This window comes from Rhamphochromis sp. 'chilingali', assembly GCF_963969265.1.
Source record: "Rhamphochromis sp. 'chilingali' genome assembly, chromosome: 10".
Lineage (NCBI taxonomy): Eukaryota > Metazoa > Chordata > Actinopteri > Cichliformes > Cichlidae > Rhamphochromis > Rhamphochromis sp. 'chilingali'.
The window spans coordinates 32773800-32917978 of record NC_137937.1 but is presented as its reverse complement, the minus strand read 5'-3'; the positions used below and the strand labels follow the sequence as shown (position 1 = coordinate 32917978).

Here is a 144179-nt window from a genome sequence, read left to right as displayed (position 1 = left end):
TAGGTACGTCAGCAAAAATACTGGGATTAGATGATTACCAAAAACGGCTTTAAGCTTTAGAAAGTCTCCATAGTTCGGAGTAATCTTCTGAGCTCACACAGATAGGTAGACTTTTATCTTATGCAGCATGGAGGCCTCTGTGTTGATTACAGGGCAATGATAATGGCGACTTTTTGTTTGCTATTTCACTACACAATGTGGTTTTAACTTCCAAACACATAATAAGTCACTCCCACAAAAAGGCAAATTATATATATAAATATATATACATAGATTGTGTTTTGTTCTGCAGTGACAATAACATTAAGGCATTGACATCCACACCAAACAGTGAACTATATTTAGTTTAAACCCCTCTGCAGTCAACTGCAGTCTGCAGTATATAAGCACTTATTTTCTACAATCCCTGCAAGAATGGACCTGCACCATGACCATCTTTACGTTTTTGTAATTTTGTGGAATTGTACTTTTAGCCTGATCTTAAGCAAACATACTGTATGATTTTTTGAATAGAGGTAACGTTACACACTTGGTCACTTGTTTATTGCTTTATCTGTATGTTCAGAGTATTTAATGTAAATAATATTTAAAACTTAATAGTTATTACTATTAACGCATTACTTGCTCCTTAAATCCTGACCTTATATCTGACATTTCTTTAATTTCTATCCTCAACAAAGAAAAGAACGGATACTAAAGTAGTTCAGTTTAATATTAATGCCATAGTCTGCTCATCAGACCAGCTATTATCTCTGCATATTTGATGGCATATGTATAAACTGCATGCATATATGCTATTTATTTGCCTTGTTTACTGTACACGTTCCATCACCGATAAACACGGTTTAATACATGCATGTTACATTAACAGAAACATAAAAAAAACAACAGCAACAATATCTCCACTATGGCTGATACATATCCAATATCTCTCAGCGGTAAAGAATGATTCCAAATATTGCCTGATCCAGATTGATTTCTGAATTTAATGACATATATATTTGTAACATGGGATTACATTTTGATGCAAATCCATGTAAGCATTCTGACTAATCCTGCTAACATGCAGACAAACCTAATCAGATAATTTCCTTGACAAAGGTAATAATAGATTGCATAATTTTTGCTACTGGTAATTATTCTTGCTATTGTTTTCACAAAAGCAGTTATTATGGGCGAGCCGGTTTGACCTCCCACATCTAAAGTGAAGAATGACGTTTGGACTAAGGTGTTGAAAAACTGGAAAAAGTGACGGTTACAACAAGTAAGACCTGCTAAAATAGGGATTGGTCAAATGGGGTAAAGGTTTAATGGTGTGTAAAACTGAAACTAATAACTACATGATATCACATTCATTTCTTAGAAAATACTAAAATTCGGTAAGTTGGCTAAGTAGGGCTTAGTTCCATTGAAAGATTGGTCCTAATAGCATTTTTTTTTATAGCATTTGTATTTTTAAATATAAATATGAACAAACAAACCATCAGATAAGTACGTGTTCTGATTATTATGTTTTCTTAATTTATTTTTTATGTGAATTTGAAGCTATATTTGCTGTGTAATTCCGTGTCCATTTATGCGCATGTTTTCTATGCTTTTTAATTTATATAGACTTAAAATCACATGTCGGGGAGGCAGGTGAGAACACAGCTGGTGGTTTGGACTGATGATGGTCTTTTTCCCCTTTTAGTGAGGCGAGAGAGGAGAGAGGAGGAAAAGCAGAGACCAGCGCTGACCAGACTGTGGGTCGTTGTATAAACACCAAAATAAACCTGACATTGTGTGTGGAGTGCATTCTACAAATACGTAATTTCCCCCCTTTTCCCAGCCTCGTCTTTAGGATTTCATTTACTCTTCAGCTGTTAATCAATGAGTCATAAAGATTAATGCATCATCTGCAAATAATGATAATTTATGCTACCCTGTCAATAATCTTATACCCTTAATCTCACCATTCTCTATTATGAATTGGCGAAAGAGACCTGTAAACAGAATAAACAGATATGGGAGACAAGGGAAGCCTTGCTTGCACTAAACAAGATTTTGAGAGGCTACCATCAATTTTAATTCTTGCTGCTGGTTTTTAATGAACATCTTATGAAATCCATTTTAAGTGGTACTCTGTAACAGAAGGATCACTTAACTGAGTCAAAGACCCTCTCTTCTGTCCCATTAGTATAGGTTTTGTCTTATTTTGCTGTATGTGCCAGATAATGTGCAGTGCTCTTCCTGTGCATACTTAGGTCTGTCCTTGGTAAATCCTGTAGGTTACTGATTGATGTTGTTTACACTTCAGTTTATCTTTATGTTCTTTTGGTGTAATAGAGATTACGGCCTCTCTCTATGGGGGGAAGAGGGTTATGCAATCGGGCACTCAAAGGACACTCAAAGTTTTATTTTGGGCTTATTGATACTAGGTAGGTTCAGATAGCTTAGGTACCACTCAATTTGGCTTTATCTAATCGCAGCTGTGAGTAAAGATCTTTGTAGTGCATGTCAGAACTTTATTGGATCTCGTCTACTTTAAATATTGGCGTATTCTGGTTCAAGACAATCACATTGTAACATTGTATGCTTGTTGTCGACTCAATTTATATGCTAGTAATTCCACAGCTTTATTTATCACTTTGCATTTTTCCTGTTTCAGAAATTATTTCTTCTGTGTATATCTTGTTGATCTTATTTTATAGTTTTTTAACTGCTGTTGTTTTGTGTTAATCAGTCCTTTTTTGTTTTTTTCTTCTTCTTTTTTTCTTTTTTTTCTTCCCTATCATTAATTCAGCTGATTGGACAATAATTTTACACCATGGGAGGTGGTACTTCTCCAATTTTGTTCTTTGAAATAGGTTCCTATTTCAGTTGCCATTCACCTTTTCACCAGGGGTTATTCAGGATATTCAAGTTCAGTTTCCATGAAGTAACATCTGGAATTCTGGTAATGCAAATTGTCAACTATATCCCACATAGCAAAATTGGTATGGCCCAGATCTGGCCCACACAATGTGCTTATGTGTGGGCCAACGGTGGCCCACACATGGGCCAGCACAAGGCCAGTTGCAGAGACACTGGTGGTCATTTCTGGCCCAGAACAGTTTCAGCTCTGGCCCCAGATGACAGCCTAATGTGTACCTTAATTAAGCCATGTAATAACAACATGTGCATAATAGTGCAAAAGTAACATGACAAAACTCTGTTGAGGCAGTGAATGGACTTCTTATATAGCGTTTTTCTTTTTTTTCTTTTTTGCTCTACTGCCTGAGCTACAGCCACCCACTGGCAAAGATGAGTAGATCCTCACTAAGTTTTGGATAAAGTGTACACTCACAAACCTGTCAAACCTGCATTTGAAAAGTTTACTATACTGCTAAAAAGTTTTAGCAGTATAGTATTGCAACATGGCATTTGGGTCTTCATTGCCAGACCTGGCCCACATCTGGTTGACATATACTCTACCATGACACCAGTCAGTCAGAAGTGCCAGCTTGATGCCAGATCTGGGCCAGACCTGTTTTCTATAAGCCTGGGCCACATGAACCAAACCACAATCGAGCCAGATGTGGCATGCCATCACATAGACAGTGCCATCTATGCCAGGCCTGGCCCATATCTGGATGACATACATCTTATCATGCCAGAAGTCAGCCAGCAGTGCCGGCTTGATACCAGATCTGGGCTAGACCTGCTTGCTATGTGGGATAGATAACGGATCTGAATGATCAACTGATCCCATATCACATATCTGGATTTTAAGCCTCTCTCTCTTAAAGGCAAGAAAGTAATCAGCTCTAGAGTAGATGGACGGTGGTGCAGGGAACACAATCTCAACCCAACACTGCCATGATATTCAACATTATGGTGGGTTTTTTTTTTTCTTTTTGAAATTATAGGCTTATTATAGGCAGTGCTTTGTGTCTATATTGGAGTCCATCTTTGATAGCCTTATTTTCAGGTCCCCTCCACATCTCTGGGAACCATTTATCATCATATCAAACAGTCTTTTATAAAAGAGCATTCACTCCTCTGAGGAGTCAGAGCATAGCCTTTAAAGGGAATTACAAAGAAAATCACAAGCTGAAGGGATATCTCCTAGGACATAGGTGTCAAACTCTGGCCCGCGGGCCAAATTTGGCCCGCAGCCTAATTACATTTGGCCCGCGAAGCCATACCAAATTACTATTAGAGCTGGCCTACTGGTATTATACAGCTAATATATATATTGTTTAGTATTAAGCTTTGCTTGTTCCATATTCAGTTTTTCAGCAAAACTTGTTTGAGTCCATAAGAAAAGATTCACTCTTATATCTAGAGGAAGATTTTTTTTCAATAAATATTAACGTTAGCCTGCGACTTTGTTCCAGTTTTGAATTTTGGCCCACTGTGTATTTGAGTTTGACACCCCTGTCCTAGGAGCACATGAGAAGAGTACATACTGAGCTGCCACTGTAGCTTTGTTTTCTCAGCACTTCTTTACTTCACACATTCATTACAAAGTCATGGGTGTCTTGCCCAGGCCACTGTGCCTTGGACTTTTGTCCTCTTTACAACTCGCTGGTGTTGATGTACAAAATAAAGCCTTTGCTACTGTTAGTAACAGAGCAGTCAAGGGCGTAATTTAAGGATTTATGGCAATAGGCTGATAATAGAGGGTCATTATTTTTATGCCACGTTTATCAGTTTTGACAGTGTTGCTACTCAAGCTACTAAAACACAGTGGAATAGATAGACAGAGACAGAGGGCTCTGTGCAAGGGAAATGTTTCTGTTTTTATTTCTCATTTTCATGGGACACTGTACAAAGATATAAATAAAAGTTATTTCACCAGGTGCCTATTTGTGTCAATCTCTTGTCAGCTATTACATCAGTGTGTTTTGTTTTAGATCTGTAACTCTCCCTGGCTCTAACGTTGTACTTGTTTGTGTTTACAAGGGTTTGCACAAAAACAAGTAGGGTTGCATCAAGTCATTTCAGACCTGATTTATACGCCTATTCTGAAAAACAAGATCTGAAATATAATTGTTTGCAGACATTTAAGTAACATAAATGTACTTATGTCTGATTATGCTAAATCAGACTGTGCAATTCATGTCATCGCAATGGCGTTACTGTGGCTGTAGGTGGCTTTCATTCACAAGCGCATAGCGCCCCCTGGTGTTCATATTTGGTTACTACACCGTCAAAATAAAACTTTTTCTCTAATATGTAATCCCTTTGAATCAGCATCCAGCACTAGTTTATTCATAGATGCCATATGCAGTGATGCTACAATAAATCTCCCAGAGTATAAAGCGCTCATTAAAATGTTAAATACCGGCCTGGATGATTCAACTTCTGTATGAGCTGTGACAAAATTAATCACAGCGTGGAAAATGTGGGATATTTGGCTCTTATTAAAATGTACAGCACAATTCCTCATGAGGAATAGCTATAAAAACCTGCAGCTAAAATTGTAATAGCCAGTAATTTTTGCAAACTGGTTGGCTTTAGATTGAACAAATAGTTCTTATTTTAATTACCCCACATGAATGTGATGGATTAAGTCTGCACAGCTAAAAAAATTAAACAAATAAATGAAAAAAAGTTACTGGGGGAGGCATTGAAATGCAAAGATAAACCTCCTAATTATTCCAAGTTTTACAAATCCTCCTTTTTCATCAAAGAGCTTGAAAAACTACTTATTTTGTCACAAAGTATATGTAAAAAAAAAGAAAAGAAAAAGGAAACAACTTGTCTTTCAACTTCATTCACCAGGCAAAACAATGTAGTGTGGGCAGAGCTGCACATCTCCAGTGGCCAATTTCTGGATTTGAGACATAACTCTGGGGATTAGCTGGAACAGCAGTTAATTGCTTTAAACCAATGACGCTGAATTAATCCTTTTGATTTTTGGACTCCTTTTATGATTAGAGTGAGAGCAGAGAGAGAGGGAAAGGGAGGAAAGAGGAAAAATGTGTGAGAGTAATGGAGAGGAAAACAGAAGAAACAACAACCTGAGGATGACTCAGGGAGCGAAGGCTAGCTGAACAGTCTTTCATCAGGGGGTAATGATATGAAACCTGTAATCTGCAGTGGGTGGGGATGGTGGTGATGAGGAGATCAGATGACTAATTATATTCTTCTCTGGAGCCTGAAAAGTGCACTTTGGAAAGCAGTGCAGGGCAAAGCAGAGCTGAATCCTGACAGAAAGCCTGTGATCACCCAGCTAAAGAGTTTAGCAAACAGACCCAACTCTTATTTAAACTTCCATTTCTGACTCAGCAGTGCACAAGTGTGCGTGTACATGTGTTGGATGGGGAGTATAAATGTGATTTTTTTTTTACTTTTTATTTAATTTACTGTCTTTATCCTTCTTTGAATTTTGTTCCTTTTATCCGGTTGAGCAAAGGATTAAGGGTTGGATCCTATCCCAGCTGACATAGGGCAAGAGGCAGGATACACCCAGGGCAGGTCTTTATTTTCCGATTTTGCTCATGTGAGTTATCGTGACTGTTGCATAATTGCGACATTTTTAAAAATTAATTGGTTAAACATTGGTTACAAAAATTAATGATGCATTTTTGCATTCATCGCCTTACAGTGATAGCACACCTCTGGTCCTAGTTATAGTGAACTAAAACGAAATTAAACCATAAAATTAAGCAAAAAACACTAATGATGAGGGATTTGGTGTATTTCCCTATCTAGAGTTTTTGGTGTGAGGTGTCCAAATTCAGGAGATATTAACTATAACAAACACTTTTCTTGTATGGAACCAGATTTCCATGCTTTGTATTTCCCAAGGCACCAAAAAGAAATTGCGACCTGGTTGCTGACAAAAGCCACAAACCTTGCTTCATGTAGGAAATGCTATGACCTCATCAAAGGTAGATTCATGAAACTGTGTTGGTGCAGTTCAACAGAAAGAAATTACATAAAGGTTAGGTTCCAAATTAAGGCTAGTGTACCCTGAGGAAAGTTACAGATGGCCTGTAGAGGTGGGGTTTACAAGTCTGTGTCTACTTTTAGTTGCTTACTTGTCACAAGGGTTGCCACGGTATCTCTGAATGTTTGATTTGGCAGTTTTACTCCTGATGTCCTTCCTGACACAATCGCAAAGGCAAATTTCTGTCTCCAGTTGGAAACAAACCAGTGACTTTTTACTTGTCAAGCAAGTGTATAACCTGCCACACTCTGGGGTTAATAGTGAAAGTTGGGAGAAAGACCAGGGGGAAGACACGGATTTGAACCACAACCGCTGCCTTAGCGTTTCAGCATTTGAGCAAGGTCCCCTTCTCACATGTAGCACATGTAGTTTAATGTACAAAACTCTTGATTTAGTGAAACAAGCAAACATGATGACAATAAAGGACTATTTTATTCAATTCTATTCTAATTTATTCTTCTCCATTCTAGTCTATGTTGATGTCTTGAGCTCTGGAGGCCAATCCATGACTGGTGGTGTTGTGTTGTGTGTTTTGGGCGATCGTGGCTCAAGAGTTGGGAGTTCCCCTTGTAATCGGAAGGTTGCCGGTTTGAGCCCCGGCTTGGACAGTCTTGGTCATTGTGTCCTTGGGCAAGACACTTCACCCGGTTCCTACTGGTGGTGGTCAGAGGGCCCGGTGGCGCCAGTGTCCGGCAGCCTCGCCTCTGTCAGTGCGCCCCAGGGTGGCTGTGGCTACAATGTAGCTTGCCATCACCAGTGTGTGAATGGGTGGATGACTGGATGTGTAAAGCGCTTTGGGGTCCTTAGGGACTAGTAAAGCGCTATATAAAATACAGGCCATTTACCATTTTTCATTCCATTACTGCATTGGAAGTATATTTTGGTCATGCAAATAAAGCTGGTGCAAACCAGCTGCATCCCAGATGGTGGATCACACAGTAATTTTCTGCATTCCTAATTCCATCAGTTTTGACAAGATGCCAAACACCACTAGCTAAAATTTCAAATGTGACTTTAACTGCATAAGACCTGTTGCTAATGAGTTTCAGTCCAGTTCTTCTATAAATTGACACACCTCAGCATTTGCTCCGTGTTTCCCTTCCTTAATTAAGAATAGCTTTTTGAAAGCCACCCTTCCACTGAGACCATTTCTGGTGAGGCTTTGGTAAACAGTAGAAGCTAAAGAAATTGTGACAAATTGTGACAGGCTTCTAGCAACTAAATGCCCAAAGATAAAATTTCAAATGGGTTCTTTATGAATTTGTCTATTATGTGCAGACAATGCTGGTTCAACACTTGAGTTAGGTGCCTTCTTTTCTACTTGAATGATTAAAAATTCAGTGCTAAGCAGCTTAATAAACACATAAAAACAACAAATTCCTCTTAAAAGGGTCAGACTCAAAGGATGGTATATAAAAGAGGGAAAAGCAGCCAATGTTCAAAGAAGAACTTCAAACCTTCAAAAAGCCTCAAGCACTAGTGTGCAATACCACTTTGAAAAATTACAAAACAGTCTGACTCCTTGTAAGCACAATATAAAGAAATGAGGGGTGGCTCAAGATTTTTGCACAGTGCTGTATACTCATTATATTTATTTAAGTGAGGCTATAGAGGCCCACATAAACACATACACTCAGAAATGTAATGCACACACAGTCTAGCCTTTAAATGCCACCTTCCCGAGCACACAGGGCAGACCCTACAATGTGATCATGTAATCTAGTCTATATCTTCTCATGTCTTATCATTCATAATCCAACCTTACTCAGAAATTCACACACACAAACGTGCAGCAACCAACAGAAGACAAAGCTTCTCCTCAATGAAAGATTTAACACTTCATTTATGTTACTTAATCCTAACCTGAACATGATTTCAATATCAAAGTGGGGTTAAAACCTTTTTATTCAACACCTTTACATTCAAATGTATTATTCACATTATTCGTCTGTTTTATGATCAATTTGTGATGTGAAATTGTGAAGTGCCTGACTATGCCTCAAAATTCAGAATCCTTTTTTTAAATTTTAGATTAGTCTTTTATCCCATTTTTCCATATGAGAGTGGTCATGAAAAAGGTTTCAATCAATGGCAGTTAACTGTGTCAAAAAAGTGTAGCTAGACTCAATGGCAACTACAGCCATTACTCAAAACAACCCATCTCAGTGCCTGCATTAAATTTCTATAAATTGAAGCAACTCTCAGAATAGAAATTAGGCCATTACTGTCTGTTTTCTTCCCTTGTTATTGTTGAATGTCAGCACACAATGGAGGCTCTTGGTTTTCGTTCTGAGGGACTGACCAAAACCTGGCATTAAGCAGCGATGACTAACTGCTTCAGAGTTCTGTTTTTGAATCAGACTTCACTATTGTCATGCTAGAAAGATCCCAGTGTGATATCCAGCCATCTGTGTTTGGACAGTTATAAGAAAAAGTAAAGCAGACAAAACAAACAAAAAAAGTCTAGAGATGGTGAGACATAAAATAAAAGCTGTCTCTTCAAACAATAATCTGTTTACCTTAAAGTCTGAAGCTTAAATCTTAAATGTGTAGCTCCTGGAGAGACCTAATTTTCATGTGTGTAGAAATATGCAGACACACAATATGAATACAAAGAAAAGCTTCAGCTCAACCAATCTCACAATTAAAGATGACATATGAGCAACAGAAAGGAGCCAGACATATTTCTCCCTCCCCTCCAACACCATGCCCTCCCTCCCTCCTGCCTGCCTGTCAAAGAAGACCCGGGCCTTAAGTGTGTGTGACACTCCCATCAGCCTAATTATCAGAGTGGAAGGAGGAACAACACTTCAGCAACAGCAGCAACAGCTCTTCAAATGTCCTTTACTGCCATACACTGCCATCCCCTAAGGAGTAAATGGGAATATGTGTGTGTGTGTGTGTGAGAGAGAGAGATAGAGAGGTGTTGTTTTGCTTTTATTCAGTAAATGGAAGAATTAATTTTAGTTTTATAAGTACACCATGATTCAGTGTTTATGTATTTACTATTTACTGTGGGTTAAAGTGAATGCACGAGTTAATGCATGAAAGTTTTCTTTTTCTGTGTGTGTGTGCATGCACATGCATGTGTGTGCATGTGCTCGTGTGTGTTTGTGTGCGCACACTTATCACAGCAGAGGATTTCGCTCTCTTTGCAGAGCTTGGCAGGTAGAGGACTTTCACAGATAAGTTGTGGGCCAACTCTGACCTCCTGCTGAGATCCGAGTTTCTCCAGATCTCAGAAGACTTTGGGGTGGCAGACAGAGGAAATTAAAACCTCTGTGGACGAGAGTATGTGGACACCTGAAGATTACACCCATATGGGATTGCAGGATGTCTTAGGTCAGTATGAATATGTACCTGTGACAGCTTACACTTTAAAGAAAAAGGTTTAGGGTAGCAGGGATTTGTTTTATTCAGCATTAGTATCCATCCATGGATCAGCAAACAATCACATTATCAGACAATCACACTTTAAAAGGTCAGCCTGAAAGTTTCTCACAGTTTTTTCTGTTTAATTATGCATAATGTCAATCACAACAGTTATCCCTATATGGTCATCCCAGGCACCCGGGTCTGGCTGAGCTAACAAAAGCTCCGCCCACCTGTCTCTCCAGCCTTCGGTTTATGCTTGACAACCAATTAGAAAAAAGCTGGCTTAAAGGAAGGAGGAAGAGAGCTAAAATGGGTTATTTTAGAGAAAGAACTGAGAGGGAGAGAGGGAGAATAACAATGAAATAGGATTCCTTTTAAACATTGAGGACTTGTTTGGTTTTGTCTGACAATGACAATAAAATGCTATTTAAACAAGAGTCAAAGTGTATTTGTTCTGGAATATTTTTAGTTGTGGGTTAATGCTCATGTGGTAAGTAAGTATTTAGAGCCAAAGGATGGTCTGACTAAAAATAGACTGCAGCACCTGTGTTTGTGGTAACATAGAAACATGTTACCAAGTTCAACAGACTGCAGTTAAATAAGGTACATCAGACTTTTCATTGTGTGTTTGGTATTGACATAGAAGTTGCTAAAAAATTGAGTTTTGCTATAATTCTGTAATCACCAAACACGAAGTATAGAAAAATACATAGAAAAAGGATGTATTGATGAAATAAATGCAGTGCTAAGAGTTAGGGATACCTTCATTGAAAAACTTGTCTTGTTTGTCTTCAGTGTCGCTGCTTTTTTTTCTGCATCTTTATCGTAGTCTTGCCTCGGCCAGGGTCTCTGTGAATAGAAAATAATAGCGCTGCTGTGATACATTCATAACTCTGCCAACCTTCTGTGGTTCAACACTAGTCGAAACCGGCCTTCGAGGCAAAGACAGCTCGAGAGTCGCTCCGGCCATTATCAAAATCATAATTCACTTTATCGTAAAAACTGCACAGTATTTTAGATTGATGCCCAACATCACGGCTGCTCGCCTGTTAGAGGGCCCAGCAGTGTTGTAACCTTGTGATAATGTTTCATTTCATCCTCTCCTTGTCTTGCTGTACAGTAATACCTCAGCTGGATCATTTGCCCCATAAAGCTTAAGACTTTCTGGGAAATTGGATTTGAAGCTGAATGAAGGCCCTCAGGGATGTAACATGATGATGTTTGGGTGCCAAAAAATCCTTTTGTAGCATTTTTGCTCCCCTTTGATGCATTTCCCCCCTCTATTTTTCCCCCCACGTTACTATCAATTATTCAAGGCTCACCGTGATGTGCAATATTATTCCTATACTATGTTCTACAGGGAGCCATTGTCGCAGAGTGAGGTGCAGTCGCCTTTAAACTTTATGAATTCATCTATTCTCCCCGTTCAGGTCTCCTCTGGCATTTACAGAATCTGCAGCATTAAAGTCATTAGATTGCCTGTCTCTCCTATTGCTATCAGAGGCAATAGAAAAAGGAACAGCGGAATATGTGTAACACTGAGATCATAAAGCTCATCATAGATCAACATCAAAGCAGAGAAAAACATGATGGAGATTTAAAGAGGAGTCCTTGAATGGAAGTGCCTTTGAGGAATTACACTGGAATACAGATGCAAACCAATAGCAATCGTGAATCTTCGCTTTAAGAAGAACAAAGCCGCTGCTTTTGTGCTTCCCCTCCATTTCCTTACTTCCACTGCCTGTGGCGGGTCAATATCACAGATGCTGGAACCTGAGGGGAAGACAAAGATGGAAGAATGCAATCTCCTCACTAAGCCTCGACCCCCTCTGGAGCTTTGGACTTTATATTTCATCCAGTACTGTCAGCTTGCGCCTGTAGCTCCTGATCACCACCACCCTTCATTGCAGGCTCACTGTAGTACAGAAGCAATGTCTCTTCAGGTGGGTCGCTTAAGACCAGCATTGATTTGACAGGTGTTACTCATTGGTCAGCAAGTGGAGGTCAGCACTGTAACAAGCCAGGAGCTGATGGCCATGTCACTGAGTTCTATGATTTAGGCTTTGGACTGAAGCTCACTCTTCAGTAACAAAATGAGAGTTCATGTTTAATCCACATTTTTTTTAAGAGTGAAGACAGCGGCTGTCATAATTCTAATGTTCTCTGTGCTTTTGTTGCCCATTGCTCACTGTGAATGAGCCATTATGCTGTCAAATGTAAACACCATCTAAAATAAATTATGAATGATTAATTCATGAATATGGTAGTTCCATAACTTGTGATATAAATATCCAATGCATATGAAACATATTAAGGAAACAAGATTTTTTGGTGTGCTGTTTTGGCTTTTTAGCTTCAGCATGAAAACACTTGACAACTAATAACTGTTATACATAGCAAACGAGAACATGTATGGAAAAACTAAGTCAGGTAAGAAATAATTCATTCGGCAATAAAAAGAAAGAAATAAACCAAAGGGAAATATATCAAAATGTAAAAGTAAATCATAACCAGAGCAGCAGATGATGATGCAAGGTGCTGGGGAGGAGATGATGCAACTGACATGGATGATGTGACGAAGAAAGAATTTACACACAGCAGGGGGAGCAGGGTAATGAGGACCAGGTGAACATCATCAGGGCAGAGCATATGAGAACAAAGACACAAAGTTAAAGGATTGGAAATGCACAGGCAAAAGCAATTACTAACATAAAACAGGAGGTAGTTATAATGAAGACAAAGACAAGAAAACACACTGGTGAAAGTTTCATTTTATTTGGGCAATTTGTGGTTTTCAGACAGGGGAGTGAGAGAGTCAGTGTGTTTTTAGATAGACATCTTGTTTCAGGGAAACTTTCAAATCCGGCTTTCTTTCCATGTATTCTCAAAGTTTATCTGTGGGTGGTAATAACCTTTGACCCCTGCATAACTTACTTATGCTAGGGAACCGAATCTGCCACAGTGATTCAGAGTCAGTGCTCCCAGTAGCCAATTCAGAAAGCACAGCTGGGGGCAGCGCACACAGACATAATCAGTATATCTGAGGTGTGTTTGTTCAGCCGAGAACACCAGTATCATATTTCTGATAAGAATGAGGTTTAGTGTGGAAGTCCCAGTTTAATTTTGAAATGCTCATATTTGCAAAAACAAAAATGTCCTATGATAAAGTACATTCTTAACATAATATAGATATTATTACATATTGTATATAATAACTACAGTAATTAAAATTCAACCTTATTTTTTCAGAATCGGTACAAAGCAGGAAATAAAGACAAACACTGTGATGCATTAAGTCAAGCAGGAAAACAAGCAGAATTTCAGATTAGCTGAAATGGAATATAAATTATTTACATGAACAACATGACTAATATTACAGGAGAACTATTATACTTTTCCTTTTTTATGACATAAAAAGTTATGCCCGAAATAATCCCTCTCAGCCAAAAGCTCAGGCTTCAGACTGCAGTAAAGGCTCAGTTTCAGGCAATCTTTTCTTAAAGGCAGAGGAACCACTGTTGGTTCAGACTGTGGATACACTGTGTTGATGTACCACGGTTTACTAATCTGGATTATTTTGTGCTTTGAGTCATGCAATGCAGCTCTAGTAGAGTCCAAGAATAAAAATGTAGAGTTGGAAAATGAGGTCCTCTTTAAAATAAGAATTTTTTTTTTTATTTAAATTTTCCCTTAATTCCCCATTTAAAGGGACTAAAGTTCATAAAAGCACAGCCTACGTCATGCTACAGAAATGATTTGTAAATGTAAAAGTTATCAGAATGAATGACTCAGATTGACTCAGACTGACAAATTACATTTTTTCAACTCAATTTTATCTATACAGCACCAAAACAAAACAGCAGTTACCTCAAAGTGCTTTATATTGTAAGGTAGACCCTACAATAATACATACAGAGAAAATATTCCATGTGAAAGACCAAGACAAAGTGGTGTACACGTGAGAAGTGGAACGAAAATCATACATGATTCCAGACATTTTTTACAAATAAATAACTGAATAGTGGGGCATGTGTAATTATTCAGCCCCCTTAGTCAATACTTTGTAGAACCACCTTTTGCTGCAATTACAGCTGCCAGTCTTTTAGGGTATGTCTCTACCAGCTTTGCACATCTAGAGACTGAAATCTTTGCCCATTCTTCTTTCAGTCAGATTAGATGGACAGCGTTTGTGAACAGCAGTTTTCAGATCTTGCCACAGATTCTCGATTGGATTTAGATCTGGACGTTGACTGGGCCATTCTAACACATGGATATGTTTTGTTTCAAACCATTCCATTGTTGCCCTGGCTTTATGTTTAGGGTCGTTGTCCTGCTGGAAGATGAACCTCCGCCCCAGTCTCAAGTCTTTTGCAGGCTCCAAGAGGTTTTCTTCCAAGATTGCCCTGTATTTGGCTCCATCCATCTTCCCATCAACTCTGACCAGCTTCCCTGTCCCTGCTGAAGAGAAGCACCCCCGGAGCATGATGCTGCCACCACCATATTTGACAGTGGGAATGGTGTGTTCAGAGTGATGTGCAGTGTTAGTTTTCCGCCACACGTAGCGTTTTGCATTTTGGCCAAAAAGTTCCATTTTGGTCTCATCTGACCAGAGCACCTTCTTCCACATGTTTGCTGTGTCCCCACATGGCTTGTGGCAAACTGCAAACGGGACTTCTTATGGTTTTCTGTTAACAATGGCTTTCTTCTTGCCACTCTTCCATAAAGGCCAACTTTGTGCAGTGCACGACTAATAGTTGTCCTATGGACAGATTCCCCCACCTGAGCTGTAGATCTCTGCAGCTCGTCCAGAGTCACCATGGGCCTCTTGGCTGCATTTCTGATCAGCGCTCTCCTTGTTCGGCCTGTGAGTTTAGGTGGACGGCCTTGTCTTGGTAGGTTTACAGTTGTGCCATACTCCTTCCATTTCTGAATGATGGCTTGAACAGTCTGTGGGATGTTCAAGGCTTGGGAAATCTTTTTGTAGCCTAAGCCTGCTTTAAATTTCTCAATAACTTTATCCCTGACCTGTCTGGTGTGTTCTTTGGACTTCATGGTGTTGTTGCTCCCAGTATTCTCTTAGACAACCTCTGAGGCCGTCACAGAGCAGCTGTATTTGTACTGACATTAGATTACACACAGGTGCACTCTATTTAGTCATTAGCACTCATCAGGCAATGTCTATGGCCAACTGACTGCACTCAGACCAAAGGGGGCTGAATAATTACGCACACCCCACTTTGCAGTTATTTATTTGTAAAAAATGTTTGGAATCATGTATGATTTTCGTTCCACTTCTCACGTGTGCACCACTTTGTATTGGTCTTTCACGTGGAATTCCAATACAATTGATTCATGTTTGTGGCTGTAATGTGACAACATGTGGAAAAGTTCAAGGGGGCGAATACTTTTGCAAGCCACTGTAAATACCTCGTCGATCAATCATGTATAGTGCCTCCTCCAATGGTCAAAAATAGCCAGTGCAAAACCAATTGCACCCTTGCAGCATGCTCCAGTCAAGTCTTCTACTGAGGGCAAAATAAGTGTCTGAAAACATCAGCACAAGAGGCACAGCTCTTTAGCACAAGAGCAGCTGTAGTGGGAACAAATTCAAAACATGCCATTTCTCAAACGCTTACATTGTCGTCTGCATTCAAGTGGCGCCGTCCGTCACCCTGGCATTTTCACGCTCCGAGCCTTTATGACCACATCCATTCCCATGATCTCTCCTAACACATCAAACACAATATGAATTCTGTCTCTTTTTCTGCCTCTTTCCCTCCATGCGCCAAATGTTGCTGCCCCCGGTCACTCCAAGCTCATTTCATTATCGACAAGGCCATTTGTCTGCCAGGCAGATAGTCTGCTAGATTTGGATCTGTCAGATGTCAGGTAACAGCCTTCGAACAGGATTGCTGTTTTTTTTTTTCACAGGTCTCTCACCAGAAAGCAAAGCTGTGTTTTGGCAGTAGCAATAAGGCAGTGTCAGAAGAAATGCTTGTTGAAGCTGTAGAGTAAGGCTCTTTCTCGGTGGGTGAGTGAACACACACAAACACAAAAAACAGAGCTAGAAAAGAAATGATTTAAAATTTATAATCAGGAAATAAATTATGAATATTGGCTTATTTACTGCAGTTTCTGAAAAGGAATTCAGCAGATTCATTAAGTGCAGTCCTTGTTTACATGTCTTTATAAGCAGATGTGTGGACTTGAATTTTGACTCACCTAAGGCTACGTCCAAACTACAGTACGTCTGAAAACGATCCGTGTCCACACAATCGTTTTCAGTCGTTTTCACAGAGTTGTGCATCCACATTGAAACGACCGAAAACACTTACGTTTCAGTACTGCGCATGCGTTAAACGCAAGAAGATTCGACCTGCCTCATTTCTGTCTGCCGCTTATTTACTTTCCGGCTCTTTGAAACGTTGCGTCAGAATGTCGAGGAAAAGCACAGAGTTTTTTAAATGGACTAACATTGAGGTGGAGTTATTGCTGCGAGTAACACAAAAGTACAAAGTTGCAAAATTCAATTCAATTTTATTTATATAGCGCCAAATCACAACAGCAGTCGCCTCAAGGCGCTTTATATTGTACAGTAGATCGTACAATAATCGATACAGAGAAAAACCCAACAATCATATGAGCAAGCACTTTGGTGACAGTGGGAAGGAAAAACTCCCTTTTAACAGGAGCTACAGTGTGCTCTAATCCCGCTAATAGAATACTATGGTCAACAGTATCGAGCGCTGCACTGAGGTCTAGCAGGACAAGCACAGAGATGAGTCCACTGTCAGAGGCCATAAGAAGATCATTTGTAACCTTCACTAAAGCTGTTTCTGTGCTGTGATGAGCTCTGAAGCCTGACTGAAACTCTTCAAATAAGCCATTCCTCTGCAGATGATCTGTTAGCTGTTTGACAACTACTCTTTCAAGGATTTTTGATATGAAAGGAAGGTTGGAGATTGGCCTATAATTAGCTAAGACTGCTGGGTCTAGAGATGGCTTTTTGAGTAAAGGTTTAACTACAGTCAGCTTGAAGGCCTGTGGTACATAGCCAATCATTAGAGATAGGTTGATCATACACTGAACAAAAATATAAACGCAACACTTTTGTTTTTGCTCCCATTCCCCATGGGATGGACGTAGAGACCTAAAATTCATTCCAGATACACAATATAACCATCCCTCCCAAACAGTGGTCACAAATCAGTCCAAATGTGTGGTAGTGGGCACATCTGCTATATTGAGATAATCCATCCCACCTCACAGGTGTGCCACATCAGGATGCTGAATGTTTCTTTTCCAAATATTTATTTATAAGTGACTTATGTATGTATGTATGTATATATATGTATATATTGTACTATTCTTAGTTAGCGTATTGTCTGTCTTGTCTTAATGTTGGTTTAAAATGGAGCACTGTAACAAAAAATAATTTCCCCCAGGGATCAATAAAGTATTCTGATTCTGATTCTGATCTGACATCATGAGTAGTGCACAGGTGTACCTCAGACTGCCCACAACAAAAGGCCACCCTGGAATGTGCAGTTTTTTGCGCTATTGGGGGTCTGGGGACCCAGAACCGGTCAGTATCTGGTGTGACCACCATTTGCCTCATGCAGTGCAACACATCGTCGCATGGAGTCTATCAGATTGTCAATTGTGGCCTGTGGAATGTTGGTCCACTCCACTTCAATGGCTGTGCGAGGTTGTTGGATAGTTGTGGGAACTGGTACATGCTGTCGTATACGCCGGTCAAGCACATCCCGAACATGCTCAATGGGTGACATGTCCGGTGAGTATGCTGGCCATGCAAGAACTGGGACATTCTCAGCTGCCATCTGCCCTGAACAATGTGAACAATGATTCATCCGTGAAGCGCACACCTCTCCAACGTGCCAGATGCCATCGAATGTGAGCATTTGCCCACACAAGTCTGTTACGGCGACGAGCTGGAGTCAGGTCAAGACCCCGATGAGGACGACGGGCATGCAGTTGAGCGTCCCTGAGACGGTTTCTGACAGTTTGTGCAGAAATTGTTTGGTTGTGCAAACCAATTGTTCCAGCAGCTGTCTGGGTGGCTGGTCTCAGACGATCTTGGAGGTGAACCTGCTGGATGTGGAGGTCCTGGGCTGGTGTGGTTACACGAGGTCTGCGGTTGTGAGGCCGGTTGGATGTGCTGCCATATTCTCTGAAACGCCTGTGGAGACGGCTTATGGTTGAGAAATGAACATTCAATGCACGGGCGACAGATCTGGTTGACATTCCTGCTGTCAGCATGCCAATTGCACGCTCCCTCATTGCTTGTGGCATCTGTGGCATTTTGCTGTGAGACAAAACTGCACATTCCAGGGTGGCCTTTTGTTGTGGGCAGTCTGAGGTACACCTGTGCACTACTCATGATGTCAGATCAGCATCCTGATGTGGCACACCTGTGAGGTGGGATGGATTATCTCAATATAGCAGATGTGCCCACTACCACACATTTGGACTGATTTGTGACCACTGTTTGGGAGGGATGGTTATATTGTGTATCTGGAATGAATTTTAGGTCTCTACGTCCATCCCATGGGGAATGGGAGCAAAAACAAAAGTGTTGCGTTTATATTTTTGTTCAGTGTATTTAAGATTGAAGCATTAATTAATGGCAGGACTTCTTTGAGCAGTTTTGTAGGAATGGGGTCTAAAAGACACATTGATGGTTTGGAGGAAGTAATTATTCAAGTTAACTCAGAAAGATCAATTGGAGAAAAAGAGTCTAACTTAACATCAATGGTACTAAAAGTAGCTGTAGATAATATTACATCTGTGGGATGATTATTGGTAATTTTTTCTTTAATGATTAAAATTTTATTTGTGAAGAAGTTCATGAAGTCATTACTAGTTAACGTTAAAGGGATGGTTGGCTCAAAAGAGCTCTGACTTTTTGTCAGCCTGGCTACAGTGCTGAAGAGAAACCTGGGGTTGTTCTTATTTTCTTCAATCAGTGATGAGTATTAAGATGTTCTGGCTTTGCGGAGGGCTTTCTTATAAAGCAACAAACTATTTCTCCAGACTAAATGATGATCTAAATTTGTGACATGCCAAAAGCGAGTGAGAATTAAAGAATTTGAAGAAAATTCTTTCAAACGAAAACGCATTAGTGTGGATATTAGCCTTAATGTGAAGTGGGATTGATTACTGGTGTAAATACTTGTGACTTAGAGTTTGTGTCAAACAGAGAACTACATGAAATTTTAAAATAATAAATATAAAAAGAAATGCCTTTGAAAGAGATTGTTTATATGGCTTTCCAACCTCTTTGTGAACAGTCAGTTGTCTATTAATTATTCTTCTTATATGTAGACTTCTGACTTTGATATGCCACAAACAGCTCTGCTGTATTGTGCTTTGGAAATTATCTTAAGTGTTATTCTTTTTCCATACTGTCCTCCTGCAAGAATTACAAGAATACGTTCTTCTAATTCACTTGTAAACCACACTCAGTCCTCCAAGGTCTGTAGTTCTATAGGTCTGTAGGTCTCCACTACTGTTTCCACATTGTGAGTGAACCACCAACACATGTACAAGTCATTAACAGGGAGGTATAATGTGAGTTCTGCAAGACCATCCACTCAATTCATCCTAATTCCAACCTCACCTTCAGTGTCTTTGCCCTCAGAAATATCTGAGTGCTACTCAGCAGCTCTTGAAAAGTTGCCAGGGCACTGGCTGGACAAAATGTCCTCAGTAAGCAGAAATTTGGACTCATTTCCATGAACCTAGTAATGTTTTTATACATGGATTTGCTGGTGGGGTTAAGTAGAAACAGGAAGCTTACATTTATGCGAGAAGCCCGATCAGTCATTATAAATATCTTTAAAAAGCTTTTAAAGAAATATCTCTCAATTTGTGTAATTTAAACAGACGTCTGTGGAGCTTTATGCCAGAGGATGCTTCATGAGGCTGGTGATCTAAAAAACACATTTTCTAAGTGGATTATATTTAAAGGGGACCTCTGCTTTTTCTTATAGTACATATTCCAGCAGTGGATGCTCACTATAAACGCGGCCAATATTTATAGTTTTACTCTTGCATCTTTATTATGTCAATGAGAAGCGGTATCCTTAATGATGTCATCTTAGGCACACAGCTCAGGTTGAGAACACAAGAGTCCAGCCAACTGCTGATCCGATCTTTGAAATGCAAGCAGCTACCAGTAAAGGAAGGGAGAAGGAAGCTTGAAAGGGCTCATTTCAAACAGAAAATGAACTCACCAGCTGCAAGAAGGCCGAGTACAAGTTCAAAAGCATTATTTTGAACTGTAAATTATGGCACAAAAGGTGACCTTTAAAACTGTCTATAAAACTCTTTGAAACTATTTTATATTAATATTTCCAATATTCTGTGCCGTGACTGCCGTCCAACATTCATGAACTGTTTATATGTCAGTATGATGGTATATTAAAAGTGCACATCCCATAATTCTTTCAGTGATTCTATACAGTATGATGAAAATTGATCCACAAGTATGAAAACTTCCAGCCTGTTATCCCATTATTGGGCCCAAAACTTGAGTGCACTTTTTTGTGTTTTGCCATTTAGTGATTGTCGGCCGCATTGCATTTGTCTTGACATAAATGCGATGCATACTGTACTTTTTTGTTCAAAATTTAGAACTTGTGAATTGCAGGTGGCACTGCCATGAAATCCTCTCTAAGAACAAAAGCAGTGCAGAACGCTCACAGAGCAGAAGCCGCTAAGTGTTACTTTTGTGCACCCAACTTTTGTATGTGTCTCCTGTCAACCGGCACCAGAATTTTTAACAAGGCACATTTGTCAGAGAAAACTTTTTCTGACACGTTTTTCACAAAGGTTAGCTTTGGTTCATGCGGCATCAAAAGAGTCCGCCTTATGAAAGAAATACAAAATGAAAGCATCAGGACTACCTGTCATTGTCAGATGTTTTGCATTAAATATTCAACAATCTGCCTGTTTGTTTTTCTCCGTTTGATGTTTGCTGAAGTGTAGTAACACATCTGTTCTAGTGATGGGTCGTTCGCGAACGAAATGGCTCTTAGAGCCGGCTCTTTGACGTGAACGACGCGAGCCGGCTCCTTATCGCGAGCCGTCACGTGGTTTTTTTTTTTTTTTTTTTCTCTCAGCCTCTCTCTCGCACTTTTTTTCCGCTTCACTCTGCACGCGAGCCTTGTGCTTTACGCTGGGCAGAGGGGGGAGGGGCGGTAGTTACACTCAGTAGCACAGGAACAGAGCCAGAGAGAGAGAAAGAGAGGCAGGGACAACAACATTAGAAAGGTATAGTAATCATCCACAACTATTTTCGGTTGCAGATGATAAAGGATTGAGAAAGTTTATTCATGCAGGTCCATATGACAGAGAATATGCATGTTCTTTTAGTTTTCATATTATAATTTATATTTAATTGTGTTGTGGTTTGCAGTGTTTTGTGTTCTTTTCACTTTAAATTTGTGAAAGGAAAAAGCTGAAAATTTAAATAGTTAAAACTTGAAATGTGAATAGTTGATTTTTATATTATATGATTTATTTATTACATTTTATGTGGAGTGAATAAATAAAAGTATATTTACGGTGGCCCCTAGAGACAAAGCACATACAAACTTCAAATCACGTACGAACTCTGAAGCATGTACAAACTCCAAAACATGTAAAAACACGTACAAACTCCAAAACACGTAAAAACACGTACAAACTCCGAAGCACGTAAAAACTCAGAAGCATATAAAAACTCAGAAGCACATAAAAACTCAAAACACGTACAAAAGACAACAGAAGTGCTCCAGGATGCTGGGCGCAGTGTTGAGCCTTTGTTATCTTGTGGCTACACAAGCCAGCAAGTACCAACGACCGGATTTGGTGTGTCGTAGTAACAGGTAAATGAACTTTTTTTTTAAATTATTTGAATATATATATGAGTGCCTGTGTATAAATACACAAACAATACACACATGCTTTCAATTGTGTAATTTAAGTGATCTAGTAGCTCTGCTTTGGAAGTTCAGTTCATGCTAGAAATGTGTTTTGGAGTTTGTACGTGTTTTGTCTCTAGGGGCCACCGCATATATTTATATATAAACATATATAAATAAAACCACTTGTTTTTATGTTAGTAATTCCTTTTGTGCATAATTTTATATTATTGTTAATAATAAATTAATTAAAGCAACAAAACAACCTGAAGAGCCGGTTCGGAGCCGAAAGAGCCGGCTCTTTTTAGTGAGCCGAACCGAAAGAGCCGGATCTCTAAAAAGAGCCGGAAATCCCATCACTAATCTGTTCAACAGGAATTCAATGAATGAACACTGACTGACAGAGGGTAGAATAAATGCAGTGATTCCTTAAAGCCCAATGCTTTTCAAACAGCCTCAACCTTTCCTTTACTGACAGACAGTATGTGGTGATTCTTATAAAAGAAACAGACAGCAGACAATATTGAAGTTACACCTAAGTACAGAAAGCCATTAAGAGTCTTAAACTGATCTTCTTAGCTCCAGCGAAATATGTATTTTTAGATAATTGTAACAAATTATTCATTTGTAAAAGTCAGAATTTAGTAAAAAGTTCCCATTGCTGTTTTCTTCACAACATTTTTTTTTTAAATTTCAACCTCCATTCAGTGGGGTTAAAGAGGGATGATCTGATATCCTCGTGTTGGTGTTGTTCCCAGACCATCATGAAAATGTTGTTCCAGGTTCAACATTGCAAGTGACCAATCACATTGTTGTGACGTTATTCTTTTGCGCACCAAGCCAATTCGTGCATTTATGAAATTCCAATGTTGCAAGGACAATATCAATTCTGCTTACTGTTTATTAAAGGGTTACGGTTAGGGTTAGGGTCAGGGTCCGTTGATCGGCGGACAGAAGCGGTTTCACGCAGCTTTAGTACAGTTTTTTGTTTTACGCCGGTTTTTCCCGAAGTGGCAAAAGTATGACGTCACAACATTCTGATTGGTCACTTGCAATGTTGATCCTGGAACAACATTTAGTATGATGATCTGGGAACAACACCAACATGAGGATATCAGATCAACCGTTAAAGAGACAGCCTTTGTTGTTTGCCTTCATTCTTACTACATGCTCAGGTAAGAAACACAGTGGCACAAACTGTAAACAAACAACAGCAGGTAGTAGCATACTAAATCTTAAATACTGACATATTTAGCTTTTATAGTTCACCCTAGACACTGCATGTCGGTGACAGAGAACCCTTCCCATATGGTTTCAACTATCACGCCTGTATTTTAAACCTTCACAAAGAACATAATCATGTGACCCTGTCTTCAGTATCTTTGATAAGCGGCTAATTTCCTGGCAGCTCAGGTATGAGCAGAAAGGAACAACATGCAAAATAACCACCAAAATATTAAACCCTAAAAACTGGACAACTGCAAAATATGACAAAGTTTTAATTATTCAAACACGTCACTGACAATCAGAGATGCGCAGTAACGTGTTCAGAGAAATCCCCGGATCCTCCCACTGACATGACTGCTGCAGCACCGGGCAAACCTCCGCTGGCCCCACTCCTGCTAAACAGGTGAAAACAGACTTAAGAGCAATGGGACTTATAGGATAAAATGTTAAACAAATTTTTTCAAGTCAAAGACTGTTACATATAATTGATTGTTTTTCTTGATGCATAAAGTTAAAAGTTTAAAACTAATAAAACAAGTTTTAAAAAGAGACTTTTTCATTAGATTTAATTTTATATGATGGATTATGCAGCAAAAATAGAATTTGGCTGAAAGGTCTATTGCTGTATTACATATTCAGGGTGTGTATCATGTTTTTAAAAAGTAACTAAGTAATAGATTAACTAATTACTTTCACAATGGCTATTTAATAACTGGGCTGGCCTTATGAAAGTCCCATTATTTAATAGCCACACCTCATATACTGAAAGTGACAAGCTGAAGGGCAAAGCAATCTGAGCTGCTGCTTTCCAGCTGCTAGTGCTGAGACTATAGAGTGGATTTTTTATTGCTTCAGTCCAAAGCCAAAGATCATTCAGCTTGGAGATAACTATGTTATGTTGTGGTATGTAAATGTACCATACACTGTTGAATAGCAACCCTGAGTACCTTGACCACACAGGCTTCTTCAAAGGTAACAAGTTTAATAATCTTAAATGAAATGCATAGACTATATGCTGAACTGTAACCACCTCGGTGCTTGGCTGTCATTCCTGAACAACTGCCGGCAGAGATAAACTCCATCTTAGCTTTTAATAACATTTAAGGATGATGGCACTGGAATTTTTATTGCTATTTTTTTTATATTATTGTTATTAATCATGTTATAACACATTATTTCTGTTTTCCAAAAACAAACCAATAAACAGACATATTTTTGAATGTACCAGTCTTCACTGAAATGTATATTTGTACTAAAATATACATCAATTAGACTCGGAATATGAGTGCATCATTAGGTATCCAATTATTCCAGAGGGACAACCTGCTAAATGCTATTTGGTAGCTAACAAGTCACTAACATTTTCTGTCTTATAGTTGATGCTGAGCAGATAGTGTAATCTCTCTAAGTTTAGCTTTTCACTGAAAACGATACTCAGTGATGCTGGAAAGATGGAAAATGTCCTCTCTCTCACTTTGCTATCAAAACCGGTTAATGTTGGCCAGAAACTTAGCACCACCTCTTTGGCCAAATGTGGTCACTGCTGCAAAAAACAAGGTGATGATGTAGTAAATATGTGAAGTCACAATGGCTATGTGCATCTTTTATACACAGTCTATAAATGAGACCTGCAAGAGTGTGCTAAAATCAGTTAAACTGTGGGCTTATAAAATATGGAAGATCTGGTGGTTGTAACTTAATGTGGGTGGTCTATATCATTACACAGAGGCACACAGGCATTTGCATCAGTGTTAATGGACAACATGAATTAGAGCAGCTTTACACCGGTGTAGGTGTGGGAAGGTGTAAAAGCTAGTTTTCCTTTAGAGTAAAATAACAATTTACAGTTTTATGCTTAACCAAGAAAAGACACTACAAGACAAAACAAAGGTTGTTACCTCACCTTCCTGAATTATTGTCTCTCTACTAAGAAGCATAGAGGTCACATCTCTGTGTTCTTTTTGTCGGCTGCTTCAGCTCTTCTTGATGTCTCTACCTTTTCTCTTTCTGCAGGATGTGGAATCTCTGGTCCTACTTAATTACAGATGCCAGTGCCTGCAAAGTAGAGGAACTCAGCCAAGAGTCATAAATACAGCGGGGCTCAGTCAGGGTGCTTTAATAATGATATATGTGGACAAACCACAAACATCAAGAATACACATTAATCTCCCGTCTTTTTCAGAGACGTAAAAATACCATCAAACCAAATGAGTTATGGTCAAAAGTCCTTGTATGCCATTAGAATAATTCTTCACAACATGCACACCTACACAAACACACTCAAAATCACACTGTAAATCATCCAAATCAGAGCGCTCCAAAACAGCAGGCAGGCACAAATGACAGCTAACTAGAGCATTATGAGGGAAACGTGTTATGTCTGGCCAGATTAATGACTTAATTATGGTTGTTTAGCTTCCAACCATAACCTTTCCTCAAATATTGTTTGCTTGTTTTTCCTCATACTGCACGCCTAATTACCTTTGTATTAATTCTACGGTGGAAAATTAAAAGACGTAGCATTGAAGCAACTGTTGAGGTGACTTTGCCAGAAGACCAACCGAGGTAGCATAGCGCCATGTTTCTTAATAATTTCACAAGAGTAGCTGGCTGTCTTGTGAGTGAAAGAGCCTTAGAAAAACAGGTCAGAGTGCAGGATGTGATGAAGCTTGTTATACTGAGCAAGAGTGGAGTCAAAGTAATATGTACTGTGTTGGCTGTGTTCGCCTTTGTTGCTGGAATCAACTGGATTTCAAAAGGACTATTACAGGGCTGCATGTGCTTTAAAATGAAATGAAAGCTCTGGTTTACTTCATATGGATGTTGTTGAACCACAGCAGTCAACAGAAGTTGAAATAAGACTGACTCTCAGATAGGCAGACATCAAAACAAAATGATAATATCCAGGAACATATAAGCAAGTCTAAAAAATACAATACCATTGATGCTTTCAGTGCAGCTGTGTCACGATATATTGCATTTTGCACTAATTAGCAAACTGTATTACATTTAGCAAAGCAAATGAATAAATAAATTAAAACTATCTAACATTAGAAAAACTTCTGAATGTTATTCTCTCATTGCATCATATAAAGTGAGGCTCTTCAACATATGAAGATTCACTTCAACTTAGTTCAGTTCAGTTTGATTCATATGGCACTAAATCACAGCAACAGTTGCCTCATGGCACTTGTTGTTAGGTAAAGATCCCACAATAATACAGAGAGAAGGCCAACAGTCAGATTACCCTCTATCGACAAGCACTTGGCAACAGCGAGAAGAAAAACCCCCTCTTAACAGGAAGAATACTTGTGCAGAACCAGCCTCAAGCAATCTGCCGGGACCAGTTGGACGTAGTGTTGTTGGGGAATTTGGCTAATAAGCAAAATTGCTCAATTAAAGCATTGGGTCTCAAACTTTTTGAAGCATAACTTCACAAGCTGCAAAACATTCATGTGTTAACCCAGCACTATTTGTATTGTTCATTAATATGCATACATATATAATAACTAGACTTTGGACCACGAAGGCACCAAACTAGGGAATATCTTTATATAGAATGCCGTTCCATCCCTTCGGCAGAGTTCCAGACACTTGGAGAAACAATTTCCCATGTGCACTTAAGCTGTTTATAAATAAAGTGATGCATTACAAAGACACTTTATGTTAGTTTTTCCATTCATTTTTCTGTTGTCTGTTGCTATCGAGTCTATGAGTCTACTGCTCACACTGGTCTAAAAAATGCCAGAGCACGGTCAGTATATGCCCAGTGAACGGGAAAAAAATCTTATGTTGTTTATAAAAGCAAAGCATAACAATCTTTATAACATTCAAAGTAGTCCCCATCCTACTTCTGCAAAATGTTCAGGAATATAGATTTTTTTTTAATATTTAGAAACCAAACTTGTCCATAGAACCAGTTGCCAATAACTCAAATTAACAAGGCGTGAAAACCAGAGCTTCAGAGCTATGACCTTTTGACTTTTCATTATTCTGGTGAACTTTTCTTTCCAGGTGAACTATCGTTTTTTTCTTGTGAAACAGGTGAGAAGTGGCATAAACACCTACATACAGTGGGGCAAAAAAGTATTTAGTCAGCCACCGATTGTGCAAGTTCCCCCACCTAAAATGATGACAGAGGTCAGTAATTTGCACCAGAGGTACACTTCAACTGTGAGAGACAGAATGTGAAAAAAAAAAATCCATGAATCCACATGGTAGGATTTGTAAAGAATTTATTCGTAAATCAGGGTGGAAAATAAGTATTTGGTCAATAACAAAAATACAACTCAATACTTTGTAACATAACCTTTGTTGGCAATAACAGAGGTCAAACGTTTACTATAGGTCTTTACCAGGTTTGCACACACAGTAGCTGGTATTTTGGCCCATTCCTCCATGCAGATCTTCTCGAGAGCAGTGATGTTTTGGGGCTGTCGCCGAGCAACACGGACTTTCAACTCCCGCCACAGATTTTCTATGGGGTTGAGGTCTGGAGACTGGCTAGGCCACTCCAGGACTTTCAAATGCTTCTTACGGAGCCACTCCTTTGTTGCCCGGGCGGTGTGTTGTGGATCATTGTCATGTTGGAAGACCCAGCCTCGTTTCATCTTCAAAGTTCTCACTGATGGAAGGAGGTTTTGGCTCAAAATCTCACGATACATGGCCCCATTCATTCTGTCCTTAACACGGATCAGTCGTCCTGTCCCCTTGGCAGAAAAACAGCCCCATAGCATGATGTTTCCACCCCCATGCTTCACAGTAGATATGGTGTTCTTGGGATGCAACTCAGTATTCTTCTTCCTCCAAACATGACGAGTTGAGTTTATACCAAAAAGTTCTACTTTGGTTTCATCTGACCACATGACATTCTCCCAATCCTCTGCTGTATCATCCATGTGCTCTCTGGCAAACTTCAGACGGGCCTGGACATGCACTGGCTTCAGCAGCGGAACACGTCTGGCACTGCGGGATTTGATTCCCTGCCGTTGTAGTGTGTTACTGATGGTGACCTTTGTTACTTTGGTCCCAGCTCTCTGCAGGTCATTCACCAGGTCCCCCCGTGTGGTTCTGGGATCTTTGCTCACCGTTCTCATGATCATTTTGACCCCACAGGATGAGATCTTGCGTGGAGCCCCAGATCGTGGGAGATTATCAGTGGTCTTGTATGTCTTCCATTTTCTGATGATTGCTCCCACAGTTGATTTTTTCACACCAAGCTGCTTGCCTATTGTAGATTCACTCTTCCCAGTCTGGTGCAGGTCTACAATACTTTTCCTGGTGTCCTTCGAAAGCTCTTTGGTCTTGGCCATGGCGGAGTTTGGAGTCTGACTGTTTGAGGCTGTGGACAGGTGTCTTTTATACAGATGATGAGTTCAAACAGGTGCCATTCATACAGGTAACGAGTGGGGGACAGAAAAGCTTCTTACAGAAGACGTTACAGGTCTGTGAGAGCCAGAGATTTTCCTTGTTTGAGGTGACCAAATACTTATTTTCCACCCTAATTTACGAATAAATTCTTTACAAATCCTACCATGTGAATTCATGGATTTTTTTTTCACATTCTGTCTCTCACAGTTGAAGTGTACCTCTGGTGCAAATTACTGACCTCTGTCATCATTTTAAGTGGGGGAACTTGCACAATCGGTGGCTGACTAAATACTTTTTTGCCCCACTGTATGTTCCAGCCCTCTGCTGTTCCACTTCTTATTTGTTATCTACTGAGCAGCTGGCTGGTAATATTTCACCCACAAGTGGAGCCAAGCACTTCAGCCTGGGAGGGGGCCACGGAGCACTTATGTTCCAGCATGCTAATTTGGCTCCGTTTGGTACACCAAGTGCACCAGTTTAGCTTCGAGGCATGTCTGCTCTATTTGCATACCACCACACCCCTGATATTACTTATTAATCTTCAGATGTGACATCTAAGTCCAAAATGCACCAGTCTTAATTAAAGTGTGTTTCTATCAGCATCGCTAATGACTCGTATCTTCAAATGTGCAAAAAGTTTTTCCCTAGAGTAGCTGCAGGCTGCTAAGAGTGTGGGAGGCGACTCAATGACCTTGCCTCAGACATGACTAATTTTGTTAGCTCTTTGTGCTTAAGTGACTCTTACTTTTGTTGACCTAATGTTTATTATTATTTATATTACTATTGGTTAATACTTTATAACTTTGAGGCAATTGGATGCCTTTATGCCTCTGTTTGATGCAAAACATACACAAATGCAACGATGCTGGATGTGCTTGAATCTACCACAAAAGCTGAACAACAATGTGCTGAAAGGAATGGGTGGTTAGCGAGGGGGGTGGCTGTGGGACAGAATAAAGCTGCAGAGTCAATGATGGCCTGCAGCATTTGGAGTGACAAGAAAATAAAAGGCATTGAAGCCAAGCAATGTATCATCAATACGCAAACACACAATGGAACTTGCGTTTGAAAGCTAAGAGGCTCTGAAGTGAAACCCCATTATGCCTTTTCTCATCAGCACCGTCTGTCTATCCTACCAGTCAATAACAAGCCAGTCTTCTTTGTGAAAGTGAATCATGACCACTAATCGGAAGCTGGCTTGAAAAGCTTACTAAAGATGAGAATTTTTGCAAGAAGTACTTGATAGGTGGATAAAAACTGACTGCAATGTAAAAACATAGACATTTGTGTTTAATGGTAGGGTAGTGGTGGTGGTAGTGGTTTTGGTAATGGTGGAGGGCGACAGTTTTTAGCCAATCAGATCATGAGTTGCATGGGTTGCAGCTTGTTGCCAGGCAACAAAAAAGAGATTTTCCAGTAGGTGAGGAATCTTTACAGTGATTAAACCAACTAAGATGTTATGGCTGTATTTTGAATTTACACATCACTTCTACTCTCAAACCACAAAGAATTCCCTAAGTGAATCCTTAATAAAATTAAAGGCGTCAACATGGTTAATTTTTGCAGGGTGTGATAGTAATTCCACTTTAACTGTATGACATAAACAAGCGCAAACACATTTCCTAAATCTTAAATCCCAATAATAAATGCAGCAGAAGAGTGCAACTTTGGCAGTGTTCTCCATCAACGACAGCGTGATGAGAAACAGAACTCGCAGTTGTGTTGACAAGACAGCGTGGGATGTTTCGCGTCAACATCACCAGAGAAAAATGGCAGACCGCGACAACACAAGCTGGTGCAGTCATAAATGACAGAGTAGCACTGCCAAGGGTAAGAGCCAAAACAATCTCATTAGGCTTTGTAGTGACTATTGAGAGAAAACAGGAGGGAAAGATGAAACAAAACTGGACATTCACTGAGGCTTCGCAACAGATAATTTCATGGCACATTACTGTGAATCTGACAGAAGTGAGTAACTGCACATTCAGGGCATGGATGGGTTTGTGAAATGTCAGTAAATCGGTCTTAACATGCAACAAAAGTTAAAGGAAAACCATTTTAAGTGCACACAAAGTAAATCTGTGGTCAAGGAGCCAATCAATTGTCACATTTATGTCATAATTTCCACCTTGTCTTTTGAAATACGAACAAGCGATATTATTACAGCTGTGCCTGTTCTTTTGAGATTATATAAATAATGTGACAAATTCACGTCCTACAAATGAGGATTACTGCTACTTAAAATACACTGACATTATGTAATATTATTATTGCCTTTTCCTCACATTTGCTTCCTTTTTTCTGTCTTGTGCATTTTTTTTTATGTCTGACTGACAAAGCAAGCACACTGCATGCTTATAAAGTAGTGACTTGTCAATCCCGACGAAGGCCTGCCCTAAGGCGTGAAATGCTTTATCATCCTTTTTGACACTAATGGATTCCGTGGATTTAAAACTAGCAAGCGGTGCCATAAACTCATAAGAAAAATGTTTATTGAGTTTATATCTCAAGTGAATGGTAGAGTAATTTTTTCAATAGATTTCAATACAGTTTCACTTATTTAATGCAACCAGAGAAACGGCACCCCTCTGGCCTTTAGAAAGAATGAAGGTTTAAGGCACTTCAGTATAGGTTTCATTGTTCATCTTCCAGCCAAATCCATCTTTTATGTGGTTAAATGTAGAGCTGGACCCATAAGGTGGTTAGTATAGCTTTAGCATGAAGGAAACCTACAATAACTAAATTTTAGCTATATATTCTTTTAGTACTGTCAGCGTTAATCTTGTTAAAATGACGTTAACGCCATGACCGCTTTAACGCGGCAAATCTTCGTTAGCGAGTTAGCGCGGATCGCTCCGTGTATGGGACTGGACAGCGCTAACGCGTTAACGAGCTAAATGCGCTAACGCGTTGACGCCTTGCAGCCCCACGCACAGGGCGATCTGCGCTAACTTGCTAACGGAGATTTGCAGTGTTAATGCAGTTATGGCATTAACGTCATTTTAATGAGATTAAGGCTGACAGCACTAATATTTTTACATTTTATAGTTGCACAACTCACAGTATACAGCTTGAATAGCTTGGTCACTAGATCAAAAATAGGATGGCAACCTCCTTATGATTATGAAAAATTGGTGGTTCATGATTGCACTGACTTTTTCGCAGGGGTTGAGCATGCGACACCCTCAATGCGATGCATCTTATTGTAATAAGGGGAACAACATCTGGGATCTCTGTCCAGAAGAGTGCAGTCCTAGGAACAGCTAGGATACTGCACAGCTCCTTTAAGCTCCCAGGCCTCTGATAGAGGATACAACCTTAAAGGATATATAATCCATTCTTTTGCATTGGACTGCGAGCAGAAATGTTATTGTCAGAAACATCAGCATGGTTAGACACCACTGGATGCAAGTAAGAAAATGTTTTGTGAGATGAGTGAACTAAATCTTTTAGTGTGTGTGCGATCTAGTGAAAGGTGATGATGTATATAGATGGTTATATTTTCCCATTATGATATGCAAAATACTTGAAAGACAGGCAGCAAGGTGTCGAAGGTTTCCATGCAGCTGTCCGAGCAGAAAATCAAATCCAGGCTGATTGAGTTTAGGAACTTCATGCAGGCTTGAAAAGCAGTGAGATGTATGAGTTTTCAGCCTGTGAACTGACAGAGAATGAGCTGCCATTTGGCCTAAAAGCCATCACAGTCCCAAATCATTACTACTGTATTCACTTACAGGGATAAACAGCCACAATTCATCAGGGGGGTTAGTTTCTCCTGTGAAAATGGCAACCTTTCCCCATAACACCTGTATGAATAATTCAGCACTCTGAGCTCTATCAGAGGCTGTCAGAAATGTCAGCCGGTTGGAAGTACCCTTAGCTGCCCCGAGAGGATGTTGTCTCTACACCCTGTGGTGGGGTTAGGGGGTTGCACACTCACTAACCACACATACAGATGACCAAATGCCATAGCTTTTTCAGTGCCAGGATTCCACTGCCTGCAGGACACAGAAGTGCTGAAAGCTCAAGATACCTGCAGTGAGCAAACTGTTGTAGTTTTAAGGTTTTTTTGAGATATGATGCTGGTAGATGTGACCGTTTTTCCATAGGTGATACTGCATTCCTCAATTCCTTTGCTGAAAATAGGAGCTAGCAATTGTTATCTGCACTGCTGTCTTTGAGAAATAAACAAACTGGATTTTTTTCTGTCTTTGCTAAATACTTAAAGATGCTAATCTCACCTGACTTGGCCCAGATGCCTCCTCAGGGTAGCGATATCGACTTTGTTCCAGGCTGAGTACAACCAAATGACAAACTCTGAAAAAGAGGCTGTATAAAAAAGACACAAAAACAAAAGAAGTAACTATTATCAGTTTGCCTTCTGAGTCGAGAGCACTTCCTCAGTCATGAAAAACTCTGCAGCATCCTCATGTGACCTCTGTGGAGGCAAACTGGGCAGCAAGCTAGGAGCAAAAATTGAGATGACATTGCCTATTAAAATGACAATGGCAATTTGTCTTTACATAATTAACTTCAGTGAATAAAACTATAATGATTCTGCAAGATAAACCAATGTTTTCTACAGTATAAATTAAATAACAGGCTGTGAGAGGAGTATAAATGTGGCATATTCATTCAGCAGTCATACCTTACTTCCTCTTGTGGAATCTGGAGGGTTTCTGTTAATGGAATGACCGCCGGTCCTTGGTGGGTCATCTGTAGTCTCTTGTGAATACATCATACGTCATGGGCATATATGTACATGCCCCTATTAATATGTGGTTAAAGATCCTTTGGCAAGTTACACCTTGACCCTGATATTTGACCACTCTTCTCAGCAGAATTGGTAAAGTGAATTTAAATTACTTGGTTTCCTGGCACGGACCCAATATTTAGCTCCTGAACACAATAACCAGTTTCCCTTCATCTGAGGGTGACGGATTCAGTCAACGTCCAGACAAAGAGGTGATACATCCAAATAACATACATGTATGTATAATTCTTTGAACTGATGATCCTGGAGTCACAAGCACTTGGAAATCAAATCTATAATTCTCATCCTTAGATCTTTCTCATCGTTCTGAGTATTAGTCAGTCCACTGAGTGCTGTCAAAAATCCTTTTTTAAAATCCAAAAGTAGTCAGTCATGATCACAAATAAGAAGTTAATGGTTCTTGGCATTATTGAATTGGCATTATTACTCAAATATTTAAACGAGTGTATATATGTATACTTTTGACCCATTACAGATCACATAAAATCTAAAATAAATTCAAAATTTGTTGTTAAAGATGTATGTTGATTAATCATACCACCCTGGAAAAAGAACAGCTCAAAGAAATTAATAATCACCCAAAACTACCATGACATGCATTCCCATGAGTGTATGTAAATTTCTGACCACTACTGTATCTTGGAATATGCTTGTAATATGTCTATATTTAACTTATAACTTGTATGTAATAAAATTTGGTTCAGATCATGTGACTGTGGAGCAATGCTGGTTCAGTATGTTTTGAGTTTTTAAATAAATCCACAACAGTGTCACCAGCAAAGGACCCCCACCATCACATCACCTCCTCCATGCTTCATTGATGATAACCATACATGTAGAGATCATCCATTCACCTTTTCTGCATCATACAAAGACACAGTGAGTGGAACCAAAGACATCAAATAGACCAAAGTACAGATTTCCACTGGTCTAATGCCCATTCCTTGTGTTGCTTACCCAAACAGATCTCTTCTGCTTGTTGCTTTTCCTTAGTAGTGGTTTCTTAGCAGCTATCCATCCATCCTCTTCCACTGTCTTAGAGTGAGAGGCATGGTACACTCTAGACAGGTCACCAGTCTGTCACAGAGCTAACACATAGACACAGACAACCATTCACACTCACATTCACACCTATGGGCAATTTATTGTTACCAATTCACCTATCCCCACAAACTGCATGTCCGTGCCACCGTGGTGCCGTTCTTAGCAGCTATTTGACTGTAAAGGCCTGATTCGCGCAGTCTCCTCTGACCAGTTGATGTAAAGATGTGTCTGCTACTAGAAGTCTGTGTGGCTCTAATCTGAGGTGATGTTAACTTGTGATTTTTGCACCTAGTGACTGGGATGAATTTATCTTCAGCAGCAGAGGTGACTCTTGGTCTTCCTTTCCTGGGGCGGTCCGCATGTGAGGCAGTTTTGTCGTACCACTTGATGGTTTTTGGGACTGCACTTGGGGACATGTTTAAAGTTTTAGCAATTTTCCGGACTGACTGACCTTCAGTTCTTAAAATAATGATAAACTGTCATTTCTCTTTACTTACCTGATTAGTTCTTGCCATATTATGAATTTTAACAGTTGTCAAATAGGACTGTCACTTGTGTACCAACCTGACTTCTGCACAACACAACTGATGGTCCCAACCCCATTAAGAAGGCAAGAAATTCCACAAATGAACCCTGACAAGACACACCTGTGAAAACCATTTCAGGTGACTATGACGGAAGGGCAAGGGTTTGCAGCTCTGTCAATAAAGCAAAGGGTGGCTAAAAACCCCTAAAATCTAAGCCATATTTATTTATTTATTTATTTATTTTTTTTTTTTAAATGACATCAGAAACAGCATATTTAGCCATATTTAGAGTTATTTATCATTTTTTTCTTTGCTACATAATTCCATATATCTTGGTTCATATAACTGATGTCTTCAATATGTATCTACATTGTAGAAAACAAAGAAAAAAAATTATATGGTAACCACACACACACACACACACACACACACACACACACACACACACACACACACAAATATATAAATAATAGCTGGGCCGCACTGCAGTGCATGGACAATGCTGGACATTGGACATTTAGCCTCACTTGTGTGGCAGTCTTTTAGTGCAGTATCATTATATGGGCATCAAGGTTATGTTCAGCACCCTTTTAGCAGAATTCTTCCTGGAAACATTAATGTCAGCTGGAGTCCACTTTTTTCCAACAACTCAATGAGCTAATGTTTGCTTAATTATAGGGTTAGCTATCAAGAGCTGGGCACCAATTGTTAATTGTGAACCCTTCTATTGTCGGGGACACGTTGTTTCAAAAATAACCAAGAATTTGAAGAGTTAAATCTGATTTTCGAAGCTCTTTTGTGGCAAGAATGACACACAATAGAAATAATTACTAGGGAACTGGGGATAGATGTCTAGAAATTAACTTTAAATAACCACAAACACAAAGCGCCCCTTAATTTCAATAAAAAGTTCTGCATGTCTGTGAGAGTTTCTAAAATATTGTTAGGTTAAATGGAAGCCTTCAGTCAGTTTAATGTATAACACAATGCTAATTCAACTTTAAAATTGCATTATTTACCCATGGGATGGTTTTCCTCCCCTCACAATGAGAGATGGCACAATGTTTTAATGGACGCATGATTCAAGCTTTCACCAAAAAGCAAGCCAAAGAACAAATCAGTCATCAGTCTACTTCATTTGCTCCTTCAAGGAGTCACTTTTACAGCTAAGATTGCTGCTTCAAATTATTTGTTGCTATATGGAGTGCATCCCTTGCACAAACCTTCTGTTTAACCACTTATGTTGCAGAGCAAAGCAAACCGACATCTTTTAAAAATGTTTTTAAAATGTTTCAGAAGTAAAGAATGAAAGAAACTTTTAAAACAACCTCTCAGATATTTTAGGTTTGAGTATTTAAGTCAGTGCAAATAAACATGAAATGCTGATTAAAGAAGACTATAGTACCCAGAGAGTGAATATTGATTTTTTTGTGATTAATAAAGAAAGAAATGCCAGTCCTTTACAATGCATTCCTGCTTAAATGTATGTGAAATATTGAGATGAACTGGACAAGAACCATGCTGAGCTCAAGACTTCAAACAGGACAAGAGAAGGTGCTAGAGGGTGTGGAAATGGCAAGTCCATCATATTTCACTTTGAGCCTTCACTACGAGCGGTCCTGTCTCTGTTCGGCCCCTGCCCAGCACCACCGTCTCTCTTCATCTTCCTCCTCACCCTCCTTCTCCTCATCATCCCCCTGTCCCCACGCGCTTCTGCTGATGGATGAGCTCATTTGCTGCAAATCTCTATCGAGTCAAACCGGGACACTGTTGTTGCCTCTCTGCTACATCAGTGGGCACCGAGGATTGAGATCTCAGCATATAAATACTGTATGTGCGCATAGGAACGCACACAGAAAACGCATGTTCCAGACAGTAAATATGTGTCTGAAGGTCTGTGAAGCGGTTCTTAGTCTGTGTATTTCTGGCAAGAGCCAAGACACACACACACACACACACACACACACACACACACACACACACACACACACACACACACACACACACACACACACACACACACCAATGCTGTTAGTATTGCATTTGTCTTAACAGCACCACTGAGAGCTGAATCAAAAGCATTGTAAATGCAATACTTTTGAGCCGGAAAGTGCAGAAGATGAGATTGCCTGTTTTTCTTCCTTGGTGATTTACACTGTATATGGCCGCCTTCTTGTTTGCTGTAGTAATAGAGACAATGGATTGGCAGCAGGCATGGTTGAACCAATTCAAAGAACAAATTTCTTTGAGCAGTAACATTTTTTCCATGTTCAAGCATTGCTCGATATTATTTCTGACTCCCTACTAGCTGCAATAACTTGTAAAACAGCTTTCCCAAAATATATTTCGATAGATAAGTTACCCCATTGTAATGTGTCAGTTCTGATACAGACACGTCTCTCTATTTGCCGGCCAGACAGCCGACTGAGCCAACCTCGCAATAACTATGATGAATGCAGTGTCCACAGGAACAAACCAGCCATTTGACACTTCATCCCCCTTGATGCATTATCTCCTAATATCCTGCGGATCCATGGCAGGCTGTTTGAAGCCTTTTGATTTGGTGTGACTGGCCTCTGCTGAGCCCTCTCCTGTGCATAGGTGGCTCTAATCATCTTAAAATGGGCAATGTCTTACTTCAAATGTGTTTTGTTAGTGGGGGCAGTCTTTGGGGGATAAGACAGCATCTGTGTTCCTGATTAGGAAAACTGCCTTCAAAACTCTCTCTCACAGATCCTCTCTCACTGGAGTCACACGGAGGTCGCCTTAAAGTAAACTGGGTCACGGATGCGTTCCCCATTGTTTGACTGCAAGTCCAAGATGTGTTGTCGTCTGGGTCTAGAATTGTTTATTTTGCGACACAGTTGCGTAAAGAGAAAACTCAGCGTCCATTAAAAGACGAAGTGACAGGTCTGGATGAGTCTACTCTGCGTGGCCTGTGGGGAGGGGGAGGGGCTGATGAATGAGTGATAGAAGCCCTGCCGTGAAATGAAAGGGATCACATACACAGAGAGATATAAAGATACCACTTGTGAAGGGTATTAGCAGTTCAAGGCAGGAAAACAGGAGGGACCATGAAGATGTTCTGATTTTTAGCAGCTGCCAGATGGGATGGCATGAATCAGAAATCAGGAAAAAAAAAAGAGAAAAGATGGAGAAAGGGAGTCTAGTTCCTTCAAAAGACATTTATTATTTTGGGCGAGATGAATAAAGTTCCAGTGATCTTTGAAGTTAATCCTGATTCAAAGCATCAAAACGATTTGGCAATGATGTGTTTACAGTGGGGTGGGGAAACTCATCATCTGAGAGAATATATTCTGAAGTCTCTCATTCCCCCTTATTCTCACATTAGCACACACACAAACAAAACTGTACTGAACTGGGCTGGAGTCATGCTGTCTATGGAGGCTAACAACAACACATCTTTCCATGTGTTGCTCCTATATTCATGTTCACTCGATTTCCCGGATGTGACGGCCATTTAGGATTTTCACTTCATACCCGGGGAGCTTCTTTATCAGCGCTGCTATCTCAGCAGCAGTTCTCAGCAGTGTGATTTTATTTTTTGAAAATTAGTTTTTTTACTCTGTTTCTCACATCAAATGTAGAATTTCTGTTTACATGCATAAGTATCTAACTCCATCCACCAATCTTCTTATGAAGAGTAATGTGAAAAAGAAAGATTTCAGGGACTCCAAGCAGTGCGATGAATAACCCGCCCCACGATTTAGTTGCTTGTTAGAACCACTTTTAGCAGCAGTAACTTGAAGCAATCATTTTCTACATCGCTTTATCAGATCATTGTGGAACAATTGTGGTTTACTATTCTTTACACTGTTGCTTCATTTCATTGAGGTTTACAGGCATTTATTCGTGCACAGATCCTGGGACAGCAGTTTATTGGGTTGAGGTTTGGACTTTGACTGCTCCACTGAAGCACCTTTGGTCTCCACTTTGCTCTTGTCTGGACATTGTTCCACAAGTCCTGTGATTTGTTCCAATGCAACTTTGCAAACCTAAGCTATCCCCACTATGTTCTTGTTGGAGAGAAGAGACTTACTCCTACTAAGACTCATCCAAGATCCTGTCACAGTTTCACTTGTCACTTGTGTCACAGAGGAAGGAAGAGGAACCAAATGCAGACACTTGGAACTAAACTATAATTTAACAAAAAGCAAGCCGTTTATTTGTGGCTGGGAAAAGGTACAAAACAAAAGGCAGATGCACACTGAGGCGAAACTGACTAGAACTAAACTGAAAAAACTAAATGCTAAACACAACAGACAAAGAACGAAACCTTGACGATGATTAAAAACCTGGAAACATGACGAGAACTCGACAGGCAGCCTGAGAAGCAATGAATGAAAACACGCAGACTAAATGCACACAGAAGGTGATCAGAGGGAGTGGAAACACACGAGGAAACAGCTGATTAGAATGAACATAATGATGCCACAGGGGAAGTGAAACCAAACACAATGAACATGGGACACCAGACCTCTGCAAAATAAAACAGGAAACATTAGGAGACCTGGACATGACAACACGAGCTTGACAAGATAAGACATGCAGACATGAAACACATGAAGGGCGAGGGAGACTTAAACACAGAATAGAATAGAATAGAATAGAATAGAATAGAATAGAATAGAATAGAATAGAATAGCCTTTATTGTCATTGTACAGAGTACAACGAAATTGGAGTGCCACTCCCTTGGTGCAAGTTTCAATAATAAATATAAATGTAAAATATAAAAAGTACAAAAAAAACAATTGTAAGTACTCAAACAATAGTATGTACAATATATACAGGATAGCAGCATTAATATGATGACAGTATGAATAGCAGCATAATATAATGACAGTGACGGTATGGAATAGGTTCAATTGTTTTTGTGCTTATTTACTACGGTGATAGCTCTGGGAAAGAAGCTATCCCTGAATCTGTTTGTCCTGGTTTTATGTGACCTGTACCGTCGGCCTGACGGTAATAGTTCAAACAGTTGGTTGCTGGGGTGAGAGTGGTCCTTGATGATATTGCCAGCTCTGCTGAGGTACCGAGAGTTTGCAGTGACCTCCAGGCTGGGCAGAGAGCAGCCAGTGATCTTCTGGGCTGTGTTGATGACCCTCTGCAGTACTTTCCTGTCTGCAGCTGAGCACCCTGCATACCATGTTGTTATGCCGTACGTTAGGATGCTCTCTATGGTGGCTCTGTAAAATGTCACCAGCAGCCTCTCCTCCAGGTTGTTCCTCCTGAGCACTCTCAGAAAGTGGAGACGCTGCTGGGCCTTTTTAACCACCGCTGTAGTATTTGCAGTCCAGGAGAGGTCATCAGATATCTGCACGCCCAGAAACCTCATGGAGTGTACCCTCTCCACACAGCTCCCGTGAATGTAAAGTGGGGCCGGGTCTGCTCTGCCCTTCCTGAAGTCCAAGATAAGTTCTTTAGTTTTCGTGGTGTTCAGTTGGAGGTTGTTAACTGAACACCACTCAGTCAGTCTGTTGACCTCATCTCTGTAGTCCGACTCATCCCCCCTTGAGATGAGTCCAACCACTGTGGTGTCATCCACGAACTTTATGATGGTGTTTGAGAGATGGGTAGGGGAGCAGTCGGATGTGTAGAGCGTAAACAGGAGGGGACTCAAAACACATCCTTGTGGAGACCCGGTGCTGAGTGTGATGGTGCTGGACCGGTGGGGGCCGAGTCTGACAGACTGTGGTCTATTTGTCAGGAAGTCCTTGATCCAGAGGCAGATGGGGGTGGAGAGTCCCAGGTGAGACAGTTTCTGGACCAGGATCTCCGGGATGATATGATTGAATGCTGAGCTGAAGTCCAGAAAGAGCATTCTCACATAGCTTCCTCGGTGCTCCAGGTGACTCAGCGCAGTGTGGAGCGCTATGGTGATAGCGTCCTCGGTGGAACGATTTGTCCTGTAGGCAAATTGGTGGGGGTCCAGAGTGGGAGGCAGACCGGCCCTGATGTGCTGACAGACCAGTCTCTCAAAGCACTTCATCACTACAGGCGTAAGTGCAACAGGCCTGTAGTCATTTGGGCTGGCCACAGCTGTCTTCTTGGCGATGGGGATGATGGTGGAGGTTTTGAGGCAGGGCGGGACGGTGTTTGATGACAAGGAAAGGTTGAAGGTTTTAGTGAAGACTCCGGTCAGTTCGTCAGCACATGCTCTGAGAACCTTTCCATGTATTCCATCAGGACCTGCCGCCTTCCTGGGATTCACTGACCTTAGAACACACCTCACTTGGTGCTCCCTAAGTGTTAGTGTGCCAGTGCTGGGGGCGGGTGGAAGTGGTGTGGCAGCTGAGGGCTTGGTCGTCTCAAAGCGGGCGAAGAAACGGTTTAGATCCTCAGCCAGTGAGGCATCAGTCCTAGATGTTGCCTGGTTATTGCTTCTGTAGTTGGTAATGTGATTGATCCCCTGCCACATTTTTCTGGGGTCGTTGTCAGCAAAGTGATCTGAACACAGGGATGAAGACACAAGGGGAATCTAAGAAACAATGAACTATAACAGGGCAACACAGGCAAAATAGAAATGAACTTAGATAAGCTAATGCCATGGACATTTTTGTGCCATGGACTAGTTTAATGTCAGACAATATTTTTACGGACCAGCCTTTAAGGTGTCGGGGACAAAAACAACAAAATCAAATGATACGACCAAGACAAAAACGGTGGTATTTTGTAAATATAATAATTAACTCAAATTCAGTGTGTTGTTGTGTAACTTTATTAGCAGCGTCCTCCTGAAATGCAGCAACAACATTGAGCGTAACATCCTCCTCTCTGCCCCTTAATGTTCTCTGGTCGCTATGGTGAAGCATAAATATTTCTTTCAAAATAAGACACACAACTACAACACGGGAAAAGACCCAGGGAAACCGAGTTCACGATAAAAACCCTGAAAACCATAAATTTCACTCCTTAGCCTCCACTCTCACGGCCTGGTACCAAACGACTCATGGACTAGTACCAGTCCGTAGCCCGGAGGTTGGGAACCGCTGAGCTAATGAACTTAAACATAAACCATAAACATCAAAATGTATTAAACTCAAAACGCTGGGTCAAATGACCCATGATTGTGACAAATCTTTCTTCCGTTCCTCTGATTTTTGCTTCTTACCTTTTTTATTTTGTGGAAAAGTGTAAACTAATATAATTTTTACCTTTTAAAATAAATTACCTTCCAGTTTCTGAATGTGCCTTTTCACCACCAGTATACAGTACCTGCCATGAAAAAGACATATTATTCACAGATTGCTGTTCACAGATTACTTCAGCTTTCTTTGTTTTTATCAGAGTTCATTATTTGGTTAAAGACCGCTTTAGGGAATCGCCACTCAGTTTTGTGATTATACTGGCTGTTTTGATCAAGACGTTTGAGAATATTTTATTAAATCAGCCCTCTGAATGAAATCACTCAACATTAATTAACCAGAATGTGGTTGGGAAATCAAAAGTAATTTTTCATCTAAGAACAATCAGGTGACTAACCTACCTTTTTATACCTTATAGCTTCCATATTGACAGTTCTTGAGTTTAACCTTGAATCTTAACATGCTGAATATAAAAGATTACGCTCTTCCCCTGAGTCCAATTATTTATTTCAGACATATACAAACAAAAAAAAAGGTTGGAAAACAGAGAAGACATGAACAGGAGCCACTTGAACCTCTGCCACTAATTAACAACCAGAGGAAGTGCAGAGGAGGAAGTAATCAGGAAAATTAGCTGCTGGTGTTTTGCTGAAACCTGCTTGGCTAGCAAGTGTTTCTGTACAGCTGCAAGCCCACATATTGGCTGATAATATATTTGTCCAAGAAAGAAAAAAAAAACCCTACACATGCACAAAAAAGGCAGATATACTATCACAAACAAAAAACCTCACAACTGAGAATATAATTTGATATTTTGCTGTTAAATGTTTTCTTTAAACTAACACAACGGAACCTCCATTAAATAACACCTACAAAATATATATATATATATATATATATATATATATATATATATATATATATATATAAAAATAATTCTAACAAGTCTTAAAAATTGTAGTCACCCTGCTTTGTTCTTTCCACATAACTGTTAAATTTCTTATCACTCCCACCCCAGCTAGTTTAACGAAGAGTACGAACACCCTATTGCACCATCAGTCTGTGTGTCCTTCTTTCAGCAGAGATGGAAATCTTTAATGATGTTTGAAACAAAGGAACCAATTTTTCAGGCAACTCCAGCAGCAGCAGGCAAGAATCCCAATTTAACCGCTCACAGCGTATCCTGCAGACAGAATCTGTGGGTGAGGCATCACACGAAGTGTCAGAAACATCTGTTCAATTTGCTTTGTGGTCCAGTGGACATTATGCCAAGATCTCAGGGCACACAGCTCTAAAAATGAAGCAGTGATGTGTCTGTCACACTTGATAAAAGCGGGAACAATGATAATCATTCTGAAAGTGGTGGGGAAAAGAAAAATGGAATGAAAAGGAGCTTTGTAAACTGGATACACACACATATGCCACTGAAACATTTAAAATAACAGCAAAAAGGAGCAATTTTGTCTTCTTCTGTCTTCTCACCGAGACAAACTGTTACCACTGCATGTCCTTCGAGGGTAAAAATTCAGGGGAGTTATGACTGGCTCATGACAAGACTGAGGAGTCCAGTCACTGCTGACAAAATAGAGTTCACAGGGATGTGAGAGGAACAGTCTTCAGGCGACACATGTAACATTTCAAACACAAGCCAGCCATAGCCTGCTTCTGCCTATTTGCCATCCTGCCTATAAAAGTTATAAATATAACTAATTAGTCTGCAGCCTTGTTCAGGCCAGCAAAAGGTAGCAGCCTCGTCTTCACACGCATCACCCCATGCCGATGCAGCCTTCTCATGGGATCACATGAGTGCTTAATAAGTGCTAAAATGGACAGGAGCACTATATAAACCCCCTCTGAGTTTTCTGTCTCATCACACTTTGCTTTTATCCTTCCCTTGTCCTTTAAGTAGATTTTAATTGCTGGAATTTCACTGATTTAGCCTCAGGAGTTCATAATTTACTGGCTAACTATCATCAGAAGAAATCTGCTGTGTCCTTTTTAAAATCTTCTTTCATTTCTCAAAATATGAGCGAACAGGTCAAAGCAGACACATCGTGTGGGGAGTACAGCAGGGGTGCCCCTTGGTACCCCTTGAGAAAGTGGTGGCATTTGAGCCAGCTTTTCAGTCAGGATGCTGGCCTGCCATCTTTCCTGGAGTCAGGGGATGCTCGCTGGATGGATGTGGACTGGTTGCAGAGGAGTTTGGCAGCCTGCTCCTGGCCAGGGTACATACCCGCTCCGCTGTTTGCGCCTTACATCTCTGGGTCGATGCATCATCCAAGCCAGACGATTAGTAAGTGGAGGGTCATCATGGATGTGGCTCACTTCACCCCCTCAGAGATTTCTCTCAGCATCAGAGATGGATTCCTGGAAGTCAGAGGTATAGAACATTGGCTTACATCTCTGTTAATTAAACAGCTTGAAGAGTTCACTTTATTAACATTGCTAATTACTTTTACACACAGGATAGTCTCGGGTCTTAATGAAGTATTAAAGATCTTATCTAGCTATCAAATATTATCTCAAAGAGTTATTTAAAAATACTTTTCTTATAGTTCACAGGGAAAAAAATCCTTAAAATGAAACACTGATGGAAAAAAGCTGAATGTAACAAAATTAGAAAGCTGCTTAAATAATGTGCTTGGGGAAATTAAAATCACTGCTCTGTGGCAGAAATTAATTTCCGTGTTGAGTGGTTTCTCTATGTTGCTTGATTCCTCTGTGTGTCCTCGCATTCTTCCCCATAAATGGTAATCCGTCCCCAGGGAAGCACGAGGAGAGGCCAGACGAGCATGGATTCATTGCCAGATGTTTTACAAGGAAGTACAGGTATGCAAAGTAAACACTGACAATAACCTGCAGATGATGAAATATGCAGTTTAAGCCATTTAAAACATTAGTCAGCAGCCAAGCATGCACCACTGATGGTATTTTTTCAACAGTACTCAATCTCTCAAATGTTTGCTGAACTGAACATTTAGATATTAGGTACATCTGTTTCAGTATTTACGCTTTGTATGTCATGCCACTGTAAACCTGTTTGTGTCATTATCAGGCTCCCAGTGGAGATGGATGCTACCAAAATCTCATCCACATTTTCTGTGGATGGTTTTCTGAACGTGGAAGCTCCAGTTCCCGAAACTTCTGTCCCTGCTACAATCCCCATTCCCATAAAGGTGCTGATAACTTTAAAGTTGGTTAAAGAAATACTCTATATTTTGATAACTTGCCAAGGGGTGGAAGAAAAGATCAGTACCACTGACATATTTGTCTGGCACATGTAATTCACAATGCTAGAGCGAGTGGGTGGCTTACTCAGATTAGGATGCAGACAGATGTGGAGAAATTCAACATTTCAGGAATTATCTGATGTACTATTTTTTTGTAGATGAGCCACAAAACATGACAACAGTACAATATTTACCACGCAGACATCAGAGAGGTATTGATCTTTTTGATTTGCTCCTAAGAAACGGTTCCTTTAAAATACAGATTTTTATAGACAGTTTCCTAACAATCTTTTCATATTATGTCCAGTTTAATAACTGTCTTGATTTTGCTGGTATTTAGTTTTAGTTTTAGTTTGTTTTTTTTAACATATTTATGCATAAATGCAGGTGATAGTAGAGGATAATGGAGAACCGGAGGTAAAAGATGAGAAAGAAGAAGAGAGCGGGAGAGCACCAGACCACCCAGAGTTTGCTTCCTCAGAGGATCACGGGGAAGGCTGTTCATTAGAAGTCCATAGAGATCAGGCCCAACCTGAAGGTGCCACAGTCGGGCTTCAGCAGCATGATGAGAGGATGAAAACAGAAGAGGAGACCCATGAAAAGCCAGCTGGAGATTCCCCCTCCTCAGTGCCTGAAGGTGACGAAAGCACAGACGGCCTTCAAGATTCTTCTACAAAGCCAGAAACAGTGGAAAGCCAAGAAGGCCCAGACACAGACACATCTAGCATAACTCAGCCTGGGGAACAGGTCCAGAGCCAGCAATTGGAAGCAGCAAATATACAGCAAGAGATCACTGAATAAAAACAATATAATGGTGATAAAGTAATGAAACAGCCAGCACTGCTTGCCTTGCTTAGTCTCACAGATGCATTGTAGTCATTAGATATAACAGCCTCGCTATGGGTGGAGCTCCAATAAAGCACTAGCATGTGAAAACAATAAATAATATGCTGTGTGTCATGTTATTAATGTCTTAATGGTTTTATGTTCTCACAATTATAAAATGCGTCGTTATGTGTGATTTTGAAACTGTTTATCAGCAACAAGGAATCACATTTGTAAGAATCATATTCACAATTGCCTCTGAAAATGTGTTATCAAGCTGTTTCAGCAAAGTGGTTTTGACACTAATCAGGTGCTATATGTTTGCACAGCTGTGCATTAGTCAATTCAACGTGAATTACTTGCTTAAGGGAAAAAAAAAGAAAAACTGGTGTGACTCCAGTATTGCTGCTGCCATGGCAACAGCATAATTGAAGTCCATGATTATAATACCAATAAATGCAACACTTCATGTGAGCTTACACATCGCACACAGCGGTGACTTTGGAAAGCCGAAACAGTCCAAGCCTTTTGTTGTTTCCACCGCGTGACTCCAGATTGGAAACTTTTTCAATTCAAACCGATCATCCCTCTTGATTCCAATGCACAGGGAAGATTACATTATTTTGCATCACACAACGGGCAATGGAACGGCCCCAGTCTTTTTTTTTTTTTTACACTCGCATTCAAAGGCTCTGGCAGGGCTGCCTCAATGAGTTCAGCCCATTCTGCAGCACACAGCGATGCCAGTCTCACCCAGCACTAAGCCCTCCGCTAATCTGCTGCCCAATTCCTTCTTTTATCCAACAATAACACCACAGGCTCTCTGGAGCCCTGGAACGGGTCCCTCGAGTGGCACAGTTCTCAATGTAAGACACAGATGTTAAGACACACTGGGCGATTGGCTGGACATGTTTATTGCATCAGTCAATACAAAGACATCAACAGAAAAGAAGGCAGTCTGTCCTCTCCAACAATCATGCAGCCATCATCCTTAATGCTCAAATAGAAAAGAAAATTTCAAACCATATTGCAAAATGCAGAACATTTCAGATTAAGATTTATAATGAATTGGCACTATTATATTTACAATACACTGTGAAATAATATTATATATTGTGTGCATTAATGCAGAAAATTAACCTTCTGGATACACAGAAATATAATATTACCTTTATTTCTTGTCAATTTCAATGACATCATGTTAAATAAAAAAACCTATAGAAACTGAAGGAAGGAAAGGTGAACGAAAGAACAAAAATATATGCTGGAAAGGTTGCTACACTTAAAACTTCACTTTTATATGATTTTCTTTGATTCTAAAGTTTTAAAAATTGAATTGAGCCCGACTGAAAGGAAATCAAAAAGCAGTCACATTTGGCCTTCTACAATTTTTATTAAAAACTCTGCCATGGGCAAATTGTTTACCTGAAAAGAAACAGCCAAATTATTTCATAATTACACCTGTTAATTACTTAAAAAAAGGGACTATTGGACTATTCTGGAAAATTCATAAGCATCTATTTGTTAATGGGAAAATGACACTTTTCATCATTGTCTGAGCTTGTAAAAATAGATTTTCCAACAGAAAAAACAAATGCCTGGTTTAACTTTAATCTGGACATCAAATACCTCCAGGTGTCAAACAACATGAGGCTAGAGGCAACACATTTCACATCAAACTGGTAACTGATTGTCCAGAATGATGTGTTTAGACCATAGGAGCCATCTGGGGCTTGGAGGCTTCCACCTCCTGCTTTTCACCACCTTGGGATCCCTCGTCGCTGAAAAGGTAATATGGAGGTGTCTGCCGAGCTTCGATGATGAGGACGCCCTCAGGAGACAAAGAGGCGAAGACTGTCAGGGGGTCCACGTCTGTGGGGATCCTGATGAGACAGAAGAGAAGAAAAAGTATAGTTTGATTGTTTTAATGTAATTGATTAGAAGAAGTTTACTTGGTCAGGATCATTTTTACGCTGTTGTGTGTTCAGTGTGTTTTTAAGTGTGCGTTGGAGAAAACTGAGAAGAGCAATGATGAGAAACAGCCTAGAGAAAGAGTTCACTTCCTACCTGGAGGTCATGCAAAACTCTAATGTGAGATTTCCTTGTGTAAGAACGAGTAGTGTTGAATGCTGGAGGTTTTTATTGATAACTAATCAAAACTCCTAAACAACCCTCAGTCGAATTATTTTGGCACTTTATATCTAGGTGAGACAAAAAAGGACTTGAAATGAGTCACCCTGTGCACCTTGGATAGCTTTTATTCTAACTCACAAAAAGAAACAGGAGAAATCTCCCTTCAAAAATAAGATATTCTTCAAAAATCCCCCATCTCTGTCACAGAGAGGAAAACAAACACACACACACTCGATCCAGGTGTAGCGTTCCCAGGAAACGAAGCTTCGATATCAGTTAATGAGACTGCCTTACTCGAGTCTGTCTGCAGAATTTTAACACCTGTAAATTTCTGACTGTGTATACTTTCCTAATCTGCAGCTCACATCCAGGTAACAGCTGATTTTGTGTCAAGCATTTTTTTTCTCCTGGCTGTTTGCTTTATTTTTTGACACCTCTCATACAGAAAATGTTAGATTTTCCAAAGTATAGTGGGATAATTGGTTTCCAAAACCTGCAGGAGGATAGAAAGTGTTGAGGGGAAAATAAGCCCGAGTTACTATGTGCAAGGATGTCATTGTTTAAAACTTCATATTCATATAGAATGATAGTATTCTCATCAGCTTAAAACAACATTCACACTTGGTAAGTAAGTTATTTAAATCCTATTGTAAAGAAAAAAGAAAATAGGCAGCTCATTTTTGACTGAAGGTACTCTGAAAACTGGGGGTTGGGGGAGATCTCTGTTCTTTGTCAGTGTGGCCAAATATGGTTATTGGAGGGTTTCTGTGCGGGCAGCCAAGTGTTTCAGGGAGTTAATATAAACACAAGACTGGTATGTTCAGAGGATGAGACTTGTGGCCTTCCCCTCCATTTAATTAGAGAGGACCCTCTACTGACTTACCACTCCACTGTGAAATACAAGTCAGAATACACTCAGGAACCTCACAGACGCACACAGGCTGAGAGGTCAAGTCACATCTATTAATATACGCAGCTCAGTGTGTCACTGAGCTTTAAAGTTACCTTTTAATAACAACTCTGAAGCTTGAGCTCACTAACCCATAAGTAGCAACACCAGAAAACCAAAAATGAGACCAGGCACAAAAACACAAAAATCCAGGGTTGCCAATAGAAAAACGGAACAGATGAATATAAGCAGACAATAACATGAATATCATAATACAGTATCCTGTGGTGGAATTATACTAAATTCAATTTAGATTTAGAAGACAAACAATTGGTATAAAGAGATAAAAGTGCAAGGGGAAAGGGAACGTGGAGTCAGCTGGGACAGCAAACAGAGACTCAGAGTTTTAAAGACAAACAGAACTTATGTTGCATGCTGTGTGTGTACTGGATGATATCAACACTCATGTCAAACATTTTCATTCAGCATATTCTTAAAAAAAGTGGATCTTGGGCCTGTCAACTCCCTCTAATTCAGGTAATAATTCAAAAAGGATTTCAGAAAGGTTTGTGTAAGCCAGTATTAAGTGTGCAACCTTGAATAATTTTAATAATTTTAAATGTATCTTTGCCCCTTCTGACAAAGTCAAATAACTCAGTTGGTCCATTACGTGGGACTCCAGCAGAAACCTTATCTTTCCAGCTCGGGGAGTTTATTTAACTTTGGCAAGAGTACAGTTTATCTCAAGCATTGATTCTGTAAAGCTGCCAAAAAAACTAGGCAATATGCTTCCCCCCTGCAGAGATTCGGAGACACAGAGAGACGAGTGAGACCTGGCACAGTGAGCGTGGGTGTTCATGAGGTGTGTGTGTGTAGCACATATAACCCTTTCCTCCATCCCACACACTACACATTTCAGCTAAGTCAGCCTAGCAGTATTACCGGTATTTGTCTTTTGAGAATAGAAGCAAACAGAAAAAAAGAGATTACTGAATAACAAAACATTCACACTTTCACAGACAAACAGAGCAAGGTTGTTGTTTTGCAGCTGAGCTACATGACCTCAAAGTTATCTTTGTCCCCAGGGCTGATTTAACAACATTTTTAGTTAATAACTTACAAATTTCTCAGTTTGGAGAGCAGAAGAAGTCACCCTTGAGTTCTCAGTAAGCTTAAGCTAAGCTGTCTAGTCACTTATTTATCGAGAACATGTGCTATGCCCTATACTGTATTAACTTCTTGCATTTATTCACCGCAGTTGTCTCATGTAACATTTACTAGTTTTTTGTTTTGTTTCCAGTGTTTTGTGTCACAATTGAGGACCAAGAAGCAAAACTCCTGTAATCTTTGTATCTTTTCTTACTGTTACATCTGAATGCCGTTCTGTGCTCCTTCCTTCTTGTTTTTGTTTCACAAGCCCAAGCAACAAGCAACTGTTCCTCAGTGTCACCTGATAAGCATTAAAAAAAGCAAACCCTCCGACTATCTCAATTTCCCTCAGCCAGCAGACTCTGTGGGGGTTTTGTCTCCCCACACTGAAGTATCTGTTCCTACTAAATCCTTGTCTTAATAATTGTAAAACCTGGCTTAATTCATTTGTGTACATGTCGCTACATTCTGAGGGTTGAAACAATACGCATACCCTTCTTTTTCTCTTGCCCCTTGAATCAAAACTTGTGTAATGTGATTGAGACCAATCCTCTGTTTTTTGTCTGCATCTCAAACACTCCAACGCCATCAAAGTTAAAAGTGCATTTTTACAATTTCAAAAGATGATGGAATTTTTTTTAAGCAAAAGAGTTCAAAGCACACTATGATGTAAATTTCTACCATACTTGACTTTCTGCCATTTTAATTTAATGGAAAATTCTTTTTTACAGGTCAAATTCTTTTCTCAAGCTTTGTCAAAACGGGCACATGTGGTCTTCAGAATAAGTCTCAGATGGAGTTAGATTTTTGGGGGGTATAGAAATTTGGGACAATAGAAATCAATGCCAAGTTTCTGCCAAACAGAAAGTGAGCCCATTGACATCTGGAATGTCTAGCCTTCCATGTATCCCGTCCATGTAGTCCAAACTGCATAAATTCATGGCAAAGTTTTAAGGTAGCCCCAAAATCTTTCTGTCAGCTGTATTATTATTATTTTGGGAGGAGCTAAACTGCTTCTTGGTGCAACTTCTTTGAAGTTATTATTATTATTATTATTATTACAAAAGACTTTAGGTATGAGATACCTTTTTCTCGTAACAAAGCAAGATTTAAAAAAAACAAACAAACGTTTTTTGCTGTGAATTTTTCATATTGGAGTGCAAACAGAAGCAGCAGGCAGATAAATATCTGCATTTTGTACCTTTATCTTACATTATACAGAAAGAAAGGTTTAGTTACTACCTACTTTGCAGACAAGGATGTTAAATATAAAGAATAGTTACAATTGGCTTACCCGCTGTAAAATGCAGCATACAGGCTGCTGCAAATCATAATAATCCACACAAAACTTTAGTGCCACTAAACACAGCATATGTACGAGAAGAGCCAAAATAAGAAGGTTGTAGCACTTCAAGTGACATCAACAACCAATCAAATCTCGAGACAGAAGAATGTGTCTACCATGCTAACTCTCTCTCTTCCTCCTTTTCATTCTCATATAGCCCGTGTATTTGTGTATCGAGGACAGTTATTTATATTTGACCCATTGACACCACCAGTCACTCCTGTTCTCTGTATAGTCAGCCTGTCCCGTATATTCAGCTGAGGAGCCCAGGTGTGATCTGAAGGCATTCCAATTAAAAATATTGTGATATGAACAGTGAGGGGCTTGAGCACCTGCTTATTAATTAGCCAGTATGAAATTAGTAGAACTGGACTGACGTGCCAGTGAGATGGTGATTCGCACTGACGATTATCGCTTCCGTTTGAAGTCTTTCCACTGCCCAATTAAATGGGCAAAGGCTTAGAGGCAGGCAGCATGTGGAAACTATTGTGTTGGTCATTTGGGTTGGATTAGTTACCATATGAATAGTCTCTGTAAGAGACTCCTGCTTTGCACTGATGCTGCTTTGTCTATGTAAAACCTACTTTAGGATTCTAGTCATGTTTGGTGTTTTGACTGGAGAGTTCAACATAACATTTAAAACGAGGAATGCAGAATTCACCTTGACAGGTAAAACATTCAATTATACATGCAGGACGTTTTCATGTTGTTCAACAAGCGAATACTTCTGCATGTATCTACATACTCCTCCACTTATGAACTTCGTATAACATTGGTCGAGCATTTCTTCGGCTTATCTCCCTCCAATTAGTTCTCATTGATTAAAGGCATTTTTCTCCATGATTCTCAAACTACATGAAGATCTGTGCTGTAATGGACTATTTAATATGAAAACCATGCAAGCAAGCAAGCTAACTGTCATGTTCTCAACCATTTGTCCAATTTAGCTGTTATAGGCAGAGGCGGGGTACACTTAAGACATGTCGCCCATAACTTTACATACATACAGTGGTTCATTTTCAAATCTGTAATTAGAGAAAAGGTAGAAATAAAAGTGCAGAAGAGGGACAAAAGTACCAAAGAAGACAGAAAGTCGGGATAAAACTTTAGTACAAGCTAATATTTAATACTAAATTACCTTCTATCTTTTTTTTTCTCTATGAGCCAACTATGCGTTATCTTTCTGGCTGTAGTTTTGTGGTGTTTATAGAACAATGTTTCAATCCCAGTTAAACCTGGCACAGTCAAGTAATACTGAGGCGCTTTCCACAGATTTCTGAAGGAAAGGAGGCTTTATCTTTTTTCAGAAATCAGCATTAGGGAGCTTCAGGGTCAGAAATCTGATGGATAAGTAGCTTGTGGCTTTAAAGAGCACCAGTTCTGCTTTTCTTTATTTTTATGTTCTTCACACTGTTACAATCTGTTCTTATTAAATATATCCAAAGATGAAATCACAGGTAATCCCTAAGAAGAAAAAGCTCCAGCTCCTGCTGTAAAGTCCTGGCTCTATTTTATGCAACACAAAAGATATCTGTAATAAATATTTATCTGAGGAATGCAGCTCTGACTGTGAGCACAGAAGCCCCACTCACCTCCTGTTCAATCCTGCGGTAAATGAGGCGCAGCCAATCAGAAGAAAAATGGCTTAAAGGCAGGTTACTTTAAAGGGAAATGAACTTGTTTTAAACAGTAAACTGGGGGAGCGACACTTACACCCACTAAATGGTAAATATAAAATGTGGAGTTTCTGTTTAATTATTTCCTGTTTTATTTTGGAATCATTGATACTTGTCTCTTGCTGTCACTTTTGTTTTCTCTATGTAGTATCCCTCCTTGTGTTAGTGTCACCTGTGCTGTATTTGTTATTTCCTTTATATTTTGAAATTTCTGGTTGCCAGGTAGTTCCACTCCCATGCTTTCTTCTGTTTCACACCCTTTTTGTGCCACGCATGTGTTCAGCCAGTAAATAGTCTCATCAGTGTGCATAAATGCAGATGAAGTTGTCACATTGTTCCAGACAATAGGTCTTAATTTTTAGTGTCTTAGTCTTCCTGAGATTTTTCTTGTTTCTTTGTGCCCAGCCTTCTGTTTTTGGACTTTGACTTTTGACTGATCTACAATACTGTTTGTCTTGCTGCCTGCTCCATTTTGCATGATGCCTGTTTTTGGATTGAAGATTTGATTTTGACTTTGCATTATATCCTGGGCTTGGTTCTCCCTCGTGTGGAATTGGAAGTGAGCGTAACATTTCGTTTAAAACTATAAGATTTTTGTGCTTCCTTCTTGTGTTTGAGCTGTCAGTGGTTCATTCAAGGAGTGACTGTAATATGTAAATAAGTAAAAGCCAGAAAAAAATATTTTGTGTACGAGAGTTTTGTTCTATTATTTTGTCCACTGGTTACTGACCACCCTATCTTTGCAATTGATTTGTTGTGTAAGTTTCATTTCAAGCTTATTTACACAATGCCAATCCACAACAACAGCTATTTCTTACATTATAAAACAGAGAGCTTAATTTACACAGTAAATTGCAGAAAGGTACGAGTAAGTTTTTGCCAGTGCAAAAACATCACTATGCTAATAATTCTATTTGTCCAAAGTCATTAAAGAAAATTGTCCCATAATCATAACAGCTAACAACAAACAGCTTTGCTGTAAACATTGCACTGGGCTGTATTAGTAAGTATAATGTCTAAAATGCAATGCATTTCACTTTCACATATTCTATAGTCATTATTTGTTGTGAAATATTTCAAAATGCTTTTTATTTTCATTTAGATGATTCCAGTTTATAGCTCCTGAAAAGCAGAAATCCATATCTCAAATTATTAGAATTATTTCTAAGATAAAAATCTGGGGTTCAGGTCAGGAGAGTTCTCTGTATCATAACAATATTTACATTTTATGACATGCACTAGTATGTGGCCATATATAATGAAAACTGGAGCCTTTTTCCATCCATTATGAGCACCAGCACAGGAAAACAAAATGATAATGGTGCAGCTCAAGAATTATACTTACTGTATCTTCTTTGTGAAATTCTTTGTCACTATTCCACCTTCTTCCTGTTTCTCTTCGTGCTTTCCTGTTTGGGAAAAGGAGTGAACACAACTTCAGAAATGATGTAGTCTGACGTTGCGCAATGATTAGGCAAGGTCATGCATTATAAATGTCTCTGTCACCAGTTCAAATGGACACAGCTCATAAAGAGTCCACCCATCACCTTTGACTTCTTAGATCTTTAGTATGGTGTAAATAAAAAAAGGTGTTGATATAACTGAGCTCAAAGCTTGGCACACATCGTGCAGTTTTCCATTGCTCATTCCTTCCAGAATGTTTGCTTTGTGATTGCAATGAACTTGTTGACATGATTTCTCTTTCTTCCTCTTTAGCTGTTTCCTAAAATGATTCCCCAGCAGAGAGACTAATGTTAGAGAGAACATATAACCCTAAAAAGCACCTCTTCCATCTTCTCCTTCACTGTTTATGGCCAGTCTGTTTGTCAGCCTTAGCAAGCAGCTGCTCCTGGACTGCTAAATGTCAATGCCGCTGCCAGCAGCATGGCCTGCCCCACCCCTCGACCCCTTTGTATACCCGACAGGCTCGACTATGTCCTATCCTATACCCCCGCAGTGACGTTTCTAGCTGCTCAAAGTGCTGGACTCCAGAGATCGAGGCTAGAACATGTGATGCTCTGGAGAGAAGTGAGCTACGATCAGCAGTGATGTCATGGGATAATTATGAAAACTTCATCCTGACTTAAGAAGTACAATCGGTCCCCTGATTAAAGATTTAGTCAGGGGAGTAGTCCAACAAGGCCCTCATTTATGTGTTTCTTACGACAGAGATTATAGATTCCAGATGTGTAATACATCATGTTCTTGGAGGAGAGTGGTGTTTTTATGTAACAGATACAATTTTCTGTCAATACAAATATCAAGAGCTTGGGTGTAGTTTTCTTATTTGCAGATAGAGGATACAGCTTTTTGTGCTACTTATGAAGAAATTTTATGAAACATCTGATAGGATAAGATAATGACGTTATACTTTTCGAGCCATTACTCAGTGCCATAATTTAGTAACACTAGGAGAAATTAGGTAAACTTGACAGACACACAAAACGCAGTAATTTAGACTTTTCTATGAGCTGGTTGCAGGAATCGACTGTGCTGAGGTAATTTTATTGTGTCAAGGTCAATGCATATTGTATGTAGTTTAAGGTTGGCCAATCTAATCAAATGCAGATCAGACCACAGGTCACAGTACTAATTTAGAGCTCTATTTAACAATGTTTCTCACATTATTCATTTTAGTCTCGGTTCTTCAGTATGTTTAGTGTATTTCTTGTTTACTTACTATTAAGTATTATTGAGTATATACTCATATATTAATATTCCATTAGAGCAGATTTGATCAAAAAGACTTTTTCCGTGCCTTCCAAATCATGAAATATAAGCAAATGTCCTTTGCATGGGTGATTTAATTTACTGCTGTATAATCTGTAAAAGTTAGAGCTATGATTTCATAGCTCTTTGCAACATTAATGTTATTATACAGTAACTCACTCATTTAAATTGTAATGAGTCTTTTAGTTTGCAATATAAGAAGCACGGCCACTTTGACTGATAGGTGGAGCCTAACAAAGGGAACTGTAGTTAGACGCTGCCTACAAGGCTCCAGCCAAGCCAATTCAAGCCTTTTGTAGCATTTTTTACATAAGTATCTGAAAAATGACAAGCCTTACTATGTGGCTACAGATGCTCTAAAAAGTCTGTTTTCCCATTTTAGTGTGTGACATTTTTTGTGTGTCACTACTTGCACTAATACAGCAAAGCATCCTGCTAACAAAAACAGGCAAATTAGCAGATAAAATAAAAAAAATTCTTATCTCAAATTGGGCAAAGCCTTTTAATAAGTTCTACATATTATGGATTAATTAATAATTATTAATATTAAGAATCTATTACCAACTTAGTCGTCCAATCTATCATATAAGTACGGTCACTTACTTATACGGCCACCAATAATAATCGTAAAATGCTAAAAATCTGGATTAAATTATGGGACTTCACAAGCCAATGTTCATCTCTTTTCTCTTGAACTTCTCTTGAGCAACCAACAACAAGGAGATATAAATAGAAACTAATTTTAGGCATTTGAACAAAACACATGTGCTGACATTTTCTTGCTGGGGACACGCGATCTCTCCCTTATGCGTTGCATTTCAGGTTTCAGTGAATCTGATGGACTGCAAAGTTGCTTGGAGTTACTTTACAGACCACCAGTGTGGGTCTCTAAGACCAGATATTCTAATTTAACTCAAATATAAAAAACCCCCCAAAGATCTGCGTTAAAATGCAGCTACACTGTACTTTTCCAGACAATATTTGTGTTCAGCTTGGCTTTCTTTTAATCTTTGCCTCCTCTTTCAGTAAACTTTGAACATGCTTACATGTTAAAAAGACTAGTTCATTCATGTACTGAACACCTCTAACTTGCTTGTATTACATTCACAGTCACACTTCTTGATCACGATGAGTCACCATGACAGACAGCCCCAACATGGCGCTGAGTGAATGACCCAACTGGCATACCAACAATGTGTTTAAAAAAAAGCCTCGGAGCTGTGGGGCCGCTGTCCTCTGTGGCCTCCTCAGTCCTGGGTATCCCTGGAATTCAGCTGTCTCTTGAAACACTGAGTTAAGAAAGCAATTTGTAGAACTCACTCCAGTAATCAGTGACTGAGGAGGAACGTGACAACATCAGAGACACAACCTACCCGAGAACTGTGGGTAAAAGTGAGGCCCTATTTCCAGAACATTCTCTCTCTGGTGTTTAGTGACAGTGAGCAACTCTTCTTATTGTAAACAGAGACTGTTGTCATGGCCTTGCCTTAAATCTAAATTGAGCTCATGGGTGGCTGTGGGAGTGATTCTCCAAGAATCCAAAACAGGTGCCTGAGCTTGAGGATCTGCCTGCCTTGAAGTCCCAGTCACCCAAATCTGTCCCACTCTTCCATATCGAGACTCATTAATTCTGAGGCCATATCATACCACTGAGGCTTTTTCACTGTACTGTGTCAGTCATGGTGCTGAAGGGAAAGATCAGATATTTCATGACCAGATTACAAAAAGGAATTTCAGATATACTGTCTTTAAGTTTTCTTTAAACTGAATACTGATTTTCTCTTTGATTTGGTTGCATTGCTATGACTTTACATGATGCTTGGTCTTTACAAATAAAAACACTTTGCATAGTCTCATGAAACCCTGGAATGTTAAATTAGTAGATGAACAGGCATGCTTTTACTTCATTTTAAACATGCAAGAATGATTTGCTGTACTTCAACTGTAAGCATCTATACAACACAAGAAATGAAAGTTATAATGGAAAAAAAATAAAATAATTTCTCTTAAAGAAGACAGTATTACTTCAGGCTGCTAGTGGCAGGTGTACTTATGAAGATATGTGCTTTCACAAGTACATGGCACTCTATTTGTGATATTTATATTTAATAATAGGCTTTAAACATAACGTTTTGACCTGCTAATTCAGGTCTAAAGGAATTTAGAAGCATGTTATTAAATGTGTCATATAAATAGAACTGACTACCACAGTGATATACTGCATTTTGATATCAGCGTGTCATTGATGAGACATCAAATTTCCCCAGAAGGTTTTTTTTTTTTTTTTTAAATGATTCATTTAAAGCTGTTATCCTCATTGAACTTCTTCTTCCAGGAAAAGCGTCTAATTTTCATTTCTCCAATCATACTCCAACTCACCTGACACTTCTACAAATCCGTCTCTCGTTTTTACGTGCAACTCTTCTGGTTTGAAGCTGTGGACGTTCACGCAGACTTTCCAGGGTTCCCCACAAGTAGTGGTGGGTGAACTCCGGGAGGAGGGCTCGCCGTATCTGCTGGTATACAGCTGGGGGCCTCCCGTGGTCTGACGCGGGGGAAAACCTGTGCGTAAACTGCTGCTAAAGGGCGAGGAGCTGAGACGCGTGCTTAGCCGGCCCGGACGAGCCCACCCCGGCCAGTCCATCGACAGATCATCGGGGAAAGGTGGCATCCCAAATTCATCTTCCATAAACCGAGACGCTAACTGATCCCTGAAAGGAGACTGGTCTCTGAATGGAGACTGATCAATGAATGGCGATTCTCCAAATGGATCTCTGGGAAACCTCTGTCGGTTTCCCGTCGTGTAAAAGTCTCCCTCTGCCATATCCACTTGAGTTCAAATCCAGTAATGAAGTTCTGGTATTGGTGCAAAATGAAAAAAATAAAAATAAAAAGTGACTCTCTCTCTATGAGGAAAACTTTATATTGTTTGGGTTAGGCACATCACCATTACTCAATAAGACATTTGTTGATCCAAAAACAAACTTCGAAGTGGTCTCCGAGTTTCTTGAACTGATCTCATTTCTTCTGGCGCTTGATTTTATACCTCGTAGCAGATGAGTCTGCACTGAACAAGTGTCCGGAAAGTGCTGGGAGGATCTGGAGAAAGCGCGCTGTAAAAAATATCCATTAAAGTAGTAATACCAAATCTTAAAATCACAAGACAAAAACACTGTAACAAAACACAATGATTTTCTATTCGCAATATTTATGCTTTTTAGAATTTGTTTTAGCATTCACATACGCGTTCAGGCGTAAGTTAAGAAAAAATATGGCTTGTTGATGTGACGATTTTCTTTTACAGTGGGCGCGCAACAGCTGATCAAGGCCAAGCCTACTCTTTACCAAACTAAGTTGCAGAGGCCACATGTCACTCATGCAGTTTGAGCTCCCTGGTGACTCACAGACTTTTTAATAGAAAGTAACGCAGAGCTTCGCGTCAAACGCACTGATGTCACGGTACAGATAAAACAAAACAGCTAAGAGCTCGACTTGTGATTATGAAATCTGTTTACTGATCCGAGCGTATTGATTTTTTTTTCTTTTTGAACGTAAAACAAGACTGCAATCATCATCATTCAGAACACGATTTTATATAGCTTTTTCTGAACACAGTCAAAAGGAAATTTCATGGGGTCATAGAGGGGGCGATTCAATTTCAAGGTGACATTACAATGTAGAGTTCACACTGACGCAAGATAAAACGTGACAGTATGAAAAATATGCTTTTTCGGTATGCTCGTTCATGTGAAAAACGGGGAGAATATGCATAATTTTACAATAACATAGAATCACTATCGCTATATGAGCTTGTTATTGAAATTCTTAAAATAGCAAAATACATGATCAAAGGGACCTTAAGCACAAAGACAGCTAGAGTCTGTTGACTGATGCATATCGTCTTCTTTTTCCTCTTAAACTGGTTGATACATTTTATCTATAACATCCAAGGAGGCTCCAATCACATTCTCTAAACAAAATAGTCACACCCTTCGTATAATTTATACAATGCAGATGCATATTTACACCACATATACAAAATAATTTTGCACAAGAACTGATGTAAACTTTACATTGAGAAATGGGGGGGGGGGGGGGGGGGGGGGCATTGCCCTGGGTGCCCATCTAGAAAAATCTGTCAACTTGACTGCACAAATCTTCCCATGGCTCCTAGTCAACACTGCTTGTCACGAGTCATCATCAGTTTATAGTTTATGAATGAGTTCTGTGCCAAGTTCCTTCCTCTTCCTGCCTCATATTTCCCTCATTCCTCCAATTTAGATGACATTCAGGGAAATAAGCTGAGAGTATTGAGTGCATAGAGAGCAGTCTGTCAGGCCTGGAGCAGTTACGCAGACAGGATGATGGATTTGAAATGATTGAGAAATATAACTCTTAATCATAAGCCAAGGCAGCTTCAAACTTTTTTTTTGCAGATTGAAACTATGGAGTTGGATCACCCTCAAAATTAACTTTGAAGAAATCTTTTGATACCTTAGGAGATGCAAACGCGAAATGAGAACATTGCCACGCTCATGTCTGTGACATAGTGATCAGCTGCTGGTTAGCAGGAAATAGGTATGTGATTCTATCCAAAGGCAACACATTCAACCTACTACAAGCTTTAATACCCACTAATTAACAGTTTTCTTTGTTTTGCAGTAACCTTGGAGTGCATAGCTTTACTTCAGTCAGGCCACAGACTCAAGCTCAGACACAATCCCAGCAAATGCACTGATCTCTTTGCCAGCCCACATCAGCCTTATCTGACACCTTTCAACACATCCAATTAGCTTACAGAATGTTTAACTTGTTTTAGTCTGTGCACATTTGCTGCATACCTGCAAGCTACTTTGCAACCCACCCTAGCTCCTCCTCTCATGCTGTTTCTGACTAATCAGTGTCACCCCTAATGTGAACCCTGTTGTGTGCTTCTGGTCTCATCTTTTTCTGTTTTGACACAAAAAGACAGCGAGTTCCCAGAACAGAGTCGTGCCTAGAAATATAAATTACTGCAGATGGAAAGTTTTCTTTTGATCATTTGCTAGTTTTTAAAAATGTGAATTACTGTATAAAATGTAAGTTGGTAATTAGCAGGCTTCAACTATGGTGAAAAATTTGTTACCTTTGGTTAGTTTGGCTTTCCAGTGTTTTTAATAAGTTAGGCTCTATCTTCTAGCTGTGGTGTTATATTTAGGAAACAGACTTGAGCGTGGTATTGATCTTTAAACTCTTGACAAGAAAGCAGATGAGCATATTTTACAAGAATGTCATATTTGTGCTTTAAAAATACACAAAAGATAAAAAGCTTAGACAGTGAGGATAATATTCCACCATTTCATCCAGTCTGTGTTGAACAATATGTATGAGCCGGATTATAATTTACAACAAAATCAGTTACAGCAGTGTCATAAAAACTACAAAGTGACAGTGTTGCATAGAAAGACTGACTACTACTGGGAGTTACAATGAAACAATAAATATTAGACAAGTAATAAATATGTATAGTGCTGTACAACTCAAAACTAGACCTTCTGTTGAGTAACAACTCAAAAATATAATGGTTTATGGGTTTATTCCAGTGGTGCAGCAAGAACACAATTTTCCAAATAAACTGGGAATGTGTGCTGTTTGCAAATTTAGACTAATTTTCAGCAAAGTACAGCTTTTCTCTGTGCCTAATTAAAAAAAACGACCTAGCAAATAAAGTCAGAGACTATTCCCTACATGAACATAGCTACAAATGTGATCTGCTTTGGAGCACAAAAAAAGTTCATCATCTTATATTTAAAACATCCTTTTCTCAAAACAAATTCATCAGATGTTTTGTCAAAAGAATCTCCCCTTGTTTCGATCGCTCTCTGTTATACTACATGGACTGACATTTCAATTGTTTTCCACTTGATCAGAGGATGAATTAATTTGACATTTGAGCTGACAGCCAGTTTGCTTGCTGTCAGGAGGCGGAAACATGTTTGTCCTCCACCTTGTGAAGTGTTGAGATCAGAGCGACAAACCCTCTCTTTATTCCTGATAACAATCCCTGTGAAATCATTTGTAAGTGGATCAAACGGCTCAAATGTTACCTCTATGCTTCATCTATTAGTGCAAAAACTAGGACACAGGTATGCTAAATGCTTGATGTCATGTTAAACATTAGTTACATGTTAACCATATGCACTGTGCACTTGCATATGGCTAAAACATATATTGCAATTCAAAATCAAAATGGGAATGAGGTAATTTCAGTGCTTGTTGAACCCATTACTAAGCTGCATTATGTGCCATAAATTATGAAATAAATAACAGCCTGTTAAAGCATTTGCAAAAATAAATTAAAGTGAAATGTACAGACATCTGGAAAGAAATATATAGAACAGGGATGTTAGGTGACTAAATTCATTAATAATGTTTCTTATATGCAGCTTGCATTGTAAATATCTAGGAGATGAACAGTCTCAGGCCATTGTGAGTGCAGATGCAAAGGATGCAATACAAAAACAAAAGAGACAAAAAGACATTCGGTCTCCTAGCTGTCTGTGGGCAGAGTGAACAAGACTGCTTCAATGGTGGTTGGCCCACTGCTAGGACATTTCCACTCAAGCATCAAAGCTGAGCACTGAGACACACACAGTTGATTGCACTGACAGCCTCTGTCCTCGTTCTCAACGGGAACCACAACTGCAGATTTGGTCTCCTAATGTTGAGAAACCTAGTGCCTGGTTTTGTTCCGTTTGTTCAACGAACCACGGCTCCGGCTGCGACTGCGGCTCCCAAAGACTGAGTTCCACGATGAACTGCGGCTGTAGCTCCGGTAGGAGGAGTAGCTGTGGCTCTGGCTCCTGCTCCTGCTGCGGCTGATGCTGTACAGAGGGCTGCGGCTGCGGCTGCGAGTGAAGAGGCTGCTCCAGGATGACACGCTGGTGCACCGACTGCTAGAGGATGGGCTTGGTCGGAAGTAAGGAATGGGTCGCTTCCTGGCACTAATGAGAGCAAAAAATATAAGTGATGTAACAAGGTAAACAAAACATTGTGTCTCTTTAATCTCCCAACTTCACTAACCCCCATCTGAGACATTCAGACTTCAGCGGAAAGCCAGTATCATCATCAAGGACCCATTGCACCCTGGACACTCGCTTCCCCCCCATTCCCTTTGGTAAATGCTACAGCTCCATCAGGTCAAAGACAAACAGACTCAATAGGAGCGTCTACCCATGCTTCTACCCAACATGCCCTACCTCCACCCTAATTGAAAGTTAACTGTGCTGTCAACACTCATGGACACTTGCACTCTACTTATCTATATACAGTATTCATTACAGCATTTATTTATTAACAGTACTCATTACAGTATAATACAATCAACATTCCTACCTCTATTTATATAACTGTACAGTAGCAGCCAGCATTCCTACCCCTGTGCAATACCACCAATCACATCGCACCTTATACTGCACTGATCCTACTCCTTACACTGTAGATATATTCATATGTTTTGTTTCTGTATATAATGTGTGCATTACCTCTTAAGCTTATTTTTATCTTTATTTATCTCATTCTCCTATCCAAATAATGTGGAATGTAAAAACCTACAGCTGCAAATGAAGAGATGCCAAACTGTGTTTCATTGTTCTGGTAACAGTGACAATGAAGATCTAAATGATCTTATGTCATCTTAATAACCCAGAAGATAATTTGTAATTGTTGTGTATACAGTTTGATGTGTTGCCCCTAGTGGCCAAAAGCTAACATGCTTAAGGTCAGCAGAATGACTGAAACCCAAGATAACTGGGTCTTCATTATTTATTGTCCCACTATGTTCACATGGTACTCAAGCATGGACTAACCTAGACTTGATAAAGTGATGTAGAGACAAGACATAACCGAACCATAACTTTATTCATAATTTAAAAAACAAACAAACATTTATTTGTATTGGCAGCCCACCATGTGCCTCCACCTAGACTCAGTCACCCTGTAGGCACTGTATCCACATCATTTTCCAGTGCTGACCAAACCCTTATAATCCTTTGGTTATAGCATTTGTTATGTGTTCAGACCATAATAACAGTCTCTCATTGATTTCTACATGGGCACACTTTTAAAAATTTTAATTAAAATCTTCAAAAATATGGAAATCTTATATGATCGTCACCAACTCATTCACTGCAGGGATAGGAGTGTCCAAAACATTCATAGCCTTTAAAACAATGAAACGATAACTAAACACTATTAACATTTAGTTATAATAATTACATTGTGCTATTTCTGTGGCTGTTTCTGAGTGTCTTTTTTCTCCAAGTAAAAGAAGTGTCATGTTAAAGTCATGGTCAACTTTCTCCTTTCTTTTAAATTTCAGATTTCCTTCTGTCACCATCTGTTTCTTTAGCCCCTGTGGTGGCTTCTGAGCCAACACTTGTCTCATCCTCAGGCTAAATGCCATTTCAAGGTACATAGCTCATCAACACGGGTGAAAGATTTCAGGTTGGGAACTTGTCCAACCGAGGGGGTGGAGGGTGGGACCAGCAGTACATTTTTGCTGCCTTTAGGCATAAAACTGTACATTGTACTATAAATAACCAGGCCAGTAGAGCTGTACCTTGTGATTCGCCGTGCTTCCAGATGGCTTGGTGAGTCTCTCCTCCTTTTCTTCATAGGAGAGTAGGATTTGCGTCTTCGCCTTTTCCCACTAACTTTATGTGTATGCTTCGCATCTGTCTCTCTGGAGCTAGCTGTTCTTTTTCTGTCTCGCAGAAAAACAACAATGTCAATATATGTTTATTCCCATGCATTGCAAATGAGGACTCATTAGTATTTGAAACATGTAGTGAAGTTCACCTGTCGGGACTGTATCTCGAGTAGCTTCCTCTTCGCCTCAGATCAGCTGAATTACTCATTGAGCGTGAATATGAGCTACAGTGACAAAATGAGGAAACATTCTATTGAAGATTACTGACATTTCTGCAAAATAAAATAACAAGTGACGTACTATGGAAACATAAAACCTGCAAGATGAAAGCGAGGGGCTTCGAGAGTAGCGTCCAGAGTATCTGGAACTCCCTGAGGATCTGCTCCTGCTCCTGCTGCTAGATGACCGGGTTTTTGGTCGCCCTTGAGACAAGTCGCTCCTCCTCTCTGAGCAGCTTGATGTCTTTGGGGATCTCACAACCTCTAGCCGACACCCCAAGGTTATCTGCTCTCTTTAAAAGAAATACATTAAGATGTTTCACAACTTTGAGTGAAGAAACCAACTGTGTATCCAAGGTTGGGTTTAAATAAATGCTTCCCTTTATTCTCCACTCATCAGATTAAAGATTCAAAGGAGGAAACAGAGCATATAAACAGCAGCTAAACAAGCTTGAATTCATTCAGATGGATGATTTATTGAGAACAAAAAAAATTACCTCTTGCCATTTCCACTGAAAAGGGTTGCAGACAAACCGTCTTCCCCGTAAGGTTTGCACAAGGAAGCATAGCTGGTCACAGAGTTTCCTGAATCAGAGACATTGTCTCTCTCAGTGAACTTTAGCTTCCCTGGCGAGGCCACACGTTGACAGCTGTTGCTCTTGTTGTCAAGAGTGACACTCCCCTGAGAAACACCAGTTTTGCTCGATGGCGGCGAAGATGTGTCATTCCCAGAATCGTAATCATGTGGACCTACAGTCTGGCTCGTTAAATGCTGAGACCCATTTCCATGTAAAATCTCACTTGCAGGTTTTGACGACAAAGTCTGCAAAGAGACAAACAGGCTGCAGCTTAAAGCCAGGTGTGAACTGATACATGAAACCTGCTACCTGCTTTGATGCACTGTGAATACTCTAGTACAAAGGCACATATTCCCTTGAAAATACAGTGAAGAGATTTCTTTCTTTTTTCTTGGGACAGAAAGCTTTGAAAGATAAAGACATGCAAATTTGAAGCATGCGATTAACCTCGAAAGAAAGTCTGAACTCAACTAAAGTCAAAGAAATCAACAAGAAAACAGTTTTTAAGGAAAGTCTAAACTAAAACAATTATATGAAAGGAACAACAAAAAGCAGAAAAGAAAGAGAAAAACTATGTGTGAAAAGATCTACTGGCTCTACCTCGAGTAAAGAGAAGAAGAGTAAATAATAGACCCCATTGAAAAGCCTCATTTAAAGAACACTGAACAAACATCACAAAAATGGGTATTATGTAGAAATGAAAAGGATTGCAGACAAAGAGGGATCCCATCAGTCTAACTAAGAAAGCCCTCAGAAAAGGACAGATGACTGTGCTCTTTCTCCTGTAAGAAGTAAATAATTAGCCTGCACCGACCTACAAGTAAATCCCTAAATCTGCTGATAACATCCACTTACCAATCAAGATTTCCTCCTTAAGTAGGTAAGGTGTAAAAAAAAAGGGAAGAGCGGGCAACATAAGTGCATCATTAGAGTCGTAAATTGCAAGAAAAAGACAATAACCCTCTCTTCAAAACCCAGAGCTAGTTAGCCTTATATCGGCACTTTTTTTTGTTTCTTCAGTGTTGTTTTAAAGTTTTGGAGAGCGAAACTAGTTACCTTTTTGATTAACTGACCTCTCAATTTCAAATTTTAGTTTTTCCTTAATTGCAAAAAGTCCACAGATGGATAAAAGTAGTGACCTCTTAACAGTGACAGTTAACTAAGCTTTGATTCTGACTCCAAAACACGTGTAAGAGGTTAAGCCAGCCTCTTCTCCCAAAGGTTTCCCATTATCAAGTCTACAGTCAACACAGCAGACCGACCCTGAGGGAAATTTAAGCAAATCTTTGTCCATCTACAATCCTCTTTAACATTTGCAGTGGCACATAATCTGTGTATACTCAGGGGTAAAAGATTTCACTTACAGAAGTACATATTTAAACAAACACATTCTTCATGGCACCTCAAGATATTCTGACAAGGCTGACGTCAAGTAAACATTTAATCTCACATTCTGGCATAAAGTTCTTTTGTGCTTTTCTTTCAGGTTGGTGCCTCAAACACACTACACACTTTCAAAATATAAAACCAATTCACCACATGAACATATGGTGACATATTTTAAAATCAACCACACTCTTTTTTTTTATCCACTCATACCTACCTGTCCCTTTATGGATTGCTTTTTTGGGGGGGAAGAAATAATAAGCAAAGATCATTCTGCATTACCTTTTGGATTATGTGCCTTTATTCACAAGATCAAACTCCATAAATAAACCTTATGCAAACACTTTAAAGCAAGGCTACCCCCTCAGCGACCAACTGCAAAGTCCTTCTGAGAGACTGTGGGAAATTGAATGCCAGGCATAATTCGATATATGGATTAATTTATTGAATTTCAATTAAAACCCTGTGGTGTTTAATTAAAAACATCCGTCTGTGCAATTAGCATAATTTAAGGATTGCTGGAGAGAAATTAAATATATTTTATGCTCCAATAAACCAGAGACAATGGGGTTTTAGGACATAGCTGCATGTATGAGGCTGCTGGAAGAAACAAAAGAACAACAAAAAAACAAAAGAGGAAACTCAAATTTTAAAATTGAAAATCTGCCTTCTAAAAAATGCTTTAAGGATGTGTTTTTTGTTGGTTTGACACTAGAACCACTGAAATGATTTGCTCGAAATAAAAAAAATGTAGTTTTCTGCAGAGGGTTGATGGGAACAAAAGCTGTCATCTTAATTTAAACTCCCGAATAAATGTAACTAGTGAGAGGTCATAGACCAAATTGTAAACACACACCTGCAACTGAATCTTATTCAACCCTTAAAACATTTATGGTTTGCACACAATCCTTTTGTTGGATGTCAATGCAGGAAGCAGGTTGCCCCTAGCTAATGAGTAATATCCCCTCTTACACTGTCCCTAACCCTTAAGTGCTATGTGCTAACTCGAAAAAGCTGCACTCTCATGCATTTTTGATGCCATTAGACCAGAAACAATTGCACGCTGCTTTCAGATAATGGTTTAAGGCAATGTCAGTAACTTCTGTTCATTTGGAACAAAAAACACATCATTATTATCCTGTGCAGCACGTCAGTGTTACTCCTCTTGTTTGTCAGCGAAAAAGTAAAAACACACAGCTTTAAGGTAGGAGACTGGTTATTATTTTTTTACATCACTGAATTTAGCCTGTTATCAAAGTTCAGCCCATTCTCAATCCCAAAAAAACAACACTTTTATCAAAGCCCCTCAGAGATACACAAAAGGTGTCCTCTGGCACTATGCTAATAGTGAGAGATCTCTCACTCCCACCTTATATATGAATGCTTACAGACCTCTTAACAATACATTTAAATGCAGTAATTGGTATTTTTAAATGTGCCAGTAAGATTTAAAGCCAAACCATAGTGTTTTTCCCAGTCAGCTTCAAATCAGTGTTTACAACTAACCAGTGAGAGAAATAAACCTAATGAGCAAGTGAAAACGAGGAAAACAGACTCTATACCTAAACTTCCTGAACAGGACACAAACTGCAGTCCCCTGGCTAACCATCCTGTGACTTACTACTCGACTTTACTTTTAAAGAAGACTCATCTCTGGGCATCTAATTACCACAATTCACGCATCGAAAGACACCAATAGCATTTAACACAACGGCAGTATTTGACACACCGGGATGAGAAAGCTTTTCAAGTGTCTGCTTACTGATGCTGCAGGCCAGAGGGGAATAAGAATTTGCAGTTACAGTGTCAGTTTATTCCGATATTTACGGTAGTATATTGACTGTAGCATGATTTCTCAACAGAAGGAGAAATAAGCCTTAAAATACCCAAATCACACTGTTTATCCAACGTGTTTTGCCAACTGTAATGTAGCGGGGACTCTACCGCCCAGTAATCATATCAGTTTTTAAAGCAGAGAAACAAGAGCTGACAAAATCGCTGAAAAAGAAGAAACCACTAACCACTAACTAAGATTTAGGCCATGTAATGTTTTGTTCAATTTGGTAAATGTTGACGCCTTTGAGGATTGTGAAGAGGGTTTAGCTGAATAAAATATGCTGTGTTTCAACTGGATATAGATGTAAGATTTTGTTCTAAAAATACAGACGTGCTGTTTTTTAATGGCCTATGTAAAAATACTTTCAGAATTGAAAGTAAATTGCCAAACGCAGCCGTCTCACTGTAGGCATTTCAGGTTGCCTGAAAATAAGCCATTTGACATGGCAATAACTGAGAAATGAAACTGAACCAGTGGCAGCACTATGAGAGTCCTAAAGAGTACTTACGGTGCCAGCAGAGAGGATGGAGCGATATTTTGGAGCCATTTTACACACTGATTTGGTTGTAGGTCTCCACTTCATGTCTGTGTAGTTGAGCACTGCATTGGTTTCCTGTCCTACAGCTGCCAGGTCTCCAAATCCTTGATGAACCACAGATTTTTGCAGATGGTGTCTGTGAGAAAATGCTGCATTTAGTTTTCATCATGACAGAGATGATTGTGTTATATTAGAGCCAATTTTGCACTTCAGAGAATGGGATAAAAGGTAACGTCGGAAAAATATCAGACTTTATTTCAGCTACGTTTTGTGCCATTTAGTAATCATAGAGCATCTGTTACAAAATGAATTCTTGAATGTTTTTCCACGTGAAAGATTAAATGATTCATTGGATGAAAATGTTGGAAGAATGTATAATAAAGCCACATAATTCTCATTGTTTGAGTAACCTAAACGGTTTGGACAGATCAGTCAGTTTGAATTCTGGACTTTGATTGGAGTTAAAACTTCTCAGGGATAAAGGTTCAGTCATCGAACTGTACATATATATATATATATATATATATATATATATATATATATATATATATATATATATATATATATATATATATTTATATATATATATATGTATATATATATATATATATATATATATATATATTTATATATGTATATATTTATATATGTATATTCTCAGTGATAAATGACTGAAATGATTAATTTATATCAGAAAGTATCCAGATATGCTTCTAGCTTTTAGAAATCTTTATGCAGTCAGCCCAGTATGACCCATAAAAGACATCTTTCATAGTATCACACAACCAGAAATTTGCTATATGTCATTATAATTGAGTGTATTGATCTCTAGAGTGCATTTGCAGCCATTTTCTGTGCAGCTGTGATAAGGCCCGGTTGTGCCTGAGTCTGAGGAAGTCACCTCCACCTTATCAGTCATCTCTGCGATGTGACCAAGAATTCGGCAGACACCTCAGACTGATAAGATTAACCAAGGGAGCGGGCTGGGGGTGGGGTGGAAGTGGGGGCGCTGGGCCTACCTGTCCTCTGTTGAAGATTGGCAGGAAGAAGTCTCTGACTCTGACCTCCGATACCGCCGTCTCCGACGTGAGTGAGTCCGAGAACTGAAACAAAACAAAGAAAAAAAAAAAAAACACGTAGAGAGGAAGCTAAGATTATGATTAGTTTTTTTCACAAAAAACTCCACTAAAGTAGCTTTACATAATCCCTGTCTTCTTGGGCTTGACTTTGGTTTAGCTGTTCAAAACATATCTTTTTGCGCTCTCTTCCCCCTCCCTTTAAGACAACCATTTTATCTGATCGGTGGGCCATTGCAAACACAAGGTCTCTACAGCCTGGTGTTAGGACTTCTGTGTTGATTGGCAGGAAGAACAGTCAGAGCTGTGTGATATATTAAGAATATTTTCTTTTTGTAACACCATTCAAAGAGCAGGAAAAGAGGAGTAAAGCGTTTTAATCATAGCGATTACCAAGACTGACTTAATTATTTGAAACTTTGGCAGTTTTTGCAATTGTATTATTATTAGTATTGTAACTAAATAAATAAATGCATTATTTATTCCATCAATTAAACATACATTGTACAGGATTTACAACAAATTTTACTAATGTCCCAGCTACACATGAGACCTATCAAGCCAAACATGCAAGCAAATAGCATAGCTGCACTTCTCCAAAGATCAGCAGTACAAGAAAACCATTATGCAAACCATTTAGTTTTGAGAGAAACTTGAATTTCTGTTATATGTGTGCCTCTACAGTAAGACCAAAAAAAAGGATTACGAATTTATTAAAACTTTTTTGGGCACCTTTCTTTTGTCTTCCAAAGTCTGGCTAACCTGGAGGGCCAGAGAGTTATCCAGAAATCACACTTTCCAAAGTTTATGTTCATAGTACAGGACAGTTTGCCATGACCTGCGTATGTCATTCTCAAACAGAAGCCTCCTCTGCTATTACATGAAGCAACGCAGAATTGCTAACTGGCAAACAAATCCACACTGACTCCCAACAACTTTACAAATTTACAGCCAAAATAAATATATTTAGAACCTGGTCTACCCCCTCTTTATGATAAATATGAACGAATACATGTGATGAAGAATAAAAATCAAACTTTTAAATTGTTGTTCTTTGTTCTTTTGCCTTCCTTCAGCTGCTCCCATAAGGGTCGCTACAGTGGATCACCTACCTCACCCTGGCACCTTCCTCTGTCACACCAACCCTCTGCATGTCCTCCTTTACTACACCAATGAATGTTCTCTGTGTTCTTCCTCTTTTTCTCCTGCCTGGAAACTCCATCTTTAATGTCCTCTGTCCAATATATCCATGATCCCTTTGTGCAGTTCCAAACCATCTCAGCCCTTCTTATCTAACTTTGTCTGCAGTCCGCTCAACCCGAGCTGTCCATCTGATATACTGATTTCTACTTCTGGTCATCCTGGTCACTCAAGAAAATATGAACATCTTCAGTTCTGCCACCTCCAACTACACATCCTGTCTTTTTGTAAGTGGCACTCAGTAGTAATGATCTCACTACCATCCTGTAAACCTTCCCTTTCATCCTTTTGTGCCTTCTTTCACGAATCACTCCTGACTCTTGTCTCTGCTTTAAATGTGCATATAATGTACATCGCCACTTGGAGTGACAGGTTGATGTTATGTTCTGTTCTCTATTCATTTGCACTAAAATACATTAAAACATTATCTCTTTAGTTTTTCTAGTAAGTTCATTGTGGTGGCTATTTAGCTTCTTTTACAAAGCAGAGGACTGCCATATACACATTTAATTGACATGTGCTATTTGTCCAATTATCTGCAATTCAGCAGAGGCAAAAATGGCCTCACTAGTAGTCCTTTAGTTTGGATAAATGCAAGAAAACAAACTCAAACCACAATACTCCACATCTGCATGCTTTCACATTGTTTATGTTGGACAGCCAAACATTTCTAATTGGTAGCAGCTATAGTTTTTCTCCTTTCCCCACATTTTTAAACAACAGTAGTGCTAATGCAAAAAAGTGTCTTGTAGCCTACTGGTGGCCAGAAGTTTAAAGATGAACAGACCAAAAATGGCCCCTGCATAAGTTTTGTCTTGAGAAAGATGTTCACAAAACAGAATTAGATTCTCATTTAATATCACACTGAATTATGGATGCTCCTCTTTAATTGAAAGCTGGTGACTAGACAGTTCTGATTTTGCCATCCAAAAAAAACTGTCTTGGAAAAAGGTGAGGCTTTAAAATGGTAGTCAAGCCAGTCTGTTATGGTGCCTACATCTATATTTTATGTGCAGTCTGTGGCCTTTCTCCACCTTGAATTTTCAGCTATCAATGTAAGTGTTTACAGTGGAGTGACTACTTTTCAATTTAATATTCTGTTTACTGTTAAAACAACACTGAAGACATTAAGGCTGTCAAATTTTAGTCATATACTGTATCGCCAAATCACAACAACAGTTGCCTCAAGGTAGTTCATATTGTAAGCTAAAGACTGTACAATAATACAGAGAACACCTCAACAATCAGATGATACCAGCAACCTCTGTGTGACAGTGGGAAGTTAAAACTCTGTTTTAACAGGAAGAAACCAAGAACCAAGGCTAGATGGATCCATGCTTTCATGTGGTTTATGCCAAATCCTGTCCCTATCATCTGAACATCAGCGCAGAAATCAAGACTCATCAGACCAGGCAACATATTTTCAGTCTTCTGTGTTCCACTTTTGGTGGGCTTATTCAAAATGTAGCCTCAGCTTTGTGTTATTAGCAGACAGGAGTCATTTGACACCAAGTGTGGTATCCTGTTGCTGCAGCTCGTCTGCTTGGAGGTTCGATGTCTTGTGTGTTCAGAGATGCTCTTCTGCATTCCTTGGTTGTAATACGTGGTTATTTGAGTTACTGTAGTGCTCATATCAGCTCATAGCAGTCTGGCCCTACTCCTGTGAACCCTGACAACAACAACAAGGTCGACAAGCTGGATCTGTAAACCCTAGAGATTGTGGTGTTGAAAATTTCAGCAGCCTGACCGGCACCAACTACCAAAGTCTAGGGATGGGTACCGGTATCTGGTGCCATGATGACATAACGGTAGTAACCAGACCGAAAAACAGCGCACATTTCGGTGTTTTATTTCGGTGCTTTTTTTTCCTGAGCTGTGATACACTTTGATTTCTAGCCAATCATTTTACGTTTCCGAGGATAGTAGGCGGGTCCAGGTACGTACGTTCTTTTAGAGCAGAGCTACAGATTAAAAATGCCCAAGGCGAAGCGGTCAAAAGTCTGGCTGTACTTCACAGCAAAATATGTAAACTCAGCAGCCTGCAACAAGTGCTTTAAGGTGATACTGTGATACTGCGCAAAGGAGGTAACACCTCGAATCCAATGAAACACCTGGCGACGCATAGCGTTTTTTTTTTTAAAGCCGAAAAATGCGCCGTATTTGATAGTTTGCTGCCAGACCTCACACCGAGCACATCTACTGCGGGTGGGTTGCCTGTTATCGGACCCGGAGTTAGCAACATCCCCCAAAAACACGAAGAGGAGAGTCCTGGCCCCTAGCCCTGCCAGTGTAGCAGAAATGATGAGGATGATGATGCAGCAGCAGCCGTTCTTCTCTGTGTGAGTAGCTTAATGTTGTTCGTGTGTAATTTACGTTTAGTAGGCTAACCACGTTATTACATTAATGTATGTAAGGTGAACTAGCAAACATCATCATAGCTACATGCGGCTGTCTTCTTGTTTGATGGCAGATACTCCCTTCACCCTGGCCAAAAAGGCTAAAATGACCAAAGAAAAAGTGGAGAACAGCTAAACATGAGAAGTTTTTGGACAAAGTTTGTATTTATTCCATTGTTTAAGCATTGCTTCCAGCCAAGAGTGATACCATATATGCCACATAGCTGCAGAAAAAGCTAACATTGTTATCTTTTTACAAAAAAAAAAAACAGCTGAACATGAGAGGTTTAAGGATCAATTTTGTGTTCTCCATTCTTTAGGCACTGATTTGAGCACCGTTTAAGCACCGGCACCGTTTCAAAAGTACCGGTTTGGCACCGGTATCGGCTAAAACCTAAACGATACCCATCCCTACCAAAGTCTCTTAAGTCAGTGGCCCCCAACCCCCGGGCCGTTTATAGCTCCATGAGCCATTTGGTACCGGACTGTGAGAGTTGAGGCTCGAGTGTGAAATTTATGGTTTTCAGAGTTTTTATCAGTTTTTATCGTTACTTTCTTTAATCGTTTTTATCGTTAACTTGTTTTCTCTGGGTCTTTTCCTGTGTGTTATGAATAAATCTTCTTTTTTTTGGTACTGGTACTGGTTTTATTTTGTAGTATTTATCCACGGCAACTTTTTTTTTTTTTTTTTCACAGCATATGTGATTTATTCTTAATAAATTACATTTTCCATTGAACCACATCATATAACAGTTTACATCCTGAGCTGATATCAACATATCAGTTAGAACGAAATTTGATGATTGAACATCAACTTTAAAAAAGCACCAGTCAGGAAGGGCACAGTGTGAGAATAACACAAGCATTATTGAATTTCATCCTTACTTTGATTTATTCTTTTTTTGTGCTTATTGCTCCAGCTGCACATGGAGTCCACACCTTTCTCACTGACGTGAGTGGTTTCGATAAAGGTACAGGGACACTTGCCTCTCTCAGTAAAACCTCAGAATTTTCACTCAAATTAAGGATTTGTTTTTCAAGTCACATTAAGAAAAGCATCCTTAAAGATTGTAACTACTTTTTCCAAGTGCTCTCAACAAGTAAAGGCTCAGTAGTAAGACAGCGTGCAGTAATAAGTAATATCTAAAGTTAAAACAGTTATATCTTTTGTTGACTTTGTTGATATATCCACGGCAACTTAAAGGCTGGTCCGTGAAAATATTGTCAGACATAAACCGGTCCGTGGCGCAAAAAAAGGTTGGGGACCGCTGCCTTAAGTCACCTTTCTCCCAAATTCTGAGGTCAGGATCAGAATCAGGAAGAAAGGTCAAATACAGGCATTAGTGAGGTGCTGCCATGTGATTGGCTTATTAAATATTTGTGTTAACGAGCAGTTGAATGGGAGTGCCTGATAAACAGGCCAGCTTTTATTTATTTAACGTCAAAATTGCATATGTCACATCATCACCTTATGTTTCTTTATTGGCTACTCTGAGTGACAGGTCACATTAGCGAAGGGAAGAGTATAACAGAATGACAAAGTCATGAACGAGTGAAGTGATCTGAATAAAAGAAAAGAGAATAAAGAGTTGTAGTCAGCTGGAAAGCAATGGTTTCCGTTCAAGTCAGCAGCTACCGAACATGGCTCTGTGCTTACAAACAACAATGCGCTCATCCAAAGTCAAATTATAAAATGTTGCAAGATCACAGCATGAAATTGGTTTCTCTTACCCTCTTTCACCCATTTTTCTCTCTTTGTGGCTCAAGTGTTCAATCAGTTTTTCTGTTTGCAAAGGTTCTTTCACGCTTAGCTCAAGAAATATAAAAGCGGTACGTTTCTGTATTCACCTATCTTGCCCTTACAGGATAGTATTTTGCAGTATCCTCTCTTTTTCCTCCTCGACAGTGGGTATTCTGAAAATACTGGATGGACTACCATTGCTGGAAGAAGAGGAGGTTGTGAGGGGGAAAAAATAGTGTAGGACCTGGAGAGTACATTCTGATGCAACAGTCACACACTGACCTTTTCTTGTGCTTGCGTTCATCCTTCCTCTTATGTTTTAAACTTGAAGAGCTGTTAGGATGAAAGAGAATAATATCATGAGAGAGCGGTATTGATACTGACGAAGCCTGCACAGACAGCTTGCATACTTGCTGATACTAAAAGAGAATTGCGTTTCAGGTGGAAATCCAGTAATCTTGCTGAAAGCAGGCACCAACTGTTACACAGGAACTCATCCTGTTATGAACCGTCTTTCTTTTAGAAATGAGATGTGCACAGTGCAAGCAGACATGCAGAGGTTATAGAAGAAAAAAATCATATATGTACCTGTGTTTTGACTTCTTGGAGGTATACCTGAAAAGGGAAACAAGATGATTTAAGTCATAAATATAAAACTCGTGCAACTGTTTTTGTATATTGTTTTAACATTTACTGTACTTACCTGTGCCGCTTGCTTTTCTTGGAGCTCTTCTTCTTCTTCTTTTTCTTCTTCCTCGGTGGTGACAGGCTGTAAGAAGGAGACCTAAATAAGGAAAAATTTAAAAATAAATATGAATTTAAAGCATTCCTCTGCACAAACCTTGGTTTATTTATTTCCACACCAACACACATCACACTGCAGTGTCATCTAATTTTGGAAACTGACCTTTTCCTCTTCCTCTTCCGCTCAGACTTCCTCTTCTTCTTCTTCCTCTTTGGCCGAGGGGAAGGTTCCTCATCAAAGGACGGACTGTGAGCAAATTCAGAGCAGAGGGGACACGTTTGTTATCTTTTTGGGATCCAATGAATGATACACAGTCTTACATTCAAGAATTTCACAGCGATTTTTGATCTACTGAATCGAAAATATTCTGACTTATATTCTTTCAAGATTACTCAATGCAGAAGCCTTTGCACCTATAAAGAAATGTAAATGAATTTCTAATAGCTCAATATCCCTAAGAATTATGCTGTACAGTTTTAAAGCTTGGACCAGCTGTTTGTTTAACCCTCCGGGGTCCAGAGTATAATTGGCTGTTGTTGACTACTTTTGATTATACCTCTATATTTTACCTTGCCTTGTTTGGTATCATTCTTTTCAGCAATGGTACCACATGTCTGAATTTAAAGGTTTTTTTCTTCTCATTTTCACATACTCTATTAACACATTAAATCTAAAATCAGATGCGAATGCATATATATATATATATATATATATATATATATATATATATATATATATATATATATATATATATATATATATATATATATATATATATATATATTTTTTGTTTTTGTTTTTTAAATAAACATTTAAAACTATTTACATAATAATCAGGTGTCCATCAAATAGGATGCCACACAAATTATTTTTGCCACTCCAAAAAATAGTTTCTGTCCACTATAAGACAGAGGAGCACATCACAAGCCTGGTACCTCCAGGCCTGACAGCAGGAGGTGTATCACTCCTCCTGTTTGCCACCTGGAGTCAAACTCTACATTGCAATCTGCCTTTGGTGGCTTTTTAGCAACTGTGACATTCAGCCATTGCCCCGTTGTTTTGACAAACAAAACAAAACAGACGACTTAACTACACACTAAATAAACAAGACAAAACACTAAACGTCACAAATCTCTCAAAACTCACTTTCTTTTTCTCTCACTCTCACTGCTATCACTCCTAAAACTTCCCCCTCTTCCTAAATAACCAAATGTCACATGTTGCCATCTAATATTTGGATTGCTCAACATGGTACATTTGTCCACCAATAGGAAAGGAATGTTTTTTCATGTATTTTTAAGTGCTTGCAGGACTTGAAAAAATGCAGTTTTTACCCATTTTTTTCTTCCAGCAGACAGGAAAAAATATCATGGCCTATCAATACAATTTAAAAATTGGTATATAGTTGGAAGCACTTTTAACACAAGCTGAAATGGATTCTCAGGGAGACTACATCTTGCTGCTATGCCATCTTAAATTGATCATGTGATTTGGGTCCGTCGACCCCAGAGGTTTAATTATTGACTGGTTTACGCTTTACTCCTAAGCTTATGTGGTTAACTTAGTAGTTTCCTATTTTCACACCCAGTATTTACACCACAGTTGTTATTTGCAGCTGTATTTGTATCAAACTGATGAATCAAATTCCTGCAGCCACTGTTTTTTTGTTCTGCTTTTTTTTAACCACACCCTGAAGGAAAAACATAGCTTTACTGCCCAAAATGCTTCACTATGTTCAAAAGCTCTGTAGCCAAATATATAAAGTGTAACTGGTGCCAAGTATTGTTTACTGGAATATCAAAGCTTTTTTTTTTTTTTTTTTTTTTGCTGAAAAGCAGCCTTCTACAGGCCAGAGGCAGAAGTTTGCCTTTTGCCAAAAAGCATTTTCAGGTTGGCAGAAACCTTTAGGAAGTTAGGAAAAGTCAAACAATAGAAGTGGTATAGGGTTGAGGTGGATGAATAAATGTTGCGGATGAAAGCACTGGACTGTCATCCAGAAGAGTGTGGTTTGTAAATGGTAAAAATAAATGGCCTGTATTTATATAGCTCTTTACTAGTCCCTAAGGACCCCAAAGCGCTTTACATATCCAGTCATCCACACATTCACACACACATTCACACACTGGTGATAGCAGCTTCATTGTAGCCACAGCCACCCTGGGGCGCACTGACAGAGGCGAAGCTGCCGGACACTGGCGCCACCGGGCCCTCTGACCACCACCAGTAGGCAACGGGTGAAGTGTCTTGCCCAAGGACACAACGACCGAGACTGTCCAAGCCGGGGCTCGAACTGGCAACCTTCCGATTACAAGGTGAACTTCCAACTCTTGAGCCACGATCGCCACGATTTGTCTTCCATTTGCTATCAATTCTACTAAGTTACTAAGTTATTCATTGTATTATTTGTATGGCTAAAATACACCTAGTGTAACATCTCCCAACTAATTAGGCATTTACTTTCATCAATTCATGGAAGATAGTTTGGCGGTGTAATACTATTTTTCAGGATACACACACACACACATAAACACACACACACACGAGTATGTGCAAAATCTGCACAATCTACAGTTCACAAATCCGTGGTGGAAAATTTGTCTAAGGTGTCAGGAACATGAAAAACACTGCTAATTAAAAAAGTTTGTTTTTGTGCCATAAATGCAAATTAAAATGTTACTGAGGATATAAATATATAGTATATAAAGATCCAGAAAACAGTCCAAGTTAAACTGCTCTGTGGTCTAGTGAATCAAAATCTTTTTTAAAAAAAAAATCATTGCACTAACATTGTGTGGGGTAAAGGGAAGCAGGACCAGCCTGGTTGTACTTCTTTGGTCCTTCACACAGACAGCTTTGCAAACCGCTGTCTAAAATTTGTAGCATTTACTGTGACAAGGGGGCAGTTTAGGCGAACCGCCACAGCCACTGTACTAGTACACACTGCCTGATAACTTGTACATCTGTGAAGGCACCATAAATGCTGCATAATATACAGATTTTGGAGCAACATGGGCTGCCTTCCTTTTTCCGAGAAGTCCTTGTCTTTCTGAACAGCAAAATACCAAAACAACATTCTGCATGTATTGCAACAGCATGACTCAACAGCGAAACAGTCCGGGTGCTGTAACTAATCTGCCTGCAGGAAGCAGAGAACATTTGGCACACTATGAAATGGAAAATATGTCAAAGGAGGCACTGGACGGTTGAGCAGCTGAAATCCTATATCAAGCATGGGAAAACATTTGGCTTTCAAATCTACAGTAATTGCTCTCCACAGTCCCCAAACATTTTTGCTGTTAAAAGACGACTTGGAGCAAAAAACAAAACAAAACATATATATATATATATATATCCAATGATCTACAAATGATTTGTAGATCATTGCATTGTGATTTTATTCACAGCGTCAAAGTCTTTTTTTTCTTCTTTTTTTTGGAAACTGATTGATATATTCTTTGGGAATTTGCTGTATTGCTTTCCTCCCTAAAAGTATTTACAGATAAATAACCATGACAGAATGGGTGGGGTAAAATAATCCACATGACTCATCACTGGCAGCACATAACTGCACATAAATGCATCCTGATTCTCTCTCACAACAATCATAAGCAAGATTATCTGTGATCCAAATGTCCCATACGAGATAATCTCGTGACAAAAGGATGAAAAATCCTTTCCAAACTGGTATAGACATAAAACAAATAACATGCCAGCGAACGTCACTATACTTTACTCAGAGGGAGGATCACAGATTTGATCTTGAACTTAAAATACAGACCTTCACTTTTTGAGCTGCAGGGCCTGCTGAGCAATTTTATGATTTCGATTGGGAGATGATAATTTATTTCTGAATTTAACAGGGATAAAGCATAATACTTTAATGTACCATAGCCGAAAGGTAAATTTCATCTCCAGTCCCTGCACAGAGGCAGCTAGCGATATACATCTTGAAGAAGCAATGAGGTACACTCAGTTTTGGTTTCCAAATAATTTAAAGACAGATATTTTACCCTGGCCACCGCTCTGTAATGGTGCCAAAAATGCAGGTGACTGTGAGAATGTGTTGGAATCTCTCCATGTAGCTCATGGATCCTTTATTTCTGCACACATTGTTCTGCGTATAGCCACATTCTCATTATAGTGTGAGATATTCTTGTTATCCATCCTTTCTTCTCTTGAAGTGTGAATTCATCACTATACTGGAAAGAAAATGGTCGTATTCCATCTGCTGACCAGCTTGGTTGCTGTCCAGTGGTCCACTTCATTACTCTTTTAAAATGACTGATGTGGAAAAGAAGATGAAGGTCTTTTGAAGCACCACAGCCCCCCTGAATGGGCCTTTCAAGTGCAGAAGAGACTGAAATTCATAGCAAGGAAATACATGAGAGAGTGACTAACCATATCTGGGTGATACAGAACAACAAAAAAAAGTAGTTATCATAATGGGTATAAACTTGTGGATATTTTCTGGAAATTTACAGACTAAGTGGTGTAGTGGTTAACACATTTGCTTGGCAAGCAAATGTGACCTTTTGTTTGCCAAGTCAGAGACACAAATTCCCTTTGGGGATGCATTAGGAAAGGAACAGGAGCCAAATCAAACATGTGGAAATACTTGCTGTGGCAAGGGAGCATGTAGCTTACGGACTAAAAGATTAATTGTAAAAGTTACTGAATATTTGTGAAAACCGAAGCTGCATTTGTAGCATATATATGTGTGTTTTTCTGCCTAACATTAGCCCTGCATGTTCAAATGCTCCAGTTGTTTCAATCTTTTGCCAAATAAAACAGCCATTAACAAAGGCTTTAATAGACACGCACAGTGCTATTTTTGAGTTAAGGCATTTAATGCATTGTTCACTTGTCCACAAACAACGGTGATGTAAAAAGACACTGATAATTGAGAATTAAACCTTGGAAAACATCTGGCATGTCTTAAGAGTGACATAAAGACATGGGGGATTTGAAATAAAGCTTAAGGATTATGCAAATTACCTTTACTGTACAAGAGCAACAATAAGTTGCACTTGATTCTCTAATGTAATAGAAGTACATAGCAGCTATGGAACAATATAAAAGAAGGAAAAAAACCCTAATTGTCGTGATCAAGGTTTCCAATTCTCTACAGTATAAATTTAATTGCATAAGTGTCAGTGCAAAGTGTGAGCCTCCCACTTTGAATGTGAATGTGCATATGTGTGTGTGTGTGTGTGTGTGTGAGTGTGTGTGCATATATATATATATATTCACACACATATTTCAAAGTGAATGAAACTTGTCATTAAAAAGAGAAACCTTTTAAAAAAAAATAAAAATAGAATAATGTTACTAATATTCAGGTGTTATTTTCATTGCTCAGCATTTGACTTAAGCTATCAAAATGCCTGCAGATGCAACTATGTACGATATATTTGGAATCATTTTTATGCTTACAGGAGGGTAATTGTTGCCATTTATGTGTCCAATTTAATGTACCTCCCTGTTACACAAACAGAGGTCATGCACATAGTTGAGTGTGATCAGGACTGATCCAGACAGTGACAAACTGCACTCCCCCTTGATATATACGACCACAGAGCTCTGGAGAGTATGTGCCTGTTTCATCGGATGCAGAAGAGTGTCCTGCTATGATAAATGGCCCTGCTTGGAGTAGTCGGCAGTTTGGGAGCATTAGGAACTGAAATGCATTAGGGCTGATTAGACAATCCAAGCCCAAGTACCCTCTCCTGGTAATGACAACGCTTTGTCACTCATTAACACCTCTACCATTCTGGCCTTGTAGAAAGAGAGCACAAGACAAGCATTTGCATTTCTTCTTGCCAGCAGAAACACTTTCTTTTGATGAAGTTGAGAGAATGAAAAGGAGAATGAGAAAGCAGTCAATTGCCAGCTGCACTAGGAGTGGTGATTTTGTGAAACAATGGTGTATGAAAGGGAGCTTTTGGGGAACTTTTGATGAAAATATATTCAATTCAACTTTTTTTTTTTTAAAGAATTGATGTTTTAATCTGAGCCATGATTATGCATGAAGACCATACACGTATGTGACTACATCTAAGATGTCATTACCTATATTATTATAAAGAACAAAACATGTCTCTCTCCCATGAAGCACTGAAGTACGTTTATTTCAGCTGTAACCAGACACACTTCTATGTTTCAAGTGAAGTTCAGACTGTTTTCATTCGATACCCAATTCACTGGAAATAAATCTAAATAGTTTACTTCTGCATTTTGCTCTTTTTGTTATTTGACAACAACTACTCTCAAAAACCTACTCATTACATCAACTTACTATTTCTAGATGGAATCCAGTGTCAGCGGCTTATGGCCTCATGTTATAATTAACTTTTTTTTCTCTGCCAAATTGCTGCAGGTCAATTAGCAAGATAACAATCCACAGAACAAATGTCCTTCTCAACAAAAGAGATTTTTCTCAGGCAATGCTTTGTAAGTGAGACAAAGTATTTGGAAATGGATCTAGCTCGTTAGCCATTTTAATAAAAGGCAATGAAAAAACACATGCATCTAACCTTGATGGCTTGTGGAGGATATATCATGTAATCACATAGCTTTTTTGTGTGTTTTTAAGGCTTTATGGTATGTTATGTTTCCTCTTTTTAGTTGACCTTGCGGTCAAAACAGCGTGCATGGGTTTCTCTTCCTTGTTTTTTGTCTTTTAATATAAATATAATTTGATAGAATTTACCAGCTTGACCTTTATGAAGTACAATCTCTACATACACAGCAATGCTGCAGGTTTTTGATTTATTAATTGTAATGGCTCTACAGTGAATTTCAAATTGAAGAAAGTATCAAGTATCAAGGCCTTTACTGCAGCCGCCCTCAGTTGCTGCTCATTTCAGGGTCTCCCTTCCTTCTGTTTTGTCTTCAGTAACTGAAAAGCAGCTCTGCTGGGTTGAGATCAGATGACTGTCTAGGTCACTGAAGAATATCCAATTCTTTGCCTTGGAAAACTCTTGGGTTGATTTTGCAGTATACTTTGGGTCATTTTCCATTTGCTATGTGAAGTGTCATCTGATCAGTTTTGTTACATTTGGCTGAATCTGAGCAGTAAGCAGAACTCTGTACTCTTCAGAGATCACCCTGCTACTTCAGTAGCCACATCTTCGAAAAACACCAGTGACCCAGCTCCACTGGCAGCCATACATGCCCTATGCCACAGTGTTGCCTCCACCATGTTTAACTGCTTGTTTGCTTCTGATCATGAACTATTACCTCTCTATACTTTTTTTCTTCTGATCATTGTTCTAAGAATTTCATCTATTCAAAGATATTTTTTCATAGCTGTCATGGTCTAGACTTTGATCATGATACAACTACCTCCTTGAGACTGTTCTCGACTCGGATAAACATTCTGAAGGGATTTTTCTTAACTTATAGAGGAATGAATTCTTTGACCAGTCACTTTAGTTGAAGTCTGTCATCTTTCATGTCTTTCTTTGGTGTTGCTGAGCTGGCCAGTGAATTTTCCTTTGCATCAGATTGTTGATTTTGCCACTCTTAAAGTTTTCCTTATCTCTCTTCTAGCATTATTTGGAATTTTCCAATAATGACATCCTTCATGTGCATCAACATCTCTCTGGACCTCATACTGAGAATTACAAAGACCAGATACCAAATGTAAACTCAAGACTTGGAATCAACTCTAGATGTTTTATATACTTGTCACATGATAAGAGGAGGAGGAATGAAGGAAGAGCCGTACACCCATATGAGGAAATATCCTGTGGAAGAACAGTGTCCCAGAGCTCACACAATGCCAAGGTGCACTGAACTTGCTTTGGTATCTTAGTATATTTCTGTTAATGATTCTGTGAATGAATCTTTAATTCCAATATTCCTAGTATTTGCAAAGGTGTCGTTCACAGTCCACGTCTATATACGTCTAATACAAATCATTGCAAAATAGATCTTGAGGAGAAGTTGGTTTTGGAAATACAAAACAATAGTCTTTGACCCCAGAGATCAGGGTTAGCCTCCAAGCATGATTTGTGCTTCGATTTAGAAAGTAAAATTGTTTGATTAAGGTTAGGTAAAAGATTTCGGTGTTGCCAAACATTGTGTGTTATGATAGAACCAAATCGGCAGTGATATATGCACTATGGATCTATGTATGTCTATGTATCTATGGCTCCACAAGATTTGCCAGGAGACATCAAATGTAAGCAAAAGAGTGGATATTATAGATAAACAAACCTAAGAATTTGTTGCTAAGTAAAATTAAGCAAAATAAATTCCTGCAGTTATGCATTTTAGAAAGCAGCAGCAATGCCATGTCATCTTGCATGCCACTGTATTATCAATCACATACATAGTCCAAATTAACAATGTGTGGACACATTGTTGCAGTCTTTACAAGGTAGATTTACTTCAAACCTTAAACAAGTACAGAGTCCTCACACTGGACACAAAATTCATTTATGTGAAATATAAGGGCGACATAACAAACAGCAAAAACACAGATAAGTAAGTATGAAAGAATAAAATCAAATCTAACACTGGGCAGCTTAAAGGACAGTAGAGTAGATATGCTATAAATACATCGTCTCCTTGATTACAAACAGAGCTCTGGTTTTCTTGGAGTTCGTTCCACATATGTGCTGCATAAAAACTGAGTGATGATTAATCCTGTTTATTTTTCAATACGGGAACAGGAACCAGGCTTGTGCCAAAACAGCTGAGAGGTCTGGCTTGTTCATTATGGCCTCTAACAAACGTGTTTTTAATCACCTTTAGCTGTAATCTTACAGTACTTTACTGGTGATACAATTTTTAAAATTCATTTCTTTATTTTTTTGATATAGCATGAGGTTTTGAGAGTTTGACTTAGTTTAGTATCTCATTAAAATTAATGGATGCTTTACTCAAAGTGGACTTCCTTTCATCGTCTCAGCTAGAACTTGTAGCAGTATTCTCTCTAACCTCCTGCAGCTTCTAGCATTGCTGTGCTTTTTGGTCTGAATGCAGCCGTGTTGTGCAAGATTTGACACTGAAAATGCATTCATTTTATTGCTCTAAACCTCATATAGTAAGACCTAATATACTTCACAATAAGATCCCTGCATGAAGTCAAGATCATCTCTGCTACTGTCTGATGAAATGGATACGCTGCAGAGCTGCTGTATAAGAAAGGGTAAAGTCATCATTTAAGAGGTTTACCAAACCAAATGATGAAAAGACTGTGGTTCAGCAATGGTAGAGCTTTAGTGTACGTTCTATGTGCACTATGTACACTCAGCACACTGAGAACTACTCTGATTTCTTAGTATTTAAATTTTAAAACGCTGTAACTTGGAGCTGCTGGTGAGAAGGGTGTCTCACAGAAAAGCCCCAGTTCCAAAGATAATAATGCTATAAATCTCTCTCACCGTGCTTTCTTCTATCAGATGTCTTTTCTTGCACGCATAAACCAGAAAAATGATTATCAGAAGCCTGCATGCCAGCGTGTTCTCTGCGCTTGCTGTTAAATTCAAAAACAAAGAGAAGCAGCCGCCGGGTAAAGTTCATCCAAAGAGAAGAGATTCATGTTTATGATCCGCTCTTACACTTCAGATGCTGCTTGAGTCATGTTTTACATATCACTGCCTGCTTCCCTGCTGTGTAACTGCAACGGCTTTGAAGGTGTCAGATTAATTAAAAAGGTTTCTTTCCAAAAAAAGAAAAAAAGAAAGAAAGAACCAACTCTGCCTGGATTGATTTCTCCAACTCTGAATAAAAAGCCTAAAAACTGTTCTTCTCTGCATGTGAAGAAGACTCTTGCATCTGAATGACACAGCGTGGAATTCCTTACACCATTTGTATTTCCTACCCCGATAAGAGTGTTTGCTTTTCCTGCACCGGAATATAGAGATTAGCTTGGGTTTCTTGTTGAGAATCAGGCCCTGAAGGTGTGTTGGTTTTGCTGTTAAAAAGGCTTTATCATCTACAGACGCAACCAAAACAAACTTTAATCACAAAACTCAACTGATCAACAATCGTACATGTTTAAAGCCCATTCTTTTCTCAACCTTCTCATCTCTTCACAAGCACTTGTTTTCTTTTAGTTCAGAAAACCCTCCTGATGATTTTGAAGGATTGCTACTTGGCATGTGTGAAAACACAAAGGCTAACTCACCTCCTGGCCCTGCGATGGCTGCGGTGTTTGCGTCTGTTTCCTTTGATGCAGCCATATCTGTCCCTTGTGTCCACAGCTTTCCTCTCATCAGGCTTGAGCTGCTGGCAGGTTGTAGTTTCTGAGCTGTGGGGGAAGAGAAAAAAGGACAAATAAGATTCAGTTTTTGCTCTCGAGCCTTCAGTGAGAACTTCAAGTGATTTTTGCAGTTGTCCACACAGCTAATGCTTCCATCGCACAATAGTGAGGGGGCATTTAACATGCTTGGTTAGCCTTATTCCCTTTGGTCGACTGGGTATGTGTTTTATTCCCCTCCATTTCTTTCCTCCAGCCACTCTCTAGGAAAATTGGAGGTCAGCCATTTACCATTCAAATCAATGTGTCAATTGAAATACAGTTATTTACATGCCTCAGCTGGCCTGCCATTTTGTGAAATGGTGCTTTCTGCCTTGTGCTGGAACAGTTCTTAAAGTTTTGTCCTTATCTATGACCTAGATATATTTAATAAGACGTAAATGCAAAATCAAACCAGACACTCAGATTTTCTGTTTTGTTTTGGGTTTTTTTTTTTTTCAAAAGTGAGGAAAATTATTTCTGGCTCCCAAATAATTTTTCCATAAGTCAGGTGTTCGGGTAATTCAACCACTTTTCATCTACAGTGAAATACGGCATAGAATGAATGATTAAATAAACTGAATGATTTGATGTGAGCACACAGTTCTAGCCCTGCTTATTATTCTCTGTTTTAGTCATGGGAGATTTGAGCGTAATTACACATTCTCCTCTTCGTCGAGTGGCTCCCGTCTGATTGTAATGAGAAGATAATCAGAGCCAGAGATTAGGACGTCAACGCCGCCTCCTCATCTTCCCCCAGCGACGAGCAGGCAGGGCCCGTCGCTTTCTATCTTCCTCACCTTCATTCTCCTTAGCCTCTCAGCATTAGAGGGAGTGCCCCTGACAGGGAACTAATAATGTAAAATGGCAGACTGGGTGCTGCAACATGACCAAGTATGTGAAAGGTGATAGGGGAGATAAAGACAACCACCGGAAGGATGATTAGTCTGATAAGGAAGGCTGATGGAAAGGAACCTTTAAATAACCTGGTGATTTGGCTAATTTTCTCCTTGCTGATGTAGAGCTGAATAAATGTCAGACCACACTGTTGCCTGGTATTAAGGATGCCTAATCAAATACACTGAATTTCACTGAAGAAAAAAATAGTAAAGTAAAGAATAACATGCCATCGTAATCTCAGCATTTCTTAATGGGGGCCTGTATTATATTCTGATATGGATGCTAAGACTCAAAACATCTACAATTCTACACAAAACTCAAACTCATACTCAAAGATGTATGATTTGTTGCTATAACACAGCAACTAATAGATTTTGTTGAGACATTGTTTTCTAAACTGATTTTTTTTTTTAGTTTTGGTCTATTGATCAAACAAAAACAAGCACAAAAGATGCAGCGTTTTCTACATACCACAAGCCGACATTATAAACAGCATAAGCTGTTATTCACTCATGTAGCAAAGGGAAATGTCAGCGGTGAAACAACTTCAGTAACAGTTCATTAACTGATTTTCAGTATAAAATACAAACGCAGAGTAGAAATGATTTATGAGTCATGTGTTTTCCATACAATTTGTATCCACTTGCAAAATATCCCAACCAGAATCAAAACACATAATATCAACTGAATGATGGCCGTTCATCTTAATCTGGTGATTATAATGAAGAAAAGGGGAAAAAAAAAAACCCTATTATGAATCCTTATAAAATACAAAAGAGTCAAGTTGTGGATGCTAACTTTCCCAAAAGATCATTACAAAAATGTACTAAAACACCATTGGTCTCAAAAGGCCAGTCATTACAGACACACACATACACACACACACGCACTGAATCACTGTATCATAACTCCACTGTTTTTGTGAGCAATGTATCCTGATAGTGCTGTATTATATGTAACTATGTTGCTATCTGTAAGTATTTTAACAATATACACAATTCGCTTTAGATACAAGCACGAGCTGAAAACTGCTCTGCCCTGTTGAACTCTCCACTTTATGTCCCTGAACAAAGAGCAATTTTCTTTTACTGGCCCCATTTTGGCTTCTTTGTTATTTGCTGTCACTCTAAAAGCAGCAGTTGATGACTTTTAAATGAAATCAATTTTGCTATCACAAATGCACGTTCCCTTGATCTGGCCCTGCAATTTATGGCTAGAATTTTACAATAAGCACCTGGATTTATTGCAAGCTGCTTGTATCTGTCAAACCAAACCTTGTGCTTATTCTCTTTTCCATGTTCACATGAAGTCCTTTATTCTAATTTATAACCAGACATCAGTTGAAAGTATTTAAAGGGAGACTTCCAAGTACCAAAACTACAAAAAGCAAATCAAAAGAAATACTGTGCATCTTAAGTTAAGGTGCTTGGTGACAAAGTATTACATTAACTGGGGATCTGTTTACCATAAAAATAGGTGAAAGAATCACAGGAGAAGCTCAATTTTCACCCAGAAAACTTAAGTTTCAGACTTTTTTGGGGGGGCTGTTTCTTGTCGTTTAGGTCATTTTATGTACTAAAACAACCTGATAATGGCTTAGTCACCATAACTACTCAGCTAAGCATAAAGAATACCCTTTAACAATGTAAAACACAGAGTTGGTCCCTACAATTTGGGTAACTTTCTGTTTATTACACATTATAGCCTGGTACAGTGCCAACGAGCCATATCTGCAGGAGGGATCACAACAGACTTAGCGGGCTGATAAAATTCAAAGTGAGGGTAGCATCCCACTTTTTGACTTTTTGAACTCTTTCTTTTATTATGTGCGTCAAGTTGAACGTGTGTGCTGCAGAACATCTCCTTTGGCTGTGTTTCGGGAGGGAGCGAGAAGTGACCATGCTGTGATCAACTCTTGTTCCAGTCTTTGTCACAGAGGGAGAGTCTATCTCCTCTCAACGTGAGGCTCCCTTGCTCCATCGTTCACCACTGATGCTGACACGGACAGATGGTACACAAAAACATGCTGCAAACAAGATGACAGTGCTTTTTTTTTTTTAAGGCCCAGTGGCTGTGATTTCCCCCTGTGCACAATTCCAAATTTGAATGGGGGACTGTGGGTGGTCAACAGATGCAGAAGTAGCTATATCAACATATCAAGCAAGAGGTAATTGGCTGAAATAAATTATTATCAAATTTCTGTATTAATATTAAAATATCTAATGCCATGATGGTGCAGGGCAGGGAAAGACGGGCTCCTCCCTAAAGCAGGACCTGTATGGTTTTAGCAGAGGACATCATTCCATCTGTTTAACTTTCAGTTAGAGATGGGTGGTCTGATATCATATCATATAATTATAATTCAAAATATAAGTGTGCTGCTTTATTTTGGGATATCATCTGCTTTTTGATCCTCATCAACTCATAAAAAGGTCCCAGGCGAATGTGACAAAATATGTTCACAGAAGGCAGCATGGTGAATGAAAACACTGTGGTGAGAAGACCAACACTGTAAGATGAGTTCAACTAAATGTGTGAGGAGAATTGTTATTTGCGGCGTAGATTATAAGTTTCCCATAGAGTAAAATCTTTTGGCAAGTTTTCCTACTTCTACTTTCAGCTGTGTGCTGAGATAATCATAAAACATCACAGACAGCTAGAGTCACAGAAGGATCGTCATAGTTTGTGTACAGTTTCATTGTCCACACCCCATTTACGATGTAAAATTGAGATAAACTGCTACAATGTCTGCCAGGAGCTAGACAGTAATCTGCCAGCTGCTTTACACACCGCCAGCGCACAGTTGGGGGTCTCAAACTCATAACATCGGCTGACACTGTACAGGTGTGCGAGAAGCATGCAGCCAACCATTAAACCCATGCACCTGCAAAACACCGCTGCACAGCTCTGATGTTTGCATTTCAAATGTGTCAAACGTCTCTCTGACGATTAATACAGATCGCATTCTCGGCTGACGCAATTAAATTCTGCTAGATGTTTTCGTGTTTTCATCCGAACTCTGCTATTTCAAATCAAGTTTTTACTCAACGCGTGTGATTAAAACTGCTGCTTGACAATTCAGCAAAGCTTCTGTGGCAGCTTCAGAGCGCTCAGAGCCGTGTCAGTTTAGAGCTTCTTTGGGGACACAACAAAACACACATCACTTGAATGCAACCTTTTCCTTCTAAACCTTATGTGTATAGATACCCCACTGTGACAGAATGAGATCTTACAAGATAGCGCTAAGAGACACCCAAGGGGAATTTGTGCATTTTCTATTCTGTGATCTCCTGAAAGCACAAACAGATAAATGCACTCCCTCGCTGCTGTGTTATGGTCTATCAGCATAAATGATTGTACCCTGACAGCCTCTGCTGCTAGCGTAATTAACCTTTAATTACACATATTTGCAAGTATATTGTACAAGTAGTATCCATGTGTACTTTTGAATTTACAAAAAAAGAGCAAACAAAGAAGGTGCGCTTCATTATGAGCTCTTGCTAACTGGGGAGATATTAACAGTTTTACAGGAATAGTTCAACTATTTGCTTTTACTCCTGCAAGCAGATAGTTAGCCTTTTTTAATATCCCCATATGACAAATTTCATAACTATATTTTGTCTTAAGCAGCAACAAGCAGCAACAAACCAGTACCAGTATGGAACCTTAATACAATCTAGGATCCAGCATTCAAAAATCCATATTGGCTGACTTTCCTCTCATTTTGGTTGCCATGCCATCCTCACAGGTGCACCGTCTTGCTGAGTGAGTGAGCCAAGAAGACTCATGTCTAATGGAGCAAGTGAATAACAAACTGCGCCAAGCAAGTTAAGGGATACGTGGAAAGATCAATACTGCTAATGCTAAAGCAACAACAGGAAAACAACATCTGGCGCTCGATGGTTGATATGTCACTTTGTGACACAAAGGAAGAGGATTTAAGGCTGAAGAAGATTACTGTTAAGCATTTCCCCCCATCAAGTTAATTGTTAACACCAAGTAAAGTGCTCATAAAAAATCTTTACTTCAGCAGCACATGTATTGGTATAAACAATCCCTCCCTATACAGTGAAGTAGCCCTTAGTCCAACAGCCCAAATACCCTGATTATTCAGAGTGGAGGGTTTCCCCTCTAACTCACTAGCTTATAGACATGTCAAGAAAAGTGTAAAAGATAACAAAGAATGAGGGAGGACTTGTGTGACCTTCACCCTGAGAAAAAGAATCAGAAAAAGACTGACAACAGTGCAGAAGTGATGCTTTTATTTTTTCTGTTTCCGTAAATGATTTAAGAGTTTCCAACTACTCATGTGAGATTCAGGGTAGCTAATAAACTTTTCATTATCCCTGTCACAGTGACTGGGAGCAATTGATTATCATTATTACAGGAGTGATGATAGTTGAGATAATTACTAGAGAAAGAGGTGATCTACTACCACAATTAAAATCCCAACACTGTGGTCCCAAGTCACTTTGCTTTAATTTATACTGAGAGTGTTTATCTATGTTTTAGACTCAAGTGGAGAGCAACTTTATCACCATCCAAAGGACAGAAGCGAGCAATTAAATCCCCACAAAGTGAATGAAACACATCTCTCACGTGGTTAAGTCTTAAGGCACACACGACCTGCTAAAACTGTTCAATGAAAAGTTAAAGTGGATACTTTTAGGTCAAGTGTTATAGATTAAATGTCAAGAGATTTTTGAGGCAATCATTCAGCTGAAGAAACACACAAACAGGCCTGCAATTAACTAGTTATAAACAATTAGCCACATGAGCCCCAACCACTTCATTAACACTGCAGAAAGTTGCTGGTTTGAGCACTAGAAGTTTCACAATCAGGAAATGGCATAAAATTATGAAGTACTGATTTAAATGAGCTTCTAAATATGAGCATATATTTTGCAAAGTGAAATAACCCCCATATGTTGCTGTGACAGTCCAGTTTCCATGGCCTCTATTGTGAAAGCATGCTCTCTAAAACATGTCAGCCCACGTTAAAATGTGGTTTCATTTCTTTCAGCTACCAAAATCACCTAATGTTTTCACTCCACAGGGGAGGCAATTTTTCTCCTAAATGTGCGCAGATGGGTAATAGATTTTTGGTGACATTTCTCCTACCAGCTAAATTGCAGCTTTGGATGCAAATCCTTTTGGGGGATTGAGATCAGCCCTAAATTGGCCGCCTCTTCTTCCATACTACGCATGAAGGGAAGGCAGAATGATAGAAGTGAATATCAAAGATGTAAGCCCCAGCTATGAGGTATCAGTGGCTCCAGGCAATTTTCCGTCTTTGCTAGTTTGCTCCAAGTCTAACATTAAATTTCAGCATAAAGCTTTGACAGCACCTTAGGCTGCTATCATGTAATGATGAGAGTAAGTTTTCTCTTTTCTTTTTAATTTTAAGGACCATGATTTATCTACAAATACACGTTTTTTATTATTGAAAAGCTTCCTACAGAGTGCATTAAAAAGTAATTCATTTAAGCAACTTGTAAACTGTTTTTATGCACTGGTATTTAGAATTATCATATTTTTTAGTCAAAAGCACCTGATGAGCATAAAAACTGCATCACAGAAGATGAAACCAGTGGCTTTTATAAAAGATAGATTTCCCTGTAAACCTCTAAAGTCAAAAGAGGTTAAATTAGTCAGTGTTTCACAATAAATTTAAGAATTCTCTTTCCCAAAGATACCTGGACTCCAACTGAACTCAGGCCATCACATTTAAATGCACTAAGTGATATTTTTCACTCACCAGGCTGAAGAGGCATGTTTTAAACCAAACCACAGTCTTTCCCCAAACCCAACCAAGTAGTTTTTGGTGCCTAAAACTAACCAGTGAGTGAAAAGAAAAGTCAAAAATTGTGTGCAAAAACAAAATTAATAGGCAAGTGAAGTCTTAAATAAAAGTCGACTAACTACCAGACCTGTGACTTAATCCAATATTTGTCAGTGTCCTGTATTACTGAGGCTTGTATGTCAAGACACTGATGCCAAAGTACATTGGGTGCATTTACAACACCAGCAGTGCTGGGTACAAGACATTACAAAGTAAGTTACAAAGTAATATGTTACTGTAATCAGATTGCATTTTTCAGTAACGCAGTAATGTTACATTTCACTATACTAAATTACTTCCAGGACAGAAACAATTGCTTTGTTCTGCTAACACAACTTTGGCTTTTTGCAACCCTCTGCACAGACAGCATGCTAACGCAATGCTTGCACACAACCATTAGGTGTTGTTGTGTTGATATGTGGGACAGTAGCATATAGGTTTATATTGTTACCTGGTAATTACATGATAATAAGTGTAAGGTCAATTTCATCATAATTCATTGTAATGAATTATTTTATTCCAACAAGTAATTAAGTAACATACTGCAGTACTTTTAAGAAATGTAATGCATAATACATAGAAGTTTCTTGAGCTATGAATGTAACACTGAACACCAGCAGAACAGTAGTCATGGAATGAGAGGAGGACACAGAAAGTAAAAAGTAAAAAGAGGGAATGTTACTTGTGCATCGGTATAACAAATACATTAAATGCCATTAAGTTGTATGCCACTGAAACATGATCTTATTGTTAATGCATATTTACTTAATGTTACCCGCTGATATTTTCGGTACAAGTACTTTTTTTTTTCTACCATGGTCCATGCACTCCCTGATTTTTGCTCAAAACAAATGGGATCATTTAGTTGCATGGACTATGCAAAGTTCGCAACATGGCTTTGTAGTTAAATTAAAAGAACTGATTCTGATTAGTCCAATTAAAATGTCTACATCATTTGTGAATATGAAATACACTCATCATCTTTGCCTCACTATCAGCCAATCAAGAATAGCGAGGCCTTTACCCTTGCAGCGGGTGAGTACCATGCGTGCCAGAGTGACTTTGAAGACAAGTGAGGTTGTTTTATTCAATTATTGTGTCCTGATGATAAAATGGGAGCAACATAATGGCTTGATTAATTTCCTTATCACGGTGAGCACAAAGAGTAATTACAACCAAATCCACCGCTTGGTGAACCACACATCAATCAAATTAAAGCAGTCTCCACTCGGCAGCAATCACTTTCAAACAGAACAAATGAGTCGATTGGCTCAGACCCCCGCCTCCGGCCAGAGAAATGTTTACCTAAGAACTGTAACTCCAAGCAAAGGTTACTTAGGTTGATTAGAAATCTCTGAATATGTCAGAAATTTTAATAGAAATTGTGTATGCACAATTATAATGTCGGTATGAGCGAGGTTGTGTAGAACCTGAGTGGTGTTATGTGCCCAAAGCAATCATTATAGCTCATGACAATCTCGACAACTGGCAGCTACAACCTAGCAGGAAAGAGGTTTAGAAAAGCAATCAAATGTCAGCTTATAATAACGTTGGGGCAACTCCATTACCATTGCCCATACAAAGTAGTCATGGTCCTTATTGACTAGCAATTCCTATAAAATTTAGCCTTTACAACATGTAAAGAGGCATGTTGGCATTTCTTATAATTAATGGGGCCTGGTTTAAAGAGATCAGCTGAATCTCTTGGCATGTGAGGTCAATGCAGAAGGAAAACTGAACTCTGACCTCGGCATTCTGTGATAACATGACTGCTCATTAGGACCATGGCGTGGGGAGCTCAATCCACCAGTGTCATTTTTTCTTTTTTTTTAAAAGCCTTATTGAATTGGAAAAAAAAATCTTCCCAAGTTAAAGTTACAGGATGTTGAGTAAAGTAAGTAAGTTGACAGTAAATACTGCAAGGCACAGAGTTACTCTTCACTATAAATATCAGTCAAGTCAGTCATCAAACCACAACCAAATACTGGTGATAAAGCAAATAAACCAATGTCTTTCCCTCAAACTTTGCTTATTTTGCATCTGACAGTGTATTTCATCTTTAAGAGAAAACTGAAAAACATATTTTCATAGACTTGCTTAATAAAGTAGCCAAACAAATACAAAAAAGACCAAATGAAATTAAATGTAAACAAAAATGAAATAATGCTTAGTTTGAAAAGGTAACAATTTAGAACATAAGACAGAACATTTTACTTTCAAATATCAGGGTATCTGTAAAATCATACCATGCTGTCCCTGAAGCTAAAGCTACCAAAGACCAGCTCATTGAAATTAAAATATCTCTGGATGTTCCTCTCCAGAGATATGTAAATGAAAACTGGAACATCAACTGGAGGAGGAACCCTTTTGGAAAATAAATTCATGTTTTTAGCCAGTAAATTAAAGCCTAAGGGCTTTACTTGACTTGGGTAAACCTACTGCATTTCATTTGCAGCTCTTTCTATTTGCCCTCTCTCAGTAGGGCTAAAAATCAAATCAAAGCACAGTATTAGCGCTCAGATTCACAAGAGCTGCTGGAGCTGTGGTTCATTATCGGAGCCACTACAGACGGAGAAGAGAGGAGAACTTGTAGGAAGGCATACTGGGGTATCTTAACAATTGGATAACATCTTAATATGACATGCTGTGACTGCTCAGAGTGTATGATTTCAGCATAAAATGTCTAATTGGAAAGTGACATGTGAAATATAGCTGCAGCAATTCTAAATTGGAAGCTACACCTCGAGGTTCCAAAATGATGGCACCATTCCCTGCTGCTGCTACTGCTGCTGCTATACATTTAATTCTTGTTGAATGTCAGAGAATGAAAGGCTACATTTATGGCAGTATGGTGCATGGAGACAAAGCCAATGGGGTAATTGGCAGCAGTTGACTTCCAATAGCAAAACATTTTAACACAGGCAATAAAAACTGCTCAACAGCAAATAGATAAATCCAACTGATTAGCCCATAACTGTCCACGAATGCCAACATTTTGCTTCCGACATGGCCAAACGCAACAATACTTTACATACTTTAGAGGCAGTAGAATTTTAGCAGTAGAATAGCTCCAGAATCAGATGGTCGGTCCTCACTGCAAATATTGTTAACATCTAAACTGGTAGTGTTTCTCATCTTTCACGCATCATCACATGTGCATCAATTACTTGCTTCTAAATTGAGTTAGAAGTGATTAGAGGGTTCGTTGTGCAAAGGCGGAGAGAGGGAAGTAGGCATAGTTTGGTTTAATTAGCAGCTTGTGAGCTCCACTTCCTCATTGCACTTCTTCCTGTGGGAAGGAGATTACTGAAGAGCCTTCTGCAGATGCTAATGTACGTGGAGAGCACTGAGGAAGAATCATTGTGAATCCCATGTTTAATTAGCACAACCATGTCACCAGAGATGGAGGAAGCTGCTGAATACTGAGCCTCTGGATGACTGACAGGCGGCGTTCCTGAGTTCGACCAAAGAACAAGACAAAGAAGTTGAATCTTTTAGAAAAGTTGGATGATGGAAACTGTCCTGTTGTGAAAAGGAACTCATTTTGCCAACAAAGTCTAATTTCACCAGTCAAACAGGCAGCTGACAGATGTTTTGGGGATTGGACATCTCTGTTGCTCCATTTTTCAATGTAGGCCAGAGAGATGGAACTGTGTTTCTGTGAGAGCACATTTGTGAGAGCACATTTCTCCCAGTTAATTAAGAGAGTGGAGTAGAAAATAAAACTACCACCTGGCTCAAACTTTATCAGCCAATTACACAAGTAAAATTTACCAGCAGCAGCAAAGGAAACCATAAATAACTATTTCCATGACACTAAAGCTAATTTAAAACCCGATTTGACAGACCAGCAGCCATAGCTGTCTGCGTTAAGGACCTTCTGAGCCGCCTTTCCCCACTTGAGTCTCCAATTATCCACCATCACATTTCCTTGTAGTTGCTCCATGGGAATAATTCTTAGCATTAACTTAATAGTTTCTCTGCACACCTGTCTGCATGCACAGACCTCAATTATGACCCTAGAATTTGGTATTTCAGTCCCTCCCCTACTTCTGCCTTAATGAGCTGCTGGCTTTCCAAACTAATTCGAGTCAGAGGCGTATGAGGTATGCAGCCATCATGACAAGATGAAACTCAATGGGACAGTTGACACCTGGGTGTGGAAAGAAGAGTGGGAAAACCCCTGACAAGATCTCGATCTATGCTAGTAATTAGAAAATGGGTTGAGAGTAGACAAACATGTTCCATTGCTTTTGATTACCGTCTCTCTGTATTTCTTCACCTTCAGCTCTGAATGCTTTTACAATGCAAAATAGCCATATAAATAATTCATGAAGCCCAGCTTATGACCACGTTTGAGAAGATCTGTTCCCTCATTAGGTAATCAAGTGGCCCAGAATTTTCTCTGTTTCTTTCTGTAAATAGATTTTACCTCCTATTGTAGAAAGAGTGTGCAATCATTGGGAAGGGTGAAGCTTAAGAATGAAGAAACCTCTGGATTCCTTTTCATTCTCTCATGTCAGTATCCCTACTTTTATACGCTGAAGAAAGACTGCTTGTCATACTTTACGAAGAAGAGGATTTAAATCATCTGCACCTGTCTCTTCCCCCTCACCTGTTCTCATTATAGTTTTCACATTATCCACTCAGTTCTATCATGCCGAGTCTGGCATTGAGACATGGACAGGTGAGCAATCCCCATGATCCCTCCTCATGTTCTCATCACTGCGCCATCCTGTGCCACCTACCAGGTGTGGCGCACAGGCAGATGGAGGCACAGCATCCAACAAATCCAGCAGATCTACCATCGTTTTGATGCTATAAATGTGCCTCATTGAATGGCATCACATGCAACCCGCAGCCAACAAACTCCCCACGCTTTTCATATGCTTGTATAAAACCTCCAGGCTTGTTCGACTTTGTTTCTGTGCTCCTTTAACCTTCTGTCTCTGTCTATTTGAGTCTCATCCAAAAAAGTGGCAAATTCCAGAGTCCCATAGCACCTACTGTCTGTGGTGTATCGGAATCAGGACCTTCTCCCACGATTGCTGCTGTACATCCTTAGTGTAATCTCTCTTTTGCCAACTCTCTTTGCTTTTTTACTCGTTTTTTTCTTTTCTATTCCTCACATTGTCTGTCTCTCTCTCTCTAGTTTACCTTCAGTCATATTTCTCTCCAACTCTGTTAAAGAAGCAATTTTAAACATTGTCTGCAGCATGAACATTGCAGGCGCTATACATCATCTCAGTCTACCATGTTTACTACTCACACACAGGGAGTGAGCCTTACTTCCCCGGATGACAGTGATTTGTGGCGCATGTATAAAAGAAACTCATTGTCTACCTACTCTACATGACTGTGCTTGTATATACAGTTTATGCATAAACAGAAGTGTGTACTGCCGCTGGTTAGAAGTGGTACATATCAAGTTTGGCCCTCAGGGAGACTTATATTAGCTACATGCAACCTACCATTCACATCTAAAATAATCAAAAAAAATTGGAGCCGGGCATTCAAAATGTGGCGACTACAGAGAGCAATCAAGACACCCGCTGAGTTTCCCTTCCTCCACCCACTTCTCCCCCTTGATGCTAATCAGCGAGGGAGCTGCTGGCTGTCTGGTAGAGCTGATCTGATTTGAGACAGAAATGCCGTTAGCTAGTGGGAAGAAAAGGCAGAGTAGCCTACACAATATACCATAATCAGAGGAGGCACGCTGATCCAGTGATGGAGTATGAATACCTATGTGCTTGCCATGTATTCTCCTAGAGATAGTTTGGTCAGTATTACACATTCTTTAAAAGTCAAATACAGGGATACATTTTGTCAGTGTCTGAAGTGTATAAATATGGAAAGTGTCAAAATAAAAAGACGAAGATACTAAAAGTACATTAATATGGCTATGAATTAGTTTGTTAATTTGCTCAAATATATGATCAAATAAATTTAGAATTATCTTTTTACATTTTTCACATTTCTTATTACTAAAATTGACATTTTTAACTAATCCAAGTTTTTTAAAAAGTGAATTATTTCATGTATAATATATAGGTTTCATACTTAGATAGATCTGGTACTTTAACACTGTGCAAAGAGATACTTTGCAGTTTAGTCAGTTATGTATTTTTTATGGTGTAAACCCATATTTCAGAGGTCTCAAACTTGAGGCCCGTGTCACCTCTACTTGCTTGACCATATATTGACGTGAAGAAATATAATGCAATTTGGCCCTTGAAGTTACTTTTATTGTTGGGGAGGATTTGTTTGTTCTTGAGTGCAATGTTAAAGTAAGTTCTTTAAAAAGAAAAAATAATTTAATATGAAGCTAATATCAGTAGAGAGCACAAAGATGTTGAGGAATTGGCTGTATTAGTTCAGTGAGAGAGTCATTTGTAAAGAAAACAATTTTCACTAGAAGTCAAAAACTAATGTCTGCATGTATTTTGTTAAAAATGAACTAAATTACAGCAGAAGTGCTCCACGTGTCTGGCCAGAAAGAGAGTACCAATTTGTTTATTTGGTAGTTCAATCAAAAGTTTCAGTTAGTTAAGAGTGAGAAAAAGAAATTGCGTTCACATTTGCAGTTTTGTCTTATTGTACAGTTTTTGACATTTAAAAAAACCAAAAAAACGCAACATTTTGAGTAATGAAAATGAGATCACGCTGCCAGCAGCGGTCCACAGCTCATTTAAGTTTGAGACTCCTGCCATATATGAAATAATATTTAAGTTTTCTTTTGAAATCAACATTAAAAAAAAATCATTGACAATGACAATCACTATTTTTCAAGAAAAACTGTCAACAATTCGTCGTTTTTGACCTTTTCATTGTAAAGATTTGCTGTTTTGTTTTCTGAGACATGACAAACCAAGTCACCATCTGGGCTCCTGCAGACAGGAACTAGTTTGTACTATTTCATGACAATTTATAGACCTGGCAAATTCTCTGATTAACTGACAATTGAATGAAGTAATCAGCACAATCACAAATTTCTCATCTTTCACACATAAAACAGCAAAATAGATTTTTTTCTCCCCACTTGAAGCTGGACGGGCCAGATGGAAACTTTATTACCTGTCTGGCCTCTCAATTAATTTGTCGATTTATGTTGCAGCTCAGTATCATGATTTAGGGTGGCAAGACTGACACTGAATAACAAACATATTCAGTGCAGGTTTCAGTTTAGTAGTCCACCACAAAAGAGACGAAAACTTGCCTACTGCACACTAAACTGACCAGATCTGCATGAAGCATTTGTATCAAGAACTGGATTCTACTTTAATGATATAAAAAGATCACAATAGTTACACTGCTTGTTAGCTGCTTATTTTAATTAGCAATATTTGTAATTTGGCCAACAAATATTTTATGCAACAAAATTTACAATGATTTTCTCAAATTAAAGCCAACCTAAAAATAAATTTTTAAAAAGTGTAATTGTGACAATTTCAAAAACCTACACATTATTGTAAAATTAAACTAATTCAGTGAAAAATGCCACCTTCAGTTTATACTCCACAAGTCTACATCCCTACTGGAGGGTGTCTAACCTGCTCGTGGTGATGGTTGGAGGTGACCTTAGTCCATGTTGGTACACATAATTATCATTTCCCTAAGGGGGGACCTATGATCAATGAGAGAGTGACCTCACCCTCTGTACGCACCCCCTTGAAAGTCAGATAATAAATTGGTTCATCTCACCTCCCCTACCATCCCTGTTATTTAGAGGGCTATCCAAAGGAGTCCATTACCTTTTTATGGAAAGGAGGTTCATTCAATTTGCTGGCGACCCAATAAGAACTTCTGTATGGATGCATGGCAAGGGGGCTCAAGGGCAAGTGAATTATTCCATTATGCTTAATGTGTAGGAAGGCAAATGCAGTCAAGGCCATGAGGGGATTTATTTAGCCATGTAACCTCTGTTCCTCAGGAAGAAACAATAACTAACTGAACAGGTAAATTCCACACAGCATCTGTCTGCATCCCTCTTGAATATTTATAATTGATAATATTTATTTAGATTAAAAAAGATTAAAACGTGTTAAATATAAAGCGACAGAGAGGTATACTTGGCTTTGTTAAGCTGTCCAGCTGCAGATGGAAAAAAAAACCCATGCCATTATGGTTTGGTACTGCTGGACTGTATGAAGATGTAAAACTTCCAAGCGTTCTGTCCAGACATTCAATTCTTATTTGGAGTTTAAAGTGACAAGTGAATTGAAAAGCATCACAGCCACACCGCCTGAAATTACTGGCTTAATGAAAGAGTTGTCTTATATTTGGCTTAAACCCCATTAAAGGATAATCCTACTAAAAGTCAAAGGTTTTGTTTAAAGGATTCACCATGCAGCATTACCAGCCCGTACGGTGCTAATGTCGAAATAATAAGCGGCATCAACTGTAAAGCGACATACACATATGGTCTTGGATTGATTAGAGGTAATCTGTATATAAACTCAATAAAGTGAATGTAATTCACAGGGTTCACAGTTGTATGGCCGTTAAAGCTGATAAACTAATTTCATGCATCGCGGGAAGATTCTATGAAAAAAATATTGTTCAATATATTCAATAATAGCATACCTGTCCTTTAAAGAAACCCAATACCCAACTTTTGTGTGTGTGTGTGACCCATGTATGTGTTTCTCAAGATATATTTAGACACCTACTAGTTCAATTAGTAGGGTATGCATTGGACAAGCTCTTGCTCATCAGTGCTTTTGTCAAGAACTAGTTTTCTACCTGAACTCTTTCTCAAAATATCTGAGTATTGTGTGAATAGCCAAGAATATGTGCACCAAAAAACAAAACAGACAGACACATACGCATAATTCACACAATTAGTTAGCTCTAGCCAATTATTTTCTTTGAGTTTTGAGTCAGTGTGAAAACAGGAGCCATCAGTAACCATATTTAATGTGTAGGCATACAGAGCATACAGATTTATGCACTATTTTAAGTGCATTATGAAAAGCATTGTTGCTTCATAACATAGCCACACATAGCCAGTAAATATATAATACAAATTACATCTTTCATATTGTTTTCCACTGTACACGACGTATTGGGAAATAAGATATGTTCCAAAATAACCCCGTAAGGAAAAGCCTGTCACATGCTTCAAACATTATTTTGACAGCATATTTTTTGTCACCTTGCTGGCAAACATAGATGTACCCTGAGTGAACTGAAGTACCACCATCACTGAGAAGTGTGCATAGAAATAAACTTGAACCTCTCTTCCTTTTTTGTCACAGAAATCCTATAAGTACATTTTCCAGAGTGGAAATAACAGCGAGGGAAAGGCGAACTAAAAGTGACTCAGGAGTTGAGAGTCCACTCTGTGTTCTCAGGGGAACTAAAGGTTCTGGGGTTTAAAGGAAGGTGAGTCTGATCCTGCAGTATTTTGAGCGGGAGCAGATTATAAAAAACATCAGCAGGTGGATGAAAAGTGACATAAGCTGTATTCATAAAGGGCCATTTTTGCACAGTATGGTCAGGAACCGCACACAATTAATACATAACCTTGTCAACGTCAATATGCCTGACTACAGCGAAGATAACTTATGTTATTGATATGAGCCATTGTGATGCACACCAGTAAGTAAATTATTATGAAAAGATTTATCACAGCAGGAAATGTCTGTGGTTACTGCAGTTGGTTAGCAATCAGAAGTGAATTTTGAATCAAAGCTGCCATTTGAAACCACTTTCAGATTTAGTTTGCTTTTGGATTATTGAATTGGATTTGAACTGTATGGATGCAGGTAAGTTTAAGGCACCAAAAAAACATTCTGCTTTTAGTTCAGTGTTCATATTTCATGCAACAAGGCTGAAAGAGATAACTTCCCATGTTATAGAGCTGGTTTAGGAAATGCCTAGTTTTATATATATGGATTGCTTTCTCCTAAAATTAATGGAACGAGAGCAAAAATCTCAGCAGCAATGCAGCTTTTCAGAAAACATGCCCAGTTTATTTAAAAACCTTCAAAAGGTTTAGTAGACTTCAAAGTCCAGTTTTGAGTAGATTATTGTTATCAGGAGACCTCTAGCTTCATCTAAATACAATCAGAAAATTGCCCAGATGTGTTTACTTTACAATTAAAAAAAAAAAATTAGATGTCATTGCAAAACCTTCTCACGTTCCCAAGCAATATTGGACCCCAGGGCATGTGGAATGGGGCTTTAGGGCAGGATCAAAATTGATAGCATAGATTATGACCTGGAGGCGAAGATGGTATATTGCTAAACGGGTATTTAAAAACGACTCCTCCAATCTGACATACCCTCACCTTGGTGGCTGTCAGTCAAACAGTAAGACAGTCTATCAGTCAAGCTGGAAGACTGTCCTTTCGCTTCAAAGTTTATGAGAAAAGATAGGGTGTCTGTGAGATTATTTGTCCTTTCCTATACAGTATTAGCCCCTAATCTCCTGCCTCTCTCGGCCCATTCTCAACAGGATGAGGTGCTGTTAAGGGCACTGACAGATGGAGAGAGGGATAGTGGAGGACTTTGGCAGAGAAGGAGTAAATATGTCAATCACCTGAAGCACTGAGGAGTTTTTCTTGGAGAGGAAAAGAGAAAAGTCAACAAGCCCAAGTTCATTTTCAACATCTATCCATTAAAGGCCTTCGGATTAATACACCAGAACACATGACCCCTGGATATTTATTATGCAGTGTGAGTTTAAATAAAATGTTTTCCTTATCAGCACACATAGTGGTTTGAAATCACGCGCACCACCTGTATCTAAAAAGCTCTGCATTTCAAAAGCATTTTTCATCAAACTGAATAGCGAGGCAAACGTGCAGGAAATCAAGGACTCAGATAAGTGGATTAAAAATAGAAACTATTCTGCTTTTTGACTTTGACGTTGATATCTACATGCATTAAGTTTGCCCTTTGGCCATCATGACAAGGATTATGCCACCAGTCAGGTTCTATTTATTTACTCAAATCATCTTTTGATAGGCCAACCCCCCCACCTTGGATGAATATATCAAACAGAATGAGGGCGTCCTGTTGTTAAATTGTAGCTGACAGCCTAAGGTTCATCACAACATCTAATGTACTGTGCTGTATTCCATTGCAGTAAGTTCTGAAACAATATTCAAATATAGACAATGTAGGTTAATGTGGAAGCTGATTGGATTAGGCAGATGTGCTTTAACTCCAGTCCTTTGGGACATCATGATTATTGCAAACATGGTTCAGAGTTTTTTCTATTTTAAACCTTTGGATTCTTTGCCAAATGCTCCCTTGGTGCATTGCAAGAAAAGCAAAATAAAAGAGTCAAACTTCTAGAACAGTCTTAATAATTTAGCAGTCTTCCTCAGAACTAGGAACTCATTTAGCTGAGCACAAAAGGCACTGGTGCATCGCCCTGGTCGGATCAAAGGCAAAGCATTAATTCGTGGCTTCTCGTTGTAGTCAGATCTGGTGTTTTATTGCAACTAGATTTCTTTAAACTGTCTTCAGACTCAAAGAGAGTGCTGAGACAAAGCAATTCTATTTCTCCTGCAAGGGCACCGCTGAGCCCAAGTTTAAATTGAATGCCCCAAAATAACTGTTTAATTATGTGGCTATCTGAGAGGCTTTCATGTTTTCCAAATGAATCAGGGGGAGTGTGATAACCGATTCTTTCATCGATGTAAAACTGGAAAAAAAAATGTCTCTCAGCTTCTATCAAAAGTGATAGGAAGCCACTGAAATGAGCTCTTGTGCCAGAGACATTAATTAGATTTCTTATAATTAGGTAGACTATCCTCACATCACCCCGATCTGTGCCAGATAAATTTAATTATTGGGCAAATTCTACTCTACCTGCTCTGTCCATATTTTTACAAGGCAGTTCTTCTGAGGATAATAGATGTCTTCGTTTATATTGGTTTACTTTCAAGGTGTTTTCAAAGGCAAATTTCCATCACAGCAGGTAATGAATCTGTTTGTGCTGGAGAGATTTCATCTGAATGTTGATAATGACCAGTTCTTTCTGAAGACCTGTTTAAAGTAAGTGAACCGAAAATGGATCAACAAGGGGCATATTTTAGCTTTTGTGACCATGATTACATATAAAAATTTATTTTGTTAAATAATATTCAAATATTGACAGCTCTCCAAGATGCTTCTCGGTTACTTAACCTATACTTGAAATGTGTTTGTCAGCAGACAACTGAGATTACGGGTGTATGGGAACTGTAGTTTTCCATGTATTTTGCACAAACTACTACAGGAAATGAATTTATATTTTTATTTGCATACACAAAGGAAGGCGATCGTGGCTCAAGAGTTGGGAGTTCGCCTTGTAATCGGAAGGTTGCCGGTTCGAGCCCCGGCTTGGACAGTCTCGGTCGTTGTGTCCTTGGGCGAGACACTTCACCCGTTGCCTACTGGTGGTGGTCAGAGAGCCCGGTGGCGCCAGTGTCTGACAGCCTCGCCTCTGTCAGTGCGCCCCAGGGTGGCTGTGGCTACAATGTAGCTTGCCGTCACCAGTGTGTGAATGGGTGGATGACTGGATATGTAAAGCGCTTTGGGGTCCTTAGGGACTAGTAAAGCACTATATAAATACAGACCATTTAGATATTGGATTCTTAGGGGTACAGCTAACAAATCGTTAACTTAAAACCATAATGGTGAGCCCTATGGTGGAACAGATGGGGATCACCAAAGTAATTAGGACTAACTATCTGACAATTACAAATGCACAAGATTTCGCATGATTTTAGAGTCTTTATTCAGAGCAATGTTTGTATGATTAAAATCTCTGTCATCACACCAGCATTGCCCAAACATATTTAATTAGATGCAATGTGAGTAACAAACATTGAACAGACAGTGAAAACAGCAAAACAATAAAAACTGTGTTTTAGTCAGAAGGTTATTTCCTTCTGCAGAAATTGTTCTGGCCCCTCCCTGGCCTTGTATGTGCATAGATGGTAACCCTGAGGCATGGAGAGCAGCAGCAAACCCCCCTGTACAGAATGAAGCACGAGGCAACGGCAACACAAAGGACATTGATTAAGTTAGTGGAAAAAGAGCGGCTGAAGTGGAGGTGGTTTGCAAATCAGCATGCAGAAATATAGCAAGAGCAGCTGCACCACTACAGCTTAAATAGCATGTCCAATACACAAGATCGGCCAAAAAGATATGCAGACTGGTATCGGCTGAGCTATCAGCTGACGTGGGCTGGCACTGCAATGAGCTGATCTTCCAAGATCTCCCAAACTAATGTTAGGCTCACTTTTAAGATTTCTATTAATATCCTGCAAAGTACCATCTCATCAAGTCTTAAATCTACTGAAACAAACTGAGTCACTGACTGAATGAGTCAGCATTGCATTTGCTAAATGGCATCTGCAAAGTAATTTCTGCACTCATGGTATCCAGAGCCACAGATTCCCTTACACTGACCACATTTAACAAATGTCCAATGACTGAGCATTTAACAAGGCTATTACTAAACTTAATTAAGGAAATAAATGAGCCATTCCCAAGAACCCGAGTGACTCAAATACCAATCTCATGGTGTCTGGGTAGTTTGCTGATGTCATGTAAAAATAATAACTTTCCCGAGTTATCTTCTATAGTCTGAAAATAGAAAGTTGCACGACTGACTCACCATTTGCTGAAATCATTTCAGATTGAAAGATCATTCAGTTGACGTGTGAACGAGAAAGCCAGATAAGATCTCTCTTTGTTTATGCTTGTTTTTTTGTTTGTTTTTAACTTTGCGTTGTCATTTGAAGAAATGATTAGAAGATGATGTTTTTATTCCAGAAAACAAAACTGAACTATTAAATAGTCTAAAAAAAGACGAAGGTATCCATCTATCTTTTCATCTTCCCATTTCTTTGTGAAAGACGAAGATTTTGACTCCACTCTCTTGCATGTCTCTCTTACTTCGGGAACAGCGACAAACCTGTCAGCTCCATTTGTCCTAATCAGTTCTCAGTAAGATGAGCTGGTTACTGCAATGTCAGTCAGAATAACACTCACAATAGGAAGTAGCACACTGGCAAGATAGGTTTTTGAACAAGCCCCCTCTGCACGACTTTCTACTCAGCTTCACTGTCACTATTTGACCTTGTTACTGACCTTGACATAGTTTCTACTGCTCTGAATCAGCCTCTTGCTTTAGTATTCCTGATCTATACTTGTTCAATATGTCATTAGAGACTGTGTGCCTCTGAAATCTGCCTTGAATCTCTATAGAGCAGCTTCACACAGTGCAATGTAAAACATGCCATGAGAGCTAAAAGCCAAATGTACACTGTAACTAGCCTAGTTTTAATTTAAAACAACCAAACAAACAAACAAAAACAGCAGCAGTTTTGAATATTTGGTATATTTGATGGCTCCAGTTATTTCATTTGACGGCCTCGCTCCTTTTAAAGAGATAAACACATTTAAAAAAATATAATAATTACTAGTAGAAAGCTAAAGGGTGACACTTATGTCAATTTGAAGCATAGTAGTATTTTTTATTAACTGTAGATGTCTTGATGCATGCTCAATCATCCAGGTAAGTACATATCCAAAAGTTGATTCTGTTCATCTCAACGTAGCGCTTTCAGTGGGAGAAACGTTTCATCACTCATCCAAGTGACTTCTTCAGTCTCAACTGACTGCAGGTTTCCTCAAGCTTATAAACAGTACGTTTGCATAATGACTGAAACTAGCACCACTGAAGGAACAATGGGCTGGGAGGTCAGTTAGCTGAGACTGAAGAAGTCACTTGGATGAGTGATGAAACGTTTCTCCCACTAAAAACGTTACATCCAGATGAACAGAATCAACTTTTGGATATTAACTGTAGATGTTCCTGTAGCTATTCTATAGCTAATTTAACTTTGTAAAAACTTATTGTAGATGGGTGAATGGCACCCCTACCATGACCAGTTAACTTTATGATTGCTTGCTTTCTGTTAAAAAGCTCTTAAGTTTGACCCATACAGTCCTATGTAGAGGCAACTCTCCTTTGTTGGGTACTCTGACAGTGGAGGAAGGTTAAGTTAAGAAAAGGTTAAGATAACGGATAATGCGGATAATTCTCATACCTTCTATCTGTGACAGTGCTAACCTCTGAAGGGTGCTTCATTGTCTGTGACACTGTGTCCTTACACTACATTAAAATCTTCCCTAGAGGAGCTATAACTGCACTAATGACTAGCTGTTATACACTAGGAGTGTCTTAAAATCGGGAAACACTGCTATTGATCAACAATCTGGTCAATCCTGACATAAAATACAGTAATTTTACTGCTTAAAGGTGTTAAAAAATAAATTACTACTTAAAAAGAAAGCAAGCAGCAAAAATGAATCCTAGCTAATCGGCACAAAAGACTATCTTGTTTTAAAAAAAATATTATTAGTATTTTGTTATTATGGTTATATATTGAACCGTTCAATAGCATAATGAGGCTAAAGGGCTGAGAATAATAACCTGGAATCATGAGAAGTTTAGTTGTATCTTATCTTAAGGCAGACGTATTTGCTGTTTGAAAAGGTCATGTGCAAAAGCAGCTAAAAACAAACATTTCAGATGTGATGCAACTTCACAGGAATGTTTCTGAAAATGATCTACGTATAAAGCAACCCTGTCTTTCACCTTGCTGAGAAGTTTCATAGTTTTTAAACCTCTTGTCATTTTTCAAGTCACGGGGTGACACCAAAGGTGAGAGCAAGGCCGTGTGAAGGAAATAATGTGGCGAGCCAATTAATTCCTGCGCTACCATCTCTGATTGCATTTGTGACATCAACACTGCCGCAGTTTGCACCCTTAACCCTGCATCAGTTATGCAAATAGTGGCAATTTCACATGACTGGCAGACCATCTTACTGAAATGAGGATGGGCAAGCAGCAAAAATGAAAAATGGAGGAGGAGGCTGAGACATGGGAGCCACTCAGCCTTGAAATGATTTAAGTGATGAGAAGTTGACTTTGATAAGTTCGCATTTTAATAATGAATACAATGACTGCTTCGGGGCTCCAGTTACAAAGAAGTAGCGCACTCGGCACAAAAAGAAAAAGACCAATGACGCTGATGGTCAGTCCATGTGAGACGAACCTTGAGTTTGTTTCTGAATGCCTTTTGGTTGAATCTGTGTAGATCTACAGTAAATAAGAGACTCCTGGGATGTTTTTAACACCAGAGTTAAAATTGCTTCTAGAATAAAAGGGAGCTTTGGCCTGTTATCCAGGATTTTTCAGATTTTCCAAAATGGCAACTCTGGCATATGCATACATATTTAATGAGGCTTTTGCTTCAGTGCGATTTTAGAGAGAGAGCGATTTCTGCCTACCGTCATTATGAGTGATTGCACTACCTAATGGCATGTTCCAGTTGGATGTGGTAATAATCTGTCTACCCCTGAAGCACCACTGATGTTATTATGATCAGCTGTTGTATATTCAGAACCTGTCACATTATATCATTTAGACTGAGGGTCTTGGAGTTGTGCTAAAACTGACAATTTTTTCATTATTGATCACCCTGGCCTGTGTCTGCAAATAATGTTTAAAAAAAAGGGATAGAGTTGCAGTAATATTCACAGACAAATGTATTTTATTCTATTTTGTCTTTTTTCTTTGACGTGATATATTTGAGAAGCTGCAAAAAACTAATTATTCATTTTAAAATAGTTACCAGTTGATCAACTAATCAGTTGATTGACTAAATGCCTGAGCTGTGGTTTAGGGTTTGCTAATATCAGAGTATATTTAGAAAAAACACTCCATTTCCTTTCAGGTAAATTTTGGCAGTAGTGAGACTTCAACAAGAATTCTCTGGTATACTGGTGTGCATCCATGCACATCACTTGTGAATTATTTGATTAATACTAAGACGGTTTCTGGTCACACGTTTTTTGCCAGTGGTACAACTTTTTAAAAGAAAGATGTAAATAAAATACCAAAATCAGATTTAACCTCCTAGGACCTGGTGTCCACACATATGGACATCACATTTTGGGTTGTATAGACAAAAATATTACATTTTGCTCTACAAGGGCCTGATATCCACTTACGAGGACGTTATACTGCCACTGTTCTATCGAAATTTAAAGTGAATGTCCTCATATTTGGATCTCCTTTTTCTCAGAAACAAAAATTAGGTAAAAAAAAATAAAAAAATCTGGTAATTCTTTGTTTTTACATTCATCAGGTCGCAATCAGCCCAAATAGCAAAGAGAAATTAAAAATGCATGCCATGAAAGAGTTTGGGTCTTACGAGGTTTATGCACTTCCATCATAAAATATCATACATTAAATGACTAACCACTTCAAAAATAATACACCATGTGCATGGATCTATAATATGCAGACCATGTGAGCAAGCAGTTTGTGACAAACAATAGAGAGAACACTAAATACCAAATTATCACAGGATATTACAGTCACTGGGAATTCATTGTTTTCCATTTCAACTCCACTGAGTAATTACGTATTTTTTAAAAAAACTGCACATGACAATAGCACTTTCACATATATTGCATTAGTAAGCCTTTGCTCACTTACACTTTACATCTGTTTTTGTTTCTCTTTATTCTGTTTGCTGCGGGCAAAGTGATTAGCAGTTAAAGTTGAAAGTTGACTCATACCTTTTACATGTCCAGGGAAATCTCTGGTTTGTGAAGATCTAATAGGCTGTAATGAGCAAGCCGTCCCTCTCTCAGTACCACGCTCATTGGTAATGAATTGCTCAAAGGAATAGGTCATCTCTTACTGTCTGTAAGATTTACTACTGTCCATTTCAACTTGAGCCAGTAGAGGACAAAGGAGCGTTTCACCCCCCTCTCTCATCGTCTATTATGAGTTTATTCAATGCTGTACATTATGTGCCTACATATAATTCAATTCCCTTTGGCCACAACTCAAGAAAGGATTTCTATTCATGGGCTGGAATATGATATTCAGTAAAATGTAATAACCTTTGCTGCTCCAGTGTCCTGAAATGGACAATCTCAAAATGTCACTCACAGTCTGCACTTTTATTTTCTTCCTTCTCGCAGTCTTTCTTTTGTCCTTCCCTTTCCTGCTTTTTTTCTGTTCCACCAGAAAGTCATTATATCCTTGCTTCACGCTACTGTTATATTGATTTCTATCACCTTTATTATTACAAATAATAACCATTTCTCCTTTTCATTTCTCATTTTACCCCCTTGCCTCGCTCCATCTTTCTTTCTTTTACAAACAAGTCAATTACACAAAGTGGCTGCATTCAGTGACTCTACACGGCATGTGCTTTTCACATAATGCCGTATACGTTTCGGTAATGTAAGAAACTAGAAGTTAATTTTTGCCCTATACAGCTTGATTTGCTTTGACGCTGTTGTGTACTTGCTCCTCAATGTCAACAAAGGATACAGCATCTTCTCTGAAAGCCTTTGAAACAAAGCTCAAAGTAAGTTGAGTCAAAACTTTTCTGTTTTTGTTACCACCTCAAATAGATTCAAGAGGCCAGAACATTACTGAGCCATAGATAAAGATAAGGAACATCTAATTAACTTATTAACTTTTTGTTCTTAAAAAAAAGAGCAAAAAAGCAAAAATACAAACAAAATAAAAACACATGTGATCAGACTCAAAGTAGACGTATCAACCAAAGCACTGAAAAATAATTTGCTTTTTTTAAAGGAGAATTTACAGATTTTACATTTCAGACATTTTTGTGCATTGCTTATAATTTCCCGCCTTTATGTTTCCATCTGCTACATTTATTCTTGCAGAGCCTGCACTCGGTAAACTGACAAAATCACAAGCACATACTCCAACACACATCTTGTGAACAAGCGACACAATTTACTATGTTAATGGACTTAAATGCCATGAGTCTTTCTAAATGTCAGTGCACTCGATTTTAACATAAAGTAAGTGAGGCAGGTGCAGAATGGATCCATATTACTCCAGCTCAGTGTATTTTGTGCTCATAAGCAGTCAAATTTCTAATCAGCAAGACAGAAACTTTCAGATTTGTTTTTTTGTCTGTTATCATTATGGAATTAAATCAATTCAAGCATAAAAACTTGGGCTCAAACAAAATCAGTTCCCCCTTCTGTGCTGTTGGAGCAGCAAATTTCCCTTTACAGCATGACAGATTACAGTCTTGCCTTATGTTTTACCCATGCTTATTGAACTTCTACATCTTTGCATAGCCTTAATGAAATATCTATTGTTGTCGTTTTGTCAGCCCTGAGAGTGGGAAAGTAGGCTCTTACAATTACTTTAGAACAATTTAGAAGATGAGTGCAAACATTTTGTGTGGCTTCTGTTGCATCTTATCATTCATTCATTCATTTGGATCCACTAAATTTTAACTTAACTCTACCTTTTTTAGTATTTAGCACCATTTACAAGTAAAAATGCACTCTTGAATGTTTTATTATTGGAACAAAGATACAAATTTTTTCCTCAACAAGTATAAACACACAGGGATAACTACCCCAAAAAAAATCAATTCTAAGTATTCGTAATTAAAGAGTATTTCTGTGTCTTGTGTTGTTAAGTTTCTATTCACAGGAGTTTGCCACAATGGACAAATCTGCATATTTGATTTGACAGATTGTGATTTGTGTCTCCTGTGACTCTTAAACCAGGGATCTTGTATGTTGGTGATGAACAGATTTAAATTAAATATGTAATTTTAAAAAAACATGCTCTATGTCATCTTTTCTATGCTGTGGTGTGCTGGGGGAGCAGCACAGCAAAGAAGGACTCATCCAGGCTGGAGAAACTGATCAGGAGGGCTAGCTCTGTGGTCGGCATGAAGCTGGACACTCTGGTGACAGTGGCAGAGAAAAGGACATTAAAGAAACTGATGGACATTATGGACAATGCCAGGCATCCTCTGCACACGGCCATTAACAACCAGAAGAGTCTGTTCAGTGACAGGTTGCTTCTCCCAAAGACAAGAACTAACAGACTTAAAAACTCCTTTGTCCCACACGCCATCAGACTGTTTAACTCCTCTCTGGAGGGGAGAGGGAGGGGAAACAGGAGGACAAAGGAGGGAACAACTAAGCTGTAGTGCCTCTTCACCTCACTGTGCAATACCTTTTGTGCAATACTTTTGTAAATAGTCAACGGTGCAATAGACTCAATACTTGAAATGTGCAATTCACTTGTATTTTTATTCCTATTTATTCTATTTATCCCCTTCGTATATTTTATTTATATTGTCTCTGTATTTATATATATGTGTGTGTGTATAACTCTGTAACTTCTGTCGGTGCTGTGCTTTTTTGGAAATCGAATTTCCCAGAGGAACCCACCCGAGGGATTAATAAAGTTCTATCTTATCTTATTTACTGGTGAACCAGTCATTTTAGCACAAAAAAAACACTTGAATTTTGCCTTTCTAACTAAACATTTATTCCCTGAAAAACTAGAAAAACAATTCTCGACTGCATCAAATCACAATCATAAAAATGCACAATTCAGGATATGACACAGTAGCCAGCAGCTACAGGAGGGAGGGGTGTGGGTGGCATTTTCCAAGCAGAGGAGTTGCCACAGTGGGCGAACTGTGATCCCTAAAGGGAAAATTTCACAGCATCTCTGAGATGATGTAAAGGGTTAACACTCGGCTCTTTGCTTTCATCTTAAAAATGATGCTGTTGCTGTTCAGCTTTGAAGGACTTATCATGTCACTCCCCCTCCTCCCCGTGTTATATGTCAACCTCAATATGTTCTCTCATTATATACCTACATGTGTTTTCATGTGTGTGGGCACCTGGACATGCGAGTTTATTTTTTTTGAATGTTTTGTACTAATGAGGAAAGAATATATAAACACAAGTGGAAGGCCGATCAGGAATACATTTGTACTTTCTCAAGGTTTAAAGCAACTGTTAAGGTGCCGCCAAATCCTTGGCACGCCTGAACAGACCAAAGGGCCAAATCTAAACTAAATTGTCCTTCCTTGTGTTCACGGTCTTTATAACCGCTAGTTCAAGATTTCATAATTAATTCTTTAAAATTGAACTTCCTTGCTGAACAAACTTCCCGCATTCACACATTTATCTAAACTGTCTGCATCACTCTGTCACCGCTGCTGTTGCTCTTTTCAGTTTTATGTTATTTCTGTTCATGTTACAGCCACCTCTTTTATTATCTTCATGTCGCCTGTCAGGCATGGGGAGCAAGACAAAGAACAAGATGAAACAGCAATAATAACACCATATACTGATTCTGTTTAGGTATGTTCCTTTTCACTGCTAGGCTCTTGATGCCTTTGGGGGTTTGATGAACTCACTCACTACATACAATAATAATAAAAAGGCATGCGTGCATACAGTACATGTGTGTGTGTGTGTGTGTGTGCATGGACACAGTGCCTTGAAGGGTTCTCAGTAGCTTGATCCCCTGATTCATAAACTCGAATAAACACACAGTCTTACATCATTTCATGGAGTGTGTCTATGGGGACAAAAAATGACACATTTCCTGGACTCAAATATCAAAGGGTCTTTTGAGCTCTCTGTTCAAAGTGCTGCTTTCAACCTTTATCTCTATCATGCTTACACGATATTAAACATCTATCACAAGTTAGCACACGAGTCCAGCTGTAGTCAGGCACAATCGATAGGTGTGTCATTATAGCTAAACTCATTTCTCACCGCTGCGCTGTGCCTTTAAGTTGCCGAGATGAGGATGAAATTTGGAAATGTCAAAGTGAGCTTTAAAAGCCAGAAATATCACCTTTGAAGTAATTGTTGGGTCATTGGCATTCATCAATAACACCTTCAGACTCCCCAGTGATATATTACAGCCATTTTTTGCTGTAGGCCAGTGAATATATGTCTCATTCGACTTTTAAGGTGGCACTGTTCTGAATGCCAGTTTTTTGGGGGCCTGTTGATAAAGTGAGCAAATTCTTTCATTCCTTCAGCTTACACTCAATCCTTCACATTTATTATTAAAACAAAATATGATCTTGAAGCTTTACATTTTTTAACTCCAGACTGTACCCCGGGAGACACTCTGAAGCTTTCAGCCCAGGCTCCCTTCCTCCAATCAGGGGAGGGGATTGCGGTGAGGAACTATTCCTCGACACCAACTGAGGTGTTTTGGTGAGGTGAGGGGTGCATGACCGAAAACCTGACCTCAACCAGAATGTATCCAGCCTCAGGCCACGTCATGCCTGGAGAAGACCCTGGACAAACTAGCATGGATGGATGAATGGATGGATAGTGCAGCAGTACGTTTAAGGGATTAGACCTCTGTGGGTTATTTCCACTATGGATTTCTTATGGCCACTTAATGTAAAAATTATATCAGTAAATATTCTGTATAACTCACTACCTCCAGAAAATGCATGTGGAGGTGTATCCCTTTAAGAACTGGTGCAATTTTTTTTAGATCCTTCTTACTTCAGAGCTACATATCTCATGATGCATCCAGGTCCAGAAGGAGAATTGCACAAAGTGGCAAGGAACTACAAAAGTTGGCACTAATGCAGCTAGAAACTGTTTGCCAACCAACACTACACAAAAAAACAAGAACGCAGTGCTAACTACTCAGTGTTGATGTGGTACCTGTGTGGTGCAATAGCATTAGATGCTGCAGTACAAACAGGAGAAACATGCAGAGCTCAGTCGTCAAAAATTCGGCTTGGAACTCGTTGATAAATAAATAAACAAATAAATAAATAAAAATGAGATGAAGTCCAAACTCCAAGCCAGGAAACTCTAGAGTAAGACATCTCAACTATACAGAACTTGTATAGTTGTTGAATATTTGTTGAATATTTCCTAGTGAATAACATTGTGGTTAAATAGCAAACAGGCTTATCTATATATCTTAGGAAGGGCAGTGAGTGACTTTTTTTTAACTTCTCTCCACCTTTAACAGTGTTTATCTTTTTTCTTTTGTTTTATTATCATCTAGTTATTGTCACTCATGGCCATAGTGGCTGCTGTTAAGCTTCAATTTTAATGGGCCTCAAAATGTCCTCCTTCCTGCAACTATTCTGTACTTCTCCCTCCCTAGCCCAACTCCTGCAGGCTATTATTTTCTCACAAAAGGTAACTGCATTGACACAAATCCTTTCTGAAACATTCTGTATTCCTTGAGTGAAAATAGGATGCAATAAGGCTTTCTATATGCTTTTTTCTTTTTGGTGACCTCAACTAAACAGTGCATCAGTTTATGTGGTTCAAATGGTTATTTAATTTGCTTATTCACATGAGAAATTTTTAATTCCTCTGGAATTCTTTTGATGCTTTCTAAATAGTTCAGCACTACTTGGGGAAAAGGGGAAGTTCTGTACATGTTAGTATTTATGAAACCCTTTTTAAATTCCATTGGGCAAACTCAAAAAGGCTTCTTCCTGAAGACCTCATGTTTTCATGAGATTTCTTCACCCTATTTCATAGCGAATGCAAAGCAATTCATCTGCCAGTAACACGGCCAGCACCTCCTGTCTTAAACATGAAGGTGTTATTTCTTTCCAGTCTACGGTTTTGATTTTAGAGACAGATATTTAAAAAATAGTTAATTACAGAACCTGAGAGACAATAAATCTATCATACATGCCTCTATTTCTTTAAAGTTAAAACTTGCAGAATTGTAACAAATGTTCCAGCCATCTATTAAAAAGCTAAGAAAGGAGACTTTTTAGATTTGGTAACTTTTTACAGTTTTCTCACACATTTATATTTGTCTTCTTTTTTTTCCCCCTTGTATTTGAATCGATTAAAAATCCAATTTACCAATGAACCTTTCTGCTTTTTTTTCTCAGCCCATGACGTAAAAAGAGGCGAGAAACGCGCTGGAATAGTGCATCAAGTGTGAAGCTGCAGAAGGTAGATTGGTTCAAATGGATTTTGGAGTCAGTATCAAATGGGAATCCATTTTGGTGATAAGTCCGATTCCTGCCTGGGGAGCTGGCATCATCTCCCGCTCTCTTGTCAGCATGCTTCAGCAGCCGCATCCTGTGCTCTGAGTAATATGACACAGACACAGAGAGACCGAGTTAACACACACTGAAAAGATACTAGGAGAGGCAAGGACAGAGATACTGATGCGAGGAGAGGAAGACAAGTCGGGTAAAGATACTCTGCAATGAGGAGAGCGGAAGAACAGACACAGATGTACAACGGCAGACAAACCCCTCGTCCGTCACTAAATCATGTTTGTCATTCTCACAGAGAGAAGAAGAAAGAGAGTGATGCCTCGTCCCAAGGGGAGCTGTGACTGTTACTCCTTGATGTTTTCCAGACTCTACAGTATATCCTGTATTTATTCATGCTCCCTCTCTGAGCATTATTATTCCTGTATTTGCTTAAATGGGCGTGGATGCTGTAAGCATTCTTGCCATAGCAATTTAAATCTAAGACATTTTCTTTAGCAAATTGTGCAATTCCAACAGCCAGGAGGTGGACACGCAAACATGAAAAACTCTGAGAGGCTACAAGCCGTCAGACAATCACATGCTATGAACAAACCGCCACTTAATCAAAACAATTTTGAAGAGAAAACAATGACAAACAATATAATTATAACCCGAACTGCCACTTTATTACAGACAACAGAACGAGCCCACATACTTTAACTCTGCATGTGAACTAGACCGGTGAATCTGTTGAACGAATATCAATTGTTATCTTGTAAATATGCCTGTATCAATCAGGTGTGCAAGAAATTACAGTGCTGGAATTACAAGCATATAAGTTTGTAAACTGCAGTCAGTTTGGTCTAATGATCACATCCAGCCACAGACCAACTTTTCATTTTGCAGTTAAATTGCAGTCCACACAATGGCAGAGGTAGACTTATCATATTTCACCAAATCTGGAAATGCAACCTATTGACAATGAGAAAATGTGCATTTTGTTTAAGGATTTGTATTACATTTAAGTGTTAAGTGTAATAAAACTGACCAGCAATGACACATTTTCTATTTTATGTGTTTTCCAGCTTCTTAAATTCATGGTATGGTTGTGTCATGACCAATCTGAGAGGTCAAAACCCAAGGATATGTAAATGCTACTGTTTTTCTGTCACTCAGAAACTACTGTTTCAGCCTTAGATGTAGATTTCAGACCACACCCGACCCCAGTATTAATGGCATAATAAAAACAAAACAAAACAAAAACACATTAAAGAAGCAGAAGAATTATTGAAGTATTTTAAAATCCAATATTTTGAGTTGTATTCAAACTTAAACTAAAGTTTTGAGGCTGCAGTTAGCTTGCATTGCATTCTGTTTAAAGGTGTTCCTGTTATTTTGTCCATCCTGCTGTACGTTCCCACCGGTGCTGTCAGAGTACAAGCCCCTCCAAACACCCTTTCTCTCTCTTTCTCGTTAAACCAGCATCTGCTGAGGTAAGAGGCCTGAAACCCCCAACCACACACGCATACACACAGACCCACACATACTCACACTTCACCCCCTCCCTTTCTTTGCAGTCTCTCAAGCTTGCCATCTGCCACAGAGTTGGACAAGACCCCACTAATATGGCAGCCACACGCACACACATACACACGCATTACGAGCTTCCACCCTTATTTCAAATCCTCACAACCGCTGAAAAAAACTGCAGGGACACACATGATCGCACACGTATACACACACTCGTGGTCACACGCTATACAACATTAAGTTAGGCATGCTGCATTTTTAATCAGAAGCCCCCACGAGCAACACAGCTTGCAGGGTCATAATGGTTTTGAGACAAACCCTACCCCACTGCATAGAGCTGGTGAACTCCTCCCCTCTTCTGTGTGACTGGCCTGGAGAAGAGGATAGAGGGAGGACAGAGGGACAACAGTGGACTCTAATTACTCCTCTGTGGCTATCTGGCTCCTCCAGCATTTTATTTCAGGAGTTACGGGAGACAGTGAGAGAGAAAGAGGCGAACAGAGAGGAAAGACTAGGATGCCACGAACAGACAGAGACTCGTGCCGATTGAACATGAGGCATCACCCTGTGGCTCTCCCTCAGTCTCTTCTCTTCTTTCCATCTCTGCTTGTTGTACATAATGCCCTCTCGTACTCACTACAATTGTTTATCACCCCTCAGTTATCCACAGTGAATAATAATGTCTCCTCTTGGAGAGAAAGAGGCAGAGGAGCAAGCCTAAGGCAATGCATTCTGATGGTCTAAGCGTTCCCCAGTCACCCTGGGCAAAATCAACAGTGCAGTAGGAAGGGAGCTAGGATGTCCTGCATCCATATTCTCTGGGTGTTGCATTTGTTTGTTTTGTTTTTCTCATTATTTACAATCTGTATCACCCAAGCCAAACTGTAAATATACACAGAGACAGGGCGAGAGACAAACTCTGGACAACGGGGACGCTGCCGTTGTCTTTCACAAATAGACCCAGGCGAATTAGCAACATTATGTCTTCTCTGTGGGGACATTTGCTCTCGCCTGCCCCTGCCATGCTGCCATCATCATCACTGTCACCCGGACGGAGCCCGTGGAGGGGCAGAGCCACTTGAGGAAAGCTTCTTTCCTGGTGAAGCTAAAGTTGAATAGACAGCTGGGCCCCGCTCCAGAGTCTCCAGCTATTTCAAAAAGGCTGCTCAGTTCACAGCAGCCAGCCACAATACATTTCTTTCTTTCTTTCTTTTTATGAGAGCCCATTCAGTTTGCTTCTAATTTATTTTGCCAGGTTCCCCAAATAGACTTGAATCTGTCATCTGCACCAGGCTATGGTTGACTGACAGAAAAATTGTGACTACAATTATTTGGTTAGATTGCGGAGCTGGGGCACAGCGGAACAAATGCATATTTGATCACTTTCTTATAATAAAAAGTCTTTTTTTATCCATATCCTACAAGCCAATAAAATCTTTTATATCCAAGCCATATGCAGTATTACGGTCCTGCTGTAATAGAAGCCATTAAGGACACATTATTTGATTCACTGTGTCTTTCGCTTGCCTGTGCCAATGTAGGATGAAATGGGCCATTCTAATCCTCATTAACATAGCTAATTTCACATAAGAGAAAGTTGATAGTGGGTGTCAAAACCATTCAAAGGTCACCCAAGCAAGCTACACCATTTGACAGATAAGTATATCCATGTGCCCGTGGCTCTCTGTATGTATGTTTGAACATTTATTCCATTTGTACGTGCCGTTTCAGTTGAAGCAGGGTAACCTCCTCTGATACATTTGAGAAATAGGCAAAGCAGACAGAACAGTGCCTGATAACATGGATAAAACTGTCAAAGCTAGCAGATGATGGTTGATCATGCAGACAGGAGCAAGGATGGGACAAAAACAAGAGAGCAGAGATATGCAGGAAAAGGGCATCAGACATTCATCCTCCCCTGAAGGCCTTAAGTGCTACAGCTAACCTTTGGTCGAAGGGATGAAAAGGGGGAAGAAAATGTCTAACATGCTGCTCCTTTAACGGAGGCTCTGGCACAGCGCCATGTCACAGGGGGACGAAAGGACAAGTCTGACATTAAAAGCACAAAAAGTGCATTCACGTGACCTTTAAAGGGGTCAGATAATTGAACATCAAACTCTTCAGGCCAGCTGTGTTTGGCTGCGTGACACATGTGTCTGCATACATTAGTGGAGAAAGATCATCCAGATGGCTGGGTGATAAATCAATAACAAAGGCATGTTTGAGCTAGGCTCTTACACGACCTCTTTATTTGCTGATTTGCTGATGTACGGATCAAAAAAATGTCTTGGCAGGTGTAATTTCGCACACATGTTGATTACACAGCTTTTTCAGCTTTCTGTATTACACATTTATCTGTATCCTTACAACAAAAATAAATCCAGGTGCCAGGCGATTAATTAAATGTCTTTGACTTTTATATTTTTAAGGCATGCTCTTCTAGAGGAAACTGTATGAACTGGCACTTCTTGTATTTAGAAAAATATGTATATAAAATTAAAGGAAAGTGTGCATCAACTATATCAGCAATAGCTCCACAACCATGTGCTTACAAAGTTTAGGGTTAAAGAAAAATGAGAAGTTTGAGCAAGCGTCCACGTAAGCTGCTGAAGTAATATAGAAGTAAATACTGCAAACCGTAGATACTTACTCAGTCACTCTCCTACTGGCGGTGATGCTAGCCACAATGACACTCTCTGGTCTTGGGGTGGCCACAGCCTTGAAAGTCCCTTTCCAAAACTTCTCAAAGAGCTGCTTCTCTTCCAGCTGGAAGGTGGTAGTGCTTCCCTGAGATCCCAGGGACAGCGAGGCGCCACAGGGACCAAGCTGGAGTGAACGTGGGGGCTGCATTTCTGCTTCTTCGCTCCAAACTGAATCACCTTCAGTCACTCACCCGACAGTCTCCCTTCACTCTCATACAAACGTGCGCACACACGATACTGGTTGTTGCTCAGGAACTGTCCAAGTACTGAATCAAACCGAGCAGAGTGCAGCAGATGCTTTGCTCCGTCTTCTCTTCTCACAGCAGCAGGTCAATGTGTCAGCGCGTCTGTCTGCTCTTCACTCTTGAGCGGGAGCGTGCGGAGAAGGACAAAAGCTGACCCTCTCCAACTAGAGACCGGGTATTGTTCTCCCAGATGAGGAGGGGTAATGGAGATTGTGTTTCTCTCTCCGCCTCTCCTCTTCTGTCACATCTGCTGCTCTTTGGGATGGGGTCTGGGTTGGGTTTGGAAGCCAGAGCGCTCCTTTTTTTCCCTTTCGGCAGCTTCACACAAAATTAGGCATTCCTTGACAATAGATGGAGCATGCTTCAGTCGTGAGAAGTGAGAGACCTTGTGCTTTTCTTGCTGCTAGAGTGCAGCGTTTTAGTGTAGAGATAATTGTGCGCCCACGCGCACAGGCTGAGGGTTGAGCGGGTGTCGAGGCAAGTGTTGCGGCGTGTCTGAGGGCAGGCGTATCTGTAAGTTGGAGAGTGGGTATGCCAGAGTGTGTGAGTGAAAATCGAGTGAGAAGCTCAGCTGAGAGTGGGTTGTTTTGTGTCTCTCAGCATGTGACGTCAAAATTGGGGGCTGGACACTGAGTAAAGGGGACATCCTCCGTCATCCTCTCTCACTCCCTCGCTGTGGTACTCTCACTCTTCTAAACCCTTGATTAGATTCACTTTTCATTTTTTTTCTCTCTCGCTCCGTTTCTTTTAATCTTTCTGTCTCTCTGCTTGTATTTCTCCTTTCCTCTCTGTCTTCCCTCCATCTTCCTTTTCCCTGTGATTTCTATTAAATACATTTTGGGGGTTTTTAAACCTACAAGAACTAATCAGTTAGACCATAAACAGAAAATAAATCCAAAATTGTTCGTAAATAATTAAAAATGAATTATTAAGCTCATTTAGTATAGTTTTAGTCTTGGACTCCACCAGAGTAACTTTACAAATAATCCTAACGTATTTTATACTGAGCCTTGCTGTAGCCCCTGAGTTTACCCACTGTCAGCATTTGGTAAATGGCAAATGGACTGATATAAATATATAGAACAATTTTCTGTTCTAACTGAGCACTTAAAGCACTTTTTACCAAAAGCATGAATGTGTTTCTATAATCTTTTGTATTTTGAATATGTAATTACTGATATATCTACTAGTTTTTATTATGTTGCAAACAGTGTAAGTCTGTCTTTCTTATCCTCTTCCTTTGTGGGACACACACACACACACACACACACACACACACACACACACACACACACACACACACACACACACACACACACACACACACACACACACACAGACGATTGTCTCGTCAGTATCTTGGACAAAAGGCCGAGGTAATCAACATAATAAAAGGCCTGGCTCAGTGAGGACCAGCCAGAGCATGTGGCTGACACAAACTTCCCCTCGGGGGTTTAAGCTTTTTCCCTACCGTCACTTACCTCCTCCTCTCCTCTTTAGTCTACTTCTACACGACACAGAGCACAGAGGCACAACTCAACAACCCCCTCCCCAGCTCTCCCTTCTTTCTTCGCTCTTCTCTTCTCCACTCTGTCTCTAATGCTGCATATCATCTGCTGGTTGCCATTGCTGAGGACTCTGGAAATCTTCGAGGGGATTACAGACTACTACAGGGATGCCACCCTGTTTATGCTACAACAGAAAACTCAGTGTAATACTTTAAAGGATATATCCTATTTATAGACTTTTGGAATTGCTTGCAGACTTTAATGTGATAGAGCAAAGCTCACTCATGCACCAACAGCTTTTATGTACACAAATTTAACTTTTATTACTATGCTTTTTCCTCAATATTTTCACATTTTTAGCAGTATATATATTTCCAAGGAATTTAAGATGGTGTTTACAACATTACTAAGATGTTTCATTTGAGCACATTAGACAAGGACTGATGGGGTTGTATAGTGGTAAGCAAGAGGGTCCTGGTTTGCACCTGCTGGCAATCTCGGGCTTTTTTGTGTGTTCCTTCTGTGTCTGTGTGGGGTCACTTTGGGTTCTCTAGTTTCCTCTTCTATTCCGAAGACATGCATGTTAGGTTAAGTGGTGATTATAAATTTCGTTTGGGTGTGAATGTGAGTGTGTATGGTTGTCCATCTCTCTGCATCAGCCATGTGAGCCTGGTTCTGCCGGAAGTTTCTTCCTGTTAAAAGGAAGTTTTTACTTCTCACCATTGCCAAAGTGCTTGCTCACAGGGGGTCATGTGACTGTTGGGTTTTTCTCTGTATCTATTATTGTAGGGTCTACCTTACAATATAAAACACATTCAGGCGGCTGTTGTTGTGATTTGGTGTTATATAAATAAAACTGAATTGAATTGAATTGAGAGACTGCCATCCTACTGATCTATCCCTGTTATGACTGGTGGGATAGGCCCCAAACATCCTAAAATGAATAAGTGGTTATATATACGCAAATTGTAAATAAATTGTACAGTTCTTATTCCATGACGCATGACAAAACTGAAATAAATACAGAAAAATAGCCCTTTTGTGTTCCCTTTTGAACTTTACTGTGGAAGATTTTATATTTATAATATAAAGAATTTGGTAAGGTTTCTTTGCAGACAGGCTTAATTGTCCAAAGTTAACTTTGCATTTTAGAGTTTCAATAGTTCACTAGATATCTATTTACTCTTCTCTTTGGATACCACTTCATTTGAAAATCTAGGTGTCAAATCCATTCACACAGCTGATTTCAGATTCCAAATTAATCTGCTCTGCTTGCCTCTAACAAGGTGTTTCGCTCTAAGCTGTGAACAAGATGTCATAAACACAAGTTTTGTCTCGCTGTGCTGACTACATTGTCGTGTGAGCCTTCCATCTTTTCTCTGATCAAGAGTTGTAGGCATAGGTGGGAAATAATATCCCTGCCTCCTAATAGGTATGCACAAAGACACGGTGCTGTACCTCGTCTGGATTAATAATGCATATATTAGCTGATAACACAAAACCTTGATGTATAACAACGTCAGAGACTTAATGATAAGTGGCTGCTTCATCAGTGTGCTTTGCATAACGATGGAGCAGAGGCACTCTCAAATCAAACCAGAGGGCACAGACAAGCAGGTACAGCAAAACATAGAATATGTTTCATTTATGGTCGGGAATATCAAACAGCTGTTTCTGCCGTAAGATGATGTTAAGGTTATATTGGAGGGCTGTGCCGAGGGCAGAAGGTTGGGTTTCCTCCTGCAGAGTGTTTTTATGAAGTGCTTTTGCTAGCAGTGGTTTTATATGAAAAGCTCAGCTGAAGGACACTAAGCTGTTGCAGAAAAAGTCATTAATTTGTGTAAAGACAATAATTTCATGCTTTAGCCTTGATGTTATAAAGGAATGAAGTGATAATAATTGATTTTAAAATGTTACATGACATCGCATACATCTAAGAGACTTTGTACAATGCTGTGCTTAGTGCATTTATGCTCAACCATCAACATAACATCAAAAATGAAATAATTACAATTATTTAGCTTTTCTTTGCATCTAGCTTTTCAACAACATCTAGCTTCTTGTCATCTCTTTAAGCCTTTTAAAAAAGGCAGCTGAACAATCATCTGTAATTTTCTGGGTTAGTTGATACACAACCGGAGCTAAACAAAAAGTGAATCCACTCAAAGTAAAGCACATACTATTTGAGTTTTTCAAAAGAAGCCGAGGGAATACTTGAAAACTTATTGGTGAGGCTGAATGGTTTTCAGATTTCAAGCTGACAGTAATTGCAGTTGTTAGAATAGATGAATTCATCTTTTTTAAGTCAAAAAGAAACAGGCACGACAAATTGCTCGCAAATGCAACATTACTTTTTCTTTATCAATAACAATCAAGCTTTCTTTTTGTGGCACTTCTGCATGAAGTGAAAAAAAAAACAGAAGCAAAGATTCACCTTTTATTTCAAAGCCTCGGCCATATTTTCTTTTCACAGCATTGTTCTGTTTCTCCATCTTCAATTTCAGCATGCACACCTCCACATTACTTCAAGAGAAATCAAGTACTGGTATTATCTGGGGATGGGCTGTCACCACAGCACTCAGAACAGAGCCTACTTTTAAAAAAAAAGGTTTTCAGGAGACATCACTGTATTGCATTTTTCATTTACTGTCACTGCTTTAATTTGCTTTGGTTTTAGTCACACAGACCTAGAGGCATGTCAGAAACCTACTGGCAACTACCAGTCACTAGGGAAAAATGTGCATTCCCTCACTGGTTGACAAGTGTTGGCAGTTGCTTGGTTAAAATGGTCGCAGGGAAGTATGAGGGATGTCAGAACAGGGTTTGTTATTAAAAGTAAATTGAACACTCATTGGTCTAAAATAAAACTAAATGACTAAACAATCCGTGAAAATACAACTGAGAAACCTACCAATTGCTAATGGGACAGTAACAGAAATTTTCATTAAATTTATCAAATAGAAATCAAAATTGTATTATATGTATTCATCTTTGGTTATAATTTTAAAAAAAAAATCTTTACCATAGACATCATATAAACTAAATGCCCTAAGACTAAGTGTAAGTGCACACCGAATAACTCGTTTGTAACATCTTTCTGAACTTATATTTAAAAAAGCATTATAGTTGTAGATGGAAGTTTGAACACAGGCAGCCTGACAACTTACAAGGGCTGTTGCACAGCGATAGCATTTTTACATTGGTGCAGTGGTTTCAACATGGGGATCAGGTTCACAGTGCAGCCACTTCAGGTGGGAAAGGGACAACCAGGTGAAGAACAGTCTGATCGAAAAAGTCCAACAAAGACTGTTCTTCCTAAGGAAGTTGAAGCAAGCACAGTTCTTTTTTTTTTTTTTTTTTTTTTAATAAATAGGACAGGGGGAATGAATGAGAGAAAGAGGGGGAGAGAAAGAAAGAAAACCAAAGGGGAGAAGAGACGGTGAGAAGGGGGGGAAGAGAGGGAAAAAAAAAAAAAAAAAGAACTCCTGGGTCACCTGTATGGAGAAAAAAAACAAACAAACAAAAAAAACAAACAGAGGAGACAGCAAACAACAAAGAGTAACATAATAATAGAGAAAACAAAGCACCATCACAATAAACTAGCTAGTCATAGATATCAATATTTACTAAATAATAAACGATATTGTGCAGCACGCAAGATAGACAGCGCACAGTGTGCTTTGAGGCAGCAGCCAAGAAAGCTTTAGTCCGCGTCTGTGAATACCCATGTGTGCATACCTGTGTGGATCAGCATGCTTGCATTCCAAAGGTTTCTCCATGTAATGATCTGCTAGGGAGTGTGGGGGGGCCACAGCCCCGTCCTCCAGGGTGTGAAGCGGGTATGGAGGAGATCAAAACTCCAGACATCCAGAGGCCCCCAGAACACAAGAGACCATGGAAGACCAACAGAGGGGCAGCCGCGCCACTGTTCCAGCAAGAGCTGAGGAGAGTCCCAGATGAGGGCTCGCCCAGCAGCCGCGGAGCAGAAGTCAGGGGGAGTTGCAGTGACGCGCCCGTGAGCTCCGCCGGCCCCCAGCTGTGCCTGAGTGACCGAGCCCCAGGCTTAGAGGCCGGGGGCACCCCACCTCCAAAGGGGCCCGAGCGAGCCCCAGGCCCCAGGCCCCGACAAGCGGCCGCCAAGGAGTGAGCCGGTGTGTACCCGGACGCCCACCCCCAGACACAAAGAACCACCAACACACCGACACCTGAGGGAGTCCGCCACCGGCAGGGGAAGTGGTGGTGGGTGGAGATAGGCCTCCAAACCTTGGAGGGCCTGAGGTGTCCCCAGAGAGGTGGCGTCTGATACCCAACCTGACATATAGACACAGACATACAGGCACACACAGACACAAACATCCATTCCCACCCTCATGCTCTCATATGCACTCACTCCACACTCAACCAACGTGGAGACAGACATAAAGAGACGCTGTACACACAATCACACTCCCCAAGCGTACTCTACAAACCGGGTCTAGGTACCCTTGCCCCTGGAGGGGGGAATTGCACCCAGACCCAGGTGGTGTTACCCTTTTCCCTGCGGTGGGGAGAGGCAGACCACCCCAACTCCGCAGCAGCAGGGAGGCCCCACACCCCAGACCGCAGTCGGACGGCCAACTCCTCCTACTAGCCCTCCCGCTCCAGCAGGCCGCAGAGAATGGGGGTGGGAGAAGACTCCAAACCTCCCTCCACCCGCTCATTGTAGTGTTGATGCATATGTGTTCTAAGGTGCAATTAAAACCCAGGAGGGCATGGAGCTACCTGCCAAGGAGCAGCAGGTAAGCGCATAGTCCCTCCTGCTAGCCCTCAATGACTAAGTGTATTTAAAATTGAGAGGTGGGCAACGACGTCAGGGGTGAGGTATACACCCTGATGGTGATTTGGACTCCGTGATTGTGCCCACCCCCAAGATCCTATATGTATGTGTAATGAGAGTGTGAATAATGTGAATGTCTAAGTTGTGGGATAAAATTGAGGCAGAGGCAGCCAGAAGGGGACGGGGGGGGGGGGGGGGGGTAGCCTCCTCTGCACCCTGGTGACATACCCCCACTCCAAGGCCCTGCATGTGTGGGTGGTTGTGGAGGAGCGGGAAGAGGGAGGCAGCTGGAGATGGGGAGGGAAGGAAGGGAGGGGCAGGTAACCCCTCCCTGGGGCCAGCTCCCCCGCTGACCCCAGTAGGCCAGCCAGCCCAGAGACGGAGCGCCCCCAGAACCTCACGCCCATCCCGGACCCACCCAGGGGCAGCCAGGTTGCCAGGCCAGTAACCCACGTCCGTCAGCACAGACCCTCCCCTAGCCCCGCTGCACGCAGCCGCGAGGAAACAGTCACCTGAGAGCCAACAGAGCCCCCAACCGGACGACCGCTACCCCGGGTTGAGCTCCCCAAGGAAGATGCCTCCGGGGAACCCCCCGACGCCCTAAGCCTGTCCCTACCCCCTCACCAATCACAACAGTGAAGGCGGGACCAAACTATGACCCCCCACCCCCACTAGGTGATGGAGCTGATAAAAGGGGCCCAGAGCAATTGATCTAATGTGGTGGCAGAGGCTGTGTCAAGACTAATGTAATCTAATAGATAATTTCTATATTGGTTAGAATTAAGATTATTTTTATTTTTCCAGTTCATGAGGACTGTTTTCTTGGCTATGCATAGGGCAGTGAAGATCATATGGGCTATATTCTTTTCTGAAGTGACATTATCTAAGCTGCCCAGTAGACACACTAAGGGGGAAGTTGGGATGTTACATTTCAGACACTTTGATAAGTCTTCACATATCTCGCGCCAAAACTTTTGCACTGGTGGACAGAACCAAAGAGCGTGGATGTAATTGTCTGGTGTATTGCCTTGACAGTGTGAGCAGTTGTTGGAAGATGTAAAGCCCATCTTGAACATCCGATGACCTGTATAGTGCACTCTATGAAGTATTTTGTATTGTATTAATTGCAGACTGGGATTTTTAATTAATTTAAAAGTTTTTAAGCAAATCTGAGACCAGAAGTTTTGGTCTAGGTTGACTGATAAATCTGCTTCCCACTTTGCAGTAGGAAGGGATATTGATTCATCTAATTTAGAAAGTGTTCTGTATATTTTAGATAATAATTTGGGGGATTTAAGAGTAAGAAAATGTGCCGCACTTAGTGGTGTTTGTAATTCAACTTGACTGAGGTTAAATTTCTTTTTTACTATGGATTTAATTTGTTGATATTCTAAAAACCTTGTCTTGTTGATCCCATATTGTTCAACTAGTCTGTCAAATGGAATAAATTCTGTTCCCTCTAATATATGTTCTAAGTATTTAATTCCTTTACAACTCCATTCTGGGAAATTAATCATATTATTGTTTTGTAATATGTCAGGGTTATTCCAGATAGGTGTACGTTTGCATGGGATTAATGAAGACTCCGTTATTTTTAGAAACTCCCACCATGCTGTTAGAGAAAAGCTGATGTTGATACTTTTAAAGCATTCATGTCTTTTGATGTTTGAGCTAATAAATGGTAGGTCTGAAATCTCTAGATCCTTGCATAGTGCCTGTTCAACATCTAGCCAGGGCTCAACTAAGAAGGTATGTTTTAACCATTCTGAGATGAACTGAAGCCTGTTGGCTAAGAAGTATTGGTGAAAATTAGGCAGATCTAATCCTCCTCTATCCTTGGTTCTTTGTAGCGTTTTTAAGCTAATACGCGGGGATTTATCTTTCCAAAGGAATTTGGAAATATATGAATCCAGAGATCTGAACCAATCTTGTGATGGTTTGTTAGGGATCATCAAAAATAAGTAATTTATTTTTGGCAAGATCATCATTTTTATAGGGGCGACCCTTCCCATGAGTGATATGGGTAAAGATTTCCATCTAGTCAGATCGCCTTCTACTTTCTTTAGAAGTGGGATGTGGTTTAGTTTAGTTAAGTCTGAAAGCTTAGGAGAGACATTAATACCTAAATATTTAATATTTCCAGATTGCAGTGGGGCAGAGGAAGAATTATGGAAGGAGCAGTTAATGGGGAGAACTGTAGATTTTGGCCAGTTAATTGAATAATCTGAAACTCTTGAAAACCAGTTTATTAAAGTAATTACCTCAGAGAGGTTGGTTTGTGTGTTTTGCAGAAAAAGCAACACATCATCCGCATAGAGACTGATTTTATGTTCTATGTTCTTACATTTTATGCCCTTAATTGTTGTAGCCTGTCTAAATGCTGCTGCTAGAGGTTCGATAAAAATTGCAAAAAGTGAAGGGGAGAGTGGGCATCCCTGTCTGGTGCCCCTCAGGAGACAGAAGCTGGAGGATGTCTGGTCATTTGTTCTGATACGAGCCGTTGGGGAATTGTATAATATTCTTATCCAGTTTATGAAAGAGTTTCCAAAACCAAATTTGTGTAAAGTTGCGAATAAAAATTTCCAATTAACTCTGTCAAATGCTTTTTCTGCATCTAGAGATAATATTATGGTTTCGATGTTTTTATCGTATGAGTAGTCTATTAAATTAAGTAATCTACGAGTGTTTGTTGAGGAGTGCCGACCTTTTATGAAACCAGTTTGGTCAGGATGAATTAAGAGGGGGGTCATTTTCTCTAATCTCTTTGAGAGAGCTTTGCAGATTATTTTAAGGTCTACATTTAAAAGAGAAATTGGACGATAGCTTGAGGGAAATAAAGGGTCTTTGCCTGGTTTTAGCAGGAGACTAATGTTGGCAGAATTCATATTTGGTGGTAGTCTGCCCTTTTCCTCGATTTCCTGCAACATGCTGTGGAATACTGGTGCCAAAATTGTCCAGAATTCTTTGTAGAATTCTGCAGGGAAGCCGTCTGGACCTGGAGCCTTATTATTGGGCATACTTATCAGGGCTTCCTGGAGTTCACTTGGCGTCAGTGGCGAATCCAATTCCATTGCTTGACTGTCTAGTAATTTTGGAAGAGTTACGTTGTCAAGAAACAGATCAATTTCATTTTTAGATGGGTTTATTTGTGGTGAGTATAAAGTTTCATAGAAATCCCTAAAAATGTTGTTTATTCTTCCAGGATCATATATTGTGTTCCCCGATAAATCTTTAGCAGCACATATAGTTATTTTTTCTTTATTTATTTTTAGCTGGTTAGCTAGAAATCGACCTGATTTGTTACTGTGTTCAAAATTCTGCAAGCGAAGTCTTTGTATAAGGAATTGTGTTTTTTTATTAATAGTTTCATTTAATTCTAGTTTTTCTGGCACAGTTCTGCCAGAAACTGCTGCTGAACTTTTACAGGACCACCTGAAGGAGCTGAAGGATCTACATCTAGTTTAAGAATACACGATGTGTGCATTAGGCTTGGAGCTCCCACACCTAGAGGATTTCTACAACAACCATCTAATGAAGATGAAATCATTTCACACACCTCACACCCTTTCACCTTCTATTTGAACTGTTTTCATCAGGCAAGAGATACAGACCCATGACATCCCACACAAACAATCTGAGGAAAAGCTTTTTCTACCAAGCTGTTGCCTCCATAACCCCTCACCCAAACTCCCCCATACACTATAATCATGGGCAGTGATGAAGGTCTCAGGACTCTCATTCCACACCAGTAGTTTGCCGATACTGTTGTGTGATAATTGGCACCTTTATTCTAATAAAATTCATCATAGATCATTTTTTATTGTTACTGAAAGATTAAAAATTGTGCATGGACCTTTTTATTCTGCTTCTAAAATGGGGCCAGAAAAATTTTGAGAGCCACTGTGTTACTGTGAAGGTTAAGTGCACCATGGCCTTCCTTGCTTGAAGATGTGATAAAAAAAAAATTACTGGCTTTAGATATTATATATTTTAATTAACTTTATGTCTTAGATTTTGATGTTCTAGATAAGCTACACATATTAATAAATGTTAAAGTTTACTGAGCAAGTTCATTTTACTTTGTTAGATATAACCCCAAAAAGATATGTAAAACACGGTTACCTCATTATGTCAGATATATGTTTTTTCAACCTGCAGAACTTGTCACGTGCTCTTTATTGCTTGCTGTTTCAAATGTTTCTAAATTTTGGAAAGTACCAATTCATTATTATTTATTAAATTCACATATATATTAGTTTTTTTTAGTTTGTTCATTTTAAAAAGTATTTTGATAACAGTATTAATAGTTTTAGCTTTGAGTTCCATATTTTTTAAACGTGTAGATGTAGTGTGGCCTAAATTTTTGTTACAGGTTTCTTATCTTGATGTTTTCCTTAAATTCATAGAATTCTTTTTTTTTTCTTAATAGACTTTAACTTTATTTAGTTAGTCTGTGGACACCACGCAAAGCTGCCAGTTTAATAAATGATTGAGTACCTCATAGCTTCAAATTTAATGGTGGCTCAGCTTGTAGACTATCCAGTGGCAAAATTATATTTAATTTTTAATTTTGTCAGCAAGCTAAATTAAGCATATAACTAAATTTGTGACGCTATGCTAACTATGGCCCTGTGAAAATTAATGGAGTAATATGTGTAATGGGGCAGCTGTATCTTTCTGTATGTCTCTGTATTTCTCACTGCTCTATACAGCCAGTCCACTGGCCACTGCGCTAATGATAAGAGGTGTCTAATGCGGCTAATGGGTAATAGTTACATAACTAATGTTAATGTGTGCACCGGACGAGTTAACATTTATGATAACAATTGGATATGTCAATGTTGACATGAGGGAGCTTTAGTCACCTGTGAGATTCCTCCTAAAGTGTTGTTCAGTGTCATGATTGTTAACTATTTCAGAAAACAAATTGGTAGAAAAGGAGGAAACCCCAGCCTGCTCCAAATACCATAGTAGTTCACACCTAATCATGTACCTACAAGGCTTCCTCACCTACAGCTCCCTCAATGAACGCTGAGGCGTGTGAGAGGAAAACAATTAAGTTGCAAAATGTATAAAATCATGAACCTCATTGTGCTCTACACAAGCTCTTTTCAAAGGCATGCGAGCGCTTGAAAGGACAGGGGAGTTGAGATGCAGAGAGAAACTGAAGTGTACTTTGGCCCAAACTGTTAACCACAGTGAATGTTGAAGCTCTTTGGATGTGAGTACACTCAAAATGTTTGTCCTTGGAAACTGTTTTGAAAAGTGAACAGAGTTTCAAAAATACACTTGCCAAGTGATTGGATGAACAATCAGCCTATCACTGTTTCATGGACAAACTTTAAAGTGTTACAGTGGCAGCAGCAGAAAGCAACAGGACTTCCAAAATAAAAAATAAAAAATGATGCAATTTCAGAGCAAAAGGCAAATATTCAAATGCATATAGAGAGAAAAACAGTAGGAGACTGTGGGAGATGTGCTAGAAAGACACTGCAGAGGAGAAACGAGCGCAGGTAGGTTTACAATTAAGTAAAGTGTAAAAACAGAAAGATCAAAAAGGGCCATCAATACACAATAATTTAATAATAACAAACTGGTTAAACTAATTAGTGTTTGGAAAGCAGTCATAAAGTGTTGAAGGAGAAATGGAAGTAGAATAGCAAATGTAGCACAAGCAAAGGATTTTACCAAAATAAAACAGGAAATAACTATGACTGAAATCTAAAAAGCACACATAATACTAATAATAATAATTCTATTTGCATTTTTGTTGACGCCACCTTAGAACACAAAACAAAAAGATGAGAATAATAAGAATGCAAAAATATTGAGTATCTTAAACAGGATGGTTATAGCTCATATGCAAATGGTTTAAGCTTTTTGATTTGAACTGTGTTGATCTGACCAAGGTGTAGTGGTAATGAGTTCCAAAGACAAGGTGAAGCACAGGAGTAGTCAGGAGAGAAGCTGAAGGCGAGCAGAGGGCACATGAAGCGGTGTGAGGCTGAAGGGTGACATAGACCAACAGACAGAGACCAAATTACACGAAACAGTGAAAGAGGTAAACATTCAGTGACAAAACAAAAACATGATCAGAAACCTTTTGAAATTGCTCTTTTAAAATCCATGCTATGTCAGGTTACACAATGAGGAATATGCAGTATATATACAGTAGTTACTTATTTGAAAATATATTTTTTAAAGCCATGCAGTATGCCACTGTTTTTCCTGTGCTAGGCAACTCAATAACTTTGTGTCTGTTCATTGAAGTGTGTTTATATGAAAACATGCAATTTTTATGATATAACTCAGATGTGACTTTTCATCCCATAGTAATAAAACAGAGGAATAAAAACAAGGATAATAACCAACTGCTTTTACTGCCCAGGCTCATTACACAACTAACATGCAGACTCTAGAATATTTCATATTTCCTATTTCATTTTCAGTTCACAGTGTAATCAAGCAAGGCAGGTGAATAGGCGGTCAGGGATGGCTGCGCGAAGATCCAGCTGCATGGGGCAAGGGTAAGAGGACACCATCTTGGCAAATTAAATCAGCAGTCTCCATCAGGGTAAACAAACTGCAGGCTTCGAGGACGACATAGCAGATCTGCTTTGCCTGGGCCCAGAGGATACAGAATAGCGCTCATCTGTGGTAAGTGTCACGCTGGGCCGTGAAATATTACGCAGAGCCCCTAAAGATGAGCTAAGGGTCACCTCATAAGCTGTCATTGGAGAGGACAGCAGTCATGTTTGAGGCTCACCCAGAATATAAGGACTTTTGGCACAAAAGGAGAAAATAAGCTGTGTCTTTATAAGGTAAAAACTGCACTTTTTTGGAAATGTAGCAGTTGCTTTAACAGAAGTTTGCTGGATTTTTCTCCTCATGTTCTTTTTGAGCTACTAATAACAAACTATAAAAACTAAATTACTGAGGTGTCAGTGAATAACGCTTTTGGTGTTTTGTTTTTTCCCCTCTGTTTACACAAGCTATTCATAAAAAAGCCAGATGGCAAAGATCCAGTTGATGCAATTGTTGCTTTATTCAACTTTCAGTGCTGCCCTCCAGCCCCTGAAGGCTGAATCCTTTATCTATAAATACACTTGGCAATTAAGAGAAGGTGGAAGGCATTGCCATATGTCGGATGTTCATTTGCTGAGCGAGACTTTCTGCTAATCCAAGAGGCCCTGCTGAGACACTGGCCAAAGCTCTTTCACTCTTGGTGTAGACATTTCTATTATCCACTGCAGAAAAGGGGAACGCTTCAAAACCTAAAGTTTTTTTGCAAACAAAAAATAAAATTGAATGAGCAGTTCTTCTGTTTGAACTAGTGTAGAGTCTATTCAGTATCATTTTACCTCTGATCAATATCATTGGCCATTTACTAATAACCAAACATTGTCTGGATTAGTCGGTTAACCTTCAGATATTAGTATTTCTTAATTGATATGACCATTAACACAAATATAATGATCAAAATTGACCTTATTAATATTTTAATTAATGTGTTAAATCACCTAATCATCAAATGTCAAACTACATCACCGCAGTGTTAAACATCAAATCAACTAGTCTTAATCTCTTACTCTCTCTTATCATGATATGACTGTTTTTTGCACAGCACAATAGAATTCATGATTCTATTTACCCTTTACCTGTGTGTTTTAGTAAGTGAAACACGGCCATTTCACATGCCTGATAGACTTATCAAATATTTATTGCAGCAGTTGTGCAGCACAGAGGCAGCTGGGCTGCAGGAAGTGCTTCATTTCTGTGCTTGGGCACATTTAGCAATCACACCAGACCTGAAATGTGACAGAGTCCAATTGAACCGTGCCCGTGACTGTTTCTTCATTTGAGCCAGAGAGCTGTATGCTGAACCGGGCCAGAGCCATCTTTGTGCTGATGCAGTCTTGACAAAGTGCTCTGGGATGCTTTCATTTCAAGTGCTCAAAAATCACTAGTAGTGGTGTGATAAGCCAGTTCCAATCTGCAGTCCTTACAGAGCACTGCGTTGCTGGGTTTCTGTGTAAAGTACTCCCACAATTTAGATGATTGTGGGCAAGTTGGGGTTTTTTTCTTTTCTTTTCTTAGGAGCAGCTGGGACATCTGTGGCTTGGGAGGTATGAGCATGTAAATGTTTGATATATAATGCAAACTGCTATGTGCATAGAAAACTGTATGAATAGGTGTATGAATGTGGCTTGTTTTGTAAAAGTGCATTGAGTGGTCAATAAAACTAGAATGGTGCTAAATAAATGCCAGTCTATCCACCATTTAGCTTGTTGTCAGGGAAAATCAATGCCTCGACTGGACGGGGCCAGTTCTGCGATGCACCGTTGGCATAATCAATAACATAAATTACATTGATAAGGCATCCCAATAGTAATGTAGTCAATGATGGGGTTTTTTAGTTTCTGCTCATACTGTCTACTTGAAACTTAGCAACACACTTCTTTGATTTGCCAGCAATACAGTTGTCACTCTGTAGTGACAGTTCCCTCAGTCCCCAAGTTGTGGACTGGGGGAACTGTAAGGTTAGAAGTGTGCACAGATATTCATACACATTATAGACAATATACAGATTTACAATACCAGTCAAAAGATTTAGAACACCCCAGTGTTTCCAGTTATTTATCGCAATTCAAGTCGTTCAAATCAGGTAAATAGCTTGAAATGGTACAAAGGTAAGTGTTGAACTGCCAGAGGTTTAAAAAAAAAAAAAAGGTAAGGTTACCCAAAACTGAAAAATAATGTACAATTTAGAATTATTAAAAAAGACCTTTTTCAGAAATAAAAAAAAAAATGGGATAACAACTTAAATCTGTTCTGCAGCAATGCAGGTTGATCAAGCTTTGAAAGCCGGTTCTACTAATTTCTACAGGTGTTCCAACTTCTCTGGATTACTTACAATGCCCTGTCAGCCTAAAATCAGTGTTGGAAAACACTGTGGTACCATACCCCCATGAGCATCAGTTGAATAGTACTGTGCTGCAGAAAGTAGTGTGTTGCTACAAAAATGGCGAGAAAAGGGCAGTTAACAATGTAAGAGAGACTTGCCATCATAACACTTAAAAATTAAGGTCTTTCCTACAGAGAGGTTGCAAAGAAAGTCAAGGTGTTAGTGAGTACAGTTTCGTTCACCATCAAAATGCACTGAAAAACTGGAGAAAACTCTTACATGAAGAGGTCTGGCAGACCCAAAGCCAAACTGAATCAGAGGACAAGTTACTGAGAGTTAAGAACTTGCGCAATAGGCAGCTCACAGAACAACAGCTTCAAGCCCGGCTTAATAATGGTCGTAGTAAGCAAGTCTCAGTTTCAACTGTGAAGAGAAGAGTTTGAGCTGCAGGTTTGACAGGATGAAAGCAAGAAAGCCATTGTTAAGACGTCAGAATAGGACAAAGAGGCTTGGCTGGGTCATGAAACACCACCATTGGCCTACTGAAGACTGGAAGAAGATATTATGGACTCATGAATCAAAATTTGGAATCTTCATTTCATCATGCAGGACATTGAGTGCTGCTGAGTAAGCAAAAGGATGGTTTCACAGTGTGTGGCATCAACTGTGAAACATGGAGGAAGAAGTGTGATGGTCTGGATCCTTGGTTGGTGATTTGTACAGAGTGAGCAGCACCCTGAACCAAAACGGCTACCACAGCATTCTGCAGCACCATGAAATACCCTCTGGTATGCATGTAGTTGGTCATGGGTTCATTCTACAGCAAGATAAAGACCCAAAACATAAGTCCAAGCTATGCCAGAACTACCTCAGGAAAAAAGAACAAGATTTTTGTACAGGTAAGCCAGAAAACATGGAGTCAGGCCAGCACAGTCTCCAGACTTAAACCCCATCGAGCTGGTTTGGAATGAAAAGGACAGAAGAGTGAAAGCAAAGCACACATTTATGGGAACTTCTGCAGCAGATATGGGAAGAACTTTCTGAAGAGCACTTGATTTCTATTGTAGGAAGAATGCCACGGGTGTACCCAGCTGTTATATCTGCCAAAGCTGGCTATTTGAAGAGTCAAAAAGTTTCTTTTTTTAACTCCAACTCCTTGTTTGTACTATGCTATCAAAGTGCAATCAGACATTAAACTGCATAATTTTCAATAAAAAAACTGGAAAAATTGGGGTGTTCTTAAACTTGACTCGTAGTGTATATCAGATTATCAGTCAAATGGAAGAAAGAAATACTAGAGATGTCACTGATACCTATTGGAAACTAATACAGAAGTCAGGGAGATGGCTACTTTCAGTGTGTTTTTGCATGTGACACAGTCTTCTCCTGCTAGCTTACTGCCTTTCATAGTTAGACTTAAAGGAAATGTTGGGACCACAGGTTCACTGGTGTTCTACAGCTACAGTGCATGAGCTTTCTTAGTAAAATTCACATTAACATAATTAATTAACATACCTCGTATGTGGTATAAAGTGTGTCATTTACTGCATATAACTCTCAGAAATTCACATAAATGAAACAAGCACGTGTGCCATAAAAACACTCAGAGTTCTTTTACGAAAAAAAAATGTAATGGGTTTTAGCCATAAATAAATAATCCCTATTCTGCAGCGTGCAATCCATTTAATTGCATTACTTATCAACTTGTCAGAGAAATCTTTAGCTAGATGTCAGGGAATATCCCACAAAAAACATTGTCTCTAATGGAGCGGTTCTGTAGTAGCTGTTTTATATACTTTTTATTATTCTTGTTTATCTTATCTGAACTTATTTATCCATGTAGTACAAAATATGTGGGAGATGAATAGACAAACAAGTGTTGGTGAAAATACTGTGAGAGGCAGAGAGAGTGAAATGCATTTAAGGTAAACAGAGTGGCAGACAAAGACAGGGGAAAAGAGAAATACCTCCAGGCCATGCCTGTTTCGAGTCACTCGTTTTGGCATTCAGAGTCTGCCCTGTTTGCCACTGTCTTTATAAACAGAAAAATCAATATGGCTGCTGCTCTGACCCCGGAGCTAGAGGAGCCCATCAGTGGATTCACTTACAAAACAGGTTGTTGAGGAAGGGCACTGCTCAGTGCAGGACACAGACAGTTTTCAAAGGGGATACAGTTTGGTTTAGAGCTCCAAGAAAAGTAATGCACTCTATGTTCAGACCCAGTATATTGGTCTTACTGTCAACCATCACTATTGCATAATAGGTTAACTAAAGTGTTCAATAAAGCCATGCAGTCAAACACAAGTGGTTCTCGTAGCTGTTCTCCATTCCTTTCTTTTCTTTTCAGACTCTAGAGTATCACTTCCATATGTGAGGAGATATTGCGATCATAAACTCCCCCCAAAGACACAGTTTTTAAATTTTACCTTTGTGATGCCCTAACTGTTGGACAGAAAGAGATCACCTGTTGCTCCCTTCTTTTGTGTCAGGACAAGCACTTCTTCATTTGGTATTTTTCCTTAAGAGAGCAGAGAATCAAGTTTTACTACTAACTAGATTTGCTTTTTAGTGCCAAAAATAAGAAGATCAAGCTGAAGGAATTTACTGTGGCATGGAAAAGTTGGAAATGAGTGTTTTTGTCTTTTTTTGAGTATTAAGTGTTACACAGAGTTTTTATTTGTTGTTGTATACCAACCAAAAATAACAGGTCAGGGGTCCATTAAGACCAGGAGATCATTAAGCTCATTAGGCTTCATACTCTGTCATAAAGGAAAAAATAAAGAAAGGAAAAAGAAAATGCACCTCAATTCTAAGGTTTTACATATTGGCAAAGAATGTTTTTTGTTTGTTTTGTTTTTTGTAAAACACTGGAATTCATACAGGATGTATTTTTTCTTTTCGTATCCTTCATAAAAAGCTTTGATGCCGAGCGCTGATGTAGAGGAACTCTACCTGTAGGTAATTTGGTAAAGTTAAACTTTGAGTGTCTCAGCTCTTCAAATGTTAACAGCCAGTGGCTATAATTTTTTTAAACTGATGCCAAAACAGTACTTGACACTAGTGTTTGATTTTATTGGTTTGAGGTTGTTGAGGTAGGTGAAGCAATATAACATCTTGAGATTTCCCCCAGAAAATTGAGTACTATGATGTGAAATTTTACTTCTCAGTGATAAGTTTGATAAATCAAAAACAAATAATTGAACATCTAGAAGTAATGATTCACATTCCTTGTTGTAATGACGTCTGTCAGATAGCATGCTGATATTTTGCAGAATAAACCATTTTTACATGAAAAAGGATCTTTAGTTGTTACCTTAATGTTTTAGATAAAGTGGGCCTTCATTTCAGTGGAAATAAGCCACCTTCTGAGTTTGATCAGATTCTAATGGTTCCTTTTATTTGAAATAATTTAATATTAATATTTTTTAGATTTCAAGCATTTCATTTTTTTATGACAAGTGGTTGCACGAAATAAATTTGTTTGAATCCAGAAATATTTTTTAAGTACACTGAATTTAATTTAAGCGAGTAAAACCAACATATATTTTTAAGCTACTTTAATTTAACTGTTGTGGATACGTCTTAGTCAAATATTATTAGTAAGTCCAACTAAGGTCGTGTTAAATGTACCAGAATAATTTGTTTCCTTTACACTTATGTCCCAAACTTATATTCAAATCAATCAAATTGTTAATTTCTCTCTATTTCAATTAAGTTAAGTTTACTTAAAAAATATTGCTTACCCTGATTTGTAGTTTTTAAAAACGTCAATAATGAAAACTACAACATTCTTTCACATCATTTATTAATGCAAAATTTGTTGCAAACAGAATAAGAATCCACATCTCTAAGGGAAATTGCTGCAATTTGTATAATACAAATTACAAAACTTTTGCCTATGAACTAGTAGCTTTAAAAAGCTGTATTCAAACAAAACAGAAACAACAGACAAGAGAAATGTTAACCAATGTTTCTCTTCCTCTAAAAAAGAAAAAAAAAAAAAACTCCTTACATAAAAGAATAAAACACTACCAGCAGTATAATGTATCACAATTAGAAACTGATGCATCCACAAACTAACCAGTTTCAGACTTGCTGTTCTGCGATCCATATTTAGAAATTGCATTTTAATAAGGTAATTAGACTTAAAATTAAACTTGTGTTTTCCTTACTGCTTATTGACCACTGTCTTTCCATTCTAGTCCTTCCTTGAAGATTCTGAATGTTTTACATATTTTCTGACCTAACATACTCGCTTCAAAACAATTAATAGTCTTTAAAGTGTTACCAGTGTGCTGCAGTGTGGTAATCATGAATGGTTTTTTTTTTTTTTAATCCGGTTGAGTTAACACTGATTATACGCAGGGCAGCAGCTATAACTGAATAATTACAAAGTTGCTCTTCAAGCTACTCAAATGTACCACACGTGAAACATTCATTATTGAAAGTTAAAATGTTCAATCGAAACATAACACAGAACAAATGATGGTTGTACAAGAGTTTCACTCCTATTCACAAGAGCACCAGTCATTGGTAATTTACATAACAGCATTCTCTTGATGTGTTATTTTAGAAATCTTCCTATCCAGTAGCAATTTTGTTCTTCAGCCCAAAGACTTTGGGGGAGAGCTTTTCACCATCGAATCCCATCAACACTTTCTAAATGAATTCATAATAGTCCTTCAATTCCTTGGGGAAGGCTAGGTTTAGTGCATAGATTACTCCAAGCATCAATGCACAAGCTTGGGCCAGAGATCCAATGTTGTCCATGACTATCTCCCCTTCAACAAATATTCCAATGTCATCATAATGTCCATTTTGTCCATCCTCCCTGTTGATGACATAAATGCCCATGGTGTGCTTCTTCAGGTCTCTCTGGATATCATCTCCTTCAATGTCCTAAACATTTAATAAAAAGGTAAAAGAAAAAACAATTAACTCTACAATTAAATTCCAATCTAGTCGTTTGTGTGTGTGTGTGTAATACACACACACACAGATATCTATCTAAAAAGTGTGTGTATAGATGACTTGCTTACAATGACTTAAATGACTTCCAAAGAACTCCCGAATAAGGCTTCCGTCCTCTTCACCAAGGTAGAGGCAAAGTGCCCTGAGAACTGCTTCCCTTTTCACTTTAACATCACTTTCAGCCTGTTTAAAGAGAGTTGCTGATTAAACCAATTTGGAAAAAAGAACAATGTCTGACATTCGCAATAAGTAAATTTTATCATATGTCAGTTCAAACATAGTAAATAAAATTTATATATGAAATTTCAAAATTTAGATTGCTTGGCTGGTCACCTAAAACGGCTTATTGGACTCACCAGTGACCTGCCACTTAAGACAAAAGAAATCCAAATAGAATTTGCAATATTCAGATTTACCTCTTGCATGATCTGCAAGTGGTGGGCAAGTTTCTGCCCAGAAACACCGCCCTTCTTCTGGAAAACTGTCATCAACTGAGGTGTAATTCTGTCTAACTGTGCCGCGAAGGTCATCTCCAGTTGAAGTGTTGTAATACACTGGAATTCAGCATTTACCTGTATCTCACACACACACACACACACACACACACACACACACACACACACACACACACACACACACACACACACACACAGAAAAAAAAGAAGACTGGTGCTTAATCATTGGTATGATTATTTTGTTATTTCTTCATTAAATGCTACAATGCAATTGCCATCACTTCATAAAGCATGATTATCATATGGGTTAGTATACAGTGCATGAAGGATGTTACTACTGTTAATCAAAGAAGAAATGAATGGCATCAGTCCATTTAACGGGTTTAAAGGGTTTTAAAAAGCAGATATTTGTCTGTTTCAGGTGGTTGGCAACACATTTTCCTGTGCTCTTTGTCCACTGGTGGGAGTGTCTCACCTGTGAGGTCAGCGGGGCAGAACTCTGCCATCAGCAACAGAGAGCAGAGAAAATTTAGATGTGCAACTAAAAACATGCTTGCCATGTAAGCCCCAAACATCTCTGAAATTGCTCTGCAAACTTCAGAGTACTTATACTTCAGGAGTCCTGTGGGTACCGTAAAGACTCATGTATGCAAACAAACCACATTTTTTTTTGCAATCTGATCCTTTTTCTCTTGGCTGTTTCCTTCAGGGATCACCACAGTGAATGATCCACCTCCATCTAACCCTATGCTCTGCATCCTCTTAACTCACAAGAACTAAATTCCTGTTTTTCATTTTACTTTCGCAAGTTTTTTTTTTCTTTTGTCCTGGATAAAAGAAATTTAATCATATATATTAATTGATATTAATTAATATCAATATTAATAATCACAAGAACCCTTAAGATGAGATAGATAAACTTGTCCCTGCAATACTGTGACAAATACTGTTGTGATAAATATGTAAGGAATTTGCATGTACTTACCAAAATAACACCATCTTCTTGAATAAACAGTAACACATAAGGGGAAGAAAATCTGCCAGAAAAGGAAGACAAATAAAAAAAAAAAAAAAACTTTAGAAAGACAAACAATTACCGTTTCCAAGCCATTAGTGCATTACTTCATGATACTCCCTTGTAACAAAACAAATCTTACTTGTGCCTCTGTGCAAACTACAGATGGCACGATACCACTTTTTTATGTCCGATACCGATATCATAAATTTGATTATCTGCCGATGCCGATATGAATCCGATATAGTGTATTTTATAATAAATAAAACTGTTTTTATAAATATTTTGCTGCATTTTGTATAAGTTCATACTCAGTTTTAAAAACAAAACATTAAAGCTATTCTGTTATACCTGTATGCAAAAAATACACTGCACCCAAAATATTTTATACTTCAGCAATACTGATCAACCTAAAAAACTTACACCATCCTCCTTATTCAGGTATTCTAAACTAGGGCTGGGCGATATGACCCAAAATTCATATCTCGATATTTTTTAGCTGGATGGCGATATAAGATATATATCTCGATATATTTTTTTAAAGCCATAAAGTAAG

General features: G+C 39.2%; 3 protein-coding genes and 1 long non-coding RNA gene across 6 annotated transcripts in view; 1 reads left to right on the top strand and 3 right to left on the bottom strand.

Moving 5' to 3' along the window:
* The first annotated feature begins 44172 nt into the window (after positions 1-44172).
* LOC308404526 (heat shock protein beta-1) lies at positions 44173-46405 on the top strand. Its single transcript, XM_080894604.1, has 4 exons — positions 44173-44653; positions 45039-45102; positions 45329-45449; positions 45891-46405. Exons 1-4 carry the CDS (start codon positions 44299-44301, stop codon positions 46302-46304), a joined length of 954 nt encoding a protein of 317 aa, XP_080750730.1. The 5' UTR covers positions 44173-44298; the 3' UTR covers positions 46305-46405.
* Positions 46406-47226: 821 nt separating this feature from the next.
* Positions 47227-59278, bottom strand: hspb8 (heat shock protein b8). The gene is made up of 3 exons (XM_080893970.1): positions 58630-59278; positions 54866-54929; positions 47227-48211 (listed from the first exon to the last, which is right to left on the bottom strand). The coding sequence occupies exons 1-3, from the start codon at positions 59072-59074 to the stop codon at positions 48037-48039; spliced, it is 684 nt and encodes a 227-aa protein (XP_080750096.1). The 5' UTR covers positions 59075-59278; the 3' UTR covers positions 47227-48036.
* Positions 59279-59457: 179 nt separating this feature from the next.
* Positions 59458-122495, bottom strand: srrm4 (serine/arginine repetitive matrix 4). Its single transcript, XM_080893969.1, has 13 exons — positions 121657-122495; positions 86793-86915; positions 76817-76900; positions 76613-76693; positions 76498-76524; positions 76192-76242; positions 70516-70599; positions 69467-69632; positions 65655-65980; positions 65256-65450; positions 65089-65163; positions 64850-64993; positions 59458-63233 (listed from the first exon to the last, which is right to left on the bottom strand). The coding sequence occupies exons 1-13, from the start codon at positions 121854-121856 to the stop codon at positions 62963-62965; spliced, it is 1827 nt and encodes a 608-aa protein (XP_080750095.1). The 5' UTR covers positions 121857-122495; the 3' UTR covers positions 59458-62962.
* Positions 122496-142234: 19739 nt separating this feature from the next.
* The window catches only part of LOC308404471, a 4737-nt gene continuing 2792 nt past the window's right edge, over positions 142235-144179 (bottom strand). For 2 of the 3 annotated variants that reach the window (XR_013973126.1, XR_013973128.1), the window contains exons 2-4: positions 143594-143645; positions 142570-142725; positions 142235-142336 (exon numbers count right to left, since the gene is read on the bottom strand). This is a non-coding gene — a long non-coding RNA (uncharacterized lncRNA). Of the gene's footprint in view, positions 142337-142569; positions 142732-143593; positions 143646-144179 lie in introns of all 3 variants that reach the window. The other variant, XR_013973127.1, reaches the window with a different exon arrangement.

What these genes read in the sequence shown, in the direction of transcription:
- hspb8 (XM_080893970.1), bottom strand. Translation starts at nt 59,074, where the DNA reads ATGGCAGAGGGAGACTTTTACACGACGGGAAACCGACAGAGGTTTCCC. An exon ending in CGGATTTGTAGAAGTGTCAG is followed by an intron (nt 54,930 to 58,629) that starts GTGAGTTGGAGT and finishes TTTCCCAAACAG; the next exon opens with GAAAGCACGAAGAGAAACAG. An exon ending in AATTTCACAAAGAAGATACA is followed by an intron (nt 48,212 to 54,865) that starts GTAAGTATAATT and finishes CTGTCTCATCAG; the next exon opens with GATCCCCACAGACGTGGACC.
- srrm4 (XM_080893969.1), bottom strand. Translation starts at nt 121,856, where the DNA reads ATGCAGCCCCCACGTTCACTCCAGCTTGGTCCCTGTGGCGCCTCGCTG. An exon ending in TCCAAGAAGTCAAAACACAG is followed by an intron (nt 76,243 to 76,497) that starts GTACATATATGA and finishes TCATCCTAACAG; the next exon opens with CTCTTCAAGTTTAAAACATA. An exon ending in GAACGCAAGCACAAGAAAAG is followed by an intron (nt 70,600 to 76,191) that starts GTCAGTGTGTGA and finishes GTTTTGTTTCAG; the next exon opens with TTCTCGGACTCACTCACGTC.
- LOC308404526 (XM_080894604.1), top strand. Translation starts at nt 44,299, where the DNA reads ATGAGCGAACAGGTCAAAGCAGACACATCGTGTGGGGAGTACAGCAGG. An exon ending in TGGATTCCTGGAAGTCAGAG is followed by an intron (nt 44,654 to 45,038) that starts GTATAGAACATT and finishes ATCCGTCCCCAG; the next exon opens with GGAAGCACGAGGAGAGGCCA. An exon ending in TGTTTTACAAGGAAGTACAG is followed by an intron (nt 45,103 to 45,328) that starts GTATGCAAAGTA and finishes TGTCATTATCAG; the next exon opens with GCTCCCAGTGGAGATGGATG.